This window comes from Paroedura picta, chromosome 4 (assembly GCF_049243985.1).
Source record: "Paroedura picta isolate Pp20150507F chromosome 4, Ppicta_v3.0, whole genome shotgun sequence".
In the NCBI taxonomy this organism is placed as follows: Eukaryota; Metazoa; Chordata; class Lepidosauria; order Squamata; family Gekkonidae; genus Paroedura; species Paroedura picta.
The window spans coordinates 36,703,125-36,846,413 of NC_135372.1; the positions used below are offsets into that span (position 1 = coordinate 36,703,125).

At 45.1% G+C, this 143,289-nt stretch overlaps 3 protein-coding genes across 12 annotated transcripts; 1 reads left to right on the forward strand and 2 right to left on the reverse strand.

The window, feature by feature from the left end:
• Positions 1–6,109: 6,109 nt before the first annotated feature.
• TDRD5 (tudor domain containing 5) lies at positions 6,110–71,605 on the reverse strand. Of its 7 annotated transcripts, none has more exons than XM_077332445.1 (17): positions 70,151–71,605; positions 64,043–64,221; positions 44,650–44,888; positions 43,044–43,478; positions 40,848–41,110; positions 37,493–37,576; positions 35,684–35,740; positions 33,950–34,121; positions 32,919–33,067; positions 31,706–31,926; positions 29,057–29,269; positions 26,535–26,601; positions 24,604–24,804; positions 20,905–21,054; positions 11,698–11,922; positions 9,606–9,792; positions 6,110–7,486 (listed from the first exon to the last, which is right to left on the reverse strand). In XM_077332445.1, exons 2-17 carry the CDS (start codon positions 64,132–64,134, stop codon positions 7,239–7,241), a joined length of 3,003 nt encoding a protein of 1,000 aa, XP_077188560.1. In that variant the 5' UTR covers positions 64,135–64,221; positions 70,151–71,605; the 3' UTR covers positions 6,110–7,238. The 7 variants fall into 7 exon arrangements, with proteins under 7 accessions (XP_077188560.1, XP_077188557.1, XP_077188562.1 ...); XM_077332442.1 differs by having other exon boundaries at positions 11,656–11,922; XM_077332447.1 differs by lacking the exon at positions 70,151–71,605 and adding an exon at positions 61,025–61,238 and having other exon boundaries at positions 11,656–11,922; positions 64,043–65,133.
• Positions 55,821–73,141, forward strand: NPHS2 (NPHS2 stomatin family member, podocin). Its single transcript, XM_077332450.1, has 8 exons — positions 55,821–56,174; positions 61,043–61,146; positions 64,088–64,160; positions 64,567–64,649; positions 65,810–66,013; positions 67,797–67,852; positions 69,228–69,306; positions 71,601–73,141. The coding sequence occupies exons 1-8, from the start codon at positions 55,844–55,846 to the stop codon at positions 71,877–71,879; spliced, it is 1,209 nt and encodes a 402-aa protein (XP_077188565.1). The 5' UTR covers positions 55,821–55,843; the 3' UTR covers positions 71,880–73,141.
• Positions 73,142–79,107: 5,966 nt separating this feature from the next.
• Positions 79,108–132,831, reverse strand: AXDND1 (axonemal dynein light chain domain containing 1). Of its 4 annotated transcripts, none has more exons than XM_077332438.1 (27): positions 132,514–132,659; positions 131,711–131,784; positions 130,277–130,453; positions 129,521–129,696; positions 127,886–127,986; positions 126,632–126,755; positions 125,504–125,589; positions 123,812–123,868; positions 123,416–123,524; positions 119,727–119,848; positions 117,408–117,548; positions 117,208–117,312; positions 115,270–115,390; positions 112,362–112,463; positions 110,858–111,024; positions 109,313–109,391; positions 107,980–108,214; positions 105,771–105,984; positions 101,293–101,386; positions 100,151–100,359; positions 95,387–95,483; positions 93,166–93,276; positions 89,149–89,289; positions 87,723–87,860; positions 85,540–85,631; positions 84,634–84,776; positions 79,108–79,511 (listed from the first exon to the last, which is right to left on the reverse strand). In XM_077332438.1, exons 3-27 carry the CDS (start codon positions 130,386–130,388, stop codon positions 79,417–79,419), a joined length of 3,171 nt encoding a protein of 1,056 aa, XP_077188553.1. In that variant the 5' UTR covers positions 130,389–130,453; positions 131,711–131,784; positions 132,514–132,659; the 3' UTR covers positions 79,108–79,416. The 4 variants fall into 4 exon arrangements, with proteins under 4 accessions (XP_077188553.1, XP_077188555.1, XP_077188556.1 ...); XM_077332440.1 differs by having other exon boundaries at positions 131,711–131,787; XM_077332441.1 differs by lacking the exons at positions 131,711–131,784; positions 132,514–132,659 and adding an exon at positions 132,669–132,831.
• Positions 132,832–143,289: the final 10,458 nt, after the last annotated feature.

Here is a 143,289-nt window from a genome sequence, read left to right on the forward strand (position 1 = left end):
TGGCCAGTTTGCATCTCAGCAGGGAAGAAGAGGACCGCTATGGAACTTCCACGTTCTGTGCTTCCACAGAAGGAGATGACAACAGTGGAAGCATAGCCTTAGAATGTGGAAGTTCCATAGTGGTCCTTTCCCCCCCAAATGGCTACGCAATAAGGAGAGGAAAGAAAAAGGAGAATCTGCTAAAATGCAAAGATGGAAGGAAGCCTAGCATCTGACTGCAAGTTTCCAATGCTGGGCTGTAAGACCCGCCAAACCATGACGACAGATGACAGAAATCCTGTATAACCCTCTTGAAGCACAGTGGGAGAGGCGTATCTTGAACGCAGCGACTCATCGTCAGAAGATCGGGGCAGTTTGTAAAATAATGCCAGCAAGACGGCAATGTAAGAATTTGGCCAGAAAGTATTGGCAACAGTTAAAGACCCTCTCAGGTCTCGCCTTCCAAAATCTAAAGGAATCCAAACCAGGATTTATATGTCTGTGGCAGGAATTGCACAATGCTGTCGCAGCAGCTGTGTCAAAGGCAGGTTGCACATTACTCGCTTAATCGGGAATCGTCACAAATCACTGCAAAATCTTTAATGGTTTTACTCTTCTAAGCTAGGGCTGCCAACTGTCTGCAGGGGGGGAAACTCTGGTCCCGTTATTAGAGGCTTAATGGGATGCTATTTACTTCTATGCCATAAAAGGCTTCAATTCCCCTTTCCATACACTAAACCTTTATTAAAAGGACAGGATTGTTTCCTCCAGGCCACATGGAGGAGGTGACTCTGACTAGTTTTTTTTTACTGCTAGCCTGCAGTGTAAAGATGCTCTCCTGAGAATAAGCAACACTGAATATGCCTGAGTAAGATTCTGGGGAGACCCGTTTGGGACTGGTCCCCTAGCCACTCTCAAAAAACAGGTTATCCACATGGCAATAAAGTTGTGTCTTTCTGCATTTCCCTGTCAAGTTTATTCAAATGACTGGTTGTTTGTTCGGGGTGGGTTTTTTAACCTCTAATTGCAGTACCAAGGCTTCCTAGGGGTCCTCCTGTCCCTTTAAAAAGCCATCTTCTCCTTCTCTTTGCAGCCTAATGAGGTACTTCCAGTTCCCTGCCATTTGACACCATTGGTTATTTATCAGCTCCTTTGAGCAGGGGGAAATCAAAACATTATTTTCTTTGTAGCAAGTCAAGTCACTGGTCTTTCCCACCCACCCCAGTTTTGAGACTGTTATTTCGTAATCAGAAGAACAAGGTGAGTTCTTATACCCCGCTTTTCACTACCCAAAGGAGTTCCAAAGTGGCTTACCTACATCTTTTCCCTCCTTCTTCTGACAACAGACCCCCTGTGAGATATGTGATGCTGAGAAAGCTCTGAGAGAACTGCACTGCAAAAACAGCACCAAGAGAACTGTGACTGGCCCAAGGTCACCCAGCTGGCTGCATGCGGAGGAGTGAGGACTCAAACCTGGTTCTTCAGATTAGAGGCCGCTGATCTTTAACCATGACACAACGCTGGCCTTGGTAGGGAGACAGGCTAACTTTCTGCAGAGAACATAACTGTTTAACAAGTACTATCTGGTACTCTCGTTTCTTGAGCCTTAGTGAGAAAAGTGTTTTTTTCAACAGCATAAATAAAAGGATCACGAGGAAGCACCCTAAATCTAGCAACCATGCAGGATGGATGTCTGGCTGATACAGAATAGCAGCGGTACATTGCCAAATGTACAGAAGACAAAAGTAATGTCTACTGAGGAATAATACTTGTTGAAGGTTGACAATGATGAAAATTGTAAGATTCACTGTGCCTTGGTTCCACCATCAACCAAAAGGAATACTGCAACCAAGAAATCTGAAGGGAAGGGCAGCTGCAAAGGACTTAGGAAAGATTTTTGCCAACCAAGGCTGAGATAATTAATACCAGTGTCTTCCCTATTACTATATATGGGTGTGAAAGTTGGACAATGGAAATAGCTGACAGGAAGAAAGCGAATTTCTTTCTAATGTGGTGCTGAAGGAGAGTTTTGCGGGTACTGTGGGCTGCCAAAAAGACCAATAAGGGATTTTTTTAGCTCAAATCAAGCTGCAATGAGAAGCTGTGATGAGTAAACTGAGGCTGTGGTACTTTGGCAGGAAAAGACAATAATGCTAGGACAAGTTGAAGGCAGCAGGAAAAGAGGAAGACTCGCCATGAGATGGACCGGCTTAGTCCAGGAAACCACAGCCCTCATTATGCAAGACCTGAGCAAGGCTGTTAACTACAGAGCATTTTGAAGGTCATTAATTCATAGTCAGAAGTGACTTGAATGCACTTAGTATGCAAACAGTGCTGGCATATGAATAACCCAGGAGATCTCCCATCCCCTGGGATTACAGGCCTAGGGGGGTCTCTACACATTACAATATTCTTGGGTTCACCATGAGAGTTTGCATCAGATGTATGACAGGAGCTACATATCCTCCTCCTCCTCCTCCTCCTCCTCCTTAATCGGGGGGGGGGAGGAGGAGGAGGAGGAGAGTTGGTGCTTACATGCCGCTTTTCTCTCCCCGAAGGAGTCTCAAAGAGGCATACAGTCGCCTTCCCTTTCCTCTCCCCACAACAGACACCCTGTGAGGTAAGGTGAGGCTGAGAGAGCCCTGAGATTCTTGCTCGGTCAGAATAGCTTTATCAGAGCTGCGGCGAGCCCAAAGCCACCCAGCTGGTTGCATGTGGAGAAGTGCAGAATCAAACACGGTTCGTCAGATTAGAAATCGGCACTCCTAACCACTACACCAAACTGGCTTTATTGGGTGATACACCATATACTGACCCACCCCATTTCCCCAAAAGGCCAATGATGGGCCTGGAGTGGTTGGGTAGGGGCGGGGGCCCCTGGAGGCTGTGTCCACAGCTCTGCTTCCTAACCATATTCTGCAAGATTGCGCCATTTCTGGGGTTTCTTGGAGCCTGAAGAATGTTTCAGGGGTTTCTCAACAGTAAAAAGACTGAGAAAGACCGCCCTAGATTCACAACAGCTCTTTTCTCATGGCCACAGTGCACGGAACGAAGCATCTCCATCCCTCCCCTGGCTTTTTCATCATCTCCGGACCACTGTGGGGGCCTCTACTTGCTCCATTTCAAAAGCATATTACTTGCTTGGCATCACGCAAGTTTTGCACTAGAGCCAACGGGGAATCATGCTATGACCAGTGCTACTACCTGGACAGTGATCTCTGCATTAACAGAACACTGTGCCGCTGCAGACAAACTGCACTGACTTTTAGTTGGATTGCACTCCATCATCTCTCCCTCTGTCGTGTGCATTGATGTCATCACAGGTGCTAGCCAATAGGTTCTCTCCCCACCGGGCATTTCCCTCCCCAGCTCAATCACTCTGAAACTCTGCAGAACCGATATTTGCACAGCTTGCCTAAGAACCAAAAAATTTAAAAACGCACACAGAGCAAATGATATATTATCAAACTACTTCCAGCAGTTTTAAGATGCTGCATCTGTTTTCATCCTAAAATAACAAAGCGGTTGGTACATCCACCTGCATCAACCGGCAGTGCTCAAGCACCATCTCCAGAATGGGGCCATTTAACACATGGAAGCATCAGAAAGCAGAAAATGATTCGCGTGAACTGTTTGCTCTTGATGCCCACCAGCTGGAGATGCAGCTGCTGCTTAATCAGCGCATCAGCAACTTTATCAGAAACGGCAGCTGACAACACACGCATACCCCCATCCTCCCGCACGCTGGAAAATATTTGGGCTGGATATTTCATTTGCGCAAGTTCACAGAGGTGCCAAGAAGACAAATGGACAGGATTACACTGATGCGCGTGCACTGGTGGAAAAGGCACAGACTTTTAACTATGACCCCAGTGCCCAGGAAATTAGGGGAATGAGGAGAGACAGTCCTCATGCTCTTACACTCTTCCCCCCTTCCTCACTCACAAAACTGGCCATTTTCATTTGTGCGGGAGACTGTAGCTTTGCAGCATTTGAACTCTGGTACAGAGACCTCCTACAAGCGAACTTGGCATTACAAGAGAAAAAACAGGCCTTACCTGACATTCCATCAGGGCTCCTGTCCATGTTTAGGGTTTGCCAGCTCCAGGTTGGGAAAAATCTGGAGACTTCGGGGGTGGAGCCTGCAGAGAGCGGGGTTTGGGGCATAACTTGAATGGGGTATAATGGTAGACTTCTAAGCAGTCGTTTTCTCCATTCCACCTTCTCAGCGGCCTTTTTCTCCAGGGAAACTATTGCTTGGAGATCAGCTGTAATTCTGGGGGAGGCCCAGGTCCCATCCATCGCAAACCTGAGCCACACCAATAGAGCAATTTGGGCTGAGGAATTCCAACGTAGCAGCTCAAAAGAAAAGGCAGGTTGGGTGTTTTGTTGTCTTGCCTGGGATGAATGGCAGAACCTCTTTTTATCCTCATTTCCAGAAGAATTGGTTCCAAGTCCTCATCAAATAGTTCAAAACATATGAAGTAAGCTGCTAGGGTTTATTTTCCTTGGGATCCTGTTATAGCACCCAAAGACTAGGGCTGCCAGACCACATGGAGGCAGGGGGACTCTGATGGAGGTGAGGGACACGCGGCTGTCAGGCCCTGTCCGTCAGCCGCTGATCAGCTGGCAAGCCAGAGGATTTGTCAGAAGAAGAAAGCCTAAGCCACATTGCCAGCATCACATAAGAAGTGATATCACACACCAACAACTTCCGGTTTTGCCATAGTTTTTACCACAGAAGCCAGTTTGACCATAGTTTTGCTCAAATGCCAAACTGATGCCCAGGTCATTGGCATGATGAAATCTCTCCCTGTGTGATGCCAGCAAGGTGGCATAGGGCTTCTTTCTACTTATAGGTCCCACTCCCCATCCTCCATATCTCCATATGCATTTTAACCCCCTTCTCTTCTTGAGGCATGACATTAGCACCTCTTAATTCCAGTTGGAAGGGCATCCCTGGCAACTAAGACTTTCCCAAAGAGCAAATCCTTAGGTAGATAACAGGAGCTAGTTTGCTGATCTCACAAGAAGTGTAGTTTGCAATTCAGAGGTCAGTAGCTATAACTATATATCTCATATAAAACTATTTTTCCCATGATTATCGTCCCCCAGAGGAAAAGAAATTGGTTGCCCCAGAAGCTTTGCAAAAACATCCTACAAAAGAAACCTCAGCCTTCAGAACTAGGGGAAGCTCCATGATATTTTGGACAGTTTGTAAATCTTGCATGCAAGAGAATGCTGAGACCAACCTTTGGAAATTACATCCATTCTAAAAGAATATTATGCTTAGCAAAGTGTTCAAGACACATAATTCAGCAGGCTACCTGGTTTGTGTGTGCTGCTAAGAAACAAAGTTACGCACAGAATCTCCTTATCTCTGCAAAGCTAATTAGTCCGTTATGGTAGGAAAACTTCATTTTAGACAGGATAGAGACAGGATCCTAATCTAGTGAAACTAAGTAGGATGGACAGAGATGCAGAAAGCATGTCCTGCCCTCATGGGGCCAAGATGGAAAATAGCGGGGTGAGAAAGCACCAGCTGGATTAAAGAGTCTCTGAGAGTAGCAATTCACATCTAAAGGAATAACATCAGACCAATAGAAAAGGCGTTCAGGATCCTAACCTCTCTCTCTGTCTCTCTATAGCCCCCCTCTGAAGTCTAACAGACAGTGCAAAGACCTTCACTTCCAACCTATTCCTCTTTCACTAATTGGTCAATGGCAAATGGCGAAGGAACTGCAACTGCCCAATGAGAACAGTGCTGTGCAGAAACGAATCAGCTTCAAATCCAGGTTATTTTGAAAGCAGGTAAGATTCTCTAACACTGGGATTGGTTTATTAGGAAGTCGGTCCAATCGTTCCCAAAACAAGAACATGATGAAATGCCACTAGGATAAACACATCACACTGAAAAATCTGTTTTGTCGGACGATGTCCTCATGAGACACATACTTACCAGTGGTCTTTCACCCTTTTACTACCCAACCCACTTATTACATAAATGAAACGGCTTCCTTCAAGTGTTGGAAACAGTTTAGATTGGCAGCACAGATGGTAATTACAAATACGTGCTGCTGACTTAGGGCACTGCTTAATCCAAATTTGAATAGGCTCCTGTGAGGACAGATAAGGTACAAATAGCTTTTATTTATCAAAATAAAACAACAACAACAAAAGAAAGAAAGAAATCCTTTTCTTGAAGCTCAAAACCTTTTTTCTGGCAACTCCCCCATTCCTTTAATACAGTGTTTATTCTTGAATCTTATTAAAGGCTGGGAGCATGTGGAACAAGCCCGCTGGATAGGGGCTGCGCAAATCCATGTGTTTCCTACCTCTTCCTAGTCCGGATCATTCCGTTAGGGCCCTTTGGTAGTGTGTCCATCAGCATAAGGGGAAGCCTATACGCGGTGCCTGGAGCCGCAAACCGGTGCTGGTAGAAGGAGGAGGCCGTTGTATTTGCTGGACTCAAGAGTTCTGCTTGCGACAAGCCATTCATGGAAAAGGTTCTAGAACTAGTTGCCTTTCCATAATTTCCACTGGTGCTGAAGTGCTTTTTTGGGGGGATCATTGGTGGATGAAATCCAGGCAGAGGGAGCTTCTATCCCAGATTAGAGTCAAGAAGGAAAAATAAAAAATGCTTTGCTGAGCTTAAAAATTACATCCCTACATCCACTCAAAGGCAAGGCCTCTGGCACCTACAGAGACAAGAAAGCAACTGCTTTGAAAGGGAAGGGGATCTCTGTTGCCCTCTTGTGCCTGACATTTATTTATTTAGAACATCTTAATACCACCTTCCTGCCCAATCAGGTTCCCCAAGGCTGTGAACATGGAAGCAATGTTTGTGGTCTTCCGTGACTTAGTCATTTCCCCTCTCCACACATCCAGTTCTGACCTAGGCTATTAACTTCCCTGCCAGGACATTTTAGACCTGGGCAAGATGGAGCCTGGAGTTTCCATCAGTGTGCCCCAAACTTACTACTCCTTTTCATACGTGTTTTAGAGGAGTTTCAATGAATATCTAACAACTGTCAGAACCATTATTGTATATTATACAGAAAACACAACTGTAGAACAGGCCAAAAAAAAAAAAGTACACATCGAAAACAAACAAGCATTCAGCCCAACGCTTGGTCCATGGAGGAATTAGACTCTTGATCTCTTATAAGCCAAGTTCTCACAGCCTCAAAGAGATCGCTCCTGAAGCGACAGACCACTGAAATTGCTCTGGAAGGCCTCCAGATACCCCTGGCTCACATTCATAGATTCAGCTTTCTCTGGCTGAGGGAGAAATATCCACTTGAGGCAACTAGGCGCGCAGAGGCCCCCAGGGCTGCAGAAGGGCTATAGGGGATAAAGAATACTGGGGAGCCCTGAAGCTCAGCAGTGAACACCAAGGCGTTGTTGTGAGCTGTTTCTCCCAGGACAAAGGAGGAGCCGGGAGTGGGAAAGGCAACGAGCTGAGTCCTGGAGGCATTGTCCTCTTTCTTTTTGGAAGGCGTCTCTCCTGCACAGTAAAACAAACAAGAGTGCCACAGTGGTTATACAATCCATAGGATCTAAAGTCAGTTCTCTGTCTCAGCTGTGGTTTGTCAGGATGCTGATATACACTTTGGCAGCAGGAATCTGGCATCCGCATGCCAGTTTAAGGACCAGTGAAGCAGGGCGAGTAATGATTAGGGGTCTCCAAACAAGGGGGGGGGTTCGGTTCAGATCTATTGAACCTGAAAACAAAAGATTTCAGTATTTCCAATAAAGCCCAAGTCCAAATACTGGTATGGTATTCAACCTGGGATTATTTGGGAGTCGAAAATTTTTCAGGTCCAATAGATCCGAGAAGAAAAAAACTCATTTTTTAAAATGTCAGCCCGAACCTGGGGCTAGCTTGGCTTTTGCTGCGGTATAGTTTAAACCATGGGACCGGTGGTGTTCCCAGGATCTACGTGTGGCGGGAAGAGACCCACCACTTCCACCCCACGCAGACCCATCCCCGAGGGCTTCTGCTGCGGCCGAGTTTAAACTGGATTACAGCTTCCCCAAGAGTAGCAATCTAATCAGAGGGTTACCATGGGGCCACTAGAAAAGAAGAACGTTCAGGGTCTTAACCCCTCTCTCTGACTCTCTATAGCCCCCAGCTAAAGCCTAATGATTAGTGCAAAGTCTTTCCCTTCCAACATGTTCTTCCAACTACCCAGTGAGAACATTGCTGTGCAAAAAAAAGAATCAGCTTCAGATCCAGGTTGTTATTTTGAAAACACTGGAATTAGTTCATTAAACCGCACCACAGCAAAAGTTGTCCCCCAGGATCTGTGTGCGGTGGGGAGATCTCTTTCTGCTGCACAAAGACCTGTGAGCATCAGCTGGGGCAGCGGAAGCTAAGAACTCCATGCAGCCCCACCTGAGTAATACAGCTGAATATCCCTGAATAAAAGTCAAAACATTCAGCTTGTGTTCGGACTCAGCTATACTTGTAGCCAATCAGATCAGGGAATCTATAATTGGCTTAAATAATACCCGCTAAATCAGGGGTAGTCAAACTGCGGCCATCCAGATGTCCATGTACTACGATTCCCATGAGCCCCTGCCAGCAAATGCAGGCCTCCTGCCTGCATTTGTTGGCAGGGGCTCATGGGAATTGTAGTACATGGACATCTGGAGGGCCGCAGTTTGACTACCCCTGCACTAAATACTGGTAAGGTATTTCCCAGGTATTTGGAGGGGGGAGGTCAGTTTAGCCCAATGTACACTCCTAATTCTGATTCCTTCCCATATGAATGCATCCTGCCCTCATCCCAAGCCAGGCAATACCCTTACAAGAAAAAGCCAGATTTGTTGACTTGCTTCTCTATGGGGCCATCCACATGAACTGGACTTCTATCTGAACAGCACAATGTCCTGATAAAGAGTCGTTCTTTTAAAATATTTAACCCTTACTGTTTAGAAAAATTTCAGCGATTAACATGAAGAAGCATCGAAGATAATCAGGCTAATAAGGTCTAAATTCTTACTAGATTCAACCAACCGAGCTACCTCTTGGGTTCCCAAATCACGCAGATACTTAATGCCGTGCCTTATATTCAAGAACCTATTTTGAATATCTACCCTGAGAAACAACCAACATGGTCACCCAGATGGCATTCTTGAGACCTGTACAATGTACCTTTAGGACCAACATCATCATCACATCCAGAGCATTACTACGGGACAAGGTTCTTGTTTCAACACCCAACAAGGATATGCCATGGCAGTGGTTCTCAACCTGGGAGTCGATCGACCCTTTCACAGGGGGTCGCGGCAGGGTGAGCAGCTTGGCGGGGGGGGGGGCACTGTTGCCACACCTCCTGAAGGCGCCTGCCAATTATATACAATTTATAACCAATTCATATACAATCATGAACATTGGATCTTCATACCACTGGTCAGTTTCAGTCTAATTTCTGTGAAAGAACCCTTGCATAATTTTATGGTTGGAGGGTCACCACAATATAAGAAACTGTATTAAAGGGTCGCAGCCTTAGGAAGGTTGAGAACCCACTGCACCATGGACTGCTCCAGAGCCCCACCACCACACGATTTGTATGCTTGGGTTCTACAGAAATACAGTTTTGTCATAAGCCCACAAGTACCATTGAGTTTGTTGGCAGGGAAGGCAGACAATTCTGGAAGAAGCTGGGAGTTGCAGGCTAGCAGCTTGTTTGCATCCAGGTTAATCTGACTCGGGATTGCAGACTGCTGGGAATGAACAATGGAGACGTAAAACTCCTCCAGTGCCTGCGACAGGCCATCAGCTGCACTTCCTGGAGAGTCCGTTGTCTGCAATCAAACGGAAACCTTGCTTACTGCATGAAGAAACCCAAGGAAAGTGTCTGAAGGTTGCCATATTAGCATGAATCCCCCAATCACTCAAGCAGCTGGAAAGACCAAGGTTGCACTGAAACGCAGCTAAAATCAGCCACTTCGTGCAACAGAAAATAAAGAACATTTAGAAACAACAGAACAAAGTTTGAGCCCAGGGTCACCTTTAAGACCAACAAAGTTTTATTCAAGGGGTGAGCTTCAATGCACAAGCACACTTCCTCAGACAATGAAATGGAAATCACCAGACTTTACATAAGGAGAGAGTAAAATAGCAGTAAATCAACAAACAGCACCATAAAGATAGCCAACAAATGTGCAGTGTAATGATGTTTATCAGCCCTTTGGGTTCCCCTTATAAACTTGGCTTGTTATTGGAGCAAGGTCCTTGAATCTGCTAAACATCTTCATTACGCTGCGTATTTCTTGAATAGCTTCATGATGCTGTTTACTAATCTTCTGTTGATTTATTCTCTCCAGGTTGCAGAGGAAAGCACTTGTGCAGAGAGACTTCCAGGAATTTCAGCGAACCAATTCAATAAAAAAAACGATGTCTTGTGACATTTTGGCCTGTGTTACTTTTGAATCAGGATGTTTTCTCATCTGTGACGCTGGAAAGATCTAACAGCCACATTGTACCATAAACTGTTTATGACGCTTTTGAAAAGGGAACAATGGATAGACCATGAAAACAAGACAAGGAGCAACTTAAAACAGTCCTGGCCAGGGAGAGTTGAGCTACAGAAGGGCTCTCTCTCTTTCTCTCACTCTCTCATACACACATACAGAGGAGGTGACTGGTCTGGTTCAGGTTTTTCTGAACCAGGAGCAGGCTCGCCATTTAACTCACAGAGAAATTTCCCAGGGAGTCTCAGCCCCAGAGGGCCACTGATGGCCAGGAGCCAACTCAGGCAAACGTAGGGACTCTGCCAGTGCCTCAAGGGCCACTTGATTCAGACCTTGATCAATTATTGTAGTTGGTGTCGGCTCATGAACTGTCTCCTCCCACACTGCTGACAGGGTTTTTTCTTGGGGGGGGGGGGGTTGAGGCAATACCCATTGTTGGTGCCACTGAGGGCCACGCAGAGGTGACTTGTAGCACCACAAGTGCCACTCAGCTCCAGGGCCACTCTCCATTCCTCATCTACCCTTGGGTCTTTACTATTTTTTTTTCTGGACACTTGCAAGATTGTAGTGATAGATTCAAGTGAGTAGCCGTGTTGGTCTGAAGTAGCACAACAAAAACAGAGTCCAATAACACCTTCAAGACCAACAAAGATTTATTCAAGCTTTCGAGTGCATGCCTTGAATAAATCTTTGTTGGTCTTAAAGGTGCTATTGGACTCTATTTAAGATTTGTAGCGTACATGATCTAATAGGATACGAAGAATACCCTACAGGGGGCATTAGAGATGTACAGTTAGTCTGCTTCAATCAGGAACTTCCTGCTGTTTTTCAAATAGTCTCCTCCTGAGTCTTAACCGGCTCAATTGGAGACTTCCTGCTCCTCTGGGCAGACGTCCACCCTCCTTACCTCCACAAAAATAGCACTTAAGACAGCTAGCCTGCTAGGACTCTCTTTACAAAATTGCTTCAATTCTCAAGCAAGCTAGTTAACCTTTAAGCAGCCAGTGCTCTGCCCCTTTCCATGTTTGGACTGTGCCAAAATCTTTCACTATAGACCCGGAGCGACTTCCGGTTTCAGCCTCCGGGATAAAGCCAGGGTACCATAAGGGGTGCCATTGAGTCATAACCAACCCAAGGAAAGGAGCCATAAAAGACAGATAAATGAATGTCACAGCACAATAATGATAACATCACCAGAGGCCAGTGGTTCGTTTCCCTGCCTTCTGCAACAGCCACCTGTAGCGCCAGTTCTTGGCTATGCTGGGTCTCAAGTCTCCCTGTGTTGATACAGGTTTGGCTGGAAAACACGGCGACGTTTGAGCACAGATTACTGCTGGGACTGCCTTTTTCTTCTTCTCCTGCCGACAGGAGAGGTTTCCAGTCCTCATCCCAGATTTCTGTGTATAAGTAGACAGATTCCAGATAGGGCATCTCTGGAACTGAACGCGGGCTGGCTGAAGCCTAGAAAACAAATCAAGGCAATGCTCCAGTGCTCTTCACTTCACAGGAGGAAAATGGCAATTCAGAAGAGGGGGGGGGCATAAACAAAAAAAGAATCTGTAATTTAAATTACAGTGCTTGATTAGGAGGAATTACACTCTCCTAAACCCAGTGGAATTTAGAAGCGTTTAATTCTGTGTAGGATAGCACTGTTACCACAATAACCTACATACAATATTTAAATATCACTTTAACAGTGATTCTTATTGACTCTCCCCCCCTCCCCCCAGTGTTAACTTTTCAACAAATAAATCTGGCTCCAGGTTGAAGACCGAATCCGATTCAAGGCTTTGATCCTTACTTTCAAAGCCCTAAACCAGGGATAGTCAGGGGCTCATGGGAATTGTAGTCCATGGACATCTGGAGGGTCGTAGTTTGACTACCCCTGCCCTAAACTGTCTGGAACCTCTGTATCTACAGGACCGACCCTTTTGCTAAGCGACCAAAACCTGCTCAAGATCCCCCAGCCTCAAAGAAGTAAAACTGACCAAGGTTTGTTGGCCCTGGCGTTAGCTTGGTGGAATGCTCTCCCTAGTGAGATCAGGGCCCTCCATGACCTTAAACAATTCTGGAGGCCTATTGATCAAGACCATTGAAATTGTGTTGATTTAGAACTACTGTTGGATTATTGTTGATGTTACTTCCGACTATGTTATATATTTAGGTTGTTCCATGTATCACCCCGAGATGTTATATGTAAACTTCCCTGAGCCGTATGGGAGGGCAGTATAAAAATCTAATTAATTAATTAATTAGTAAGACAGAACTCTCCTGCCAGGCCTCTTGTTGAGGTTAAGAATAACATAATGTAAATGCTGGCCACCCTCCTCGAGAATTCACCTAACTGCCCACAGACTAAGCATCATCCAAACTCTCTGCAACTGTAAAATAGGTTGTAATGTAATTTGAACTATTTAAAACATTTTAATTTAATTGATAGTTTTGTTATATATGTAGCCTAGGGGTTTCATTTTTATCTGATGTTACCTGCCCTGAGTCAACCAAGAAGGGTGGGATAATAAAAATAACTGTATTTATTACATAAAACAGGCTTTCTCAGCCAGGTTACTCGATGGACCTGGAAGGGTTTCCCAAATGGGTGGGAGTTAATTTTAATATATTTTTAAAATATGTTAAACATTTATCAGGCAATATGACTATATATGGTAATGTCAAACCGCACCCTCCCTCCCAAAATGGCCACTGATGGGCATGGAGGTGATAGCAAGGGGAGGGGTCCTGTGTGGGCGTGTCCACAGCAATGCTTCCCAACCATATTCTGCACGATCATGCCTCTTCCTGGGTTCTCGAAGCCTGAAGAATGTTTCAGGGGTTTCTCAAGAGTAAAAATGCTAAGAAAGGTTGATATAAAAAGAATAATGTACAAAGCATTCTCATAAAAATAGGTAACAACGAAATTTCTCTCTACTCATGTTCATGGCTTAAACTGCCTTGTAAAGGAGGGACAGACCTTCTGGGGAGGGAATAAAATCAGAATTTACTTAGGATTTTATTTACTTCATTTATGCCCCGCCTTTCAGACCAATGGTGACCCAAAGCATTTAACAACGTTCTTTTCACCCCCACTTTATCCACACAGCAACCCTGTGAGATAGCTTAGGCCAGCAATATATGACTGGCCCAAGAACATCCAGTAAGCTTCATGGCAGAGAGGGGATTTGAACCCAGGTCTTCTAGATCCTAGTCCAACACTTACCACCTTGGTTATTGTTACACCAACCAGCCAGCTTGGTGTAGAGCAGTGGTCCCCAACGTTTCCGAGGCTGGGGACCGGCAGGGCATCGGGCCATGCCCGCGCATCGGGCCGCGCCCGCGGGCCGCGCCCATGCATCAGGGGCCTCGGGGCAGCATCAGGGGCCTCGGGGCCCCGTTTGTTGGCCCTTCAGGGCAACTGGTTGGCGACACGTTGCTGGAGCAGATGGACCACTGGTCTGATCCAGTAAGGCTCTTCTTATCGTCTCGAAAAATAAAAAAATTAGAAATATCTTCATGGATCCACTTGTCCTGTCTCCATTAGCATCTCTTTCGTTTGCATTATAATGAGAAAGGCAACATATTTCAGGTTTTCTCAGACCAGTAATGATTTCACAATTTATGTGAACATCATTCTGCAAAGTGCTGCAAGCGCTGGGGGGTGTGGAACAACTGCTAGGTCATAACCACTAGATGAGCTCTAAGATACAGATGGGATAGTACAGTTTCGTCTGCCCTGTATCACGGCAGAGGCACTGAGTCATGACAACACAAGCACAGAGCAGTGATTCAGCGGCTTCATGAATGCAAGCTGACAGCTTGCAGCTTTTCCTGGTCCGCTAGGCTCCTGGGATGATATGAAATGATGTGAAGATCTAGGATTATATACTGTTCAGTTGGAAATATTCTTGATGTCTTGTAAGTGGAAACTCCTGCAGTCTCTGCCCCTTAGTTTGGGAAGACTGTTTCTTTGGCATTTGTCTCGAATTCTCAGGAGAGTCTTTGCAGGGGTTTCTTGCATGACAGTCACATGACTTCTTAGCAGAAACATCCATGCTGCCAAATCAGGCATGCCAAATCATCCCTGTTCACATCATGCCTCTAGAAATAAGAACAGGCTAGTCAGTCTTTTTTGGTTCCAATGAAAAGCTGGATGCCACTTAGCGCGAGTTGGTCTTACAGCAATACCAGCTCATTCAGCACAAGGATCACCACCAGAACCATGAGACCCATGAATCCAAAGATGAGAGCTCTTTTTTTCTTGACCCTCCCTGAACATTTGCAGGGGCACAAGGATCTACTGTTCAAAGAGGGTAAAGGTTGAAACTTTCACCAGACTTGTGTAAGCTAATACAGACAAACATTAACGGATCTGGACAAAATAAAGGGAAGATGGGAACAATACAAAAAAGATGACGACGAAGACAAGTTGTTTTTTTATATGCCACTTTTCTCTACCAGGAGTCTCCAAGCAGCTTACAATCACCTTCCCTTTCCTCTCCCCACAACAGAAACCCTGTGAGGTCGGTGAGGCTGAGAGAGCGCAGATATTCCTGCTCGGTCAGTACAGCTTTATCAGTGCTTTGGTGAGCCCAAGGTCACCCAGCTGGCTGCATGTGGAGGGGTGGGGAATCATACCCAGATCGCCAAATTAGAAGCCACTGCTCTTAATCACTACACGAAGCTGGTTCTCTCTATACTATACAAAAGAGATAGCAGTTTCCTTCCCCAAAGAACCTGCATTTTCAGAAAATGTACCAAGAGAAAATGTGAGAAACTAATCACCAGGAGTAGATGGCACATCAACAGAGTTATTCCAAGCCACCAAAACAGAGTCCATAATAATCTTAATAAAATATTCCAACACATATGGAAAACAAAACAATGGCCCACAGACTAGAAATGCTCAGTCTACATTCCAATTCTAATCAAAGGAGATGTCAAAGACTGTAGCAACTATCAAGCCACCATATTAATTTCTCAAGCAAGTAAAGTAACACCCAAAATCTTACAACAAAGACTGTTACCATATATGGAACAAGAAACTCCAGATATTCAAGCTGGATTCAAAAAAGGAAGCAGTGCTAGAAATCATATTGCAAATTTACACAGATTATTGGAACATAAAAATTTTTCAGAAGGAAGTCAGGTCATTTTTCATAGATTACTACAGAACATTTGACAGTGTAGATCAGGGGTCCCCAACCCCCGGTCCGCGGCCCAGTATCAGGCCGCAAAGGCCATCATACCGGGCCGCCAGCGGCCGCGCCTGCCTCCCCCCTGCAGCGAGAGGGAGGGAAGAGGCCGGCACGGCAGCCGGCGCGCCAGCTACGCAAACGCGCAGAACTGCCGCGCATGCGTGTTTGCGCCCCCTGGTGGCCAAAACACGCATGCGTGGCAACTCTGTGCATGCGTGTTAGCGCCACCTGGTGGCCAAAACGCGCATGCGCAGCAATTGGGCATGCGCGTTTATTAGCAACTGCGGCAGCCGGGCCGCTGGCTCTCCCCCACCCCCGGAGGCGGTCCCCGACCAGAAGAAGGTTGGGGACCGCTAGTGTAGATCATGACTATTGTTCATTTTAAAAGAACTGAATGTGCCACAATATTTGTTTTTTTTATGCACAACCTATACTCTGGACAAGGGTATCAAACAAAAGGCAGGAAGAATATAAGAGAAGCCGTGTTGGATCAAGCCAATGGTCCACCTTGTCCAACACTCTACCACAGGTCTAACAGCGAGGCCAGAATTCCTGAAGCCCTCGCACTGTTGCCCCCCCCAAGCACCTAGAATATGGAGTATCAATCTACAACCCAGAAATCAGAAGGAAACTGATATGGGGAAGGGTAGCCATGAAGGAGATAGAAAACACTGTTATTATTAATAATAAGACTTTTTTATTTCTATCCTGCTCTTTTCTGGTTGGTGTAGGGCAGATAATATCTGACTTAAAATTATTATACAAAATTAATAAACACATTACAACTGAACCCACTCCTCCTAATGATAGTTCACATCTTTCTAGTGGATGTGTTCTTAAACGGTGTGGGGATATGTTGCTAGCAACCAAGATCAGGATAATTAATACCACAGCTTTCCCTACTGCTATGTATGGGTGTAAATGTTGGACAATAAAGAAAGATGACATTAAGAAAGTTGACTCATTTTTATAACCTAGTGGCCTAATTAGGGTTCTTTTCCCAGCATAACACTCCCAGTTAATCACACTGAGAGAGAAAACTTTCTAAATATTTTTACTGCAGAAGAAATACAGGCACAGGGGGGTTCCCAAATCTGCACAAAGAACAATAGGATTACATTGTGTTACATACTCTTTCCTTGGAGGCTGGGAAAGATGATGCCCCTTGCAAGATGAGCCAATAGCCTGGGGTCTCTATCTCCCCACTCCACCTTCCTGGAACACCCTACAGCTGTAACACCAGCCTTCCAAGAACTGCTGACAAGACTCTGGGTCTTTGCCTAGCATCAATCCCAGCCCCCAAGTTTACATATTGTAATGGCTTACTCATGGCCTTCTGGCCTTGGCGCACAAGATAAGACTGGCTTCACCTTGCTCCAAACATTTCCTCCTCAAACTCATGGGGAAGTTATACTCTGGAGAGGAACATACTGCTCTCTTGATAAAAAACAAGGGTCAAAACAGTCAAACCCATATGCGGAACTATAGTTAATTTCTAATAACTGTATGATCAATCAGAAAGTTGCAATCATTTTCTTTACCACCATGCCATCAATTTGAAATGTGGTGTGGGAGGAGAGTTTTACAGATACTGTGGATGACCAAAAAGACATGTCAAAAGGTTCTAGATCAAGTCTCAACTCTCCTTAGAAATTACAATGAGTAAACAGATTATTGTACTTTGGTCATATTATGCAAACACAAAGTCAATGGAAAAGAAAATCATGCTAGGAAAAGTTGAAGGCAGCAGGAAAAAAGGAAGATCCAACAGGAGATGGATTGAGACAGTCAAGGAAACCATGGTCCTCTGTTAACAAAAAGATGTTTTGGAAGTCATTAATTCATAGGGTTGCCAAAAATCAAAAATGACTTGGCAGTGCTGAACATATATGCACACACACACAGCAAACTCTTTCAATTATGAAGAAGTGACTCCTTTACTGAAGAGCTATTGCCAATGTGATATGCTTTACCTTTATAACTGGAAGTAATACTGGTGATGTTAAATCTTTATATTAAGACCATAATTGCAACACTTGAAGAAGAAACAGAAAGCGGGATTGTATACCTGGCACCCCGTTCTGGTTGCAAAAACATTTAACATAACCTAGGACTGCATTTAATAAATTTCAAGAAGATACCACTTTTGGTTTTGTTTGCTTTGGGGTATATTTCCACAAGAAACCAACAGTGTTTCTTTATATGTCCCCCCATTATTATGCAGACTTGTTTGGGGCTTTTGCTTTAAATCAATGCAGCTGCTTTAAATCAATTTTTGCTTTAAATCAATGCAGCTACAACTTGTAGATAATATTTAAGGCACACAAGATGAAATAGTTGAGGATCAGCTATTACTTAGTCACCAACGAAGCACAAATCAGATTCCAAAAGTAATCCCATGCTGACGGTAAGGACATATTATTGTTTACACAAAAGTCAGTAGGTGAGGGATTTAAATTAAAAGGTTACAGCCTGCCCCCAAGTTAAATGAAAGGATTGGTAAACAACCATTAGAGTTAATTAAGCTGCATGAGCCAGACTAAGACATCAGAAATACTTCCATGCTTCCCACAGAAGAATGGGAACGTCTGTGGGCTAAGATCCCTAAACTCACAAATAATCAAACTCTAAGAGAAAACTGGTATAAGATTATTTATAGACTAGCTGCAAAGCCCATTCATAAGAACGGGCTTTGAAAGTCCCCCCCCCCAGGCCCCTGTGGGCCACCGGTGCTGTGGCCGCCTCCCTGGGGCACGGCAAGCGTTCTCGCCGCCTAGGGAAGGGAAACTTCCCCCCCCCACACACAAACCGTTGCCACAGTTGCTTCCCTGGGGCCCAGCAAGCGCTTTCATCGCCCCTGCGAGAGTGCTTGCCGGGCCCTGGGGAAAGGAATCTTCCCCACCAGCACCACCATTGATGCGGCCGGTTCCCTGGGGCCCGGCAAGCACTCTCGCCACCTCTGCGAGCCGGCAAGAGCGCTTTGCGAATCACAAGGAAGGGAATCTTCCTCCCCTGCAAGCGGGCGAGCAGGGAGGATGGGAGGTGGAGAGAGAGGGCCAATCAGGGTGCGGCCAGCTTTGTGGCTTTGCTGGCCACACCCTGATTGGCCCTATTCCATCACAGACAGCGAGGACAGTCTCCACCCCCAGGCCTGTTTCACAAATATATAAGAGCAACAATGGATAAGGATAGGTTATTACAAAAATGGCTAAGGGATACAACAATGTTTGTTGGAAGTGTAATGACAAAGTGGGGTCCTTCTTTCACATATGATGAAGATGTGGTAAGGTGTATAAATTCTGGACAAAAGTGCATGGTCTTTTAGAAGTAATGTTTAAGATTAACCTCCCTTTAAGACATGAATATATTATCTACTCAAGCTAGAACCTTTTTTTTCTACGTGACTACAACAGCAAGATTAGTCTTAGCCAAGATTTGGAAATCTTCAGAAATACCGACCATTGAGACATGGCTGAATAAAGTTATGGAACTATAGAGAATGGTGCAGCTTACATCTATCTATATTCAATAAAAGACCAACTGAAGAATATCAGGAGCAATGGCCATACTGCTTAGACTACCTTGCTAATTGAAGAGCTATGGATATCAGGGATTGAGGGGGGGTGAGGGATGAGGTAATAATGTATATAGTTTTTGTCTCTTTCTGTCTTTATATTTTATATACTCAAAATAAAAATGGGGGGGAAAAAAAGAAATACTTCCAACATTCTCATTGCCATGGAAGTTCATGATGGCAAGAGCAAGCAGCGTCAAGATCTAGCAGAAACCACACAACACAAGTAGTGCCTTGCCGGATCCATCTTAATTGTACATTATATATTCAGCAGGACAAGGAGACTTCCCTCAACTTGTCCCCAGCTTGAAGGAAGACTGAAGGGGGGGGGGTGGAAAAGGTATCATATATGCTTTAGGACGGGAGAGAAAGGGACATTGACTGGTGTAGTACATGCAAAGTACTAGGACATGGTTTTCCAGAGAGGGACAACCAATTCCCTCAGGAAGTGACCTAAGAAACTGTGCTTGGGACCATGGAATGTAATTGCAGTGTGGGGCTACAGGTCACAAGACCAACGCAACACCTTGGAACTTGGGCACAAATGACACAGATGAGCCAACTCGTTTTGTGTACCTTTTCTGGGTGCCCCCCTCTCCATGTTGGAAAGACATCTTGTGTAGTCCTACACAGGACTAAACTACACCTCACCAGCATCCCTTCTGCATTGTCTACATTTAATGTCAGTTTGCTTAGGGCAACTGGACTAGAACGTTTAGTCAGAGAAATGCAGAGAGTTGGGTTGCATTAACAGATGGCCAAAGATCTCAGTCAATGGACTTGGAAGATCTCAGTCAATGGACTCTAGACGCTCAAACCCTGTAGTACACCAGAAGAAAGCATCCAAAAGAAGTCAAGTTATTATCACTATTGATGGACACTTTAGTATAGAACCCTCCCTTCCAAAAAACCATGAATGCAGCAATGATAAAGGGAGTTCAAACAGCCTTGGCTAGTTAAGACCGCCTTTCTCAGCTTTTTTACTGTTGACAAACCCGTGAAATATTCTTCAGGCTTTGAGAGACTCCAGAAGAGGCGCAAGTGTGCAGAATATTGTTGGGAAGCACAGCTGTGGACATGCCCACCTGAGGGCCCTCCCCTTCCCCCCCTCTCCAGGCCCATCAATGGCCACTGTGGGAGGGGGTGAGTGGGTCAACATGAGGTCTCCCCTGCTGTGGCTCTCAAGTAACTGGCAATCCAAGCTACATTGCCCCTGATCATGGAGGTTCTTTTTTAAAATCAAAGCAAACATGTCCTGCTAGACCTATCTCCCATCAATTTGCCAAGTCCCTGCAATCATATTTTGTGGCAGGGTACATCTTACGTGTTGCTGAAAGAAATGACTAATCGATTCATGACAAATAGGAGTTATCTATTTAACTGGGAGACATATAATCACTTTTAACCATACCTTGAAGAAGCCTTGGGGGGGGGGGGTGAAATGTATTGGGAATTTTTTTTAACTGAGTAATAAAATAATTTTACTTTTCTTGCACCACCGGCATAGGCCTTGTTTTTCGATACTTAGTGACAGATGTGCCTCTTTATTTTCTCGCTAAATCAGTAGTGGACCAAACACTTCAGCCTTTTCCCTATTTATTTACATACTGAAGTTTTAAGGATTAATAGTTAGGGAATAAAGTTGATCCCCCCTCCCCACAAAAAATCCCAGCACACCTGAATATGGACTTCATTTTTGCAAAGTTCTGAAGAGGTTGTTCCTGGAAGATCCTGAAGAACGGTGGAAGCATCTCCGTTTTTCAAACCAGCCTTCAGCTCTGGACTGGGCTTCAGATATAAGGAGGAAGGATTTAAGTCTCTGAAGCCCTGTTAGACAGAAACAAGGACAATTAAGGAAATGTTTTACACTTGTCAAGGCAAAAAAAAAAAATCTCTGAGTGACATTTCATAACAATAAAAATCTGCTTCATGACAGAGACCAGTCATAATGATCCAATGTCTTTCGTTTTACAGGTTCTCATAAAAAAAATGCTATTACCCACATTTCGTTAAATGGCTGGAATCTATAATGAAAGTGTCAAGACGGAGAGAATTCCTAACAGCTCTGGCTCAAAGGTCTCTCTATAAAAGCAACTGCATTAAATCCATGGCCGTCAAAACTGACAGGCAGACAGGACTAGAAAGATGAGGCCAATCACTGGTCTCTCTCCGACTCCTCATTGTGTGGTACCACAGCACACGGTTGTCTTTTGCAGTGAGCGTGTGGAGTATACATGGACATGCCACCGAACACTCAGGGTCAAAAATTAGGGCTCTGCAATTTAGGGGCAAATCCCTTGTGGTATCCACTGTGCAGATGAGTGCTTTAAGATTCACATATCTATTCAGCATTTTTACAGCATCTGATATAGGCCAAACTTCATATTCAGAAGTCCAGTGTGTGGTAGAAGAAGAGCTGTTTTTTTGTACCCAGCTTTTCACTACCAGAAGGAGTACCAAAACGGCTTACAAACACCTTTCCCTTCCTCTCCCCACAACAGACAACCTGTGAGGTGGAGGAGGCTGAGAGAGTTTGTTGCCTTGCTGAGAAACAAGCCTTCTGTAAGCAAGTCTATGACCTTGCAATTCCTGCTCTCTGACAGCGATCCAGAGGTAACCATTATAGTCGCCAGAGTCCTAATTAAGATACTATTCTATATTTTATAGCTCATTTTATCATTTTAAGATCTGTTCGGTTATGTAACCCCATGGCCTATTTTATTATCTCGTTGCATTTTTAAGTCCTGTTTCTATATGTTTTACGGTTGTTTTATGCCAATAAAAGGTGACTGACTGACTGAGCTATGAGAGAACTGTGATTGGCCCATGGTCACCCAGCTAGCTGCATGTAGAGGAATGGGGAATCAAACTCAGCTCTCCAGGTTAGAGTCTACCGCTTTTTAACCACCACCCCACCCCACACTGGCAAAAAAGTAGTTTTGTCTAAGGCCTGTGAGATCTTGTCCAAATTTCCCCGACAAATCAAAATATTCTTAGCATTTCCTACACCACACGCATGCTCTGGTTTAAGAGCATGGGGCATGTGGAATCTCCTTGGGGAAAAAATGTCAGTACCACCTCCAGAATACAATGGTGGTAAGGGGAATCATGAAAGTTATTGATTATCGGCTGTGGTGATGTGGCCTCATCCCCAGCTTGATAAAATCATCCTGAATTTCAAATGGGGAGGCGGGAGAGTCCATATTTAAATCCATTATTTGTCAAGTTGTAAACTGGTTCCAAAGGGCAAACAAACCATAATAATTTGCAGCTAACGAAAACCTGTACACAACAAGAATAATAATCCAGAACATCTGGGCATCTAATCCACACGCCTTTTGAACTTGGGAGTTATCTGCCTAGAGCAGTGGTGGTCAAACTGTAGCTCTCCAGATATCATGGACTACGTGAGCAGGGGCTCGTAGTAAATGTAATCCATGGATATTTGGAGAGCCTACAGTCTAGGTCAGGGGTGGCCAAACGGTGGGTAGTCAACAATAACATAAAGATATTTGCATTGCCTCTGTCTGTCCATGTGTCTATCCAACATGAAACAGAACCTTTGAAAAGCATTCACTGGTAGCTGCTGATCAGGACAACATTTCCCTATTAGATAAAAAATTAAGGCTAAATTCAGCAGTAACAGTTAATCGTTCTTTTCATTAAATTACACAGGAGAGCAAAACACAAAATACATTCTCTCCCTTCTGAAGTCAGCAGGACTTCAAATTGTTTAACTATAGCTGATCTGTGCCCCCAAATGACTCTATTTAGTTGATAGTTTCAGAGGATAACTATGTTCGCCTGCAGTGGAACAGCTATATTCAAGTCCAGTGGCACCCTGGAGAGCAATACAATTTTCAGGGTACGACCTTTTAGTGAGTCAAAGCTCTCTTCATCAAGTATCTGACAAAGGGAGCTCTGACTCTCAGAAGCTCATACCCTGAAAACCTTGCTGGTCTCCAAGATGCTCTTGTACTAGAATTTACCTGCTTAATTGACTGTCATAACATCCCTAACTGGCCAGAACAGCACACAACACGTTGTGTCATTTTTAAAGGCCTGACCTCGAGTCAGATTTGCTCCCCCAGGTTCTCTTCTTTACATCAGGTATTAAGTTCTTAACAAAATGGCTCAGCTCAAACGTCACACCAAAATCACAGTTTGGGTCAACCATAGTTAAGAATGCTAATCATGGCGCAGTTACGGACTTTTAAAGAACAACGTGCAGGCACATACTCTGCCTTGTATCAAAAGGCGGTTTCATATTGAACCAGGTTATTCTAAAAAGAGATAAAGATAAAGTAAATAATTTTAAAATGGCAAAAAAAGCTGATCTAGGATTGGTTTGTTTTTGTTGGCAGAATATGCATAGATGTGCAGTGAGCATAACTGAACAGATTATAAAGGGTGTCCTGTGGGGGCACTGGAAGGAGACACATATTTAGCGTACATAGATTAAGATTGTTTTTGAGCCGTTTATATCAAAATTGTGTTGTTGATGCAGCAAACTTCTGTTTTACTGTTTTTTAAATTCTTGAATTTATATTTGTATGGTTTACGGGGCTATTAATTAAACCTTAATAAATCTGTAACCGTCAACTATTTAGCATAGACCGAAGAGGAACTTTCTGATTTTCAAATTATCTCCTCCAATGTCCTGAGGACACTTCCTGCTTTTGGAGAGCACTTCCTCCCTGCGTGTCTCTAGAACAGCAGATGAACAACAGAAAAATGACTGCAGACAACAGCTAGAAAAGTTCTCGCTCTCTCTCCACAGTTGTTTATTCTTTAAGTTTCCTGATGTTCGGTTCTCTCTGCCAACAATTTTTAACTAATTCATTCATCCCATAAACAAGTAATCCTGCTGTTTCACAGATTTTGGGACAAGGCTGTTTCAGAAGCAAAATAAGCTAGTCACATGCTCCTTTTGATCTTCCACACAAGAAACTTCAGATTTAGAGTGTGCCATCAGACATCAGCCTTTTTGGCTTTGGTTCAGTGGGGAGAGATGTTTCTCCCTTGGCTTAGCAAGGTTCACAACAAGCCAGTCTGAGACTGCCATGCTCCATAATACATACAAATCTCTTGGGCGGCAGCCCTAATAACCCAGACTAGACTAATCTCATTAGAGCTTGGAAGCTAAGCATGGCAGGTACTTGGATGGAAGACCAAAAAGGAAGAGAGGGGCTCCCATGCAAAGGAACGTGACAGCAAACCACCTCTGCTCATCTCCTGTCTTGAAATCCTCATGAGGTGAGACTTCATAGCGTCATTGTGAGTTGGTTTTGACTCAATGCTACACTTTACTCATAATCTTTTTGATCACCTCTTCACACAAGTAGCCTTCTCTACAGGAATTTGTCCTCTTTTCACCTTGGAAGGAATGTTCTCTCTGCAGACCACTGCATGGCCTCCTAATCTCAATACATCATGGAAGTAGATATCTTCAGCAGAGCTGGTATCACAAAGGAACAGATGAAGGACACCTTCTATGTATTCATCCACCACTCCCACCAGCAGCTTCAATCCACACAACCTTTGGAATTCAAGTATGGCACCAGAAGTCCAATCGCCCTTGAACAAAGGAAGGATAAGCCCAAATTTCAGAGGACTGGGAGAGACATCAATCATTCGTTTATACAGAGGACACCATTATAGCACAGAGGACACAGCCCATAGTGTAGATTCCCTGTAGTGTACAAGGCAGGTTGATTGGCATGTTGAATTAGAACTGTAACACCCAGGATGAAATTGCAACTCAGCCATGGGGCTAACTGGGTCACCTTGAGCCAGTTCTGCTTTGTCAGTATTATGTGCCTCACAAGATTATTGAGAAGATAAAATCTGGATGATAACGAAGCCACGTATGTTACCCTGAGTTCCTTGAAGAAAGAGTATAACAAAAACTCTCTCTCATTAAGCACAAATATAGATTACAGTGCATGTCCATCCCTTGGGGATGGTCATATCAAGTGGCGATTTGCACATGTGAACAAAGCCATTACAGCTCTAACCCCATCCAGTGAAATATCTTATCACCTCATATTCCCAAATGCAATACTTTTCAAGTGGTAATTCACACAATTACCAATATTAAGTACAGAACAGTTCAGTGATATAAATGCGCTGGTGAATCAGATTCAGAACAACTTAGGAGTGCCTCAAGTAGTTTTTCAAACAAATGGCTTTACAAACAAAAAAACTGAATATAAGGGCTCCTTCACTGCTGACCATTGAGACTGCAACTTCTGTTTCAAACTATGTCGACACATATGGTCAGGTCTAAGTAGAGATGGAAGGAAACTGGAAGTGGACATTTCAGAGTGAGAACTCCTAGCTAGTCCTTCTGTTCATAAACTAAATAACAAGATTATGCAGACAGGCCATCTCAGTGAACGCCCCACAATTAAACAGCATTGGCTGAATTTTCATGCTGCTTTTGCTAACAGTCATTCTATTTGTATGCATGTAGATATGTATTAGGGTTGCGCGCTCTGGCACACTCTGGCTATTGCGGCGAGCACCGAAGCCTGAGGCGGACAGCACCGCAGCACGGAGGGGTGGTGGTGGTGCGCCAGTCAGCGCCCGCACACAGCCGCAGAGCTCTGCACCTGCATGTGGGCACCGGCTGGTGCACTGCCTTCAGTGCCACCTTGGGCTTTGGTGAAGCATGCAATCCTAAGTATGTACATGAGAGACAGAAATGTTTATGAGAGAACGTGTCCAGAGGAGGGCAACAAAGATGGTGAGGGGTTTGGAGACCAAGACGTATGAAGAAAGGTTGGGGGAGCTTGGTCTGTTTAGCCTAGAGAGGAGAAGACTGAGAGGGGATTTGATGACCATCTTCAAGTATTTAAAAGGGTGTCATATGGAGGATGGAGCAGAATTGTTCTCTCTTGCCCCGGAGGGACAGATCAGAACCAATGGGATGAAATGAATTCAAAAGAAATTCTGTCTAAACATCAGGAAGAAGTTCCTGACAATCAGAGCGGTTTCTCAGTGGAACAGGCTTCCTCGGGAGGTGGTGGGTTCTCCACCTTTGGAAATTTTAAAACAGAGGCTAGATAGCCATCTGACGGAGAGGCTGATTCTGTGAAGGCAAAGGGGTGGCAGGTCACAGTAGATGAGTGATTGGGATGTGAGTGTCCAACATAGTGCAGGGGGTTGGACTAGATGACCCATGATGTCCCTTCCAACTCTATTATTCTATGATTCTATGAGACAGAAATGTATATGAGAGACAGAAATGGCTTTTAACTGTCTTACAACTGCTTGGGATGACTAAAAACCAAGTATATACATACCATTGCAGGTTTCATCTGGGCCAAGCAACAAGGTGTAGCCTGGGCAGGAAGGTTTGCATAGCAGTCCCTGCCATAAGAGCAAAGCAATCTTAAAAACTGGGATGCAACAACATCAAGAGGCCCATGTGGTCTTCTCTGGGCATTTCAACAGGCATCTTTTTCCATATCTGGTTATTTATTTGTCTAAAAAGGCAACACTGCAAGCATGGAAATTAGCACAAACACTTCCAAGTCACCTCTTATTTTCTATTATCAGGCCCAGCTATCTCATATCGATTTCATATGGGACAATGAATCAAAAGTCAACAGATGAACCTTATACAGCAGAATAGAATAGACCGACTGAACCAGGCATCCTCAACCTTGTTCTGCCTGCAGGTGCTTCTGGAATTTGAGATCAAGAAAAGGTGACAGGTGCCACTACAAAATGGGTGGCTTGGCCAAGCACTAAATGGCTAAGCCATTTCTTACCCCTTCCTCTTTCTTATGTTGCTGCTTGGGCCACACATGACACACTCTAGAAAATAAGACCTATTACAATCTGCGTTGGGTGCATGTCAGGCAGTCACTCAGGTTTGTAATTACTCACAGCTGCTCGAAATTAACCTTCTCCCTCCCCAAGGCAAACAACAACTGCAGAGCAGAGAAGAGGAAATTAAACAATGCTTTATATTTAATTCAGGCTAGAGGGGCTGTGGGCAGCATGTAATAGTGCCTAGGCATGTGAGCAGGTGGGCAGCCACAGTCATCCAGTTCAGCCCGCCACCTTCTCAGGGACTTCAAGATCACACCCTCTTGACAGGTGCTCATCCAATCTCCTAAAAACTTTCCAATGAAGGCAACTTCACCACCCTCCGAGGCAGCATATTCCATCTACAGACAGCCCTCACTGCCCCAAAATGTTTTCTAATATTTAAGTGGAATCTTTTTTCCTGTCATTTGAATCCATTGCTCCTAGTCCTTGCCTCTAAAGCTGCAGTTGGCCCCCTCTTCAACATGTCTGCCTTTTTATGTAATGAGGCAAGCAAGCATGTGCCAAGTTGGGGATCACTGTTCTAAACAGCCAGCTGTTTTATCACACGTCCAGAACAGCTAGCACATGCTAAAAATTCTAATTACTGCCAGGTTACCTCAAAGTAGCCTTTTTCAACCTTCTGACTGTGGAGTAACCTGTGAAATATTCTTCAAGCCTCAACTAACCCCGGAAGTGATGTCAGCTGGCCATGTCTCCCTGCCACACCCCAGAGAGTCACATGTTTACAGTGAACATGCCACTGCTAATAAAATAAAATACTTGTGAAATTAACTTTTTATTGTGCAGGCAGCACTTTGCCTGAGCAAAACAAGGAAGCATTCATCTCAGCAGTTGTAAAAGCCCACCATGCAAGGCAGCAGTTCTCCTCAGGGGAGATCACTTGTAACTTTTGGGAGATCTCCAGGCACCACTAGGAGTTTGGTAATCCTAGCAAGACCTGAGAAGATATTTTCCCAGGGTCGGAAATGGTTGCCAGGGCAAGGGGAAACCTGGGAAGAAAGCAGGACCTGGGGATACCCTGGAATTACAGCTCAACTCCAAACTACAAAGATCAGTTTCACTGTAGAAGATGGCTGCTTTAGAGCAGGGGTAGTCAACCTGTGGTCCTCCAGATGTTCATGGACTACACATGCTGGCAGGGGCTCATGGGAATTGTAGTACATGAACATCTGGAGGACCACAGGTTGACTACCCCTGCTTTAGAGGATAGATTATTACATTGGACCTGGTCCTTTCCTGCATGAATATCTGAATCTCTTTACTTGCAAAAGCCTTCCCCCAGCCATTTTCTGCCAGCGGGGCTTTGAAAAGAAATTCTGAGATGGTGGAAATGGGAGATGAGCGAAATGGGAGGATCCAATGGGGAGAGTGCAGAAGAATCCCTCCCATTCCATTGCATGTGAATTCAACAAGGCCACCGCTGACCAGACAGATGAGCAGAAAACCACTCTGTCCTCCTGACTCCCCCCCCTGAGGTTAGTTAATTTTCCAATATGAATTAAAAAAATTAAATCCCCCCCCCCAACTGAAATAATCCCTTCAGGGCTCTTTAGTAACGCTAGTATTACTAATAACCCTTGTTGAGAATGGCTGAGAAATTTTTAAACAGAGGCGGGATAGTAATCTGATAGAGAGGCTGATTCTGTGAGGGTTCAAGGGGGTAGCAGGTTAGCGTGGATGAGCGATCGGGTTGTGAGTGTCCTGCATAGTGCAGGGGGTTGGACTAGATGACCCAGGAGGGTCACTCTATTATTCTATGATTCTATGAATGACTGCCTCAGAGAGAAAGCTATGGGACAAGGATATTAAGGTTCTCCAGAGAGGCTCAGGAAAACATACATGTATTAGATGAAGAATACCCCAATTTTGCCACAAAATTCCAAAATAATATCAGGAAAAACATAAATCCAAAGACAAGAAACTCTGTGACATTTAACTGTATTTCCTCCAGATGTCCCATCGGGAGGGAGGTTAACAGACCACTTACTTGAGAAACCTCAGGTGAGATTTTGGGACTATCCCCATGTTTCCAAAATCTAGGTAAAACACTTCCACTTCCTGGTCACTGAGGACACAATGGATGATACTTCGATACCACCACTTGTCGTGTAAGTTCCTTACGCAGCAAAGATGGCCAGGCTTAATTGAGGCTTCAGGTATCACATAACGGTCAGCTACATTTTTACTGGCATAGCATCGTCTGAAAGATACAAAATATACAGATCACTAAAAGACTAACGTCCAAGAGTTTGGAGCCACTGAGGAATTTTCAGGGCAGGGGAAAATAATTAGATTTTTTCAGACCAACTACTTCCACCACCATGAGACTATACAGGTGTTAAGCAGGCCAATTCATATCCCTCTACTGCCCACCTCCAAAGAAAATAGCTGCCAACGTTCTGAAGGCAATAAGCATGCTCAGACTTCAAGCAATGGGGGTAGGACTACACGCCACCTTGGTGTAGTGGTTAAGAGCTTCTAATCTGGAGACCCAGGTTTGATCCCCCACTTCTCCACATGAAACCAGCTGGGTGACCTTGGGCTAGTCACAGTCCTGTTAGAGCTGCTCTCACAGAGCAATTTCTCTCAGAGCCCTCTAAGCATCACCCATCTCACAGAGTGTCTGCTATGGGGAAGGGAAGGAAAGGTGATTGTAAGCCTCTTTGAGCCCTTTGGGCAGTGAAAAGTGGGGTATAAATACCAACCCCTTTTCTTCATAATTCACTAACTAACATTCTCTTACAGAACTAGGAGGGAAAAAATCATTTAAGTATGCAAAATCCTTGATTTTTTAGGGGATGAGCATTTATTGTTTATGACAGAAACCTTACGGTTGAGGGGCACAAGCTGGTGACTACACAATATCACAGAACATCAGGAAAAAAGATTTGGCGATCTAGCAGGGGAGTGCAACTATACCCTTGACCAAAGAACAGTACACTCCTTCTAGCTAGGTAGGTCGTCCTCTTCCACCAAGTGTGCAGCTTCAAGACAGATGCAAGAGAGAGCAGTGATGGAAGTAGGGGACACCTTAGCCAGCCAGATCAGACAAATCAACCCTGATGATCAATGTCACAACCAGATTCCCCTCACATTTGATTTGTTAGTCCATTCCCCTAAATCTCCATCTCCAAATGTATCTAACAGTACTTCTCCCTTCCCTCCCTTGCACTGAATTTCAACAATCTATGCATTTGGGAACATGCTCATGCAATTTCTTTATTTCCCATACTCTCCTTGGGTTAATCCAAAATCACACGCTAAGTGTGACCAGAAGACAGATGAAAATGCTTTTGAATGGGTGCTCCCCTGTTGACACAAAAGCAGTGTCTCCTGAGTTTTCCTGAAGCACCAAGGAGGCATGAAAGCTAGGGCAGGTTATTGGTGGGAAAAGGCTATCTGATAGCAATTTCCAAAGAAAGAGGAAGGATTGTTCCCTCAGTGACTGAGGCATTTCCAAGCACAAGGGCATAACACAGTCTGTGAATGGCTAGTGTGGGTGTATGGTCATGATGTGCCTAGCCAGGTAAGGAAAGCCGTTGCTGAAGACTCTTTGAAATTTAGCCCCCACATTCAAAAACTAGGTGGATATCAGGAAACACACAGCTTGTACACAATTGTGCTTCTAGGGTCTACACTGGAGATGATTGTTCTGTGGCATGCCTTTCCGCAGGATGCACAAACATCCCACCATTTGCCTCCTTTCTGAGGCAGGCTGATATTTTTAATTGGAACAGACTTTTAAGAGGAGAGCCTTCAATTTTTCAAAATTTAATTGAGTTGGAAGAGTGTCCTGCTGCTATTTGCCATCTGGATTTTCCAACAATCTTTTTTCCCCTTTCTTCTTACAGTTTTAGTCTCATACTGAAAACCGTCTTGGAGGTCAATATTGAGAGACAACAGACAAATACGCAAAAGAAAATAACGAGAGACTTCAGAGAACCAGCGTAGCGTATCGGTTAAGAGCGGCGGATTCTAATCTAGAGAACCAGGCTCGATGTCTGACTCCTCCACATGCCACCAGCTGGGCGACCTTGGGCTAGTCACAGTTATCTCAGGGCTGTTCTCGCAGAGCTGTTCTCTCAGGCCCACCTACTTCACATAGTCTCTTTGAAGGGAGAGGAAGGAAAAGGGGGTTTTAAGTCATTTGGGGACTCCTTCAGGTGGTGAAAAGCAGGGTATAAAAAAACAGCTCATATAGATTCACTCTTGCCAGTTGTTGTTGTTAGGTGCGAAGTCGTGTCCGACCCATCGCGACCCCATGGACAATGATCCTCCAGGCCTTCCTGTCCTCTACCATTCCCCAGAGTCCATTTAAGCGACCCCATGGACAATGATCCTCCAGGCCTTCCTGTCCTCTACCATTCCCCAGAGTCCATTTAAGCGACCCCATGGACAATGATCCTCCAGGCCTTCCTGTCCTCTACCATTCCCTGGAGTCCATTTAAGTTCGCACCGACTGCTTCAGTGATGCAAACTTTAATGGACTCCAGGGAACTTGCCAGTTACTACGTGACAAAGAGATGTTTGCATCTGGGTTTCAATCGTATGCATACTTGCACAAAATCAAGGCAGTCCCAGCAGGTTCCCCTTCCCCAGAAATCCTACCCAATTCACATCCCGAGAACACTCTCACCTCATTTCAATCATCATGTCTTCCAGTTTCTCGGAAGTTTCTGGACCGTAAAATTGGACATAGAACTGAGAAGGAGAGATCACATATTCTACAGACAACCCGACCAAAGTAGAGCTCTCCAGCTGAGGGAGGCAATGGAGGCGCCTGTCCTGAACAGCATCCGGCGGGATTTCTTCTTGCATTATCTCTTGCATTATATGAGGCTCTTCCAGACCCAGGTGCTACAATCAAGAGAGGGTTTCACACTCAGTCAAGCTGTTCGGCAGAAGGCCCCTCGGGTTTATTGCCAAGACACAAGACAAGAGAAGCCTTAGCAGTCTGAAATAGTTGCCCAGCCCTCCAAGACTCCATGCAGAAAAGCTGCCAGCCAATATATAGAAATCTGCTTATTTCCCACTAATATTTGGGTGCTCCCCACCTGAAAACTGGGAATTTAATGGGAATGTTATTGTGTTAAAAAGGTAAAGGTAAAGGTATCCCCTGTGCAAGCACCGAGTCATGTCTGACCCTTGGGGTGACGCCCTCCAGCATTTTCATGGCAGACTCAATACGGGGTGGTTTGCCAGTGCCTTCCCCAGTCATTACCATTTACCCCCCAACAAGCTGGGTACTCATTTTACCGACCTCGGAAGGATGGAAGGCTGAGTCAACCTTGAGCCGGGGTTTTATTTTGTAAACCACCATGAGCCAGCTTGCCAAGAGTAAATAAATAAAATAAATAAAATCACAGTATGCAACTGCTCAAACCCCCAGACCTGTTCATTAGACCACATGTTATACAATCAAAAAAGAAGGGGAAATGTTTCATTCTCTAATGTCTAGCCCAGGTTCAGGAAAGCGGGTGAATACAATACCTGGGACCCCGTTATGATTGCCATACTTCACTGTTAAAATGATTTATGAATATAAGAAATAAACAAATATTGTGAATTTTGGAACTTATCCTACTGGAATCTTATTAATATATATGGCTTTGGCATTTCCTTGGATTGGGTGAGGATTATTGGAAGAATCAATGGTTCAGTCCTTTAGTATTCCAAAGGTACTTGCAGGCTCAAAAAGGTTGGAGACCCCCGGCCTAAATTCAAGGTAATACCATCAACCCAAAAGCTGTCAACGGAACAGAAAACCCAGGCCAAGGGGTATGTAACTAGCCTCCTGCTATGAAATGATTCTACTGGTCAGTTTTGATATTACTGCAATGTCACCCTACCGGTTTCGCAATCTTCGTTACGACATTAAGCTTAGCTTCTACATTCTTCATGTCCTTTGGAGGGCAATCCCAGCAGGGCAGCTCATAGTTATCAGAAGCTTCCTCAGGAGCTAACAAACCAGGCAGGGAGTTCTGATTTGTCTCGTCATCTGTAGGAGCAACACCCACACAAGAAGTAAATGCATGCACAGCACTAGGTATTATAAACCAAACACGCTAATTCCCAACAACATTAAGGAAAATGGCATCCAAGAACATATACTGGAGAGTGTTTGAGAAGACTGCTGCCATGCATGTAGACAGATTAACAGTAAGGTCCTGTAGGCAATTAAATGCATCTTGTCCAAGATGTGCCAGGGGCAGGTGGGAGAGGAGAAAAATATTGACAGAAGTGGTCTATAGCTTCAAAACAAACCAGTAGATGCAACAGAATTACCCTTAGTGGAATGGCAAATATGAACGTGTATGTAAGAAATGCAGTCTTCTGATGAACCATGAAAATTGTAAACATTCAGATACTCTGAATGTAAACCTGCATTACCAGCATTACCAGCATTACCAGCAGGAACATGTGAGGATTTGGATTCTGTGGCTCTTTCTGTTCCTGTTAGCAGCAATTCTCCTTGAGTGAAATTTTCATCTGTTCCCCTTTGCCTTGTAGTCTCCCTATGCTGTCTCTAGGGCCTATTCTGCACACAATAGATAATGCACTTTCAATGCACTTCAGAAGGAGAATTTCCTGTTCCGCACAGGGAAATACAGCTGCTAAAGCACATTGAAAGTGCATTAAAGTGCCTTTGGGCTGATCCTGCGTTGAGCAGGGGGTTGGACTAGATCGCATGTATGGCCCCTTCCAACTCTATGATTCTATGATTATCCTATGTGTACGGAATGGACCCTGGTGTCTACTGCTCACTAGAAACAAGGTTTTAAGATGGACTGCATGCCGGATTATGGAACAGGAGAGAAACAGTCCTGGCATACCCTTCATGTTTGGTTCAACCCATCCTCATCTTCTTGAAAGAACTTACCATCCAGTGTCTTCTTACTGTCTGCTAGGCAATGTGAATTGATGTCATAGATGCGCCAATCTTGTCCCCCTTCTTTGCACTCAATGTGGAGAACATCACTGAGGGCACCGACAAACTCCATCAGGGTCAAGAAACCCAACTCTCTCAGTGGCAACATTTCTTTAAAATGAGCCTAGTGGGAAAACAAAAACTAAACACACCAAAGCACTTTTTTTTTTGAGGGGGGTGGGTGATCTGCAGACATTCTCACACCTGTCCCATCTTGCAGACACTATACCTAAGACCCTGGATAATGAATTTCTGCAATGATTTGGCTCATATGCAAGCAACAGTTACTGTTCACCCCAAATGGGGGGGGATTATAGAAAGTGATGCATTTCTCATTGAAGACCTGTATAAAAAGTGTTCTGTGAAGATCTGAAAGGATTTTCAACTCCCATCCACAGAAGATAGCCTACAAAAGTTCAGGACAAAGTTCTGGCTAAGTTGAGACCAGTTCACATGGTCATAAGAGTTATGGTCTATGCAAAAGAACTGGAAGGGGTTCATCTGGGACTGCCCATGTGGGTGGCACCTGGTGACAGGGACTCACATCATCTCTGCACTTCAGGGCCCCCATCAAAGTTATCGCTATGGCATATGTGAAGCGGAATACCAAAGTACGACAAAAATAAACTGGAATTTAGCATCACCTAAAAGACTATTTTATTTCAGCATAAACTACTGTGAACTAGAGTCCATTTACTTGGCTCTAATCCACAGGAGGTTATGCTGGAATAACATTTTGTGGTTCTGAAGGTGCCTCTAGACTCCAACCGGCAAACGGGTTTCTCTCCAAGAGGAGGCAGCCACCTAAAGCGAACAGCACAAAACCTCTGGCAAGCTCAAATCAGGTTCTAAATGACATTAGCATACACTATTATTTGGCAGAGTGAACAACTGCCTGCCTCCCAGCTGTTTATTTTATTTTTCATAGGGCGCATGTAATGTAGGTAGGAGATCTGAGGATTATCTGGCAGCCAAGCAAGTGACATTTGGAGGTAGCTTGCCATTGCCTGCCCCTGTGTCATCGTCCCTAGTGTTCCTTGGAACTACCACGCAAATCCCTGGAGCTCTCCCATCCAAATATTAGCCAGAACAGCTCTGCTTAGCTTCTGAAACCTGACAGGATCAGGCTTGCTTGAGCTATCCAGGTCACGGCTGTCTCCCTGCAGAGCCACAATCTCCATTTCAATATTTTTGATTATTTATTTATTGGATTTATATCCCGCTACTCCCAGCAAGCCGTCTCATGGCGGGTTACAGATAAAACCCCACATAAAACATTGGTAATAAACCCATTAAAAATACCCCCCGGCAGCAACAACTCCAAGCCCTATAACCCCTGCAGCTGCGTTCTGGTGTCCAAGGGGGATCCCCAGATTGCTGGCTGTCCACCAACAGCAATGAACGGCTAGGTGGAGATCTCTTTCTAAGGGGGGCCCATCAGATCTTCCATGGCCCAGCCTCAACCGTAAACCTGGCTGAAGAGCTCCGTTTTACAGGCCCTGCAGAACGTCAGAAACTCCCACAGGGCCCTCAGCTCTTCCAGGAACTCATTCCACCAGGTGGGGGCCAGGACCGAAAAGGCTCTGGCTCTGGATGAGGCAAAGCAAACTTATAAACACAAGCAGCCTTGGAAATAACTGCAAGCAAGTTTTGGCAATTCCCATTCACTAGGGGAGGAAAACTTACTTCAAATTCACTAGGTAACCTGTAAACGAGCAAGCCTTCTGGGTGCAGAGCTGCAATCTGAACAGAAAGTCCATCATTAGTTTCTATTTAAACTAGGCAAAGCAGTGTGTATACATCCATTTTTCAGTTGTCCAAACAGAAGATCAAAGATGCTGTGTATAAACTGAATACTGGTATAACTACTTAATGTTTACCAAATGCACCACCACCATCTAAATCAAATATCTGTAACTGAAAAATATCCAGCTACAAGATGATGTAGCTAAACGACATCCTTGCCTCTTCAAAGTTTCCCAAATAGAGTGCAAGGGGTCAAACAGAGGAACGACACAGTTGAATTTCAAGTTAACTGGCTGTTGTGGGTTTTTTGGGCTGTGGGGACACAGTCTGGTAGTTTTAGCCCCTGATGTTTCCCCAGTAACTGTGACTGGCATTTTTAGAGGTAGGATACGGAAAGATGGGAATCTCTCTGTGCCAAATTATGGTGTGTGTGAGCAGTTGCTGGCCATTTTATTTACTTTGGGGGGTCAGGGACACACATCACATTCCTGTTTTATATGGGAGTTTTCTACTGGAACTAGAAATTCAGACACAGGAAAACACTTCTTTGTTCCAGTCCACCCTTGAGAGAAGCCCAGATGAGACAGCAATGTGACGTGTTACAACCACCCACCCCTGAAAAGTAAATAAAATGCCCAGCAATTGTTCACACACTCCATATTTGGCATGGAAAGAGTTCCATCTTGCCATGTCCTACCTCTAAAGATGCCAGCCAGGCTTTCTGGCAAAAACTCAGGAACTAAAAGTACCAGGACCACGGCTACAACAGCCAGTTGATTCCACCCGTGAAAGCCTTCGACAATTCACTGAATTTAAAATCACTCAAGCATTTCCCTCCTCAGTCTCTTCAGCTCATTCTGGCAAGGAAGCCGTTTAAGATGCCTGGTCATGCTAATTCTATATGAGACTTGTAAATAAAGGTCGCCTGGAGGAGATAAAGACTGGCGACAGAAAAACACAACCCGTCGAATACCTTCGAGTAGGGCCAACCCAATAAAACTGTGCATGCTTCCAAATTGCCGGAACTCCCCATCAGGCCAGATGTTGCCCAAACAAAATTGAGAAGAGGGAAAGGCAGACTTTTCCAAAAGACTGTGAAGGCTTAAGGAGATGGCAGGTTACAGTGGATGAGCGGCAGGGTTGTGAGTGTCCTGCATAGTGCAGGTGGTTGACTAGATGACCCAGGAGGTCCCTTCCAACTCTATCATTCTATGATTCTAAGAATTTATTTCCCGCCCTGTCCAATTCGTTAAGGCCTTCAAGGTACCAAAAAACTACCATGATAAGGAAGTATGAACACACAGGCTAATAAATATTTGAGGGGTAAAGACATGTCCCTCAAATGTTCATCCACTGTTCGCAGAGAGGGGTGGTTTATAAATCCAATAGTAAAGTTAAAGTAAAGGTAAAGGTATCCCCTGTGCAAGCACCGAGTCATGTCTGACCCTTGGGGTGACGCCCTCTAGCGTTTTCATGGCAGACTCAATACGGGGTGGTTTGCCAGTGCCTTCCCCAGTCATTACCGTTTACCCCCCAGCAAGCTGGGTACTCATTTTACCGACCTCGGAAGGATGGAAGGCTGAGTCAACCTTGAGCCGGCTGCTGGGATTGAACTCCCAACCTCATGGGCAAAGCTTTCAGGCGGCTGCCTTACCACTCTGCGCCACAAGAGGCTCTATAGTAAAGTTACAATCAATTAAAAAAATAAAGCATTAATGCTGTGCTTCAATCGTGAGCCACAAGACTTACAGTTTTGATTTTTTCCTTGAGTTCTGAGCTAACAGTTCCGCCAAGTCCTCTCTGGGCAAGAACCGTTTTCATCTGTTTCTGCAGCTTGAGGACAAAATTGCAAATTCATTTTTTTTATTATTTTTGTATTTTTATCAGTGTTATTTTGTCAGGCATTTGCAGGGCATCATGTCAGAAAACCAGGTAAAAATTCTCTAAATACACCACAAATATGTCATGAACCCCGGTTCCTGACCCATGTTTCACAGGTAATCTCCCGGGTACTCCCGGGCTGTTGGCCCCCTCACTCCACTAGTGCCCATAAACTCATAAATCCCTTTGCTGGCTTTCCGCCTCCCTTTGCATACCAAAGCGTCCCCCCCACTAGCTTGCCCTTATCACTTCCTGACCTTGCCAGGCTCTGCGAAGTCTCAACATTTGCAACTTTTACATCAAAGAGTGTTCCCGACTGCTCCCTTGAGAACTGTTGCATTTTCCTGCCTTGTGAATCCCTCTAACCCATCCCCTAGTACAAAATCCCCAAGGGGGAAATGGATCCTTTGTCTCTGCCAAAGAGTTTGCTCGTCGAACTATTCCTGTTGATGCCTGCTTGTTATAGTCTACTTAATAAATATTCCTTTTGGATTTCACTAAACTTGTGGTCTCATGGAAGTAATTATTCCAGTGACTTTACAGAGATGTCCTCTGCCTGGTTCATGACAAAATATAAACAAGATCTCATTGACAGAGAACTCTGAAATCCACCCAATCTGTATTCGTTTTGCAAAATTCTACATCTCAACTATGCTGTGAAACTGTTTATGTAATATTTAACACGGGAAGCTTCAGAGCACAGTCAAACAGGCTTGTAATAAAAGCATTTCATATACATTAAATTAAAGTATAAGCACTAGTAGCACAAACCAAAGTGCCCAGCCAAATGCTTCCCGAAACTGACAAGCACGACATTAGACTGGCGATCACCAATCTGTGGGCTGTGGACCACATGTGGTCCTTCGACTAATTGGAGGTGGGCCGCGAAGGACACCTTCTCCCCCCCCCCCCCCCGGCTCTTTACAACACACTTCGGGTGACATTGTCTCCCATCACTCCCAGATGGGACTATCTCGTTGCAGAGAAACAAGCTCAGGGTTCCCATTGATTTGTCATTGTCATGAGTTAAAATTTCCATGAAAATAAAATGTTCCTTATGTTCATTGTGGTGGCGTGTCTGTATCTTATTTTGAAGGGATGTTTAAACATTACGATAGCGATCAGAGAGCGTTAGGGCAGTGGTTGAGTAGAGGAGTAAACTACCCCCCCCCCCACACCGGGCCTCAGTAAAATTGTCAAGCGTTGAGTGGTCCCCGGTGATAAAAAGGTTGGGGATCACTGCATTAGAGGAACAACCTTCCCCCTTCTGTCCCCAGAATTATTATTAAAAGGTGCAATTCCCCTGTACATGGGAGTTCAATTTTAGTGGCACTGCTAAACCATATTAACCGACTTACATTCCATGAAAGTGTCTAATCACTCTCCTACCCAACACTTGGCCAACACATCACGTCAATGAAATCTGTAACTATTATTAAACTGAACAGTTTTATTAAACTGAACAGGCATTCACGATTGGAGTCAAGTGGCTGTCGGGGGTATTGCAGCCTGTATGTCTATGGTCTGGTTGCTTTAGCCTCTGACATTTGACCAGTAACTGTGGTTGGCATCTTCAGAGGTAGAACATGGCAAGATGAGACTTTCCCCATGCCAAAGCGTGGAGATTTGGCACACAAGCCTGGAAAACCCACAACAGCCAGTATTATTAATCTACTTGATTATAGGAGTAACCACATCTAATTACAACAGATTCCAACATCTCCTACAGCAGGGGTAGTCAACCTGTGGTCCTCCAGATGTTCATGGACTACAATTCCCATGAGCTCCTGCCAGGGTTTGCTGGCTGGGGATCATGGGAATTGGAGTCCATTAACATCTGGAGGACCACAGGTTGACTACCCCTGTCCTACAGCAAAAAAAAAGAAAGGAAAAAAACCCTACAATCTTAAAGGGTGGATACCCTTGTAATGTGCACCATATACAACTGCAGATTTTCCCAGCATTACCCTATGATACATTTCAATACAATCCAACCTCTCAGGTGGGCTTCACCTAGCTCCAAAGCAAACCAGCATAAACAGAGTCAACTCTATGATCAGAAGTGCACCTCCGTGGACTCTTCCCACAGTCCTGTAGGACAGTATTTGATTTGGCCCATCCTTAGCACTAACAGAACTGGGTAGGAGCGGAAACAGTTCCTCGCTTTGGCAAAAGGATCACAACAAAACTTGATAGCTTCCTCTGGTTAAACTTTCATGGAAGTCACACAGCAGGAGGTGGACTGAAGGGTGTGTGTCCGAGACAGTGCCCAAGGACGATTCCAGAGGGTTAGTCAGATCAGTCTACTGCAGCAAACTCCAATGGCATTGTAAACACTGAAGGATGATTTTTCATGAGTGTTCTTCAGGTGTTCAAGGACACACAAGTTCTTTAGACATATCCCTACAACAGCCTTTTTCAACCTTTTAACCATTGAGAAACACCTGAAAACATTCTTCGGGCTTAGAGAAACCCTAGAAGTGGCATGATTGGTCAGAATATAGTTGGGAAGCATAGCTGTGTACATGCCCACTTGGGGGCCCTACCCCTCCAAGCCCATCATTGACCATGGGGGGGGGGGGCAGAACTGACATGACCATATATGGTCATATGACCCGATAAATGTTTAACAAACTTTTTAATATATATTTTTAAATTAATTAATTCCCACCAATTTGGGAAACCCTTCCAGGTCTGTCAAGAAACCCCAGGGTTTCATGAAACCCTGGTTAAGAAACCTGCCCAACAAGAACGTTCACTGAAGTTGGTCAGAAATCCAGAACTCAGCTCAGTAACAATTCACTGGATCACTCTCTCTAACCCTACCTCCCCCATTATCTGAAATCTGATATGTAGCACTGGCCTATCTTGCAGAACTATTGTAACAATTATTGAAATAAGAAAGCATTTTATATTAAGAGAAAACACTATAGAAAAAAATCAGAGAAGCAGTAGTGGCTCATCTACCCATTAATTCAAGACAGAAAGCTAGATGCTCCTGGATACTTTTATTGGAAACCACCACAAGTCTCTGAGAGAGGTGGTATACAAGTTTAAATATAAATAAACAAACAAACAAACAGTTTCAGTCTTGGAAACCACTTTCCCATGCATTGTAGTAAGATGACCAATCCCAAAAGAAAGTGTTTCTAACCATTCCCACACAACTCTCTAAAGAAAGCTCCTCTACTCCAGCGACTTCTAGAACACAAGACCGACTTACCTGCTTCATCTTACCACACTTCACCACTGGGGTTTCCTCTGGTTTCAGCTTCTCTACTGAAGTATTAGAACGCCGGCTTGGAGTCTGGGCTTGGTTCTGTGTCGGAAGGTTGGGCGCTGGAGAACATGTATCCGCTGTAGGAGCTGATCTAATAGGTGACAGGCCTGGCTGGCTGGGTGGTGGAGAACGTGTAACCACTGTAGGAGCTGGCCCAGTAGGTGGCTGGGCCTGCTTTACATTGTTAGGCTGAATCACCACTTTGGCTTAAATACAAAGAAAGAAACAAATTTGAGTCAGATCCTGGCACCATTTCCTATTTCTCCTTAAAACAACCACATCAAAGAGCTCACACATATCTCTAAGTGTACTCTCCCCAGCAGACTTTGCATTTAAATCTAAAAATTCAGATTTTTTGATCAGCTAGGAAACTGTGGATACTTTAGCTGTACTGAGTGTTCCAATAAAATTGTGCCCGGAGGGGAATCAGCTGATTGCTACTTTCCATAGTCTGCTGAAGGACCACCTGCTCCCATATCAAAGTGTCGGATGAGAGTCATCACCAGAGATCCTGCCCCAAATGCTCTCGCTGTAAGGAATCCATGGCCATTAAGGGCAGGACTGCCTCTTATGGTGGCACTTTGGTTTTAGACCTCCCCTCCCCTTGGTTAAGTGTGTGGGATTTGTTTGGGCACTCCCTATCATTTAGAATTGCTCTGTTCTTAAGATATTCACCTGCTGTGATCTTAACGTTTAGACTGAAGTTGCAGTCATGTTATTTTACTGTTTGAACTTGCTGCTGGAACCTTCTGCATAGCATCACCACTTTACTTAAGTCCAGTGGCACCTCCAAGACTCAAACTTTGTTCTGAAGCTTTAGACCAGGGGTGGCCAAACTGTGGCTCTCCAGGGGTCCATGGACTACAATTCCCATGACCCCCTCCCAGCATGTGTTGACAGGGGCTTATGGGAATTGTGGTCCATGGACATCTGGAAAGCCACAGCATGGCCACCCCTGCTTTAGCATGGCCATATCTGAATCTACAACTCTGCTTCGTATCACTACTCTGCTTAGTATCGCTGTTGGTACTTCTGCATAGTACTGTTTCTCTCCTATACTACTGGCAGCCATGATTTCAGACTTTTGTTTCATTTTATTGCAGCCATGATTTAAAACAGATTATTTATATCTTCACACAGGAAATTAACCATAATGGTTTAGGCAGATCTCCTCACAAGCCTCTCAGCTAGCAATAATTTACACAAGCAGTGGTACAACACATTTGTAATTTGTTTTTTTAACATGTTTTAATGTATACCATGTGTTTTTATCCTTTTCATGTGATCTCACTGCTGTTACAGATTGAATGTTGTACAGTGCTCCGACATGGCTAGTTCAAGAGGCAGTATACAAATAAAAAATTATTATTATTATTATTATTGTTATTGTCATTATTGAATTTATTACCTGCTGCTCCCCAGAGGCTCACGACGGGCTACAATCCTGTTAAAAACCCAGTAAAATCCCCTTAACAAATAAAAACAGATTACTACATAAAGCCATAAGACTCAGAGGTAAATACGTCCCCATTAATAATACCCTAATTATCTAAAGGGTGGGGGGAGGAAGAGGGAGCAGATCGAATTCACTACCGCCGCTTCTATAGGAGTATAAATAACTAAGTAAACAAACCGTAACAAGGTGATATTAACAAAAGTGACATTCACTTCCTTTCAATTCCACCGTTGGCACTCTCTTGCCTGACAACAGAGACCACCTGGTTTCTCTGTCCATTGCCCAACTACAGGAATGGAACCGCTCCCTTCTCCAACTGTGTAAGCCTCTGAGAGGCAGAAACTTTTCTAGTTAGAAAAACTGTGGTAACCCACTCTGGGCCCATGGGATATTTTATATAAAATTCTCGCATAGCTCCTGTCCCCCTTTCCACGTGCTTGTCTGAAGACCTCCACACAATTGCAATTCACCATCAGCAGTGGCAGATCATTCCCTGCATTTGTGGTATCCTTGCACGTCCACCCCCTGGGGATCTGAACCCCCTGTTTGAAAACCTCAGGGTTAAGCTAGTAAGTCAGAGCAACAACAACATCTAAGGCAAAATATTCTATTGGGTGGGCCAAGTGAGTGAAGCAAACAAGGTGTTATCTGAACCACTTCTCCCCTGAGCAAATATGACTTACACTGAGGCAGCTTTTCTGGTTCTTTCTTGAGCGAGGGGCTCTTTTTCAAGGTCAACAAGGAACCTGCTCTTGTCTGCACAACTGTGATGATATCGGAGGCTGCATTCAGCACCTCAGACATGGAGAAGAATCCGTAATGCATAAACTCAAAGTTCCGCCCAAAGTGATGAGCAAAGGCTTTGTTGAAATCGGACAGCAGGACGGGGGAAGACCTCAACAGTTCCTTCAGCTGACTCTTTACAACAGCTGGTAGGGTTGGGGGGACGTGGCCACGCCGAGGTAAGCTGCGAGGCATCTGGGTCTTCCAAAGCCGGTCAGGGCAAGATGCATGTCCGAGAGAGTTTTTGAGCCTCAGTCTGGGAAGCCGTGATTTAGAGCTGTCCTTCTGTCTGGACACCAAGCTTGCAATCCCCACAGTGGACTCATCTGCAATAGCTGAAAGCAGGAGGGAAAGGTCAACGGGGTATGAAGGCACACGATTAGGAGACTGCTTTGCAGACTTTCAACCCCCGATTTCCTTCTGCCACTGTCATAATGGAGTCGTGCTGCACCAAGAACTAAAAATCATTACGCTAAACCCAACTTGCATTCTAAAAGTTTGATATATTCCCTTATGAGAGGCCGATTAAAGTTTATAAAGGGGAGCTCCCACACTTCTGATGCTGTTCCAACATTCGTATCAGCTATTTCGGTCAATCCTTCCCACCCTTTGCAACTGGGAACACTCAAATCCCCATCCTATTCCACATGCAGAAGCACGGCAGGAGCACTTGTGGCTCTCAGGTAGCTGCCATGCAACACGTTTCAACTAAAGCACATATCAAATCCTATTATCAGAGTGTGTGCACCAAGCCCCAACTTCTGCAAATGAAATATCTCAATTCTGGTACTCTCTGTAAGGTGAGAACAAAGCCCATCACAGCTGCCCAAAATTATATCAAAATATCCTCTTTGCTGCAGATTCTATCTTCCCAATTCTAAATAAATTGTTTACATTAAAATACTGTGTTTAGGGAACAAGAGCTGCAGCAGCAGTGCAAAAACTTCTTTGTGAGTTTTCTGGTCAGGCAGACAATTTTAGAGCAGTATCAAACCAAAAGAAGAACCGACCGACCCCAAATCCAAACAGGCACACACTAGTAATGCCTTGTGCCAAATTATGAGTCATAATTATAACTATCTACACTCAATTTTAGAGCCTCTTGTGGCGGGGTGGTAAGGCAGCAGAAATGCAGTCTGAAGCTGTCTGCCCATGAGATTGGGAGTTCAATCCCAGCAGCCGGCTCAAGATCGACTCAGCCTTCCATCCTTCCAAGGTCGGTAAAATGAGTACCCAGCTTGTTGCTGGGGGGTAAACGGTAATGACTGGGGAAGGCACTGGCAAACCACCCCGTATTGAGTCTGCCATGAAACGCTAGAGGGCGTCACCCCAAGGGTCAGACATGACCCGGTGCTTGCACAGGGGATACCTTTACCTTTACACTCAATTTTATGAACCAGCACATACATCTATGTACTAGCAGTGCATCTGTCAAATATCAACTCAAAATTTATGGACATTCCTAGGCCAGTCCTCTCACTGTTCACTGGCCAATCTTGAACCCACCTTTGAGGACAATGTTGCCATCTCTACCATGGCCCATATTAACAACATCAGGCATGTCCGCCACCAGTTCCATCGTAGATTGGTAACCCAGAGCACGAAACGGAAGTTGTTCGCCTATCATGGACCTGTATTCTTTTTCTAACTCGCCAGGCGTGAGGCCGCTTTTGCTTGCTATCAGCAATGACCTCACTTCTTTCTTCAGCGAGCTCAACAACCGCTCTTGATCCGACATGTTTACACTAAGAGAGAAAAACAGAAAAGACACACTGGTTTTTGGTGAAAACAGGGTCTACCACAACCCAAGAAGAATGCTACCTTAAGAGCGAACTGGGGGAACACAGGACAGAACCTGAAGTGTACCATAGAATCATAGAGTTGGAAGGGATCTCCAAGGTCATCTAGTCCAACCCCTTGAGGAATGCAGGAAATTCACAACTACCATTACTGCTTGCAGCATGAAATGATCTCACATTCAGTGCAACAGGCCCCTGAAGAGGGAGATGGTATGAAGTTGCAGGAGAATGCTTCCCAACCATATTCTGCATGATAGCATCACCTCTGGGGTTTCTCAAAGCCTGGAGAATATTTCAGGGGTTTCTCAATGATAAAAAAGTTGAGAAAGGCTGCCTTAACCAGACATTCCCTTGAATTGTTCTTTATTTTTTCACTCTGTTCTACGATCCCTGACCAAATCATTTATTTTATATTATTACTAGGAATATTTGATGTTAGATTCAAATGTCATCCTATCTCATAATTCTGCTTATTGATTAACTGATGTTATATTTTACTCACTGGCATCTCTATCATACTTGTGTTGTTGTTATTGTTACTGTTATTAATATTAATATTTGCTACCCATCCTTGCTCTACAGACTCAGGGCAGGCTACACCAAACAACATATGATAGAGATGTATAATATATAAAAATATAGTCTACAATAAAGAATTAAAATCTCAATGGCCAAAACAGCTGCGCCTTTCGGTGCCTATTTCTAATCTTTCAGCAGCAGAAAGGGGAGGGGGAGAGAGATTTTATCTGCCCTAAGTGGAGTGAATGGGGCTTCCACAGGGAGGGCAATTTTGTCCACTGATGCTTATTGGGCCTCAACCACAGGCCTGGTGGAATGATAGCACCCTTGAGTCCCAAGCGAGGAAATCAAACCACAAATGAAAACAATACTTTTTTGAATGACTCTATCATTATTCGGGATTTCCGGAAATATGTTCTTCTTTGTGCTTGTACTTCCCTATACACAGTTTTAGGAGCATGTCAAAGATATTCCGTTTTAGACCTTTTTAAAGACAGGCTTTAAGCGTTGGTTTCTCGACAAAACTGTTCCCCTTTTATTGCCTGCATTCAATTCACTCTACAGTTTCCCTCACATCGCTCTTCTTCAGCACTTTAATTCTACAAACTGGGCTAAAGTTGTAGGTTGTAAGTACGAAAGGCTGAGAGCTGAGCTGACATAAGGTAATTTCTATTTTTGTAAACCACCTTGAGGGACATTTTCCTTACAAAAGCGGGCACTGACAAACTCAAAAAATTAAACATTCGACAATTTCAGCATAAAAGGTGACTCTGCATAGGAACCCCTGGAATGCCTACATGATGCCTACAATAATGTGCAATGAAACAATAATTGTTTGGATTTCACTACATCTGGTTCTGCGCTTTCAATAGGGAAACAGCCTGTAAATCTTTCACATAAACACAATTACTAAATATATATTCAACAGCTCACATGTATTTTTAAAGTTAATTCCTTCATAAGAATTTCGTATAAAAAGGTCACCCAGTTGTTATCACTGCCCCCTCTCAACAGCCAGGGCAACTAAGGCAGAATTTTGAAATCAGTTTAATTAAGATCATCCCCCACCCACTGCACCACTGAATGCCAGCTCACTCATACAGAATGGTGCCCTGTAACAACACCATTTCCCCGCTAAAAAGCAAACTCTCTTCTCCAGCCATCAGTATGTAGAGACTAGACCTCTAAGAGCGCACACTATGTATTAGAACAGGAATTCCCAACCAGGATTCTGTGGAACCCCAGATGTTCTGCGGCAACTCCCCAGGAGTTCTGCAGTCTTTCCCGGAATTTTGGGTAACTGATGACCTCACTAGAGTCCACTCCTGTTTCTCTAGTCTAGGCAGATTGCAAGAATTTAGCAGCCTGCCTTCCTCATCCCACTCTTCCTGTGGAAAGGCCTGGCCTGCCTGCACACCCCCATCTCTCCAATCTCAGGCAGTCCCATCACCTTCCCCATATGCAGAACTGGCATCATACTGGAGGGCAGAAAGGCCTGGTGGATGCTGCTTCTGTCTCCGCCATGGGTGTAAGAGCAGCGGCAGCTTTGAGTGGCTACTGAGAACAGGCCTGGCTCCAGGTGCTTTCCCCAGCTGAAGAGCCCAGTAAGAGGAGTCTTCTGAAAGAGAATGTGAGGTCATTGTTTCAGGCATGCAAGGGATGGAAAAGGTGGGCTATTGTCCCACAGGGATTTCTGAATGCCTTTCCCCTTGGAAACATGGGGAAAGACTTCCCTTTCCCCTTAGAAAACATGGAGCCTCGTTCTCTTTCCCTTCAGCACAAGGATGAGGAGAGTCAGAAATAGCTCCCCCAAGGGAGTTTGTGTAGCATTTATGCAGGATCAAGATCCGTGGACTCAGTGGGACTTGATGTGCTATCCAGTAAATGTATACCTTTCTAAATTAATTGGCTGAATCAACCTTGAGCCGGCTGCTGAGACTGAACTCCCAGCCTCATGGGCAGAGCTTTCAGACTGCATGTCTGCTGCCTCAGGGGATACCTTTACCTTTACCTAAATTAATTGGTGGGACTGTTTACAATTGTGCTAGTAGTTTCAAGCACACCTGTTCAAAGATTGGGCTTATTTACAGATAGTTTGTATTTCTCTAAATTAACCATAGTTTCTGCTGTTTTTTATACTTTTAAGTTATTAATAGTTCTACTTTGGAAAAAAGGTAGCATTTACTTGTTGTTTTAAACGCTGTTTTATGTTTGGGTTCTAATGCTCTCACTTTTAGATGATTTTGTTTTGAATGTTAGAACATGTTAAAATGTTATTATTTGTTTTAAAAATTCTATGATGCAAATTTCTCTGAGGAACTGAGAAGTGATGTCACTTCCAGGGGATGAAGCAGGGAGCCATGGCCAGCTGACATCACTTCGGGCCTGGTTCCAGGATTCTTTGAAGCCTGAAAAATATTTCAGGGGCTCCTCCACAGTGAAAAGGTTGAAAAAGGCAGGGTTAGAGCGTTGAACTAAGACCTGGAAGACTGAGGTCTAGATTCCCTTTCTACCACAGAAACTCACTGTATGACCTTGGGTCAATCACTCTTCCCCTATTTTATTTCACAAGATTACTGTGGCAAGAATAAAATGAAGAATTCCATCGGATTAAGATAGGTGGCCATGTGGGCCTGTCTGCAGCAAAAAAGAGCAAGAGCCCAGTAGGACAGAGACACAATTTGTGGCAGGGTATGCACTTTTGTGAGTAATTGCTCACGTAAGTATCTGAAAAAGTGAGAAGTGACTCTCAAGAATTACACCATAAGGCTATTTGGGCTCCCACTGAAGAAAAAGTGAGGGGGGATAAAAAGGGGTGTTCACATGAGAAAATAAAAGGGGGTGTTTAAGTGTATTCTTTTGATACAGAGAAATAACATTAAATCCATGTGGTTCTCTCCTTCCTCATTTTACCCTCCTAACCCCCCCCCTCCCCAGGTGAGGCTGTAAACATGCCTATCCCAAAGTCCCCCTATAAATTCCATGGCTGCATGGAGACTTTAACACAGATCTTTCCGAGACAGCCACCTCGCTCTCTAGGTCAGGCTGAAGCCCGCTTCTTCCATGCTAACATCACATCCAACACAACACAGGTGTAAAGCAAAGGAGAGGAGCAGGTTGCGTGTCACCTGAAGCTGGACTGAAAAGAGGGGTTCAAGTGGGTAGCTCGGTTGGTCTGAAGCCGCAGAACAAATTCAGAGCCCAGTGGCACCTTTCAGACCAACCAAGTCGAATAAATGTTATTTGGTCTGAAAGATGCCACTGGACTCTAAATTTGTTGAGGAGAGGGGTGACAGGCAGAGACCTCCCTACTAGCATGCCAGGCAAAACCCCAGCCTTAACCCTAAAACGCTAATTATTTAGGCGAGCCCGCATGCACCCTGGTACAGAACCCCCCCCCCCCCGACACCACCTCAAAAAGGACTGGGACGAGCCAAGGAGTAGAATTAAACGGCCCCGCTCCCTCCTAGATCCACGCAGCTCTCTCTGTACTCCTGTTGCATGGGGGGAAATTATTTCGCGTCCTCTATCCTTTTTCGTGGTCCTGCTCCCCTTCCCCCTCTCTCTTCCCCCCCCCCCAATTCCCAACACTCTCCCATCGGCCCCGCCCCACCAATCCCTCCCCTCCCCAATCCCTCCCCTCCCCCCATTTTGAAAGGCCAAACGGCCAACGTCGCAACCCCCTCAAAGCAGCACCTCTTCCGCGCCTCCCCTTTCCCCCTCGAACTTCTCAGCCGTCGGCCAAATGCTGCTCAGGGCGCACGCGCAGAGCCTCCGGGCGCCCACCCGGCCACGCGCGCTGGCGTCTCTCGGCCGTCGGGGAAGACCGAAGGAAGCTGGGCGCCGCTTCCGCCCGCAGTTGGGGCCCCGGCGTCGAGAAAGAGCCGGAAACGCGTTGGGGTCTTTTGCCTTGAGGGGGAATCCCGCTCTACCCCCCCCCCCCCCGCAGGTGGAATGGCAGCAGCTGGGCGGTAGTTCTGAAAAAATCGTCCTCAAGCAGATTGCACGAATTACACAGGGCTGCAAATTAGAGTCCAGTGGCCAGCCGTGTGGGTCTGAAGTAGGCGCTTTCCCCAACGCAGTTTGAGTCTAGAGGCATCTTTAAGGCCAACAAAGTTTTATTCGAGGCGCGAGCGTTTGTGTGCATGCACTCTTCCTCAGCCAATGGAACAACAATCTTAAAGAATAGAGATATAAGGGGAAAGTAAGTTAGTAAACAGCGTCCCAGCAAATATGCAGCATGATGACGAAGATTGGCTAGTTCCTTGCTAAAATAACAAAACCTGTCCTTCGGGTTCCATTGTCCTTCATTGAAAAATGTTAAGAGAGTGATTAATAGCAGATGGGACTAGCAACAAGTCTCTTTTAATTACTTCTTTCCAGTACTGGGAAAGTGTCATTAATCACTAACCTTAACATTTTTATATCCCCTATGCTTCTGGGAACAACAAGTGAACCCAAAGGACAGATTTTGTTATTCTGGCAAGGAACTAGCCAATCTTTGTCTTCATGCTGCATATTTGTTGGGACACTGTTTACTAATTTATTACTAATTTACTTATTATATCTGCACTCTGACGATTCCTATTCCATTGTCAGAGGAAGAGTGCATGCACATGAAAGCTCATGCCTTGAATAAATCCTTGTTGGTCTTAAGGGTACCATTGGATTCAAATTGTGTTGTACAGGGATCCATTTAAGCCCGGCATGTTAGCCTCAAAGCTCCTGTTTATCTTGCTGGTGGCAACAGATTAACAGGCCTAATCCCTCTTGCCTGGGAATCTTGAGCAATGGAGAAGCAAAAAGCAGAGCAATGAAGGATTCAGCAAACTGCAATGCCAAGCAGCCTTTCCATATAAAGCGATTGAACTCTTGGTGGTGCTCTGTGAGGGAGTGTGTAATAAATAAAAAAGCATCCACTGTTGATCATGTATAAGCGGATGCAGGTCTTTCTAATTTGCCATGTCCTCCTTCCCTCCAAAGCTGTTTAAGGTTTTAAACTAGCTCAGTGGTCAGACCAGACTTAAATGGGGATCATTGAGGATTTAAAAAGCAGCTCTTTTAACGATGTTTTCCAAGACAGTAATCAATTAAAAAATAGCCCTACTTGATAGAAAAATCATTTATTTATTTATTTATCATACTTCTATACCGTCCTCCCCGGAGGCTCAGGGCGGTTTACATTATAACGGAGAACCATACATAAAACAGTCTGTAGAACATGTACATCGATAACCAACAATTGCAACCAAACACAACACAGTATAACAGTAAACAATCGTAGTACAAACAAGTCCAGGGCTTGTTGATGGGATTCTGAGGGGGGTGGCTTATTGATTGAATTCTGAGGGGAGGGGAGTGGGGGCCCTTGGTCGTTGTTTATTACGTTGATTAAAAAAACTAGTTATCTGTTCTACCAGAAAGAATGATGCAGGATATACCATTACCAGGGAATTAGGAACACCACGGCCCTTCTTCAGGCTGTTTTATTACATCTACACCCCCACCTCTAGGGAGTTCTGCTCAGGGGATAGAAAAAATTTTTGGCAGCCAATCCTTGTGGTTGCAGAGCATCTTAGAGCCCCTAGGTACAATGGGTTTTATATGGGGATTTTTATAGGGGGGTTATATTGTAAGCCGCCACAAGTCTTCGGAAAGCAGCAGGATATAAACTTAATAAATAATAATAATACATCTGCCATACATTAAAGTAAACCCATCAATCAAGAAGAACTTGCAATATTCTGTTGTTCTCTAACAGAAATAGCAAATACAGCAACTTACATAAAAGAGTAAGTAGAAATAGAGACAATAATAACATACTAGGGATGAAGCAGTGAAGAAATAGCTTCCAGATAAAGAGACAGTTTGGTGTAATTAAGAGCGGTGGCTTCTAATCTGGCGAGCCAGGTTTGATTCCCTACACCTCTGCATGGAGCCAGCTGGGTGACCTTGGGCTAATCACAGCCCTGACAGTGCTGGTCTCACATAGTAGGAGTATCAGGGCTCTCTCAGCCTCACCTACCTCACAGGGGGTCTATTGTGGGGAGAGGAAGGGAAGTCGATCATAAGCTGCTTGGCATAAAACTGCAAAGCATAAAACGAAAATTTCAGACAGTTCCAGATGTAAAATCTGTCGTAAAAATTTTTCATTTAAAATTGCCAGTAAAAACTTTGCTACTTTTATACATTTAGTATCATTTTAATCCAGTGTTTCTCATTAACACAAATGAATTTCAATTTCTTCAGATAATTAGCTAACCAGTGAGAGAAAATGGATGAGAGAAAATGGGGTAGAGAAAAGTGGCATAGAAGCACCAACTCTGCTAAACTAAGTAGAAGAATTAACAATCTAGAACACTTGGGCAAAACAGAAGAATCTTCACCGGGCGCCAAAACAGCGCAAATCTGGCACAGAAGAGGGCTTTTCGTACATGATGTGCCACAACAGAAAAGGCCCTGTTTTTAGTGATGCTTGAGGCTGCCAACTTTGGGTTGGGAAATTCCTGCAGATTTAGGAGTGGAGCCTGGAGAGGGAAGGGAACATACCTAAAACGATATAAAGTCCACTCTTCAAAACAGCCATTTTCTACAGGGGAATTTGCTGTGTCTGTAGACCTGCCAAGGACCAAGCTTGAGGTCCAAGGCAAGATCATAAGTCTGCACTGCAATTAGCCAATGCATGGCTAAATCCTGACTGCAGGATCCGTAACTTTAAAGTGAAACTGACCTGTAGTGCGCACTAGTGGGGAGATCCTTTTGTCTGTGCATGTATATAAGTTGGGGTTTTCAGGGGTGGGGTTTAGTTCAGTTTTGACTCTTCTACCATCCTGCTGGGGTCACAATAAAGAGCTGATTGAACCTCCAGTGTCCTGGCTCCTATGGATCTAACAGAACTGATTGCTGCACTCTGGGGATCTGTTGTAAAAGCAGATCTCCAGGCTTCAGCAGATCCATTATCATTCCAGAAGTCTTGCAGCTCTGACAGTCTGTTCCAAAGGTAACATTAAAAAAAAACAGGGTCTCTAAAAATCATGTGTCAGGAATAGGGTCACCACCTCTGGGTTAGAAAATATTACTCTTAGAGTCTGGGGACAGAGCCGGGACTGGGCAGGATTTGGAGCAGGGAGGGACCTCATGGAGTATAAATCTTTGGAGTCCACCCTCCAAAGCAGCCATTTTCTCTAGGCCAGCTGAGTCACCTATTCTGCACACAATAGATAATGCACTTTAGAAGTAGATTTTCCTGTTCTGCACAGGACAATCCAGCTGCCAAAGCACATTCAAAGTGCATTGGCCCCAGAGATGAGCTGTAAACCAGGGGCATCCAATCTGGCAAAGCTCATAATGCTGGGAATGTCTGAGAAAGAAAGATAAAGGTACCAACTTGAAAGGAAGCCTCAATGGAATGGAGCATTTCCATAACTCAGCTCCCTGTCAGTCATTCCTAAAACCTCCCCATTTTTATTTGCGATTCCCCTAAAGAAGGTGAGGTGATTAATCAAGGTCTCCTTTTGCTTTTTTAAGCAGCTTACGAAGCAGCTTACGCAAAGGACTCCACAGCTAGCTGACAGATGCTTACAACAGCCAAACTGGCAAAGATTTCTAATTACATAGGAATCCAAGAAGAAAAAACAGAAGTTCTGTCACCTCCCTTAGTCCTCTCATTTTTCACTCTCACCCACCAGCCTTTATGAAGGAGTGCAGCTAGCTATGCACTAATTAGAAGGAGCCATGCGGGGGGGGGGGGAGAATAACTGGGACATCACATGCAAAAGTCAGGGCTGGCTCCCGATGATGGGGGCCCTGGGTAGTGAGCAGGGGAGGCACCTGGTCAGTGGCAGTGGAGCCCTGCCAGAAGACATGAACCTCTGCTTCAGCGTATGCTGGCAAAAGTGCATGGATTTGTACTGGAACTGAACCAGCATCCCTTCGAACTGCTGGGACTTTATACAAAGCTCACCTTGGGAGCCTTGAGTGGTATGGCTGGAGTTTCTTTTCTCTCTGCTGGTATCAGTTCTGGAACAGGGGCCCATTCCGCATATATTGACTAATGCATATGTGCCTTTTTGCAGCTGGATTTTCCTATGTGGAACAGGAAAATCTACTTCTAAAGTGCATTGAAAATGTGTGTGGAATGGGCCCAGAGGTCATGTTGCTGTGACAGGTTGCAGTGCTACTCTATGTATCTAGCAACCAATTCTTGGAGCTCTATGAAGCAGGTGTGGATCTTATTTTGCATAGAATCGTCTGTATTCAGTCTTTAATGCAGGATGTGTGTGTATATATCAGTATACCTTTTCAACGTGAGTCCATCTGTGGATACTTAAATCCTGAGTCTGTGGATATGAACAGACAAGATAGATCTTCCTGCAAACCTGTGAAGCACCTTGGGTTTGCAGAAAAATCTGATATCTGCCCAGAATGACAGAAGCAGCACCTGAGCCTTTAAGAAATGAATGCCCTGTGGCCATTGTGGGGTTTGCTAGATAACCACAATAATATCACCAGCCTTCAAGCCTTGATTTCTGTCAGTAAAAGACAGTGAAAATTTACCACTGTGTGACAGCCAGGTTTTCATTGTGTTTAGAGTTTCAGACTAAGATCTCGGAGACCAGGTTCAAATCCCCACTCTTCCATGAAAACTCATTGGGTGATCGTGGGCCATTGACACACTCTCACATTAACCTGTTGTGAAGACAAATTGGAGGACAATTAAAGCTAATTTGGGTCCCCATAGGGGAGAACAGTGGGGTTATAACTGAAGTAAATAAAAAATAAATATAACTAGGGGTTAAATATGAGGTAGGTTGGCAGGGGGGTGGGAAGGAGAGAAGGAAACAAAGGAAAAGGGAGATGATATGAGGGCTGCCAGGAGGAAGGAAAGAGGAGTGGAAGCATACAGAGGAAAATGAGAGATGCCATTTGTGGATCCCCTGTTTGCATGTCTTTAAACTTCACACACTGCTGAAGATAAGCACATCATTAGGTCTCAGATGAAACAAAGATCACATTCTGTCCACCAAATGCATACTCAATTAGCCTAAGTAGAAGAAAAAAGTCTTAAGCTGGCAATGGCAAAGTGATTTAATGTTCAAACCAAATTCACAATATTCAAAACAATTTCAAAACGGATTCCCAGGTATATGTCCGTTTTCTTCATCAGTGAATTCTAAATCTCAATATTGTAATAACTCAATCCTCTAATAATATTTTTTTATTGGTGAGCATAACTTACTCTCTTATAATATCTTGGGTGTGTAATTCACTGCTATAGAGGAATTACACATAGTGAAGTTAATATTAGTAAAGGTAAAGATATCCCCTGTGCAAGCACCGAGTCATATCTGACCGTTGGGGTGATGCCCTCTAGCGTTTTCATGGCAGACTCAATACGGGGTGGTTTGCCAGTGCCTTCCCCAGTCATTACCGTTTACCCCCCAGCAAGCTGGGTACTCATTTTACCGACCCCAGAAGGATAGGAGGCTGAGTCAACCTTGAGCCGGCTGCTGGGATCGAATTCCCAGCCTCATGGTCAGAGCTTCAGACAGCATGTTGGATGCCTTACCACCCTGCGCTACAAGAGGCTCAATATTAGTAGACCCCTAGAAATATGAGCCTCTTGTGGTGCAGAGTGGTAAGGCAGCAGACATGCAGTCTGAAAGCTCTGCCCATGAGTCTGGGAGTTTAATCCCAGCAGCCGTCTCAAGGTTGACTCAGCCTTCCATCCTTCCGAGGTCGGTAAAATGAGTACCCAGCTTGCTGGGGGGTAAACAGTATTGACTGGGGAAGAGAATGGCAAACCACCCTGTATTGAGTCCACCAAGAAAATGCTAGAGGGCGTCACATGACTCAGTGCTTGTACAGGGGATACCTTTACCTTTTACAAATATGAATGTATGAGACCAGTTTGTGATCGAATTACACACCCAAGGAGAGGACATGGCTACCACTTCTACCTCCACTTATTCTCGGTATATAAATATCCCTTGACCAGATGAGCTCTATGCCCTCTTCCAACTCTATGATTCTATGAATTTACAGGTCACCATCAGGGTGAAAAAGAGGAGAAAGAGAAAAGGCATGGATCTACATAGCTTTTAACATTGCTTCAAGCTAAGATAATAGAAGTAATTAATTAAGAAGTCGGGTTTTAGCCCATGAAAGATCTGATCACAATTCACTGGCTTTAAAGCTGCTGCAGGGCGATTGCTTTTACCATCACCCACTAATCCAACCACTCCCTTGAAGTTCATGGCTGACTGCACCATGGAGCAACTTCACTCACTGCGTATGATCAGGGATCCTCCTACAGGAGAATACTTTTTCCTCTCCATCCCTCCCTTTCAGACAGGATAAATGGCCTGACAGCGCCACTTTCTATGCAGAGGTGCTCTCTCGGCCGCCCTGCCCTCCACACAGATCGTCCAACAAGAATGGAAAAGAAGTCCCGCAGTTCTTCTAAAGGGTCCAGTGGGAGAAGCAGAGAGAAGGCAGTTTCAGGGGTGAAGACAGAACGGGCGGAACATACCCGGAAAGTCAGCAAAGAGAGGCAGGAGACCGGCAGGAGGAAAGGGAAGAAGGAGATCAAAAGCAGCCTGGAGGCAGGCAACCAAATCCGCACTTCCACAGTGGTGGATGTGGATGATGTGGTCTCTTTCGACGAAGGAACGGAGGTGCTGGCCCTCCTTGAGAGTGAGAAACTGGAGGAAGGTAAGGAGATGTGGGAGTCTCCGCAACAGCAAAGTAGATGGGTCATGGGAGGGAGCATTGACTTGTCCGGAGGGCCCCTTCTTTGGCCAGAGCCTGAGCTTAATGCCTAACTAGGACACGATGGCTATCTTTCCAATGACATTTAAAGACAATTCACTCCACAGAATCTTAGAATCAGAGTTGACAGGGACTCTACAGGCCATCTAGTCCAGCCCCCTGCTCAATGCAGGATCAACCCAAAGCATCCAGGATAAGTCTCTGTCATTGCACAGAAGTATCCCATCCCCGTTGTACAGGCAGACCGTTGTACAAGCAGACCAAGGATGGGGGGAAAGAGTGGAGTGTGATGTTGTCGTATCAGGTGCTTTCTCTAACTAAAACAGCCTGCTAGCCCAGCCTACCCCAATCACATCAAAGCCTGGAAGCTAAGTAGGGCTAGCCCCAGTTAGTGCTCGGATGGGAGACCATCAAGAAAGACCTGGATTGCTAGGCAGAAGCAGGCAATGGAAAACCATCTCTTACCTTGAAAGCTCCATGGTCCTGGGCTTGCTATGCCTCAGTTGTGACTTGACACAGTACACAATTATTATTTGTACCAGGGGGATGGGTGGGTTGGCAGTGGCCCCTGTATCTGGGCCTCAGTCATCCCATTCTGTAGTCATGAAAATAATTCCCATGGTCGTTTTGTGGGGGAAGATGCTCAATGGAAACAGGATCACGATGTTTATGGGGGTGGGGGAATTAAACAGGCCCCTTGCCACAGTTTCTTTCAGCATCTCCACCTCTACCCTCAGAGCCCATTGTTCCTAAATGGTAAATAAGTACCTTGGAGTGGAAGGGTTAAATCCCGGGCGGGAGGAAAATAGTGATAAGTGGAGGTTTACCTGCCCTAATTGGTTCAGCACTTCTATGATTATCGTTATGTTTAGTAAACCACCATCTGGAGAGAAAAAAATGCCTAACAGAAACAGCTTGGCAGGAGGCAAACGGATCTCAAGAAGTTAATCCAAATTGCAGGCCTGCAACCACAGGCCACCCTTCCAATCAATCCTGATTACATAGATTTATTTAGGAGTTTAAAAGGCCTTATGCATGCCGGTAGATGGTGTCAGTTTTGTATATTCATCCAGTGGCCTCCATCCATGATTCTGTAGCAATTTCAGAACGGCGCCTTTTGCAGGATTGGAATCGGGGTGTGTGCACTGCACACTGTTTCATGCTTGGAATTTATTTCATGGCAATGCCAAATTCTATACTCATGTTAACATTTCTGGAACTTAAGCTGAATGTGTGATCACTGGTTGAGGTTCTTTTGAACCACAAGAAACTTATCATACCATAGGCTGTGAGTATCTTTGAGGACCATAGACAATATTGTGAATGAAAAAGGCCCATTTTGGATCGAAATGTCTTATTTTCTGATTCCTTTGAAAATTCTGCAATTATTGTACAAGCAATACATTGCCTTTGTGAACTCTACAATTACTTTCTGGTTCTTTTGAGATTTTTGCAGTTCTTCCACAAGCAAAATATGCAAGACATCTTCTTTCTATAAATAATTCTTTATTGAATTGTATGCATATTTACTTATTTTGCCTATTGCACAGCCTATTCTTGTTTCTAGTATTTTCAACCATTATATTTCTGTTCCAAAGCTACAATTGCATGGGCTGCAGTTTGTAATAACCTATAGCATTGGGTCTGGTTCAGGTTAAACTATTAGGGGTGGTTATTACTCCCTCTGGGTATTTATCTTTATTTTGTTCATACTTTTTAGAAAAAGATAGTAAATAGTATCCCTATCAACCTTGTGTGTGCTAGAATCTAACAAGGGTTACCTTTCAGTTTGCAACCTCTGGGCTAGGAAATTTCTGAAAATCTGGGTTGCCAGTCTCCAGATGCCAGGAGATCTCCCAAAATTAGAACTGATCTCCAATAACAGAAATCTGTTTCCTCAGAGAATATGGTTGTTTTAAAGTATGGACACTGGGGCATTGTTTATTCATTTATTTATTTATATTCCACCTTACTTCCCAATGGGGAACCAAAGCAGCTTACACTGTTTTGTCTTCTGTTTTATCCTCACAACAACCCTGTGAGGTAGGTAAGGCTGAGAGGGCATGATTAGCCCAAGGTCACCCAGCAAACTTACAGGGCAGAGTGGAAATTTGAACCTGGGTCTCCTAGTCGAACAGCATAATAACTACACTACACTGGCTGTTATATCCCACCTTGAAAACACTGCAAACTTCAGGCTCCAATTCCAAATCTACCAGAATGTCACAATACCAACTTTGGAAGTGGAGCCTGAGGAAGGTGGTCTGTAGGGAAGGGAGGGACTTAACTGGGGCAAAGTGCCACACAGTCTGCCCTCTTAGGGATGCCAGATCTCAGCGGGACCTGGGAATCCCCTGGAATTATAGCTTTCCTCCAGGCAACAGAGACGGTTTCCCTAGAGGAAAGGGCTGCTTTGAAGGATGGAATCCATAGCATTATATTCCACTGAGGTCCCTCCCTGCCCCAAATCGCACTCCCAGCTCCACCCCCAAGGCCTCCAAGTATTTCCCAATCCAGAGCTGGCATCCCTGGGTGAGACTCGGGGATCCCCCAGAATTATAGTTCATCTCCATTCTAAAGAGATCAGTTCCCCTGGAGAAAATGGCTACTTTGGAGGGTGGGCTCCATAGCATTATACAGCACTCAGGTTCCTCCCTGCCTCAAATCTCCATCCTCTAAGGCAAGGGTAGTCAACCTGCTGTGCAAATGCTGGCAGGGGCTCATGGGAATTGTAGTCCATTGACATCTGGAGGACCACAGGTTGACTACCCCTGCCCTAAGGTCTGCAGGTATTTCCTAACCCTGCACTGGCAACCCACAGCAGCCATTTCTTCTGAGGATCTGATCTTTGTAGTCTGGAGGGTAGTTATAATTCCAGGATATCTGCAGGCCCCACCTGTGCACTATGTTAATTGAATAGCTTAGAGTAAATCAATCTATGACCAGTATGGGCAATTTGAATAGATCAAAAGTCACTTCATAGACAATGCTCTGTTAGATATTTCGTTCTACAAAATTGAATCTTACTCTGAAATTTGTCTTTGTACTATCTGTAATTTATAAGGCTTTTTGTTTTACTTTTGCTGCAGTCATTACTGAATTTGGCATGCATGGTAAGTTTTCTCAGTGGTTTTTTAACAGAACATTATATAAGCTACCTCCATATGTAATACCAGAATGTAATTCGTTTGGGTTTTTTTGTATATTTAACATAGACCAGTGGTCCCCAACCTTTCTGAGGTCAGGGACCGCCTCCAGGGGTGAGGGGAGAGCCGATGGCCCATGTGCCACGCACATGCGCAGCAGCTGCACACAAAAGTGCACATGCAGTTGCCGCGCATGCGTGTTTTGCCACCTGGTGGCGCTAACGCACATGCACGCAGTTGCCACGCATGCACATTTTCACCACCAGGGGGTGCAAACGCACATGCGCAGCAACTGCGCGAATGCACATTTGCGTTGCCGGCAGCCGCGCCTGCTTCTTCCCTTCTTTCTTGCTGTGGGAGGGGGAGGCAGGTGCGGCTGCCGGCGGCCCAGTACTGTGGCCTTCACGGCCCAGTACCGGGCCACAGACCAGGCGTTGATGACCCCCGACATAGACTATATGTTACCAGTTCAATACACATACTGGCTGCTGAGGAAGTCTATCGAAAAACCAATTCAACCAGTGTGGTCTTCAGCCATTGCTTTGAATAAACAGATGACACTCTTATCACAGCTGACTTGGAAGCCTCAGCTCAGTATTTTGTCTCTTGGTTGGATCATCCCACCTGGAGATTGGTAACCCCAACAGAAGCTGTAAGAAAACTGAATCATTCTGAAGCGACCAGAAACAAAACAATTGCACAGGTAGAGGAAAGAGGGTGGGCCATTTCGCACGGCTTCAAAATAGCACAATGGTTGCTAATTGGAAACGCTACTAATTTGCCATAACCCACGACGTCGTAGACAATCTGCAAAAATCCTGAAACCGACCCGCAAAAAGCGCTTCGTTGTAGCGCTTTCAGGGGAATCCAGAAAAGTGGATTCACCCTCCGGATAGCGATACACTCCTGCAACCAATCTGCAACAGTAGCGCTAAAGACCTGTGCGTTACCATTGTTGCTGGTTCTTCAAAGTCCCTCCCCCTGGCTCTCTCCTCCAAACTTCCGGCGAAGCGATCGCCATTTTTTTTTCTCCGAGCGAGCGGGGATAAACGCACCAGCGAGCCTCTTTCTGTTTAGAGGCTTCCCTGGCTTCAGTCCTTCACCTTTAGTCACTAAGCACAAACCACATAAAAGCCCGTTTGCTGAAATAAAGTCCCTTTATTTTTTACACATAAATTCAGCCGAAAATCGGGCCCGTGAGAGGGGGGGGGGGTTTTATCACTCGAGGCAGCGTGCAAACGATCATACAATCAAACGACAGCTCACATTAGGCAGCTGGATGGGTCTCTCCGTAGCAACGAATCTACCTAGATTCGTTGCTATGGGTCTGTTTTTTTTAAAAAAACCTTTCTTAAAGGGAAAGGGGCTATTTGGGAGCATGCTAACGGCTGCCCATTGGCTGCTTGATGGCCAGGGGCGGGACGAGCTTGGCAATAGCGCTTCCTTTCTAGCGATTTCTGCCGAGACCGGAAGCCTGTGGGAAACGCTAAAAAACGCAACTGATTCCACTACAAAGGCAGGTATGCATAACGACGAATTCCATTATTTTAAATGGCGATTTTTCATTCCGCAAACAATTTGCAACAAAGATCCCCGTGCGAAAAGGCCCGGTGTGTTCTCTCATTTTAACCATTGTCTTATTTTTACCCTTTTTTGTTTTCATAGGCACAAAGTCCGTAGGCCTGGGCTTCTGTGAGTGGGTTCTTGTCCTCCTCTCTCTCCTGGCCATCCTCCTTACATTTCCTGTTTCCATCTGGTTTTGCATGAAGGTAAAAGCATTCAGAGAGGGAAATCAAATGTGGTGTTGATCATGTACAACTCGAGTTGCCAGCTCCTGGTTGGGAAATTTTGGAGGTGGAGCCTGGGGAGAGTAGGGGGAGGGGAGGGGAAGAAACCTCACATTACAGTTCTAAACTAGATGTTATTTGTTGCTGGCCCGATTTTGAGGAAAGCGATATAGGGACGGGAGATTGATACCGCGATTTTCCTTCAATTAATGAGCCATCCCTGAAGCATTATGGTCATTGCAAACAGTGCTGTTTCTCCCCAGCACCCCCACATCCTTTTTCACTGCACAATCCTCAGAGGTTTTTTTACATTCTAAGTTGAGTGCTATAGCGCTAAACTGTTATAACACTTCAGTGCTACAGTAGCATTGAGAGTCAGTGAAGGCAAGGTATTTCAAAGGTGCCGCTGTAGGGCTATATCGGTTTACTGCTATAGCACTCGAGAACATTCAAACAAAAGGCCACAGAAGACTACACGGAAAGAAAGAAGAAGAGTTGGTTTTTATACCTTGCTTTTCACTGCTAGAGCGAGTCTCAGAGTGTTTTACAATCCCCTTCCTTAGAACAGCTTCTAACAGGACTGCGACTGGCCCAAGATCACCCAGCTCTGGAGGAGTGGGGAATCAAATCCAGCTCACCAGATTAGAAGCCACTGCTTTTAACCATTATACCAAGCTGGTTCCCAAAGAATTGGGGGGGGGGATTAGAAGCCACTGCTTTTAACCACTATACCAAGCTGGTTTCCAAAGAGTTGCGGGGGGGGGGGAGGGAGGGAATAGCATTGTAGGAAGTGCTATAGGCATTTTAAACAGCACACCAGGGTGATTCAGAAACACAACAAATGGTTAGCAAATGAAAGAAAGTAGTTCCCATTGAAGTGCCTCAACCACGCTTGGCTAACCCACCACAAACAGGTTTGTAAGAACAGTTGAATAAATTCCGCTAGCAGCTGGTTACTAAAACAGGTCTGTCTGAAATGACGGGGGGGGGGAGGGGTCCATTAGCAACCACTGACTAAAACGGAATACAAAGGCAGTTAGATTGGCAGCCCTATCTGCAACCCCAATTTGTAGCTCCCATAAACAGAAAGGTCCAGGAGCAAGAGTTGGATTCATTCTTGCTCATAGCCCTTGGTGCAAGCGAGGACTGGATGGATCTTCTTAGGCGCAAAGGATAATGCATGTGAATCAAGAGCCTTCGGGGAGGGCGGTATATAAATCTAAATAAATAAAATAAAATAAAATAAAATAAATAAAAATAAATAAGACCAATGCAGTTGGACAGGGAGACCCTGTGACCCCCTTCTGGCTATCTGCAAACAGGCCTCAAGCATCTTGGCTTCATAAAGACTCCTGTACTTAGACTGTAAGATCACGAGTTCCCCTTCTGCCACATATCCATTAACATTACTAACATTCAAACAGGTTAAAGCAGTGGTCCCCAACCTGCGGGCCGCGGCCCGGCGCCGGGCCGCAAAGGCCATGGCGCCGGGCCGCGGCTCCCTCTCCCCGCCCCCCCCCCCCCGCAGTAAAAAACTTCCCAGGCCGCAAGCTTGCGGCCCGGGAAGCTACTTACTGCGGGAGGGCGGGCAGGGAATCAGGGCCGGGCCGCGCCCGTGCAGGCCGCGCCCGTGCAGGCCGCGCCCGCTCGGCCCGATCCGCGGGCGCGGCCCGATCCGTGGGTGCGGCCCGCGGGCGCGGCCGGGCGCGGCTCGTGGGTGCGGTCCGCGGGCGCGGCCGGGCGCGGCTCGTGGGTGCGGCCGAGCGCGGCTTGCGGGTGCGGCCCGCGGGCGCGGCCGGGCGCGGCCCGATCCGCGGGCCCGGCTCGCGGGCGCGGCCCGAAGCATGGGCGTGGCCCGCGCGGGCGCGGTCCCTGCGGGCGCGACCCGATGCCCTGCCGGTCCCCAGCCTAATAAAGGTTGGGGACCACTGGGTTAAAGAACAAAGTCTGATTCCAAGGACACCTTTAAGACCAGGGGTAGTCAAACTGCGGCCCTCCAGATGTCCATGGACTACAATTCCCACGAGCCCCTGCCAGCAAATGCTGGGAATTGTAGTCCATGGACATCTGGAGGGCCGCAGTTTGACTACCCCTGTTTAAGACCAACAAAGTTTTATTCAGGGTATGAGCTTTTGTGCGCTCGGACACGTCTTCAAATACTAGACTCAAACTTTGTTCTGCTGCTGCAGACAACAAGGCCACACAACCGAAACTATTAAAAAAGGTTGCTGAGGAAGTTCACGGGGTTTGTTTGGCTGCTGCTGTCCAATGAAGCAGACAAAGCATTTTATTTTGCCAGGCCAACGATGATCACAGAAACAAGCCCGAAAATGATCATGCACAACTGAGGGTGGGCTAGGCATTGGTGGCGTAGTACCTGGCCATGTGCAACAAGTTGTTTTTCACATTTTATACTTGAAATTTGACACCAATTCCTGCTAAATTCTTACTGCTGACAGTTGCGCATTACAAGGAACAGCCTGTGTTGTTTGCGACACTCTTGGTCTCTGCTGCAAACCTAGAAATAACTGTTAACTCAGATATTTGCTCATTAAATAAATTGTTTTAATCCTAAATCTATACTTCTGCTTTCTTGCAAAGCTAACAGGGGTTACAAAGCGGGCAAACGTGGCTCCGTTAATGCTAAGCTGAGCATTTCTATTTCAAGGCATATAATAAGAAAAAATGTGCCCATTTACTCGCATCAACTGTCTATTGTTACAGGAGTTACCCTAATGGAAAGCAATTTCAATACGTATCAGGATTATACTCAACATTTTAGGTACCTCGATTCCTCTTTTCCCCTCACTACCTAGGTTAGAGTAAAAAAACAAGCGAACGACTCCTCCACATACAATTAAGAGTTTACACAAGGTACCTCTCTCTCCAGATCCCATCCTTAATCGATGGTTTCCCTTGACAGATCGTGAGGGAGTATGAGCGCGCTGTTTTGTTCCGCTTCGGACGCATTCTTCGCGGAAGGCCCAGAGGGCCTGGTGAGTATGGAGGAGGAGCCCTTGGCCTGGTACGCAGCGGCAGCAGGTGACAGGAATGCCCCTGTTTTGGTACATGTGTGGCACAGTTGGGATAAATAAATAATAAATATTTTATATTTATACTGCCACAACCCTGTTAGTTCAGGGTTGGTTAACAATATTTCAAAACTACACAAATAATAATAAAACTGTATAAAAGTGATAGACAGTTTAATAATCATTCTGTTATTCGTCTCCTGTGGGAATTAATTTATCTGCCTGGCAAGGGTTGGACGGGTTTCTGTCAGTGTTTCTCCTGATTGACATAAAAATCTGAATTTTCAGTCCACCCATCCCATTTGCTTTGCCGTTTTACTTCACAACATCCAGTTTTCATGTTCTGCTGTTCCCTTCTCTCCCTAAATAGGGTTGTTCTTTTTCCTTCCCTGCCTGGATACCTACCACAAAATAGATCTCCGCCTCAAAACCTTAGAGATTCCTTTCTATGAAGTAAGTCACAGAGAACCTGATCAGTAATGAACACGGTTGTGGGAGGCAAAGGGATAAGGAATCAGGACATTTGATGCAATGGCTGGCTAGATATATTGTGAAAGAAAGATAATTGTGGGCATTTCCACACATTAGTAAAAATAGCGTTACGCTTGCTGAATGGCATAGCGCTAAATATTATTGCGCTTCCTGGCCATTCCTCCCTTTCTTGCTGTCTCACTCTAGTCTGCCGCCTTTTCACATTTCTCATCCAACACAAGCACTGCTGGAAATGGCAGAAGAGAGCAATGTTCCTTATACGCAACTCTCTTCCACCTGTCAGTCAAGCCAGGCAGCCAATCCCCTTCCTCCATTGACTAAAATGGAAATTTCAGCTTTCCTGCCTTTCCAAGGGCTTGGGGTGGGGGGGTTGAGGTAGAGCCTCCAAACTTTCAGGGATGCTCTTCCCTGACTCTCCTCCAAATTTCAGAATGATTGCACCACGGGATCCCAATCTAAGGGCTCCCAAAGAGTGTGCCCCATTCCCCTGTTATATCCTATGGGACAGACTCTCAATTGAATACAATGGAGGGATGGGGGCATCCTCTTTGGGGGCACCTAGAACAGGACCCCTTGAACGTGGAGTGCCTGGAGACTTTTGGAGTGGAGCCGGGAGTGGGTAGGATTTGGGCTGGGGAGCGACCACAGTGGAGTATCAAACCATGCAGTCCACCTTCTAAGTGGCCGTTTTCTCCAGGGGAACTGATCTCTGTTGCCTGGAGAGGAGTTGTAATTCCAGGGAATCCCCAGTCCCATTTAGGGACTGGCATCCCTAGGCAGAGTATGGAGAGAAGGTGTCAAAAGTGGAAATGTCCCTAAGAGCAACAATCTACACATCAAAGGGGCAGCTGAACAGCAATAGAAAGCAAAGATGCTCAGTGTCCTGGCTTATCTATCTCTCGGACTCTAGGTAGTCGCCCTATGAAGTCTGAGGGTAAGAGCAGCATACAGTCCTTCATTTCCAAAAGTAATAACATGCAAATACAATGGAGAATACATATCCTTGCTAACAGCTACACTAGACATCATCCATATTTGCTGGTTGCCAGTATCACCAGCCCCCTCCCTCCTCTCCATTTACCCACTGGATAACCACAGACGACATGTTCTGCTCCCCCTAGGTCATAACCAAAGACATGGAGAGTCTAGAAGTCGATACCGTCTGCTACTACCGAATGGAGAATGCCACTCTTCTCCTAACAACCCTGGCCAACCTTTCAAGCGCAGTCCAGTTACTGGTGCAGACGATCGCAAAGCGTTCACTGGCACATCGATCCCTCACAGAGATCCTCATGGAAAGGAAGACAATTGGCCAAGAAATAAAGGTGGGTGGGGTCAAGGCTGCTAAGACGGGAAACTAGGGAACAAAGTTCTCCATACCCTGGTTGCTCAGGGGACCAGGAAGCTAGGCGAGGTGGCCCTACAGCAGGGATTCCCAAGTATGGCTCTGCAGAACCCTGGGGTAACACAAGAGCCCCCCCAGGGGTTATGTGGCCTTTCCCAGAAGTTTGGATGGCTGCTGACATCAGTAGACATCACTGGAGCCCACTTCCCCTGGTGCTGTACCAGCCTAGTCTCTTTCTCCTTCACGTAAGGAAAAGCGTAATATAAGAACCAACTCTTCTTGTTCTTCTTCTCCACAATGGATACAGTAAACAGTCAACTGATTGGCTGGCTCCCCCATCTTACTTGCGCTCACTTCTCTGAAGGGGCAAGTCGCCACTTCTGGGATTCTTTGAAGCCTGAAAAATATCTCAGGGGTTCCTCCAGGGTCAAAAGGTTGGAAAAGGCTGTTGTACTGTGTGGCTAGAAATTCAATGTTCCCTTAATTTAGGGCAGTGGTTCTCAGCCTGGGGATCAGGGCCCCTTTGGGGTTTGAATGATCCTTTCACAGGGGTTGCAGCAGGGCAAGCAGCTTGGCAGGGGGGGCGACACCGTTGCCACACCTCCTGAAGGCGCCCAACAATTTATAACCAATGTATATACAATCGTGACCAATGGATCTTCACGCCATTTGTCAGTTTTGGTTTAATTTCTATGAAAGAACAATTGTATCATTTTATGATTGGGGGTCACCACAACATGAGGAACTGTATTAAAGGGTCATTAGGAAGGTTGAGAATCACTGATTTAGGGGAAAGAAAGGAAAAAGTGGAACGATCAGGTGGAAAACCTCTGTAGTGGAAGTTTCCCCAAATGCCCAAATGATAAAGAACAGCAGCCAACGAAAAGCTTCCAGTGAGAAGTTACTGTTTTGCTCCCACTGTAGGTCCTCATTGCCCGGGACAGTCATAGCCTTGTGTGGAAAGTGCCCTCAAGTTATAGCTGACTTAGGGCAACTCCATGGAGTTTTCAAAGCAATAGATGGTCTGCAGTGGTTTGCCATTGCCTGCCTCCAGGTCATTACCCTGGTGTTCCTTGGCAGTCTCCCATCCAAATACTAGCCCGAAGGGTGTTTTAGATGCTTTGCACTACACTGTTCAGCTTCTGTTTCCTGGCATGTCCCGTTCAGGACACTGGTCCCCTCAGGACTGAACAGGTACACAGGTTTCTTGTTTCAATACAGATGCCTCCCAAGCATTTCCCCTTGCTCTTATCAAACTGATTGTAATCTGCCTTGCATCTTTACAAGCATCCTTTATCATGTTTAGTATGTATTATCTGATCGCCATTTTCTGCATTGTGTAACATTACATATTGTCTAATACTGTCTGCCAGCTTCGTGTAGCAGTTAAGAGTGGCAGCTTCTAATCTGCCAAGCCAGGTTTGACTCCCCGCTCCTCCACATGCAGCCAGCTGGGTGACCTTGGGCTAGTCACAGCCCTGATAGAGGGCATTGCTTACTAGATGGCTCATCAAATTGCATTGACTTACATTGTGTAATCAGCCTTGAGTCTCAGTGAGAAAGATGAAATATAAATAAAGTAAATACAATAACAGAACACTGGCATTACTTCTTGGATAATCAGATACTCGGTGTTTCAGAATACCTTTACATCAGAGAAAGACTGAAATATCAGCTTCCCATTGAAAGTGCCAAATAGATTTAAGTTCCTTGCCCCACTTTCCAAAGCTATGATATTTAATAAGCTGCCTTTTTATTTGTAGGTGGCTACAGATGCCGTTACCTGCCAATGGGGGATCAAAGTGGAGCGGACAGAAATGTAGGTATCCCAATGAATTTGTGTGCAGAAATAGTATCAAAATGACAGAGAAGAAAAGGGATTAGCAGGTGCTGGTAAAATTCAGATTCCACTTTCTTAAGTATCCTCTGCCCCTGCTTTTTGCCTTTGAATTCTCCACCCACTGATTGTTTTTTAGTGGAAAAGAAAGACCAGGAAGTTACTCCCTTTCTGGTCTGTAGAGAGCTAAAATCCAGCTACTAGAAAGAACATAAGAGAAGCCATGTTGGATCAGGCCAATGGCCCATCCAGTCCAACACTTTTCACACAGTGGCCAAAAACATCAGCATGTCCGCCACAGGGAGCAGAAGTCTAGAAGCTTTCCCACTGTTGCCCTCCCCTCCCAAGTACTAAGAATATAGAGTATCACTATGGGGTTACTTAAAGAGCCAGGCTGGATAATGGATGGGCACTTCTCTGGACGTAAGAACATTGATCGGTTTTGGAGCGCCCTTCTCTCCATCCACAGATGCCCAATGACATCCCTCCCTGATTGTGCGAGGTCTGTAAGTGGAATCAGGTAAGTCATAACCAGGACCACATGGAACTACCAGGTGTCCAGAAAGCTCAATAAACTGGCTCTCCAGTCAACTCCCATAGCGTAAAACTAGGTTACACGATTGTATTATAAGCAGCTTAGACCTTTCGATAGACAAAAGGTATCTGAGTTACCGGTCTTTGACTGACCAAGTGTCTTTTGGTCTCAGATCTCTTGGCCACTGGGGGAGGGGGGAACAGGTCAACATGACCATGTATGATCTTATCACCCAATAAATGTGATAAATGTTTAGCATTTTTTAAAGTAATTAATCAACTCCCACCCACCCTTCCAGGGCCATCAAGAAAGCCCAGAGTTTCCTGAAACCCTGGTTTAGGCATTTAGAACCCACTTTTCCTCTGGAGATATCAAGTGGGCATAGATAGGCAGTGTTGCCAGCTAGGAGGATTCACACCAACCCCCTTGCCTTGACTCTCCCCCCCTCCCCCCCACAGACACACCTGTAAGACTAATTCCCAGGATGATTTTCCTTCACATCTCTATCTGGAGAAGTGAGCTCTGACTCATGAAAGCAGATATTGAAATAGATATTAAGTCTTTAAGGGGCCACCGGACTCGTGTTTTATTGTTCTTTGAACAGAAAGCACTGAAGGTACCCTGCAGCCAGAACTGTCGGCTGGTACCCAAAATAGGCCTCTAGTTTGTTCTGACAGCAGGTTAGCCACGGAAGCATAGGACTTCTGTATGCCTGAGTTTTGTTCTCAAACTAAACTATTGCATTACACAGAATTGTTTCAATGTGGTTTCCTACTTGGGAGACTGCAGGCCAAGCTGCCAGGATGCCTATCTCTGTTTCAGAAAAGATGTACGACTGCCAGCTGAGCTGCAGCAGTCCCTGGCTGTGCAAGCAGAAGCCCAGCGCCAGGTCAAAGTGAAGGTAAGAGCACATGTGTGTCCTGTATTTTCATGCCTGGAGATCTATCCTACCAGCTTCCTTGATCAGATTGCCATAAGTTCTGCTTGCCAAGTAGACCCTGTAGAACTGAAGGTTTTGGGTTAGGATGAAGATCCCAGTCTCCACATGATATGCTGTCAATCTGAATTGGCACCGAGATGTGAGCTCCAAGGCTAGAACCTACAAGTCTAATCCAAAGTGCTTACAGTAGCTACAAGGCACATGGGTCTTTGCAATGCGTTACTTTCTTCCGGGGCAGCTAACACAAACGAGGCTATTTCACTTTCTCCTTTCTGTGATGTAGGTGATCCAAATCAGCCAAGGAGAACGGGTATAGTGATGTTTATTGCTGGCGTATATCGTAATACCTCAGCCAGGCCTCCATCTTGGAACAGCCCACAAACAGGAACCACCCAGTCCCCCCCACTCGGGCTGGGGATGCCAGCCTCCAGGTGGGACCTAGGGATCCCCCGGAATTACAGCTCAACTCCAGACTACAGAGATCAGTTCGCCTGGAGAAGATGGATGCTTTGGAGGGTGGACTGTATAACATGGTACCCCACTGAGGTCCCTGTCTTCTCCAGGGGGTTCCGACTCTGGATCTGGCAACCCTACCCCCACATGCCCCACCAAAGTGGGCGACCGGGAAATCCTAGCTCTGATGCACCTGATATTCCTCAGCAATGACCAACTAGGCCACTAGGTGGCAACAACAACTTTACAATAATCATAAAAAATATTTTCTAGTGTGAATAGCAACCAGTCCTTTTGCAGACCACAATAGTTGGGGCCATTCCGCATGACTTAAATGTAGCAGAAGTCTTACCTTTGGTAAACGCTACAAATTCAACATTCTGCATGACGTCGCACCCAATCTGCAACACTCCTGCAACACTCCCGCAAAAAGTGCTTTGTTGTAGTGCTTTTCGGGGAATCGGGAAAAGTGGATTCCCCCTGAAAAAAACGCTACACTTCAGCGCACAAGCTGCAACAAACCAGCGAAAGACATGTGAGTTCTCAATGTAGTGGTAGAAAGTCCCTCCCCCGCTCTTGCCCCCGAACTTCCGGAGAAGTGATCGCCATTTTTTTTCCCTTAGACCTGCGAAAGCAGCGAACGAGCAAGGCTTCACTGGCTAAAGTCCCACCACAGAAGTGATTTAAAGTAAAACAAAGCTCCCTAAGTTCCCAAGCACAACACAGCCCCCTGTTCGTCACTGCCCATAATTTCGGCCACAAATCGCGCCCGTGGGGGGGGGTTCTTTTTGAGGAGCGTGTAAACGATTAATCGCCAACTCCTATACCAGCAAAAAGGTCTTTCCGATGCAACAATTGAACACATATTTGTTGCAACGGTGTGTTTGGTTTTTAAAAAAACATTTCTTAAAGGGAAAGGGACTTTTCGGGAGCATGAACACAACAGCCCATTGGCTGTTCCGTTTGATTGATGGCCAGGGGCGGGAAGAAGCACAGAAAAAAATCGCTTCCTTTGTTGCGATTCCAGTGAGACCGGAAACCTGTGGGGAATGAATGAAACACTACTGGAACTTCTATATTCCACTAAAAATAAGGTATGCGGAATGATGAAATTCCACCCTTTAATATAGCGTTTCTGCATTCTGTGAACATTTGGCAACATTGGTCCTTGTACAGAATGGCCCTTGGATTAGGCACTTTCAATGCACTTTAGAAGCAGGTCTTGTTTTGCACAGGAAGATCGGGCTGCAAAAGCACACTGAAAGTGCATTTTCCAGTGTGTGCTGAATGAGCCCAGCGCATTTCCATATGTCTTGTATATTCCATACATCCATTCATCCACCGAGGACTGGATGAGGTCAGGCTGAGAGAAGAGGACTGGCACAAGCTCATCCAGGTCATCCAACTTCATGGTTGACTTAGGGGTTTGACCCCAGGTCTCCTTGTCTGTCATGCACAACACTTCTCAGTCCTTCTGAAGCTTACTAGGTAGAGTTCTCAATTCCCAGGTTGGGCCTAGAAGCCCCTCAGAATTGTAACAGATCTTCAGATGACAAAGGTCAGTTTCCCTGGAGAAAACTGCTACCTTGGATGGAGAACTCAATGGCTTTATACCTTGCTAAGATCTCTCCTGGGCAACTGCACGCAGGAGTTCCTTTGCTTTTTTTGAAAGTGGAAAGGGCACAATGGGTGAAGCAGATCAAAAATGGAGGGAGGGGAATTAAGTGGGTTTACTTGAAAACGAATAGGCCAGAGCTTTTAAGTTTGACAAGAAAACTTCTTCCGATGGCCTTACATCCTAGATGATAGCTGCTGAAGGAGAGAGGGCTGCCTCCGAATCCCTGAAGAGGGCCTCTGAGATACTGTCCAGCAGCCCGGCCGCCATCCAGCTTCGTTACCTGCACGCTTTACAAGCCTTGTCTGCGGACAAACCGCCCACCCTTGTTTTACCTTTGCCTTCGGAACTCATGAACTTTTCAGCCGGGGCCAGCCAGAAACCCACCAGCTTTAACCCGCCTGCAGAGGCGTCCGTCTACCCGGACGTTCGCAAGAAGGACCCGAAGGACTCCCCCATGCTGTAGGGACACGACAAAAACGAAATGGAGAATCTCGATCACAAGATGTGACGGATGCTGACTTGGGTGAACTCCATCATCCCTGTGATGTAGGGCAGGGGTAGTCAACCTGTGGTCCTCCAGATGTCCATGGACTACAACTCCCATGAGCATTTGCTGGCAGGGGCTCATGGGAATTATAGTCCATGGACATCTGGAGGACCACAGGTTGACTACCCCTGATGTAGGGGGTCCTGCTTAAATCTCAGCATGCACAAATTCAAAGAGGGAGGGGGTTTGTGTCACACATCAGGTGGCCATGAACCCAGGCCTGCTTGAGGTGGTGCTGTAGTCAGTCCCAACTCTCTCAGGAGTTTTACATGTACAGTGCATGTCATGTCATTTCTGACACAGTTGGTCTTGTTTCCAGCTGTTTTACGTGTGTGTGTAAAAATCTACAGCCCTAGGTGTTTGATCCTGCTGAAAATTCCCCACTGATGAGGGAATCTGTAGAGCTCAGCTTTCCTGCCTTCCCCTCCTACTGCAACCTCAAGTGTTCCCTGAAATTCTATTCCTGAAGTTTAGAAAACCACCAGGAACAGGGGGGACCTGGTTGTCTGCATAAAGGGGGGAGAACTAGGCAAAAATCCCCAGTTCTGTAAGTGGAAATCTTCTGTGGGGTCCAGCCTATAAAGTTATATAATTGATAGTATTAGAAGGGGGGGGGGGGACTTGCATTCAAGTCCTTGCTCTGTGATGAGCAGATGAGGGTGACCGGGGGCCTGCCAGGGTCTCCCAGTGTTATATCCCTCACAAGAGTGCTGTGAGGGTAAAACAGAATGGGGTGGATCGTTGGACGGTGTACTGAAAATGGTATACTTAAAAAAAAAGGATTCTGACAGAACCTAAACAGTTCCACAGGGCCTGCAAAAGGGAGCTCCTCCGCCAGGCATTTGGTTGAGGTCAACCAAACCACCGCTTCCAGTTGGCCCTCAAGCTCCCCCCCCTCTACGAACAACATTGATTGGTTGCCCACGGGGCCCAGTAAGAGTTGAGCTGAGGCTCTTACAATTTCTATTTTATGTATCATTGTTATTATCATGTTAAATTATTATTGTTGTAATGTTGCTGCTGTTACTGTTACCTGTTACCATGTGTTAATTGTATCCTCCCTGTTTTCTGTAAACAGCCCTGAGCCCTCGGGGAGGGCGGTATATAAATATAATAATAAATAAATAAAATAAATTCCATTTTCAGCACACGGTTCAAGGGCCATGTGCACGATCCTGCGTGCGTCTAGCAATGTCTACTTGAGCTAAACCTTTACATTCTTTGGAGCCTATCTTTAAAGGCTGGCAGTGACCCAGATGTGTGAAGAAATAATTGGTCCTTTGGAGGAAGCCACGGCTACAGCCTGGTGCCAATTCCCACTTCTCCCTGCTCCAACATTCCTACACAGGGAAAGCGACCGTCACAAAACAGCTTGAGAAATCCCTATCGTTTGTTTGCCTGGATTGTTAATTAGCTCAGGGAGTGGCCCTCCACCAGCCTGACATTAATAGTTTGTGAGAAAGCCAATCCAGGACACACGCTAGTTTTTCTGACTCCTTGGCCCATTTTGAACACGCTAGATAACCTGCTTTCAATGCTCTTTCGAAGTAGATTTTCCTGTTCTGCACAGGAAAATCCAGCTGCAAAAGCACACTGAAAGTGCATTATCCCGTGTGTGTGGAATGGGAGCTGAGGGCTGAGAAATGCCTAGCTAGGGCCATGCTGAAGAAGGGGCCCAGGTTCATTCTCTAAAACTATGATGGTACAGAAAAGCCCCTATTCTCTAAAGCCCCTATGATGGTACAGAAAACCCAGTGGATGACTAGTAAACATAAAGAAGAGGCTCAAGGGTAGGGCTTCCACAGTGTTTCTTCTCTCTGGTGCTGAGTCTAGCTGTTCCCTTACCTCTTTCTTGCCTTTAAAATGCATTGCCATGAATGCCCATCGCTTTCTGGAAACTGGGCAGTAGAACAAAGTATGCAAAGGAACTTCATGTATACTCCTCTCCCAAGAAAAGAAACAAAAGGAAAAACATTGTCAAGCTGGGATGGGGGGGTGGGATAGTAAGCTTTGATATAAGCTGGCAACATGACAAACCAGAGTCCTTGCTTACAACTCAGAGCCAATACTTCTTCCGTTTGGAAAGACGGAGCTGATTGTGTCACTGCACAAGTCACAGGACATCTTAGAAGCGTGGATGAAAGATGTGAGACTCATGCAAGGAGACAGATATCAGAATCCAAATCACACAGGGCTGGGAGAGACCTCAAAGAGTCATGCACCCATGGCTCCTAGTCCTCCTTGTCTAAAGCTGCAGTACACCAGTTGGTCCCCTCTTCTGCAAGCTACCCTTTATGTAGTTAAGCACAGCTATCATCTCACCCCCTGCCCTCCTCTTCTCCAGGCTACATAGACCCAACTCTCTCAACCTGCCTTTGTAAGGCATGGATTCTCATCCCTCAACCATCCTCGTCAACGTTCTCTGAACCCATTTGTCAACACCCTTCATTAACTGTTTCAGGAGGGTAGCCACATTGGTCTGAAGTAGCGGAACCAAATTTGAGTCCAGTGGCATCTTTAAGACCTTTAAAGGTGCCATTGGACTCAAATTTTGCTCTTCATGAACTGCGGTGCCCAGAACTGGACACAACATTCAAAATGAGGTCTAACCAACAAGGAATTATAATCACGATCTTTGTAAAAAAAAAATCACAACACTTACGTTGGTTTAGCTATTCTGTTTTCCTCCCAAGATTCTCAAGAAAAAGGGTGGATGAGGATAATGGAGATCTTGATTTTAAAGAATTCTGAGAAGAAAAGTATCATGAGAGTAGTTCAGCAGCAGCAAAGATCATTGGCCACACTGCTAAATGCCTCCAGAGCACAGTGTGAGGTGACTGGAAATGCCACTGTTATTTCCCCAATTCTGAAAGATGGGCTCTCTCCCACCTCATATTATGCTGGACTCTGAGGGACTGTCAAAAACAAAAACACCTTCAAGTCTCTTGCTGTTCTTGCTGCTACTAGAAACAAAGAAAGACGCCTTAGTCAATTTTTTTTTAATCAATGGAATGGTAGGGTTGTTTACTTACCTGGTTCCACATTTTGGAGGCACCTGGAAGTGGAGAGGGAAAGACTCCATGTTTCTGCAATCTTCCAGGTCCTTCACACACACTCACGTCCTCTGCATTTGCTAGAGAAGTGGACCCCTCCCTCAGTGATGGCTGACCACTGGCCCTTGAGGACCCCTATACAAGATGTTCCAAAGCTTCTCCGAGGAATATCATGAAAAGGCTTCCGATTCTGGCTCGGAGAGAACAAGATGCTGCTTTTTATTATTTCTAAATTTCTCTTTCTTTTTTCGCTCTCTTTGCTGGCATCTTATCTTCCTTGCCTTTTGTTTTCACAGGGCTATATCTAGACCACGGGTCCCCAAATTTTTGGCACATGGGGACTGCATTAGAGTGCCCATTGCCTAAACCAAAATGTAACAAAATTAAACCAAAATGTAACAAAATTATTAACTTATTATTTAGTTCAAAAGTAAACATTCAAAGGTAAATGAAGAAATGTTAACTTTAATGCAATCCATTTTGGAACAATATTTTTCTGTGGAATCCTTTTATTTAGTTACACATGCTTACCTAGTCAGTTTCATTTTTGTGGCTGTTTTCTGTTAGCCAAGGCATTGATGTCCAAGTCAAGGTTTGTGACAGACTCTTAAAATGTCATGTAAATGTTTATCTGTAAACTTGGACCTACATTTCAATTTTACAATTTTCATCTTGGAAAAGGTTTGTTCACAGATTTATGTGGTGCCAAAGTCTGTGAACATGCCTGCAGCAAAATTCTTTAATATATGAGGTAGACCAGAATAGAAATGTAACAGACTATTTTCTTTGTACATGTCTCTGAGATGATCAATGGCTTACAAATCAATTAGTTCCATCTGAAAAGAGTTACTTGCATCTTGTGGAGCTAATTCAAATGGATTCTGAAAAATTCTTATTTCCTTTCCAAATTTATGGCAATCTGTGATCCGTTCTGAAATTCTACCTGCAATAGGTTCAGTGCTTTGATATTTCTTTCAACACTGAATTGTAAATTCCCATCTTTCTCAAATTTTAGCCCATTGCAGCATGAGAAGTTTGAAAAGTTACCTTCACTAACTTGCTTCACAAAAATGTTTAGTTTTGCCTCAAAGGCTTTCAAGTTCAGTATACATGTCACACACAAGATTTCGTTTCCCCTGCAACCTTAGATTCAATGTGTTCAGATGCTCTGTCATATCTGTTAAAAAAGCCAAATCAAAAATCCATTCAGGGTTAGAAAGTGCTTCTTGACCTTTTTCCTTTCACCTTAAGAAAGGCATCAATTTCATAATGAAGACTGGAAAAACATTTGATGACTTTGCCTCTGCTAAGCCACCTGACTTCTACATGGTACAATACATCCCCATATTCTGCATCTATTTCTAAGAGAAAATTTTGAAATCGACGATGAGCAAGGCCATGATGCCTGGTGTAATTAATGCTGGATACAACCATATGCATTACGTTTTTCCACTGAAGAATCTTACTACACGAGGCTTGCTGATGGATGATACAATGAAATCGCATGGAAAGAGTAGCATTTAATTTCAATATCTCTTCACTGATTTTTGCAACTACACCAGTTTTACTTCCCACAGTATTTCTTGCGCCATCGGTTGTGACACTTTTCAGTTTGTCCCAACTCAAACCAAGATTTTCTACTGATTTACACAGCTTCCAAAATATGTTTTCTGCAGTTGTGGTACCTTTCAAACTCTGCAGTGCACACCACTCTTCTGTAATTATGAAGTTGGAATCTATTCCCCTGGTAAAAATTTGTAGTTGAGCAGTGTCTATAATGGCATTGCTCTCATCTAATGGCAAAGAAAAAAAAGTTTTGCCTTGACAACCAATGACATATGAAGCTCCTCCTAGTTCTTCAACACATCTGGTGATTGTAGATGCAAATAAACAGACACAACTAATACAAGATACCTTCTCAGGGCACATTTCCTCCATTACTTTAACCATGCACTTTTTAACAAATTCACCATCAGAGAATGGTCTACCACTCTCAGCAATACATTTAGCAACATGATAGCTGGCCCTCACTGTTGACAGGTTCTCTTCAACATGCTTTCTAAAACTGTTTTGCTGCAAAAACATTGATTTTTTAAGAGAGTATCTTGTTCACTCACACCTCTCCTTGATATATTAAGCAGCTCTTGTGACAGAATTCAAAGTGCCTTTTAATATTGTATTCCTTTAATACTGAGTCAGTTTCAAGACATATCAGGCAAACTGCTTTATCCTTGTTTAAAACAAAGACGTACTCAGTAGTCCATTTGTCATTAAAGACATGGTGCTCATTTGCAATTTTTTGTTTCTTTGAAACAGAACTTCCTTTTGCAGACATCTTACAGGGTTTTAGCAGAGCAGCAGTTGCAGAGTTTCAATGTTATTCTTGAATAAATAAAAAGATGAGTAGTATTATTTTAGGGGCCTGACTCCTCCCTTTCTTATTAAATCCACTCTAACTGCTATTAGCTGGGGGTTTTCAATTCAACCTTGGCAAAGAAGAGATCCCTGCCCCCCCCCCCCTAAATCCACTACAGTTCTCAAAAGCACTGGGCTATATACACAGGCTAGGAAAAAAAATAAAAAAATGGATTGTGAATCTGGCCTATCAGATGGTAGAATTACTGTCCTAAGTACATTAAATACTGTGAGATTTACTTCTTGATAAACACACAGTCCCTTGCAGTTTAAATATATACCTGCTAATACGTTTTAATTTTAATACGTTAAAAATTGGGGGCCCTCCAAAAAAGGGCAAGTAGACAGAAAGTGTGAATGAGGGCAGCCTTCCACCTGGAACAGAGGATATGCCATTAAGTTGGCTTCAAATTAAATGCAGGGTGCACATACACATCACTGCTTGCCAACCAAGCCTCGATCATGAGGAATAAAATGGCAGCCAGAGGGAGGGGAACTTGGCTAGAGGACGTTCTGAGAAGGGAAATGCCATAAGCTTCCCTGCTAAGAGAGCACTCAAGGGGCCACTCACGGGCTCCTGCAATCACGAATGTATAAGAAGACTGCTAGCTGAAGGGAGGAAGGGAGGAGAGGCAGAAGCAAGCGAGGCCAGAAGTCAGAGCAACCAGCTCTTGTGGAAGGAGGAATGCTTTTGCTTGCAGCAGCAATCTCACCAGTAACTTTGGAAGCCACTTGCTTTGATGGGTGGAGCCTCTAGGAATGTTCAGAATGCACAACACTTTGTATCCTTTTTTTGGGGGGGGGAAAAATACCAGATCTTTTACTGTCCTTTACCCGCATTTTTATGCAAAAGAACACTTGACATCTCCTGAACCCATTCACACAGTGACTTGACCTTTCTTATATACATACATAGCTTCAACATGGTAATTCAGGGAGAGGGGGAGTTAAAAAGCTGAGTGGTATGGGTGCCTGAGCTTAGAATGGCCAAAATGCTATTATGGAGGATAAGAATAACAGGAGGGCTGACAGGAGCCAAGGAGACCAAAACCATGTTGCTATTATCTTTTTTGCAAGAAAGGGACAGGAGGATGGTGCCTTTTGAGGCAGGAAGAACAGGATGGGTCTGAGGGAAAATGCCCTGAGGGTGATAGCAGCAGACAAGCAGTTTGGAGGGCCGCACAGAAAGAAGTCAGGGGCTGGATGCAGTGCAACGGCCTCAGGTTGGGGACCCCTGTATCGAGACATGGGAGGGAGGGAAAGACAAAGGGGTTTCCAGGGTTGCATTTTCTCTACCCTCCCCAGAGTGCTTTTTGCTATTTTATCTAACTCCTTAGTATCTAAGTTCCCCATTAGCTCCTAGACTATGAGTTACAGGAGACAGTTAATGTATACCATTTGTTTTTACACTCCTTGAGACTTTACCTTATATAGATAAGGCTAACGCAGCACTTATGGCTAATTCTACACCTGCTCAGTGTTATGTCTGAGTAGAGAGGAACAGTCATTAACTGAATGATTGATTGGTTTTGGTAAGGGGGTGAAGGGTTTTATTCAAATTGGTCAAGATCCTTTTACCACCCGGTTGCTCATTTTTAATATTCACTATGAATCAGTAAAAATGCTACATTATCTTGGCATAGAACTGTGCGACTTGGGACACTGAAAACACGGGATTGTGATAAGGATGTTATTTACTCCTCACGTTGCTATGCATGTGAAATATTTTTAAAACGGTCTCCCGTTTTGCGTGGGTGAGTACACTGACGGGAAACCCCATTCTCGACTTCAAACGTTTAACCAATAAATAAAGACTTGAGAAACAATCCATCAGGTTTCAGCCATTGGTTGTCCATGTACTGTGCTAATACACTAATAGGGCCCTGAGTAGCCCCTGCGCTCCAGAGATGTGCGGTCCCTTAAACGACGTCCTGACATCTGCTACAAGCTGGAACCCAAAGGCTTCCTTGAGGTCACCTTCTTCTTCAGCGCTTGGGTTTCGTGGACTTCTTAGCCTTAGTGGATGATTTAGATGCAGCAAGTTGTAAAGGTGCATCAGGCTTTTCCTTAAAACGGGCAACTGCAACAAGAGATTAAAAGAGGCATCAAGCCATTAAGTTTCAGCCCACAGCTAACATGGACTAGCAAGGCTAATTCACCCTGTGAGCTCCTGGCCTTGAGAAACATTGACTCACAAAACCCAAGCACACTTGATATGGTATGTGTGCTGGCAAACAAGGGTTCACTCTAGTTACCATCTTCTCCCATAGCACCTTTAAGACCAACAAGTTTTATTCAAGGCATGAGCTTTCATGTGCACACACATATCCTCAGATACAATGTCTACTGGACTCAAAATTTGTTCTGCTGCTTCAGACCAACATGGTCTGAATCTGACTCTTGAATCTATCTTCCCCCATATTATTCCACTGCACTAATCGCAGTCTCCAGGCTGTCACCTGCTGTCTGTCCTCCTACTAAGGGTGTTCCCCAATCTGGTATTGACCTGAGCCAGGGCCTTTTCCATCATGGATTCCTCTCTGTGGAATCGGCTTCCTGAAAAGATAAGGGGAGCCCCCTTGCTGGTGCTCTTCTGGAAGCAAGTCTTGTTTATTTGCCAAGGCTTTTGATGGGTTATCAATAGCATGTATTTTTTAAGGGGGAGGTATGCAATTTTATTTTGGTTTTAACTTTTAATGATTGCTGTAAGCTGCCTGAAGCCAAAAGGAAAGGTTGAGTATAAATATTTTTGTCACCCATTCCACACACATTGGATAATGCAATTTCAATCCACTTTAGTAGCAGAATAAAACCTTAGTGAAGTGAATTCAATCACACACTTCCTCAAGCACAAGGATTAGGGTTGGCAGATCCCTCCTGGCAGCTTGCAGGGGATGGGGGGAGACTTACCAGGAGCAGAAGGATCAGGCAATGTGGCCACATCACTTGCAGCACACAGGAAGTGACATCATTATGTTGCAATATCAGGGTAATGCTGATATTAGGGCAAAAGGTCTATGGTAAAATATGGCTTCTACCATAGAGTTTTTGCCCAAATACCAAAGCATCACCCAGATGTTGTCTATGTGATGACATCACTTCCGGTGCATGCCAGAAGTGATGATGTCACATTGCCAGTGACGAAGCATGGCCCTCCCTGTTTCTCCTGATAAGTCTTGCCACTGGCCACCTAATCTGTAGCAGGGGGGGAGGCCTGGCAATGGGAGACCCCTACCTCCAACAGGGTGGATCCTGCAACCCTAACAAGGATAGTGCACACAAAGCATGGTTTTTGAAATAATCCCTGAAATCCTGTTCCTTGGGTTCCCCCCCTCCTACAACAGCCAAATTGGGGAGAAATTATTTTGTGCTGCCACAGGAGAAGGAAGCCATGAAAGCCACTTCACGGGTGGAAAAAAGAAAACTCTTGGAGCTGTAGAAATGTACATTGCATCAATACCTGTATCTCCCCTTTTGAGCAATGGCCCCAGAGTGTGGATCTTAATATATATATATATCCATACAGTAGAGCTATGTACAGATAACAGTATTTTTCTACACCCCTGTGTTAGTGGGGGGGGGGGACTTGGTGGGTTCAAACTCCACCACCAACTGAGTATGCAAGCTGACATCTCATGGTATCTTGCAAGATTACTAAAGAAGAAGAAGAGTTGGTTCTTATATGCCGCTTTTCCCTGCCCAAAGGAGGCTCAAAGCATCTTACAGTCGCCTTCCCATTCCTCTCCCCACAACAGACACCCTGTGGGGTGGGTGAGGCTGAGAGAGCACTGATATCACTGCTCGGTCAGAACAGTTTTATCAGTGCTGTGGCGAGCCCAAGGTCACCCAGATGGCTGCATGTGGGGGAGTGCAGAATCGAACCCGGCATGCCAGATTAGAAGTCCGCACTCCTAACCACTACACCAAACTGCTGCTTAGCAACCAAAGCATGAGAGCCCTGGCTAGGCAGACTTGGTATGACTTAGGGTTGCCATCTCCCTCTCGGGAAACACCTGCACATATAGGGGTGGTGGAGCCTGGGGAAGGTGGCAACCATTTTCTTTAGGGGAAGGGATCTCTGTTGTTTGGCGACCAGCTATAGATAGATACAGATACCTTTAATGATAGATACAGATGATAGATACAGATGACCTTTAATGGCATAAAAGAACAGATACATACAGATAAGCACAGCTCAAATGAATGCTCAGACAAATATACACAAAAGTACCAATGCACAATTTTAGGAAGAAGTTTAGGACGAAGAAAGTATTAAATCTTAACACTGAGCAGGGTACATTGGCAACTTTGCACAGTAGAGCATAATCCTTCTCACCAAGCATGGCATTGATCATTTGTAGTTCATTGCTACAATTTGATCTTAACTCTATAATCATACTACGTTGGCTAGAGAAAGCAGGCCAAGCCAGAATAATATGAGGAAGGACATCAGGAACATCACAACCATGCAAGCAAAATCATTCCACTACTAGAAGCTGACGATACCTGCCACAGGTCACGCTCGAAGGAAGGATGTTCAACCTTGCCAGAAGTAATGCCTCCCTTACTGAAAAGGTTCCAAAGAGTGAAGGTAGAAAGGCAGAACTTTATAAGATAGAGAGATACCCCAAAATCTGGGTGAACAGGGACTACAAGGAACTGAATTTAAAACCTGCAGTTCCAGGTCCTCAAATCTCCATGAGATGGTTTTAAATATGTAGTTTTCCTCCTGGCCTAGAAGCCATGAAACATCAATGCCTATGCTTTGGATCTTAGAGAGAATTCGATTATACTAGTTTGAGATGAATGGCATGTCAATTAATATATTACCTGGAGAGGCTGAAAAATGAATTTTTAGCCAGTACTTGAAGGACAGCAACCAGGCTTTAGTCACCAGTTGCTGTTGGCCCAATTCAGCAATTATAGCGAGATTTGCCACACTTCTGGGAAGGTCTAATAAAGATCTTTAAAAAGCAGAGTGCGCAGACTCAAGTTCATTATTAAAGGCCTCTATCTAGACCAGGATACCATAAAGCATCCTGGGAAAGAATTTTGGATTATAAATGTTTAAAACAGCAGATATGTTTTTAATACCTTTTTGATAGTAAAACTTGGACAGCAGAGCTGGAGACACTTCTGATGGTTTTAATTATTTTCTTTCTGTGGCTTGCCCATTGGTTGTTGTAATAAAATTTTAGGCCAAGATATATAAACTGGCTGACTTGCTCGATAGATTTACCTCCAACAATCCAAGAGAACTTTAGCAAAAACCATGATTTTTGCTTTTTAAAAGTTTATTTCTAGATGGTTAATGCAGTAATAGTCCAGACGGAGGAATTTGGCAACCCTAATGTGACTGCAGTTTTGGGAGAAAGCAGCAACAGTGGAGGCAGAAAGGAAAGAAAGTAGCAAGTGGAAGGGAGGGTGTCTAAGGAAAAGAAAGTGGGCAATAAGGTAGGAATTGAAAGAAAGCAGAAAACAGGGGAGAAAATAGGCGACAGTGTCTCTGTGAGTGGGGGAATTGAATGTATCCTTCCCTAGCTTGTATAATGTACTTTAAGGTTATGTATGTGTATCATAAGATCATTATTTTTTTAGAAAAGTATCTGCCCCTCTCCAGAGACCTGCTCCATGTGGCTCACAGAGCCAAACCAATAAAATAAAAGAATGAGAACACCATGAGGATTAGGACTATTAAAACAAGCAGTGCATAAAACAGTATAAAAAACGTTCAACAGTCTAAAATTGTATCTTTAAAAAGTCCTTAGGCTAGAATCAGACTTCAGGAATAGCGGAATTAAAAGGTGCAGTCCCACCACTAAAAATATCATTCTCTGGTTGCCTTCTGCCTTGCCTCTAAAAGTGGGAGCACCTGGCTCTGAACTGGTAGGATGGGTTGCCAGCCGAGATCTGGGCCCAGGCAGAGCTGTCAGAGTTCCACAGGGCCTGTAAAATGGCATTCTTCCACCAAGTCTATGGGTGAGGCCAGGGCTGTTGGAAGTTTTATAGGCCTCTCACCTTCCCAGCTGCTATGTATGCCATTTCCAGTCTGGGTGGCTGGCAATGGCGGGGGGGGGGGGGGGTATTGGGTTTTTAAGTATGTTTTTAGTATATTTTTGTTACTGTATTTTATTCTGTGTGTGGTTTTACTGCTGTGAACCGCCTAGGGTCCATTATGGGGAGGGCCGGTCTACAAACGAAATAAATAATAATAACGAAGTGCAGGGTTTAGGAATAGGGTTCACAGCTCCAGGTTGGGAAATACCTGGAGATACTTGGGGTGAATCCTAAGGAGGATGGGTCTGGGGAGGGGAGGGCCTTCAGTAGAGTCCATCTCCAAGGCAGCCGTTCTATAGAGGTGAACTGATCCCCGTCTCCTGGAGATGTTGGAATAGCAGAAGATTGCCTGGAAGCTGGCAACCCTACCTAGGAAGAAGGTCTTAACAGCCAAGCTAGCCACTTAATTATATGAAAACTCTTTTTTAGGCCAAGCTGTGGCTCTCCAGACGTCCATGAACTACAATTACCATGAGCCCCTGCCAACATCATGCTTTTAGAAGTGAATGCTCCTCGGGACAATGATTACCCTGCACACAGAGCACTAATAGAGAAGAGGTGCCACACCAGTTTTTTATCTGTAAGGATTTTTTTAAATGTATATGGACATTTGCTCCTGCAAGCCCTTGCCTTGCTGTCTGTGGGCCCTGATCATACAATGCATTCTCCCCAGGTACATTTTGGGGTTGGGTCAGCAGGTATGTTCTAGAATACTGTGTCTCCCGGGCCTGATTCAGAACTGGGGCACTTAGGGAGAGGGGGGCAGAGACAGAGGGGGGGGGGCAGAGACAGAGAGACACTGAAAGTATGTGTGTGTGTGTGTGTGTGTGTGTGTGTGTGTGTGTGTGTGTGTGTGTGTGTGAGAGAGAGAGAGAGAGAGAGAGAGAGAGAGAGAGAGAGAGAGAGAGAGAGAGAGAGAGAGAGAGAGAGAGAGAGAGAGAGAGAGAGAGAGAGAGAGACAGGCAGACAAATTAGCTAGGTAGGTATGTGAATGAAATTGTCAAAATATGTTTCCATTGAATAAGCAAATAAACACAGGTGCCTACAAACTGGTTTGCTGTGTTCGGGAGTAATGTGCAAAGACTTTAGGTTGGCTGAAATGACAGGTTTTAGAAATTCTGCCTCTGAATCCCTTTGGCCGTTACCTGGCTTTGATGTAGTTTCTGGGGTAGCACCCTCTTTCAGTTCCTCATCCTCCAAGTCTTGGATTTTGGACAGAGCTTCTTCCAGCTGCTCGTGAAGGCTTTCTGACTTTGCCTCAGCCTCCTGGGCCCGCTTTTCAGCCTCCCTAAAAACGCAGGAATGAAGTGGGGCGATGTTTTGCAACTGAAACTGCAGCTGCATGAAAATGTCCCAGATGATAACATAGGTTTCCTTTGTTTGAGCAAACATTACAAAACACATCAGATGGATTCTCAGAAATGGGAGGAGAGTATACAGGCAGAATTCCAGCTAACATCCCTTAGGGCAGTGGTTCTAATGCCGCAATCCTTTAATACAGGGGTAGTCAACCTGTGGTCCTCCAGATTTCCATGGACTACAATTCCCATGAGCCCCTGCCAGTAAATGCTGGCAGGGGCTCATGGGAATTGTAGTCCATGGAAATCTGGAGGACCACAGGTTGACTACCCCTGCTTTAATACCGTTCCTAATGTTGAGGTGACCCCCAGCCATAAAATTATGCAAGTGTTCTTTCACAGAAATTAAACCAAAACCAGCCAATGACATGAAGAGCCATTGTTCATGATTGTATATAATTTTTTTTCCTGGCATTTCTCAGTTCAGTTCTGTCTCTTGTCCCACCATGCCGATCTCACTCTTTTCCGCTGCTACAGGCAGACGAATGCTCTATCTCCATCTACCCCGCAAGGCTGTTGTGTAGATGGCGCCCCACCCGGCCAAGCTGCTTGCCCTACCGCAACCCCTGTGAAAGGGTCATTTCACCCCCAAAGGGCCTTAGGGCAGCAGCTCAAGATGCCATGCCGCTCAAGTTTGGAGAGGAACCAACGATACCCATTCTCCTTCTTCTCCAGAACGCTAGCAGTACTCACAAGAGCCGCTCTTCCAAGATTTCCAGTGAAGCTAGTAACTGAAACTCCTTCCCTGAGTATTTTGTGGTCCATTGGCTGGCATACAGCTCCCTCTAGAAGAAGAACAGTAACTATCTTGAGGGTGTGTAACAGGACATGAGCAGGAAATAAATCAACACGATGCATGTCATATGGACCTAATAACTTGCTTGTTTATAATTTGTCTATTAGCTCTAGAATTTTATTTCTTGTGACCTCAGTTTGACTCGGTTCTTCTGCCACCCTTCCTGAAAACAGTGGCTCTGTTGTGGGTATATTTACTGCATTTTCTACAGTGAAAACTGACACATACTTTTGCTGCAAGATTTTTTTCCTTTCAGAATCCCTTTATATCCTTTTGTTATCCACAGGGTCCAACTCCCTCGCTGGCAGTTTTTCTGCTTCTGATGTACCTAAGAAATCCTAAATTTTTGTCTTCATGTTCTTAGCAATGTGCTCCTTGTATTCTCTTTTTACCTACCCAAAATATTTTCAATATGTATTTGTTTTGCCAAAACTTGTACTCCTTTTTTGTGTACCTCGCTTGGACAAGATTTCCACTCTTGAAGGAATTCTTCTTGCCTTTTATGGCTTCCTTCTTTCATTAACCATGCCGGCATCCTCTTAAATTTGGTGGTACCTTTCTTATGTATACATCCTATCTGCTCTCCTAACAGCACTGTGAGTGCTCTTCTCAGTTGGTGCAAAAATGTTTACATATCATGCCAAGCCCATCCACTTTGCTGGCCTCTCTAGCCTCTTGTGGCGCAGAGTGGTAAGGTAGCAGACATGCAGTCTGAAGCTCTGCCATGAGGCTGGAAGTTCAATCCCAGCAGCCGGCTCAAGGTTGACTCAGCCTTCCATCCTTCTGAGGTTGGTAAAATGAGTACCCAGCTTGCTGGGGGGTAAACGGTAATGACTGGGGAAAGGAATGGCAAACCACCCTGTACTGAGTCTGCCAAGAAAATGCTAGAGGGCGTCACCCCAAGGGTCAGACATGACTCGGTGCTTGCACAGGGGATACCTTTACCTAACCGAGAATCAACCCCTGAAATGGTACATATGCTCCCTCCTCCACCCCGGAACAGGGATCGGTTATATCTTGTATTTATAATTTTAATATTTTTAACATATTTTATGAATGGTGATGTATTTTCCTGCTTTAATCTGCAAGCTGCCCTGATCCTTCGGAGAAGGGCAACAAAAATATGGAGTTATTATCATCATCATCATTGTTAACAACAACAGCAGGGTAGTCCCACTTCTAGTCAGCTCCAAGGCCAACTAATTTAAGACGCAATCATTTCTGTGTTTAGAAATGGTGCGTCTTTCTGATAACTGGAATCCACATCACAGTGTAAAGGTAGTTGAAGGCAACTATCATTACACAAGTTTCTCCTCTGAGTCTATTCCTTATTTCGTCCTGTGGAACCACCCTGAGTGTGTTAACCAGACAGGCCTAGTATTAAGTTACCAATTGAGCCTCATATTTCTACATATAGCAATTCTGTGTGGGATTCTACTCCTCTAAAAGTTGTGACATCCACTCCATCCTTCATATGGCTTCCCCTGCTTTATATACTCGATATCCGGGAATAACCACATCCCACGGATCCTCCACCCACATTTCCAAAATACCCATCGGGATTCATATTCTCATTTATTAACAAAAAACACTCCAACCTCTCTCTTCCAAATGCAGAGGCTTCCAGGATCTGTATATGAATACCTATAATTTGTTTCCTTCTCTAAGACGCCTTGGTGTGTACATTTTCCGCTACAGTCCTTTGGTCCCCTTAAACGGCCATCATTTTCAGATGTAGTCCTACTGTCAAGTTATAACCTGTCCTCATCTAGCTCACTCAGACCAGTGAATCCATTACCTATGCTGGTCTATGACTATATTAAAGATCTACTATTGCTACAGTGAATCCATTACTCCTAGCCAGTCCATGCCTTCCTCTCTTTTGCCTTGGGGTGACCCTGGAAGGGGAGAGTGGCTCCTCAGGCCATCGACCCCCTGGGGGCCCTAATGGCCAATCTGCCCCAGAATCCATCTTTCCCGCTTCTGTTCTATGTGGGCACCTGAAACCTGCCAGCTAAGGCAACTGCTTCATCTTAGCAGGGCTGCCTCTGTAGAAAAGGTAAAAACGTTCCACACATACCCCTGAGACAGTGACTTGTTCAGTTTCAATCGTCCTTGTGTGCACATTAGAATCCGGTCCAATGTATCTGATCAGCTGAACGCCCTCAGCACCCACAGCTTCCGGACCAGTGCTTGTACCGGGCACAGGTAGTTGTTGCTGCAAGGAAAAGAGAAGAAGTGGGAAGAATTATGTTTACATCTGTTTGACCATAACGGCATCCAGAAAGCCCGTAGTCCTCACTGAGAAAACTCCAGATTACACACGCAGAGCTAATGTAGATGACCACAAGATAGCCCACAAATCCTAGAATTCTTGGAATAATCTCCAGGTGCAGGAACACAAGTAGCAGCTTGGGGTGGGTGGGTCTTCCTTCCTAAGAGAACACACCGTTTACATCTAGGCAGGCTACACATCAAGTTGGGAGTTAACTGTTCTTTAAAAAAGGATTCTGAGCAGAGCACAAAACACAATGCCCTGGATTCCTTGGAGAGAAGCCATGCCTAATAAAGAGGCATAAACAAGATTTCATGACAACTAACAAATATATGTAAGTGGACCCTGGCGCTTCGTTCACATGTGGATTCCTGTCAACTGCTAACCTCTACAATTTCCCTTTCTGTAAGGTACCTCTGAGAAACAATTTAGTCCCACAGAAATGTTTGCCTGTACTTACTGGTTATCCGAACACCCAACTTACTGGTTACACCCAATTTAATGTAAGATAGCCTTTCTCAACTTTTTTACCATTGAGATACCCCTGAAAGAGTCTTCAGGCTTCAAGAAACCCCAGAAGTGGAGCGATTGTGCAGAATATGACTGGGAAGCATAACTGTGTTCATACCCACTCAGGGCCCTTCCCATCCCACCCCCTCCAGGCCCATCATTGGTGGAGCAGATCAACATGCCCATATAAGGTCATATCACCCAATACCAACAAATACACGTTTAACAAATTTTAAAAATATATTAAAAACTAATTAGCTCCCACCCATTCGGGAAACCCTTCCAGGGCTGTCAAGAGAGAAAGGCTGCCTTAAAATAAAGCTCAAGACTATGTTTGCCTTCATTACCACCACATCATATTTAGCTTTCAGTCCACGAGTACCCCAAGATCTTGTTCACACACACTGCTACCCAGAAGTGTATCTCCCATCCAGTATGCATGCTTCTCATTTTTGTGAGATGTAGAACTCTGCACTTCTCCTTATTGAATAGCATCTTGTTCTCATTTGTACGCTTTTCTAGTATGCTCAAATCTCGTTGATCTCTATCTTCTGAGGTGTTCACTATTCCTCCCAAGTTGGTATCTGCAAATTTTATGAGGAGTCTCTCCTTATATTACCAAGATGACAAATCCTGCGGCAGGTTCCAGAGCCACCTCTTAGATGGGAATACAGCTGTGAGACAAAAATAACTGTTCCACGATTTTCCCGCTACAGCTTACCTGCATTTCCAGCATTTCCTTCTCAGACACTGGCTCCTTACTGCTAGATTCTTGAACTTTTGGAGTTTCTTCTCCTCCCTCAACAGGAGAGTCTGTTTCCTGCTCTGGGCGAGGCGACAGTTGAGGTTTTGGGTGAAGCGCCTGAGAAGAAGCACAGAAAGGCTGCTGAGGTAAGATTCGTATTCTGAGGTCCATTCCACACGACTTCAAAGTAGCAGAAGGGTTGCAAATTGTAAATGCTACTAATTTGCAGTTCCGCAAGACATCGCACACAATCTGCCACACTCCTAAAACAGTCCCGCAAAAAGCAATTCGTTGTAGCGCTTAAAGGGAAATTGGGAAAAGTGGATTCACCCTCTGAAAAGCACTACACTCTTGCAAACAATCTGCAACACTAGCGAAAAAGACCTGTGCGTTCCCATTGTTGTGGTTCCAGCAAAGTCCCTCCCCCTGGCTCTCTCCTCCGAACTTCCTGCGAAGCGATCACCATTTTTTTCCCCTCGGAGTGAGCAGAAAGCAACGAACCTGCAAGGCTTCATTCACCCAGCGAGGCTTCTCCGGCTACAGTCCCTCCACAGAAGTGCTTTAAAGCTCCCCTAAGTCCCCAAGCACAACACAGCCCCGTTTGCCAGTTCTATTAATTTTCGGCCGATAATCGCGCCCGTGCAGGGGGGGGGATTTTTCTTTTCACTCGGAGGACCGTGGCAACGATGAATCGCCAGCTCACACGCCAGCTGCCAGCTAAATGGGGCTCTCCGTTGCAACGAATTAACGCATATTCGTTGCAACGTGTGTTTAAAAAAAGAAAAACTTTTCTTAAAGGGAAAGGGGCTTTCCCGGAGCATGATACCAACCGCCCATTGGCTGTTCATTTGACTGACAGCCAGGGGCGGGACAAAGCACAGGAAAAATCGCTTCCTGGCTAGCGATTTTTGCAAGACCAGAAACCTGTGGGAAATGAATGAAATGCTACTGGATTCCACTAAAAGAGCAGGTATGCATAACGTCGAGATTGCACTTTTAAAAACAGCGTTTTCGCTTTGTGGGACCAATTGGCCCTTGTGCGGAAACACCCTGAGATTTCACCCCAATCCAAAGAAAGATGTCGTTTCAGCAGAGACTCATGTTAAGAGATTGATGAAAACATATTGATTTCACAGAACAAAACGGGGCGAGACACAGAAAGAGTTGGAGAGAGTGGCTAGTCACTGGCATTATTAGCTTGATTTTCATGTGTTCCCTAGCATGTTTTTGACTGGTGGCTTTAACTGTGTAACTCAATATCACAAAGGGGGATCAATTGCGCTTCACCAAGATGCCTTGGGTCAAAAGGCGCAGCAGAGTTTATATTAATATATCGACACAAGGAGGGTGGTTTTGACAGAGACCCATTCTACATTTAAACAGTGTTAGGTACCAACTCCGTGAGCACCAGCATATGAAAGGTACAATAAGAAAACAGGCAGCTGACTGGTTTAGGTTGGCTGGCATCAGTCAGAGCAACCAAGAGGGAAATTTCTACCATTATTTCGATGATGCCTTCTGTATATTTATATCCTGCTTTTCTTCCATGAAACCCACAGTAGGTAGGTTCCCAGGAATTGCCTGGACGGGCACTTGGTCTAGATCACTTAGGTTTAGGCCAGAGATTACTAACCAGGGTTCTGGGGAACCTTGGAGTTATGCGAGAGCCCCCCAGGGGTTACGTGGCATTTCCCAGAAGTTTGGATGGCTGCTGACATCGGTAGACATCACTGGAGCCCACTTCCCCTGGTGCTGTACCAGCCTAGTCTCTTTCTCCACAATGGAGAAAGACGATCTGCACAATGGTGCAGACGATCACAAAGCGTTCACTGGTGCATCGATCCCTCAGAGATCCTCATGGAAAGGAAGACCATTGGCCATTGGAAATAAAGGTGGGCGGGGTCAAGGCTGCTGAGAAGGGAAACTAGGGAATGGAAAGTTCTCCGTACCCTGGTTGCTCAGGGGACCAGGAAGGTAGGCGAGGTGCCTCTACTGCAGGAATTCCCAGGGTAACCCTAGGGTTGCACAAGAGCTCCCCAGGAGTTACGTGGAGTTCGGACGTCCAATGACGTCACTAGATGTCACTGGAGCCCACTTCCCCTGTTGCTCTACAGGCCTAGTCTCTTTTCTCCACAATGGAAACAGTAGACTGACTAGCTCCTGTGTCTTATTTCTGTGCTCTGAAGGGGCATGTCAACGCTTTTGGGATTCTTCGAAGCCTGAAAAGTATTTCAGGGATTCTTCCAGGGTCAAAGGGTTGAAAAAGGCTGTTCTACTGTGTGGCTAAAAATTCAATGTCCCCTTCATTTAGGGGGAAGAAAGGAAAAAGTGGAACGATCAGGTGGAAAATCTTGTAATACAGGTTTTCCAAAATGCTGTGATAAAGAACAGCAGCCAGTGAAAAGCTGCCAGTGAGAAGTTACTGTTTTGCTCCCACTGTAGGTCCTCATTACCCAGGACAGTCATAGCCCTCAAGTTATATCTGACATATGGCAACCCCATGGAGTTTTCAAAGCAATAGATGGTCTGCAGTGGTTTGCCATTGCCTGCCTCCAGGTCATGACCCTGGTGTTCCTTGCCAGTCTCCCATCCAAATACTAGCCCGGAAGGGTGTTTTAGATGCTTTGCACTACACTGTTCAGCTTGTTTCCTGGCATGTCCCGTTCAGGACATTGGTCCCCTCAGGGCTGAACAGGTACACAGGTTTCTTGTTTCACTACAGATGCTAATTTTCTGCCTCCCAAGCATTTCCCCTTGCTCTTATCAAATGGATTGTAATCTGCATTGCATCTTTACAAGGATCCTTTATCATCTCCATGTGGTCTGCCATGTATGTTTAGTATGTGTTATCTGTTTGCTACATTATTCTGCATTCATTACATTGTTTATACCTGCATAATGCCATTTTCTGCATTGTGTAATATTACATGTTATGCCTAATACTTTATGTGTCGGATTTCTGTCAGCTTGGAGTCGTGGTTAAGAGTGGCGGCTTCTAATCTGGTGAGCTGGGTTTGATTCCCCGCTCCTCCACACGCAGCCAGCTGGGTGACCTTGGGCTAGTCACAGCCCTGATAGAGCTGCTGTCAACAGAGCGTTAACATCAGGACTCTCTCAGCCCCACCTAACTCACAGGGTTCCCGTTGTTGGGAGAGGAAGGTGACTGTAAGCTACTTTGAGACTCCTTCCGATGGGGAAAAGCAGGGTATAAAACCCAACTCTTCTTCTTCTAGTCCTATTACATTGCTTACTATCGTATTGACTGCATTGACTTACACTGTGTAATCTGCCTTGAGTCTCAGTGGGAAAGATGAAATATAAACAAAGTAAATACAATTACAGAACACTGGCATTACTTCTTGGATAATCAGTGTTTCAGAATACCTTTACATCAGAAGAAGCCTGAGATCAAGTGTCTTTTGGTCTCAGATCCCCTTTTCCTAACAAAAACACGAATGCTACGGTCAATGACTCACAGCTTCCCTATCGGCAAGACAGTTTTGGCCACAATTCGAAGGGGGGTTGTTACCTTGTGATGTGTGGTGAGGGAACTGGCAAAAGCAGCTCAGATCTTCTTTTGCTGCCTGTGCTAACCAGTGCAAGAGCTCAGGCCAGGCTTTCTCAACTTTCTTCCTATTGAGAAACCACTGGGACATTCCTCAGGCTTTGAGAAATCCCAGAGATGGTATAATAATCATGCAGAATGTGGTTGGGAAGCACAGCTGTTTACACACCCACCCAGGGCCCCGCCCCTTCCCACCCCCTCCAAGCCCAGATCTGGCCATTGGGTGCGGGAGAGCAGGTCAACATGCCCATATATGGTCTTATCACCCAATAAATGTTTAGCATTTTTTAAAGAAAATAGTTAATCCCACTCACTTGGGAAAGTGTTTAATATATATATATATTTGTTACTGTCTTAAAATGGCATTCTAAAAACTTAAACATGCCTTTTTCCCTACCCTTTGAAGCCAAGGTTCATTCCTAACGTACCTCTTCCCCAAACAGGCCGACCAGCTCCTCTGTGCTGATTAAAGTGGTAGGTGTGGTCTTCATACCAGAGAGGAGAATAGTGCAAGTCTGGATCCAGTCAAGGCATTCTGTCTGGAAAGAAAAGGGAAAGATGAGAAAGGGGGGGGGGGGTGGACATTCTTCTGTACCTAAACTATGGTCTTCTTCCAGAGTTCTCAGAGTGTGGTAACTTATGCTTTGCAGCAATAGTTCCCAAATTTGTGAAACACTGTAAACACAATTGCCGACTGCTTGTGTTGGGGGGGGGGGGATGTCCCATCACTGTAATAGCAGCAGACCAGGCGAGAGTATTTACCAGGTGAGAGTATTTACTACATGTCTTAAAAAGCTTCCACTGCTCATCTCTATGCATTAAATATTTATTGAAGGAACAGGACAATTTTCACCAGCCAACCCTATCTATGAGACTTTGGCTGTCACCTGATTTACTGTTCAAGCCCAAACCTTCCATCTACACACAGGTACCCCCGTCCTATATTTTGGATGCTCCCCACGGCCAGCATCAGCAGCACATGGAGTCACACGCTCAGCAGCGCTGTCGCCAACTCCAACTTGGCTAACCTCCTGGAGATTTGTAGGTGAAGCTTTCAGAGTCAGAGTTGGTTGGGGGGTGGTGGTTAAAAGTAGAAAAGTTTGAGTTTTTATACACCGCTTTTCACTATCTGGAGTCTCAAAGTGGCTTACAATCCCCTTCTCTTCCTCTCCCCACCACAGACACCCTGAGAGGTAGGTGAGACTGGGAGAGCTCTGGCAGAACTGTGAAAACAGCCCTAAGAGAATAGCGACTGGCCCAAGGTCACCCAGCTGGCTGCATGTGGAGGAGCAGAGAATCAAACCTGGCTCTCCGGATTTGAAGCCACTTAACCACTGCACTCCGCTGGCTCCTAAGTTAGCTTGGTACGGGGATAGTTCCATACAGTCCATACTTCAAAGCTGCCCCCAGTTTGATCTGGGTAATTTGGAGATGTGCTGGGATTCCAGGAGATCTCCAGGTCCCACTTGCAGATTAGCAAGCCTATTTGCCAGGGCCAGGTACTATTGGGTCACCGGCTCTCTAGCCCCCCTCATCCTCATCTCTGCAGGTACACAATACAGCCTCTCAGGTGAATTTTGGCAGGAATCTGTGATGCAATCTACACGTTTACATTTCATAAATATATATGTTCAGTTCTGAAGGAACAATAACCATGAATACTGATATTATCCTGTGGGTATATTCTTGAACAATAATAATCTGTTCAATAATCTGGGCAAGATCTATAATGTGGAAAATTCAAAAGCATATGGAGAATATCCTGCAGGGGGCATTGGAGGAGATGTATATTTAGCATTGTTAGAATAACAACTAATGTTTTTCTAACAGTCTTCTCCTGTGTGCTGATTGGCTCATCTGGAGACTTCCTGCTCCTTCTTACCATACTTCTTCCCTGCTTGCTTCCGGAACAGAATGAATGAAAGAACAGAACATTTAGGAATCTCTCTCTCCTCTCACTATGCAAAGCTAGTTTCTCTTCACAATAAAACTATTTTATTCTTTTAAGCAGTCTGGTGCTTCTATTCTCTTGCATATTTAAATTCTGCCGACATAATCAAGCAGTTAGCAATTGTAAGTAAAATTAGATTCCATATTGTGCAAACTGAAATTACATTTGCATACCTGGACAATTTTAAGCAAACTTGACATGATTTCTATAAACATGGAAGACTCGCAAAATACCCTAGTTGCATAGGTAAGTATTTGACAGCTCCCTGCAGCCCAAAACTTGCCCACAAATTGCAAGCAAAAGCTCAGTTGGTCCAACAGGAAGAAGAATGCACATCCATAGGAGGAGCACTACCTTGTGAGCACATAAAGGCACAGGGGCAATTGTGAAAATCCAGAGGTTAATTGGACTTCCCCTTTGGAACAGCCTCCTTTCATACTCTTCAGGCGGCCCACAGGTTATGCTGGACAGGCCATTCCACCTTGCTCCTCTCTTGCTCCATACCTGAGGACAACCTTCTTAAGACTTGAAAGCTTGCAATAATTTCAAAGAAACTAAGCACTGGTCTAAACAAAAGTATTGTCTCATCTGTTCTAAGTTGCGTTCTTCTGGAAGGCGCATGACAAGTCCCCATATCCTAGGTGGCATTTGAGCTGGTACTATTTAAAAAGAAAGCAGGACAGCGTGTGAGGTCTTACCTTGATCTTCTCCAGCTGCCTCAGTTCATATTCTGCATCTGAATCATAATTGGCCACTTTCTTACGTGTTATTGAGGCAACCATTTCCTTGCAGCAGCTGAGAAAATAGATCATGTCACTGAAACCACCCTGAGACAAATTTTAAAAACATACTATGCTAGCACGAAAGCCGACTGTGTGTGAATCATAGAATTGGAAGGGACCTCCTGGGTCATCTAGTCCAGGGGTAGTCAAACTGCGGCCCTCCAGATGTCCATGGACTACAATTCCCACAAGCCCCTGCCAGCGGATGCTGGCAGGGGCTCGTGGGAATTGTAGTCCATGGACATCTGGAGGGCCGCAGTTTGACTACCCCTGATCTAGTCCAACCCCCTACACCAGGGGTAGTCAACCTGTGGTCCTCCAGATGTTCATGGACTACAATTCCCAAAAGCCCCTGCCAACATTTGCTGGCAGGGGCTCATGGGAATTGTAGTCTGTGAACATCTGGAGGACCACAGGTTGACTACCCCTGCCCTACACCATGCAGGACACCCACAGCCCTATCTCTGACAGTGTAACCTGACACCTCCTTGTGCCTTTGCTTCAGCTTACTATTTATTTATTGCTTAAATCCCCGCTCTACCATGGAAATTAGTTGGGTGACCTTAAGCAAGTCACTCACTCCCAGCCTAACCTACCTCAAGGGATAGTAGTGAGGGTAAATTGGTAAGGGGAGAACATTGTGAGCCACTCTGAGTTCCCTTTTGAGAATAAGTATGGAGTATAAATTAATTAAATAAATTTAACAGTTACATCCATTTTACTGAGAAAAATGTATGAGAAGTTCTTTGAATACTCTAAAATGCAACAAAAACCTATGCACAAATAATGGACAACATAAAGGGACATTTTATCACTTGAGGTGGACCTGTAAGAAGGCTAAAAAAATGGATATAAATAAAGTTCAGAATTCAGAAGGTTTTAAAGCTTAATGTCCAAATGAAGCTAGAAGCTTTTCTTTTGGGCCTAATGGATAAACAATTAGAAAAAAGCCAAAGAACTTTGGTTTTAAATTTACAAAAACAGCAGCAAGATTATTTATTTTTTTATTTGATATTTAACTGGCCCTCTCAGCATAGGTGTCTCGGGGTGGTTTACAGCAATTCATGCTCAAAAACAGAAAAGTTTGAAGTTACCCACAATAGAGGATTGGCTGGTGAAAACAATGGAATTTGCTGATGGATAAACTTACCGTATATACTTGCATATAAACCGAGTTTTCCAGAACAGTTTTTAGCACAAAAAAGCCCTTCTCGGCTTATATGTGGGTAATTGAATTAACAGCCTGCTTTCAGCCCCCCAATTGTAACATTGCTTGTTGCAGCTGAGCTTGTTACTCTCAGCCAGCCAATCGTAGCGTTGCTTTTTGCAGCTAAGCTTTTTGCAAGTGAGCTAGTTGCTCCCAGCCTACCATTGGCTTCTGCTAAGGTCTTAAAAGCTGGCAGCTTGTAAGACATCAATGGTTTGACTGATGTTTGACTTTTCCCCCACTTCTTTTCCTAATGATTTCTCCCAAACTATTCTTTTGGTTTCTGTGGGTGGGGGTGGGTTTTGAGGGTGCTTTTGGATTTACTGTTTCTTTCTCCTAGTGTTTCTTTCTTATTTTAACTGAGGGGCAGCATTGTTTGCCCTTTCTTCTTGGAGTTGTGTTTCTTTTATAAGTTGATTTTTACAGTTCTTTCTTTCAGTTTTCAGTTTTACAGTTGTTTATTTCAGTGTTTTGTTCTGGAGGGCACTGTACCCCCCGGTTTGGTAGCTGTTGTACTTGTTGTAGAAAGTTGACAACTTTGGGTACTACTGTTCTGGTTTGCTGGCCCCCCAGTGCCCCCCAGCACTGTTTGGTTCTCCTGCCAGAGCTGTTCTCACAGAGCAGTTCTGTCAGTGCTCTCTCGGGGTGTCTGGCATCAAGAGAGGAAGGGAAGGCAATTGTAAGCCGCTTTGAGACTCCTTTGGTTAGTGAAAAGTGGGGTACAATAACCAGCAGCTATTCATCCTCTTTATTTTTCTGTATTTGTTGTGGGGGAGGGGGCTGGATGGGAGAGCCTGTGATGATGGAGCATTCCCCACTCTCGGCTTATATGCGAATCAATAAGTTTGTCCAGATTTTGTGGAAAAATTAGGTGCCTCGGCTTATCGTTGTATTCATGTATCGTTGATTAGTTTTAATGTAAACCGCCCTGAGCCTTCGGGGAGGGCGGTATATAAATCTAAATAAATAAATAAAATAAATAAATAAATTATATGCGGGTCGGCTTATATGCGAATATATACGGTACTTTTTTATGAAAAAAAGGATAATATCTGCATTTATTTATAACTAGAAACCCCTTTGGGACTTTTAGCATGAAAAAGAAGAAATGCACTGATGATTTATGGTTTTGATCTCTTAGAAAAGAGAATTTAGAGAATAAAAAGAAGGGAGGGCTTGATTTTAACTATAAAGTAAGTTTGTAACACGACGTATTTGCGGTAGATAAGATTGGCAGTCTATCCTTTATATATCTGTACACTTATTTTCTCTCCTCTTTCTCTTAGTATTGCTGTTTTTAATCTTTAAAATTTCTCAATAATTAAAAAAATAAAAGTAATGGCTTGGATCCTCTGAAAATGTTCTATGTGCACTAAATATGCCATAGACCATGTTTCCTCTTGCAATAAAACATCTGCTTGTGCAGGATCGATATTTTCCTAGCAGCCCTTACAAAAGTTAAGCTCTAGATCAGGGGTAGTCAAACTGCGGCCCTCCAGATGTCCATGGACTACAATTCCCAGGAGCCCCTGCCAGTGAATGCTGGCAGGGACTCCTGGGAATTGTAGTCCATGGACATCTGGAGGGCCGCAGTTTGACTACCCCTGCTCTAGATCAGTGGTCCCCAACCTGCGGGCTTCTGAGAAGGCCATGGCGCCGGGCTTCGGTTCCCTCTCCCCGCCCCCCCCGCTCCCCCGCCCCCCGCAGTAAAAAACCTCCCAGGCCGCAAGCTTGCGGCCCGGGAAGCTTCTTACTGCAGGAGGGCGGGGAGAGGGAATCAGGGCCGGGTCGCGCATGCGCGGCTTGTGCGGGCATGGCCCGCACGAATGCGGCCCGCGGGCGTAGTCCGCGCGGGCGCGGCCCGTTGCCCTGCCGGTCCCCAGCCTCAGAAAGGTTAGGGACCACTGCTCTAGATCACAGGTGGCCAAACTGTGATTCTCAAGATGTCCATAGACCTCAATAAGCATGAGCCCTTGTCAGCAGTTTGGCTACCCTGTTCTAGAGGAAGCATACTCTGTGCAGAGTGAGCATGGCACATTTAGGCATAGCCAAACTTGCCTCTCCTTTGGGTTTGTGTGGGGGGAAGTCCCTCTCTGGGCTTCTCAGAGGTTTCTGCAGATGCCCTGGTGCAGAACCTGCCTCTCCAAGGAGGGGAGGGGAGGGGAGAGAAAGAAAAGGCGGAAAACTTTAACTTTCTGGCACATTTCCAGAGCTTGTGGTAGTGTTATTGCAATGCAATCATCTTGAACAGTAAAAAAAAAATTATGGAGGGGAAGAAGGGGGAGTGGGTTAAAATTGGTTGAAATTGATTAATTGGTTGAAATTGATTAATCATCACTTGAAGTAGGAAATAGAGGGGGAAGCAGACCCGATCTAGTGCAGTGTTTCTTAGCTTTCCTACTGCCACGACCCTTTAATACAGTTCCTCATGTTATGGTGACCCCCAACCATAACATTATGCAAGTGTTCTTTTACAAAAATTAAACCGAAACTGACCAATGGCGTGAAGATCCATTGTTCATGATTGCATATAAATTGTTTTTTCCCCTGGGTTTCTCAGTTCAGTTCTGCCTCTTGTCCCACCTTGCTGAACTCGCTCTTTTCCACTGCTCCAGACAGACGAATGCTCTATCTCTTTCTACCCGGCAAGACTGTTGTGTGGATGGTGCCCCCCCAGCCAAGCTGCTTGCCCTGCCGCGACCCCTGTGAAAGGGTCGTTTGACCCCCAAAGGGGTCCCGACCCCCAGGTTGAGAACCACTGATCTAGTGCTTCCTCATTGGATAAACATGAATTCTGTCAACCAGGAGGGGAAAGAAATCACATTTTACCAGAATTCACAAACTATTCGCACACAGGGAGTACCTTCGGATTGGCTCCTGAACAGCAAGATTTTTGTGTGGAACAGAAGAAATTCCACGGGGCTAGATGCTGCTGCAAAGTTTTTGGTCACTGCAGAAACACCCCTGCAGTTTAAATTTGTGGAGCGATATGCTGGACATAAAGCAGTATAATATTGAATCAACCACTAGAGGGGGCAAAATAATGTGAAACAGGGAAGAAAAACTGGAAGCAAGAAAACAGTGAGGAAAATGGAAATGTGGAAAAGCCCATGTATATGGTCACTTTCACGCCTCTCCTCTCCTGTGGCAGTCATCCATGCTTCCCGAAATTGTTCTTCTGTGAGTCAGTGGATCCCCAGAAATATGATGGGGATCAAAATGGAAGGGTGAAATGCAAGAAGAAAACTATGCCCTTCCATAAGCTTTCTTTGTACTTGGTGAGAAGACTTTTGTATAGCCCAGGGGTAGTCAAACTGCGGCCCTCCAGATGTCCATGGACTACAATTCCCAGGAGCCCCCTGCCAGCGTTTGCTGGCAGGGGGCTCCTGGGAATTGTAGTCCATGGACATCTGGAGGGCCGCAGTTTGACTACCCCTGGTATAGCCAATGAGATTCAGAGGGCTTGCCTGTACCTGACTACATAATTGGAGAACTTGCTCAGCTTTGCAGCCAGCCTCGTGGCTTCTCCCTCCAGCCTGAAAATGTCCAACAGCTTGCATTCTGCCTGCCTCTGTGCTTGCACATCAGTTAAGGGAAGACTCTCGCGAGAGGTGTAGTCTGGCACCATGACGAGTAGCAGGTTCACCATCCACTTACTCAAGATGTTGTGGAACTCCGTCATCTGCAGCATCAAGCAAGATAGACTCAGGACAACATGAAGGGTCTTTCTGCAGAGATTATTAACCTAAAGTTCTGTCAAGGTTCTGCAGGGCCTGCAAGATGAAGCTCTTCCACCAGGTGTTTGGTTGAGGCCGGGGAAAGGTGCCTGGAGTTACAATCTCGGGATCCCGCCTTATACTAAATGCTAGGTGTCAGATCAGACACCAGGAAGACCACAACCAAAGAGATACCGTCAGAGCCCTGGTAGTGGCTTGAGGTTGGAGCAGCGAAGGTGGTGTGGGGGGGTATTTTTTCTTGTTTTACCACCATCTTGTTGCTTGTTTGTGATGTTAGTCTAACTGTGGGGACAGATAATGTTTTAATGTTATATTGTATTTTATGGGGGTTTTACTGTTTTATTGTGAGTCACCCCGAGCCAACATGTCGGGAGGGGTGGGATATAAATCTAAACATAAATAAATAAGTTTGATGCTGTTGAGAAGCAGGTTTTTCCCTGCTTCCCCACAACACTGTGATACATTTCCTGTCCTTTTCCTTTTATTCCCGTAGAAGCTCATAGATTCACTATGACTACGCATTTCAGTTTCATTACAACTATGCAGCGTCATAGCTGTATGCCCCCTGATAAGGCTGCCTGCTGCATATCTGCACGAGGCTTCAGAGATCTTTGAGGCCGCCCAAGGCCAAGGCAGTTTACTCTGAAGCCGAGGCGCTCCAGATTTTTCTATTAGCACACATGCCTACTGCCTTCAAGTTTGCTTTGTTCCATCAGAACACACATGAAGTAACTCACGGAGAAACAAAGGAAGCAGGCTCCTTTGAAGATGGTTCATTCTTATAGTTACACTTGACTTTCAGACTGTGACACATGCCTTCAGTTAACTGAAAAACATGCCTATTTTATCAGAAGCTTAGCAAAAACTTGCATACATACTTCCTGGGCAAGTTGGACATTTCCTTTCTCAGCACCACTACTGGTGGTTAGGATCCACTGCTGAATCTTCTTGAATATATCCTCGAGTTTTATCCTTAAAAACAAAACACAAGTCCACATCAACAGGATAGCTTCATAATTTTACAATCCTCAGACCTTCCAAAATCATGATTAGATACACTCTGAAGAATCACAGATAACTTCATAATTTTACAATACTCAGACCTTCCAAAATCATGATTAGATGCACTCTGAAGAATCATCAGACTATCAGCAGAGGGTCTGAAATCTGAAAAACACTGTGGGACCCATGCTATATGAGACTCGTGATTCTATGAGCAACTCCAGTGCAGCTGGGGGTGGCCGTTCCTGACCTGACCATGAAACTGCCGCCAAGACAGGGGTGAATGCACCAAAAAAGTGACTCAAACCTTTACTGAGAAACAGACTCAAGCCTTAAAAAACAGCACCAGAGAGTGAAAAGACAGAGGCACAGGGTTAATGAATCCCTTCCATTCCCATCATCTGTTTGCCCCTTTGCATCCCCTTTCTCCAGCTGTTCTTCTGCTTGTTTGGGGAGATATGGGGTCCCTATGTATTCTCCCTTGCAGGAAGAACAGCTGCTGTTGGGGAGGAAGAGATTTTGAGCTGAAAACGAGCCAGGGCAAGGAGGGAGCACACCCATTACGCTGCCTGCCAGGAAGCCGGTTTAGATATCCCTTCAGGTCTCAAGCCTGGCTCCAACGTCAGTTCATAGGTGTTCCCGTGATTTCTCAAGTTCGCTATCTGATTAGATGTTGTATCTGGTGATAAGCCACTCCTTTCGCTTTCAGAGAAATAAGCTGTTACAGTGTCAAGCTACGCTCCGTAGCATCTCTGCAATTAGATGTGCCTCGGCAGCTAGAAGTCTAGATTTTTCTGATCGACAGTGCTGACGCGGCAGACAATGAACGCAGGTCATGTATCACTGTGTCACTGTTGGTGGTTTTGAAAGGCAGGCCGTTTCATGCTGAGGTAGACAATGAAATCTATGTCGATGCTTAAAAGGAGCAAAGAAGTCCGCTAGCTTAGTTTGCTTGCCCAGAGGAGCTGAGCGTTCCTCTTCAAATGGATCGGCTCTTTTCATCCCAAATAATCAGGAAACTAATTAGACATCAGCTTCCTGCTGAATCCTGGGTGGTGCCTTTATTGGCAATGGATTTTGATCCAGAAATAACTCAATGTGTTGCTAAAATGAGTTGTATCCTGTAGTACATGTGAAAGGGACTTTGGGGTTCTGGTGGACAGTAAGTCGAATAGGAGCCAACAGTGTGATATGGCAGCTAAGAAGGCTAATGCAATATTAGTCTGCATTACTAGGCACATAGAATCTACAGCATGTGAAGTTATAATACCGCTCTATTCTGCATTGGTTAGACCTCATTAGGAATATGGTGTCCAGTTCTGGGTGCCGCAGTTCAAGAACGATATTGACAAGTTGGGATGTGTTCAAAGAAGAGCAAATAGGATGGTTGAGGGGTTCGAGTCCTTGCCTTACAAGGAAAGGTGAGAGAGATGGCCATGTGTAGTTTGGAGAAGAGGAAGACAAGGGGTGAGATGAGAGCTGGGTTTAATGATGTACAAAATATCCATGTTGAAGAGGGCAACAACTTGTTTACTGCAGTTTTAGAGACAAGGACTAAGAGCAATTTCAGCATTTTCTGAAGGTGACAACTGTTCGTAGATGGAATGTGCTACCTCACAGGGTGATGGAATCTCCTTCATTGCAAATTTTTAGGAGATTGGATGAATACCTGTCAAGAATGTGTGGTTTTTAATTTCCCGTGAAGGGGAAGGGGCTGATGACCAGCTTTGTGTGATTCTCTCATTCTGCTGACCATATGAGAACTACAGTCCACTCATTTTATCCAATGTGTTTTTAGACTTTTAAGAGAGATTTCATTGTTCTGTATTTTCCTCTTGTCTGTTCAGGCATGTTTTGTAATACTTGCTTTGTCCTGCTGTGATCTATTGGTTTTCTGCTTGAGACCTTTGGTCATACAAGCTTAATAACCAAAGCAGAGCAATGAGGGGGAATTCTGCCAGTGTCTCCATTGCTGTTCACCTTGGGTGGTGGGAAGCTCTTCCTTGAGTCTCAGGAGGTAGGAAAGGGACACAGCCATTGTCCATGAACTTTCCATTCCTGCTCCATTCAAAATTCTGTGAAGTACAATAACTTCCCAGCCAGCAAGCCACCCAGCCAAAAGATCAGCTGTTGATGGTGTTTTCAAATGGATGGCTTCCTTGTTTCCTGTTTCCAGGGTGGCAAGGGTGTCCCTGATACCATATACATCCAGTGCCTGTCATTCTACATGGCATAGCAGTCTTAAGATCATGAAACAATTTGTTCTCCCCCAGCCCATTTTCTATTCTTTAACATTCAGTCTGATAAAAAGTTCTGAGGAACTCAAAAGCTTGTGTGCTGCATTGTGTTATTTGGCCACATTTGTTTTGTTTTTTTTCATTCTCCACTATATTTCACTATTTGAGCTAAATTCCTAAGCCCGCAGCTTTGTAAAAGAGAATAGCAATCTGATGAAATTAAGGTACTGCTTCTTCTGACCTCCCAGAATCCCATCTTAACCGAATCAGTGGCAAAGTTTGTACAACTTGCAATGAGGTGTCGTGAACGGGAATGTACCCTAGCTCATTCTAAAGTATATTGGCTCTTGTTTACTTTGTTCATGTTGCAGTGGGATCTTCTATATATTGTTCCTTTATATTGTATCTATTATACATACGTCAATAAAGGCTGTTAAAAGGTATTAAAAACAAAGAGCACTTGGTTCATCTGCTTCAAATCTGTTGGCCCCAAAGACTGCTCCCCTGGCCTCGGCCAGAATCAGGGCCCTTTTGGCCCTGGCACTAGCTTGGTGGAATGGGCTGCCAGCTGAGTTAAGGGCCTGATATTACAGTTCTGCAAGGCCCGTAAAACGGTGCTCTTCCACCAAGCCTACGGTTGAGGCCAGAGCAATTTATTACGGGCCTCCCTCTGCCTCTCTCAGGCTTTCCTCCCCTCCTTCTTCCATGCCACTGACAGATGTGCCTGCCATAACCAACAGGCAAGCAAGATGAATGATGGCTGGGAAGAGGGACGGTAGTTAGTTAAATTAGTTGCTAGAGAGCTGACAATTTTTTAAAAAATTTAAATTTTAATCTTAAAAAATTAAGCTGTTGATGTATCTTTAGCTAGGTTGTGAACCGCCTTAAACCCATTTTGGGAGATGGACAGTATAAAAGTATAATAATAATAATAATAATAATAATAGTAATAATAATAATATTTATTCTATTTACATTTATACCTTTGCCTTTCTACCCAATGAGGGGAAAGCTGCTTATCTCATTCACCTCTCCTCCATTTAACCTCAAACCTATCCTGTGAGGCAAGCTACCTATCCTGTGAGGCAAGCTAAGCTAAGAGTATATGACTGACCCAAGGTTCCATGGCAAAGTCAGGATTCAAACTTGGTCTCCTTCATTCTAGTGCAGGACCCGAACCACTACACCATACTGGTGCTTCGATGGCATTCAACCGTGCCATTTGTTTGGGGATTTTGCCATGGGCCAACATGCCCTAACCTGGATGGACCAAGATAGCTGAAAATCTTGCTTGCTCAGAAGCTAAATAGGGCTGACTCTGGTCAATACTTGGATGGGAGACCACCAAGGGAGTCCATGGTTCCTTGAAGAAGAAGAGTTGGTTCTTATATGCCGCTTTTGTCTACCCGAAGGAGTCTCAAAGGGGCTTACATTTGCCTTCCCTTTCCTCTCCCCACAACTGACACCCTGTGAGGTAGGTGAGGCTGAGAGAGCCCTGATATTACTGAAGAAGAGTTGGTCCTTATATGCCACTTTTTTCTACCCAAAGGAGTCTCAAAGCGGCTTACATTTGCCTTCCCTTTCTTCTCTCCACAACAGACACCCAGTGAGGGAGGTGAGGCTGAGAGAGCCCTGATATTATTGAAGAAAAAGAGTTGGTTCTTATTTGCCGCTTTTCTCTACCCAAAGGAGTCTCAAAGCGGCTTACAGTCACCTTCCCTTTCTTCTCCCCACAACAGACACCCTGAGAGGGAGGTGAGGCTGAGAGAGCCCTGATATCACTGCTTGGTCAGAACAGCTTTATCAGTACTGTGGCGAGCCCAAGGTCACCCAGCTGGCTGCATGTGGGGGAGTGCAGAATAGAACCCAGCTCGCCAGATTAGAAGTCCGCACTCCTCACCACTACACCAAACTTGACGGTGTTTTCTACTACACTGGCCAATACAAATACCTACATTTATTGCTGACAAATGACTTTCCTAACTGAAGTACATCAGTTTTCAGTGCATAACACAGAAGGAAAAAAATTGGTCGGAAAAATATATTTGCTTAGACAGATAAGACTGAGTGCTCCAGAAAGGGAAAACCCAAAAATCCTGATAAGAATATCATCTTACGGGAAATTGGTTATTCTAAGCCTTCGGTCCTCTGGCGTGTCACAGGAACCAATGAACTTTGACAGATCAGACAGCTGAATCAGCCAATCATTAACACTCTGGAAAAATTTCACCCAGTCATTTTCAAGCATCCCAGACTTTTGCTTGCTAGCTAACATTCTGAACGACCAATCTTCCATACTGTTGATCAGGCTTGTTAAAATCCTTGTGACCCCTGGAGAACATGCAAATACAAAAATAAATAGTCTAAACTTTAGGTTCTAGCAGGATGAGAGGAATTAACACAAAAAGCACAAAGCGGACTGAAATGTTCCTGGAGTTGCAATTAAAAGAAGTCACCATCTGCTGCTATCTATTTCTAAAGAAGGCCTTAAAGACACATCTTTAACTAGAAGAAGAAGAAGAGTTGGTTCTTATATGCCGCTTTTCTCTACCCGAAGGAGGCTCAAAGCCGCTTACAGTCACCTTCCCTTTCCTCTCCCCACAACAGATACCTTGTGAGGTAGTTGGGGCTGAGGGAGCCCTGATATTCCTGCTTGGTCAGAACAGTTTTATCAGTGCCACGGCGAGCCCAAGGTCACCCAGCTGGTTGCATGTGGGGGAGTGGGGAATCAAACCCAGCATGCCAGATTAGAAGTCCACACTCCTAACCACAACACCAAACTGGCATTAAAATGCTTCATGATCCTTAACTAGTATCGTTATTCTTAACTGGCAAGCAACTGTGGGCCAAAACCCCAACCATTGGCACAGATACTGCTTATCTATATGGTCTCTTCTGTTAGTGTCTGGGATTTGGATTTAAACCACAGGGTACAATGTCATAGAGTGCAAAGCAGCTGTTTTCTCCAGGGGATCTGATCTTGGCCATCTGGAGATCAACTGTAATGGTGGGAGACCTTTGGGTGCTACCTGGACTTCAGTCACCTGAACAGTTAAGTTTGGTAAGTGCTGCCACTGGTCTGGGTTGTGGGAGTTTGCCTGCTCCTCTCATGGATGGGGGATGAAGAGAAAGAGAAACACGTACACATGCTGCCCCCTTTGAAAGCAAAACCAAGAAGTGGAGAGTGGGAAGGAAGTGAACTGGACTATAGAAAACTCAGGTTACCTGCAGACAATGAGAGGCACATCCTCTAGCAGAGCAAAACAAGGAGGGGATGCCAACATAAGCATATTGCTCCCACCCTGTGTCTACATATGTGGACCTGTCCTTATTCCAACCATTTTATCCTCATGACAACCAAGGGACAGGGATCTAAGGCGCAAGTGGTCACCCTTACTGTGCCTAGCAATCTGTCCACTTCGGTTAAAGAAAGTTGCCTGAAGCCATCAAACACTAACCTCCTCCCTCTTTCCCTCTGACCCCTGTTGCCTTTTTATATCCAATCATGTGCTCCTTCTGTTCCTTCCACTTTTCATTCCTTTCCTCCTCCTGCTCTCTGCTCTCCCTCTGAGACAGAGGCTTCAGAGCTTCCTGCAACACGTGCTAGCCTCTTGCTAGCCTCGTTAAGCCAGTGAGGGGGAAGGCAGAAACTGCTCTTCTCTCCCCTCCCAGTGTCCCTCCCGGGCTTGCTGCTTTGTTCCTGCTTTTGTTCTTCAGGCAAGTATACTTGACTTCTCCTTTCTGGCAGTTTTTTTTTTAATACTCGCATATAAGCCAAGGGGGACTTTTTCAGCTTAAAAAAAAAGGGCTGAAAAACTTATATGCAAGTATTTATGGTAGGTCTCCCTTTTTCTTCTGCTGCGGGAATAATGATTTGAATATTACCTAGGGCTTGGCTTCTTGACTTTTTAGTAACTCTTTGCAAAATAAAAATGTAAAAACTTTTATAGTTAGGGTGAGCTTAGAAGGAGGAAGGGAGCTTTTTTCCTTAATTAGTATGATTAGGCTTAAGGCTATGGAGGGAGGGAGGGAGGGAGGGAGGAAGGAAGGATCCTGATGCACAGAGAACCCTGTCCCCTGGGGTTGCCCATCTCCAGATGGCACCTGGAGACCTCCCACAATTTCAATTGATCTCTAGGTGACCGAGATCAGTTCCCCTGGAGGAAACAGTTGCTTTGGAGGGTGGGCCCATCCTGCTTCCAGATATTTCTCAATCCAGAGCTGGCAAACCTACTGATCCCACTTGTGTCACATTATTGAACCCCCCCCAGTGAGCTTGGAGTCTGACCTTTTAACTGGATTACCATGAACGAGGTCACTTCTCACCATTTTCTCCACCGATCCTTATAGCATACTGCTGACAGAGATGTTTGCAGGTCTTGTTGATGTCCTCCAGCGCTATCGACTCAGGAGGCATCTTGCCGTCAAGGGTTTTGTGGCGGCTGAGAATACCGTTTCCCAGCTCCATCCACACTTTCTGAAGCTTTTCAGCTGTCACCAGGGGCTCCTTCCTGGTCAGGTGCAAGTCCCCCCCATAGAGATCCAGCTGCTTATTCAATACCTGAAAGGAACATCCAACAGGCACTGTGGTTAGCTCCTGAAATCCTTGCCAAGGTCGGCTGAGCACGGCAGCCTTCTGGGGCACTTGCATCTTGATTGTCTTTGGACCCGCAGCAGATGAACGAAGCACCACACTGATCTTTACCCCCATTTTCGCTTTACTGGAGCTCAGAGTGGCTCCCAGTTTCACAAGAACAGTAACAGGGGCAGGGAGACAGAAACCAAGTACTTAACTATTTGTCAGCTGAAATGGTCTCCCCTAGTTAGTATTGGGATGGTAGTCCACTAGGAAAGTCCAGGGTTCTATGCAGAGACAGGCAATGGCAAACCACCTCTGAACAACTCTTGCCTTCAAAACCCCACAGGGCCACCATAGGTCGGCCACAATGTAGAATCATAGAATAACAGAGTTGGAAGGTACCTCCTGGGTCATCTAGTCCAGCCCCCGGCACACTGTAGGACACTCACAGCCCTATCGCTCATCCACTATAATCTGCCACGCCCTTGAACCTTCACAGAATCAGCCTCTCTGTCTGATGGCTATCATTTCATGTCGACACTCCCCCTCTCCAAATGGCCAATGATGGGTCTGGAGGGGTCAGGAACAGGAGGGGTCCCAGGTGGGTGTGTCCTCAGCTATGCTTCCCAACCATAGTCTGAATGATCGTGGATTTGGGTTTTGGGTTTCTTGAAGCCTGAGGAATGTTTCAGGGGTTTCTAAATGGTAAAAAAGTTGAGAAAGGCTGCTCTAAAGTTTGTCGCTACCCAGAAGGAGTCAAATATCAGATATCAATAACCACCACAGCAAGTGTAGCAACTAGAGTGCGAGATATTCTTGAAACAGGGAGAGCCTGAATCTCCATGCTCCATGCAAGTTGTCCTTTGGAAAATCATTCTCTTCGCTTAATTTCTCTCACAGGGTTCTTGTTGGGAGGATCAAATTGGAGGAGGGGAGAATGATGTTTCATGCCCCTTGGGGAGAAAAGTGGGGTGCCAAAACGTCTAAATAATAAACAGTTAACTAAAGAGAGGCATGCATATGGAACAAGTAATAAATAATAAAGTGTTTTTTTTGTAATTGGTACTGAAAAGCTCTTACCTTCTCCCACCCTTTGAGATCCACCATGATTTCATCCAACAAAGCAGTTCCTTTTGATAAAGTGAAAGCTCCTTTTCCCCTGCAGAGTCAAGACAGGAAGGGAGGAATGACAACAAAATAATTTATCTGAATTTTTGCCTACAACCTCATTGATACCCCACCTGCCTATTGAAAGAGGTGATACATACTTTCTAGACCATGAGGTCTTGCAAGTGATAACCATGAATCCTGCCAGGTAAAGTACACAATATGATGGACAAACCTGACCTGCTTTCCCCACAGCCAAAGAGAAACTGCTGGGAATGTCATTTTTTAAAATGTTGGGGTCCCCAACCTCCCTGCTCTGCTGTTTTCCAAAGCTGATATGATCGGGATGGTGATGGTATTGGATACCTTTGGTGCTGACCGTAGAGCATTCCTTGCAAGTGCAGCTCAAACATGGAGCAAATCTCCCACACAGGGCGATTTCAGCTTGGGAAAACAGAAGGCAAAGGAGATGTCGGGAACGTCTCTGATTCCCACAGTGTGATCCCAAATTGAACTGGGCCCCTGCAAGCTTTAAAAAAACAATGTTTCCCACAGCTGCTGAGTGCCTGCACAGAAAGCAACTTAATAGTCCCAGATCTATTAAAAACACACCGTATCATCTGACCCTAACTGGTGGCCAGTGGGGGACCCATAGTATACATGTAAAATGTTAATTCCGCTCAGCTCCTGAGAGTAGCCAAGCTGCAGTGTTCTGTACCAGCTGGAGTTTTTGTGTTGTTCCCCAAGAGCTCAAGCATTACAATAGTCCAGCCTTGAGCTTACAGTAGCATGGATCATTGTGGCCAGAACAGCTCAATCGAGGTAGGGGGTTATTCTCTGGGCTAGACACAGATGGAAGAAAGCATATTTTCCAGGTGCATTAACTCATCCCTGGACTCTTCAGAGAACTCAGCAAGGATCAGCTGAACCCCTGAAAACAGAGGAAATGGCGAGCGGTCCAAGATCTCAGCCTTTCCAACTAGCATCAATTCCATTTTGTCAGGATTCAATTTCAGCTTGTTCAACTTTAGCTATTTAAACCACAGCAACCAAACACCTGCTCAGGGATATTACAGCAGTGCCCACGCAGTCTGGATGAAGAAATATAGACCTGGATATCATCAGCATATTTGTTGGAGTAGAAGAAATGGAAGCACCTTTTAATTGCACATTGAGGCAGGGCTGCCTTGATCTATGTGCACAGGTCTATTGGTTAATTTGACAAAGCAACCTCCGTGTTCCTTGCTTTAGAAGGTGACATCTCTCTGAGTTAACTGGAAGGGGCAAAGTCTGTTTAAAATTCAAGAGTGTGGCCTTAATTTAGTCCTGCAAACGAACTGGTGTTGTGGCCTAAGCATTACTACAGTAAGATCTGTATGTCACGAAACCCTCCAACTTTCAGATCTTTTGGGCTACCAACAGGCCTGGAAAGAAATGTCCTATCCCCATAATAGAGGTTTGCCTAGGTAGACAATTCATAACCCCTGAAGAAATAAAAGACCACTCAAGAAGACTCACAGGACATGATCCCGGAAGTAACTGAGCCATCCATTCAAGCCATTCTGAATGGCTTCTAATTGCTCCCTGTTGGATTCTTCAACTTTCTTCATCTCTGCTTCGATTCGGCACAAGAGCTCTCGGTACTCCTGTGTCAGCTGCTGCAGACTTGAAAGATCCGTGGCATCCTGAGCACATCATCGGAGGAAATAGGGGTGGGAGGGGAAATTAGGTTTTTAATTAATAAACTTCCCACGGATGGACATTTGCTGAGGACGTAATACTTTTGGCTCATTACCTTAGTATACACAGACAATAAGAAGAAAAGCTGAGGTTTTATGGACTGCTTTTCATTATCTGAAGGAGTCCCCAAAAGGGGCTTACAAACACCTTTCCTTTCCTCTCCCCACAACAGACAGGAGGGTGGAAGGTATGGAACATGTGTTCCACTTGTAGCACTGTTCCATGGGAGAGAGAGAGGGAGAGAAGGAGAAAGAAATGCAGAAGAGAAATGAATGGATGAGAGTGAGAAAGGAGATTAAGGGGTGGGGTGGATGGATGGATTGAGGAAGGAAGGAAGGAAGGAAGGAAGGAAGGAAGGAAGGAAGGAAGGAAGGAAGGAAGGAAGGAAGGAAGGAAGGAAGGAAGGAAGGAAGGAAGGGAGAGAGCAAGTGAGAGGGAGAGAAAGAGGCAGAGACAGAGACAGAGAGGCAGAAAGGAGAGAGAGGAAGGAAGGAAGGAAGGAAGGAAGGAAGGAAGGAAGGAAGGAAGGAAGGAAGGAAGGAAGGAAGGAAGGAAGGAAGGAAGGAAGTTGCAATGAAACGCCAACAGGACAGGGGAGGAAGGAAGGGGGGAAGGGTCCGCTAGGTGGGTGGGGGGCGAGTTGCGAGGGGGGCGGCAAGGGAAGAGTGCGGGGTAGAGATTGGTGGGTGGCTGAGTGTTTGGGGGCGTGGAAGCAGTGGTGGAGTGCGGGTGCGGCACAGAGAGACAGACATAAGGGATAGAGAGAGATTGGTTGAATTTTTCTAGTTTGGATTATGCTATTCGGCCAGCCTTCTTTAAAAAGATCTCAAGCAGCTGCTATTTGCCTAGCAATATTTCTAGATAGGAAAATGGTGCAGAAGGGGAGGCTTGAGAATCCTATCATTGTTTGCCAGGGCCCTGATCCAAATCTCATCCAAGGGAGCCTGCAAATTCAGCTCTAAACTCCCTGAAAAGCTGCAACAGATATTTTTTTATTTTCTTTTGTTTATATCTGGATTTAATTCCCACCTGGCCTAGGCTGGCTCACGGCGGGTTACAGTCAGTATCAAAAAACATTGTATGTTACAATTAAAGCCATAAAACCATTTAAAAGCCCAATTTACAATGAAGGGGACATGAGGAGACTGTAAGGTGTGTATTGGCTATGGAACATAGGGTCTGAGAAGCAATCAAATACCCATCCTCTCTAAAATAAAATGCCTTGAGTTCCCTTCAATGTCACCATATTGCCCCATCCAGCCTCCTGAATCAAAAGATCTACCTCTGATGACAAAAGTACTGTGAAGTGCCTCATGACATTGCTCCAAGTCTTTTCACTGGCATACAGCCTGCGAGCCAAGATCACCTTGTTCTTTTCTATCACCTGGAAAGGCATGTTATAGGATGGTTAACAAGACCGGGATAGGGTGAGAGAATTGGCTGGAGATTCATAAGCTGGTTAGAAGTGACATTAAAAATAGCTGCCACCCAATGCTATGCCTAGGGAATCAAAAGGATTACAAATGTACACACAGGGCAGGGACTGCATACTATGAGATGTACCAAGTCTCCATGAGAGCCTCTAAACCAGCTTTTTTCCTGCGGAGGTACAGCTAAAATATTTTTCAGGCTTCAAGGGACCAGGAAGTGATGTCATCTGGCCACACCGCTCTGCCATGACCCCCATATGGGAGAGGAGCCTTGGGAGAAAAAGGTTGAAATTGCCAGGGCCCCTCCCCTTCCAGAATCATCATTGGCCACTCAGGAGAGAGCAGGTCAACCTGCCCAAATAAGGGTAGATTAAAAAAAAAACAACACTTTAGACTCTTTTTCTTTCCTCTTTGCTCAGAGCTGGAAACAGCACAAAGTGGTGAAAACCTCCATGTCTGTGCAGTACCGTATGACAGTGGTCCCCAACCTTTTTATCACTGGGGACCGGTCAACGCTTGACAATTGTACTGAGGCCCCGGGGGGGGGGTAGTCTTTTGCCGAGGGATGTCGCCGCCGCCTGAGCCCCTGCTCCATTTGCTTTCCCACCGGTGCCCCTGACTACCCGCCACCCACTGGGGGGTGCTGCCAGGAGCAGCTGTGCAGTGCCATGCCGAGGGGGAGCCCCAGCCATGCCGACCGCTGGAGAGCACCAAAGGTCAGCCGGCGGCAGAGTGGCAGGGCAGCCCCTGAGGCAGCAGCTGGGGAGGACAAGGAGGAGCCACGGCCCGGTACCGACTGATCCGCAGACCAGTCCCGGTCCCCGGACTGGGGGTTGGGGACCACTGCCATATGATACCGTGATACTGAGTTTGGGAAAAACTGCTCTAAATAAACATGCATGCCCACTTGGGGTCAGATATCATTTCTGCTAGCTATAATTTCCTGGTTGCAGCTTCCCAACAAACTCTACAAGAATCATCAGCTGCTGGATAGGGCTGTTCAACAGCACCAGAGAGTTATCTGGCTGCACCTTATTGCTTATTATTATTAATTCCATTTTTATGCCACCCTTCCCCAAAGATTCAGGGCATCTTACAGATTAAAACCATTAAATACATAAATGTTCATAAAACTATTTAAAAAAACTATAAAATCAGAAATCCTATCAAAAAATAAATGCTGAAGGCTGCAGGTTCTTTCTTTTGCTACTTGTCTTGCTCTGACTTTGGAGCCTGGCTCCACATCATGTTTTCCCAAGGTTTTTATGGTCAAAGTGCATTTCCGCATTCTTTTCTTCACTTGTGTGTTTCTGTTGCCACTCCCCCCACCCCAGTTCTGCACATGTTTAACTCCCTCTAGTGGCTGATTCTCTGTTAAGGTAAAGGTAAAGATATCCCCTGTGCAAGCACTGAGTCATGTCTGACCCTTGGGGTGACGCCCTCTAGCGTTTTCATGGCAGACTCAATACGGGGTGGTTTGCCACTGCCTTCCCCAGTCATGACCGTTTACCCCCCAGCAAGCTGGGTACTCATTTTACCGACCTCGGAAGGATGGAAGGCTGAGTCAACCTTGAGCCGGCTGCTGGGATTGAACTCCCAGCCTCATGGGCAAAGCTTTCAGACGGCTGCCTTACCACTCTGCGCCACAAGAGGCTCTAGATTGGGGGTAAAGGTAAAGGTAAAGGTATCCCCTGTGCAAGCACCGAGTCATGTCTGACCCTTGGGGTGACGCCCTCTAGCGTTTTCATGGCAGACTCAATACGGGGTGGTTTGCCAGTGCCTTCCCCAGTCAATACCATTTACCCCCAGCAAGCTGGGTACTCATTTTACCGACCTCGGAAGGATGGAAGGTTGAGTCAACCTTGAGCCGGCTGTTGGGATCGAACTCCCAGCCTCATGGGCAAAGCTTTCAGACAGCATGTCGCTGCCTTACCACTCTGCGCCACAAGAGGCTTCTCTGTTACACCACAGATAAAAATCTGCAGTTTAAATCTAAAATATAAAATGAGGTAATGGAAAATTGACCACTAGGGGATCAACGTATGTGCGGAATAGAAGGGAAAAACAAACAAACAGAACAACAGGAACACGCAAGTAAGGAAAATGAGAATGCGGAAGAGGCCAAAATGTGTACTGTTAGTTCTGTGCTGGAAACGTAATCCCAGGCATGCATGTGCCCAATTTGATTGGGACAAAAGGGCACTTGGATAATTACAAGTGTTACACATGGGGCTGTCTATGGAGATTGTTCAGAATGCAATACCTAGACTGCTGGCTGGGAAACGGAGAAACTATCACATCTTGTAAGCACATGAGCATTTTCAGCGGCTAACAGTTTGTTCCTGAGCACAATTCAAAGCGTTGTTTCCAGCCTATTAAGCCTTACACAGTCTGGGAACTGAGTATTTGTGTATTCCCATATGAACCTGGTCAAGATCTTCAGGGATAAGGATGAGCAAACAAAACTAGCCAAGTTCATGCAGGTCATCAACAAATGAAGCTTTGACGTGTTGTCTGAATGGAGCCTTTTTTGCATAGCCAGTGAGTACAAAATGAAAAGTATTATGCTCACTGAATAAAGGAAATACAGGTTTAAAGGCTAGATGTTTATCAGAAATAACACATTTCAAAAACGACAAAATAGTAAATAGGATCCCAATGGTGATTTTCAGCCATCTTCATTGGAAGCACCAGCCTGTTAAAGGGGAAGGGTTCTATTATCAGAAGCAACAGGACGTTGGGTCTCTTTTCTCCAGCTACCTTGAGGGCAAGATCGTACGTGGCACCACTCCAGAGCTCTTTCTCTTCGGATAACTGCTGAATCTGGGCCTCAAGTCTTGCTCTCTGCAATTCATACAGTTCACGGTATTCATCCAAAAGGCTTAAGAGAGTAAGACATGAGATGTTAAGAGTGTGCCATCCTTCCTTTCACCAGGGCTCCACTCACTGCCTCCGTGGCATCCAATGCGGATCCCTCTTCTCACCTGTCCTTGTAATGGAGCAGTTATAGCGTCAAACGAGGTCTGGAAGACCAGGGCCTACTCTGCACACAATAGATAATACACTTTCAATACACTTCAGAAGTATGTTTTCCTGTTCTGCACAGGAAAATCCAGCTGCCAAAGCACATTGAAAGTGCATGTGTGCGGAATGGGCCCAGGACTTTAGCCCTATCATTCTCTAGCTACATTGGATGACAGCCTGAAGATCACATTGTGAGTTGTGGGTATTTATTTTTTCCCTACTGAGTTTAATTGGGGGGGGGGGTTGGGGGGGCTTTTGAAAATATGGTACAGCTTTCTTTAAAACATGAGCTTTTCAAAAGAAAAAAAAACACAACTCTGTATGGAAAAAAAATAAATACCCACAGGGAGCTTTGAACTCTCAACATTGGTTAAAGAGCATGCTGACTGTTAAGGGTAGAGAGTCACTGTAATAAAGTGACCAATGAGGGACTTGGGAAGGTCACCTTGAAGTGTAAACCAACAGGAGCTCTGGTCTGAGGCTACATGAGAATCGTGACAATGAGCTTCCTGTTGCCTTTGTGGAAGTTGTCAGAGAAAAAGTCTTTCTCATTTCTAGCCCGCCCACTCTTCGCTCCAAAGCATCACGTCAAGTTTGGGAAAGGGAGGGAAAGGAAGGAGATGGGAAAGCATGTTAAGAGAATGTGATGAGTAATACTGATGTGTTCCTGAATTTGTTCAGGAATAAATTATAGCTCTTTCCCCCAGCATGTATTATAAGAGGACGTGTCATGGCTACTTTTTTTATACTAGAATAAGCAGACACACAAGGGCAGATACAGAATATTCACAGTCTTCAGGCTACACACCTCTTATATACTGTCCCACAAATCTTGCTGGTTAAGAGGATATGCTGATTGTCTCTTACCCTGGGTTCTCCCAGATCTTGGTCTGGATCTAAACTCGGGACATGACATCATTTCAATTGCAAAAGGGGTCAGAAGGAATAAATATGTGTTGGACTATGCAAGATCTGCCATGTGCATGACTGAGCAGACTATAAAGGGTATCCTGCAGAGGATGAGATGTAGATTTAGCATAAAGATGTATCAAAGGAGTTGTATATTTGGTATACTTAATTAGGAATGTCCTGGTTATTTTCAAATGGACTCCTCCAGTGTCCCGATTGGCTCTTTGGAGGCTTCCTACTTTTTTGAGTATACTTCCTCTCTGCTCGCCTCCAGAACAACAGCTGAACAGAAAAAAAGCCAGAGTTCAATAGCACCTTTAAACCAACAAAGATTTATTCAAGGCGTGAGCTTTCGAGTGCACGCACTCTTCCTCTTTGTTGGTCTTAAAGGTGCTAATGGACTCTGATTTGGTTGTGCTACTTCAGACCAACACGGCTAACCAATTGAAGCAGAACAGAAGAATGACTGCAACTAGCTAGATAGTTAGGTCTCTCTCTCTTTATTTCTATGCATAATAGTTTCTCTTCATAAATATTTTATTTTTTAAGCAGCCTGGTACTCTGTTGTCTCTGCATATCCAAACTCTGCCGACCATATGTACCTCTGGCTCAATGTATGAGTTGGATCTTGTGGCTCCATTCTACTAATGACCCACACCTTTCACCAGGGCACAGCTGTTTTTGCCCACAGAAGGCTTGACCACAGTGGAGTGGTGCCACAGGATCTGACCCCATACTGTTCAACAAGCAACATCTGGAACTCACTTTGCATTCAACTCAGAATCCCATATTGCCTTGGCAAGCTCCGCATGGATACTTTCTGCATCGGTGGTTGCTTTGTGGTCATGTTCTCGGACCATCTGCAGTTCCCTGGGGATGAACAGAGCAGTAAATTCAGGCACCTTGTACAATCCCAACTTTCAATCTCAAAACGGGACGGAGAAAACGGCAATCGAGTTCTTGACCTTGTCAGATTTCCCACAGCTTCCTTGAATCTGAATAACTCCTCTGTGATATGCTTGTCCATTACCCTCTGGGCCATCATTTCTCTGTAGAGATTCCTCATCTGCCTGGGAATCCGGTCCAGCAGTTCAACATACCTTTGTCTGGAAGGGATGAAAGGATGTTTTGCCTTCAAAACACTGAAAGATGACTGGGAAACAACCAGGGCATTTCCGCACCCGTTAAATGTAGCATCATACCAGTTGATTGCAAACTGAATAATCCATCCCCTGCACATGATGTTGTCCACACCCAGCTGACAGCTTGCTACATCCTCCATTTTAAAGCACTTATTTGGGAATTGCATAAAGTGGATTCACCAACTCAAAAAGCACTAGCTACCGGAGAGCAACCAGCAGGCAACCAGTAGAAGGAAGCTATAGAGGCTCAAACCCGCCTGATTCATCCCACCCTCACACCCGCCTCCCTCTCCCTTGTTCCTGGGGACAGGGATTTCTTTTTAAAAATGGCAATGTGCCTGGAGCAACAAATATGCGGCAAAGCATGTAGGCAATGCCAGAAATAAAAGAAAAATTTATTCAACAAAGCATGTCTCTTGAAAGTTTTCTCCCCCCTCCCCAAATCAGAAATGTTATTTTTCTAATTTATCAAAGGACTCGTGATCCCATAAGGGGTGGCATCCAAAAAACACTATGCATCTATGATTCTATGCATAGGCATTGCAACAGATAAGTATGAATAAAAAAAATTAGTGGGCATTGCAAGACCTTTAAACTGCTGGAGAAAAGGGATTGGTTGCCTGAATTGATTGACAGGTGGAAGCGTGACGCAAATAAGGTGTGCTGCTCTCTTCTGCCTCTTCCAGCAGCAGAGGAGGAGGGTAAGACGCACGAAAAAGAAGGCAGATAAAGGCAAGACAGCAAAAAAGTGAGGAGGGCCTGGGAGACAAGATATTATTTAGCACTTCGCCATTCTGCAGGCGTGATGCTATTTTTACTAATGAGCAGAAATTCCCCCAGTGTAGAAAAGGCATATGCATGTACATTTAGACACTTTTAAAGAACTCAATGTTCATTAACAGTGACTTATCTGAGGGGTCAAGAGATCTGTAACACTGTACATTCCACACCTTCTCACAAAATGGAAGCTCCTATGGCTAGCTTAGGAAGTCTTGGAAGTTAAACTGTCCTGGCACATAGTTGTACCCTCAGCCATCCCAAACAGCCAGTTCTTTTCCCATAAGCCATTTGTACAAATTACAAGATTGGGTTGCATGCCTGCTAAGTAGGCTCCCAAGAACGGTTCTGTAAAACCGGAGCCCCTGTTGCAGGGCAGTTACCGGAAGCATTTCTCTGAGCAGGCTTATCTTGCTCCTCTAAAAGCCCTGGCAACTCAGAGGAGGGGACTCCTCTCTTATCTCACGACAAGAAATAAAGTACCATGTTCCTAACAGAGGTCAAATTTAAATTACTGGTAGCTTGCCCAGAACGCTCAGCATAATAGTAGCTCTGCTGTTACCAAACAAATACTGGTTTAGTGCCAAAAGTAACTCAACACCTGCAGAGAAGGATCCCCAGTACAGTATCTATCATAGTTAGTTTACGTTTCACTGTATATAATACTGTGTAGATGTTACTTTGAATATGACTGCATGCATTCTTTTGTATCGTCTGTATTGTAGAAACATTCTACGGCCTACAAGGGTCTTTTGTGGTATTCAGCACTGGCAACTGCCCAGGCCCCTTGCTGGGGGGTCCTGACTACCCCTAGCCCCTCTCCCTTCAGAAGGAGGAGGGCAAAGAAGACAGGCTCTTGGAGCTGTTAGCACCAGAATATGGTTTAAGAAGACTTCTTTGATCTAATCCAGTCTTTCTCAACTTTTTTATAATTGAGAAACCCCTGAAACATTCTTCAGGCTTTGAGAAACCCCAGAAGTAGCACGATTGTATGGAATATGGTTGGGAAGCAAAGCTGTGTACACACCCACCCAGGGCACTTTCCCCTTCCCATCCCCTCCAGGCCCATCACTGGTCATTTTGGGTTGGGGAGCATGTCAACATGACCATACGTGGTCATATCACCCAATAATAGTTTAACAAGTATAAAAAATAAATCAGCAATTAATTAACTCCCACCCATTTGGAAAACCCTTCCAGGGCCATTAAAAAAACAGGGTTTCATAAAACCCTGGTTGAGAAAGACTGGTCTAACCCAATGAAAGAGTAATTTTAAGACATTGGGCTGCTTGCGGAAGGACTCCAATTTATTCATTCCCTTATTCCCAGGAATTATTCAGAGGAGCACAGACTTAGATCCTTGACCTGAGCTTGGAAAGCAGTTCTCCTCGTTCCACACAGTCCACGCTGACCTGCCGGATGATCTCATGAAACACAATGTTGTAGATGTTCTGTTCCACCTTCAGCAATTCTAGGGCATTGTGCATCTTGGGAAAGATGTATGAAAGATTATTATTTATGAGTGTTGTCTAGCCAGGAGATTTGAGGATTGTCTGGCAGCCAGGCAAGGGATGTTTGAAGGTCCGTTGGCATTTCCTGGCTCCACGTCATGACCCCATATGGTCTTTGGAGGAACTCCATCCAAATCCTTGGAGTTCTCTCCTACCCAGGGCCGGATTTACATGAAAAGAGGCCCTAGGCTATTCCACTTATGTGGCCCTTTCACCCCCCATTTTTAAGTTTGTAAATTACATGAGAGATAATAAAATACATCATTACTGTGATATCAATATGTTAAATGAAACATGTTGTGATTGGTGTAATAGTGTAATTTAAATTTTGCTAACAATTTGAATATAGGCCCCTCTTGATCTTGAGGCCCTAGGCTGAAACCTAGTTAGCCTATAGGAAAATCCGGCCCTGCTCCTACCCAACACTAGCCAAGGTCAGCCCTGCTTAGCTTCTGAGATCTGACAGGATCCGGCTTGCCTGAGCTTTCCAAGTCAGGGCTGTATGTGTTAGACCTTGTCTTTTAGCAAGAGTCAGCCACTGACTGTCAGTTACAGCAGTGGTCCCCAACCTTTTTATCATCGGGGACCGGTCAACGCTTGACAATTTTACTGAGGCCCGGACGGGGGGTAGTCTTTTGCCGAGGGACATCGCCACTGCCTGAGTCCCTGCTCCACTTGCTTTCCCACCGTCCACTGAGGGGCGCTGCCAGCAGCAGCTGCGCAGTGCCACGCCGAGGGGAAGCCCCAGCCATGGCAACCGATGGAGAGCACCAAAGGTAAGCCAGCGGCAGAGTGGCAGGGCAGCCCCCGAGGCAGCAGCCAGGAAGGAGGAAGAGGGGGAATCGCGGACCGGTACCAACTGATCTACGGACCAGCACGGTCCCCGGACCAGGGGTTGGGGACCACTGAATTACAGGGTTAACTATTTGTTTACACTTGTTGCTAGTCGGGACAGGCATAGTAGGTCATGTGGTCTGTTCATAGATATGCAAATTTGTTTAGGGGCCATTGCCTCATGCTTGTTTACCACATCTGCAACTTTAGCAGGAAGAGAAGAATTCTCCTTTCTCCCTTTGTTTGAGGAGAATTTGCTTTTAGGCAGATATAGATCCATCTGGAATCTTCACCATGTATCAGCTAAGGCGTAGAGCTCCTGAATGACCTAAGGAAGCTACGCATTTTTCTTGTTTTATCTTCCGGTTTCCATTATCCTGGTAGCTAATAAAATTATCTTTTTATAAACATTATAGCTGTCTTGTCTGGTCTCATCATCTAGATACTAACTCTGCTACTTTTAAACAATATAAATCCTCAGGGTACCCTAACAGTATGAAAGAAGTCAGTAGCTTTGCAAAGCTAGGGAGGAAGGAATTAACCTTTGGCTAGCTTGTTGAGCTTGCTGAGTTGGCAGGGAGAACAATTCGATTACCCTTACAAGACAGTTCCCATTTGGAATCACACACTGTGAAAATCTTTGGTCTTTTTTAGGTCCATTGGAATTATTTAATAACAAATATTTAGCCAATGCATAGCTAGGGTTGCTAGCCTCCAGGTGGGGCCTGATCCCCAGACAAGAGAGATCAGATTCCCCTGGAGAAAAATGGCAGCTTGGAGGGCAGACTATATAGCATTGTACTCGATTGAGGCTCCTCCTGTCCCCCAGCCGTGTCCTCATTAAGCTCCACCCCCAAAATTTCCAGGTATTTCCCAACCCAGAGCTTGCAACCCTATATATGACACTGTGGTTTTAAGTGGTTTGGGTACATTATTGTTGTAAACATGAAAACTACTGATGAAATATGAGCCTCTTGTTGCGCAGAGTGCTAAGGCAGCAGACATGCAGCCTGAAATCTCTGCCCATGAGGCTGGGAGTTCAATCCCAGCAGCCGGCTCTAGGTTGACTCAGTCTTCCATCTTTACGAGGTCGGTAAAATAAGTACCCAGCTTGCTGGGGGTAAACGTTAATGACTGGGGAAGGCACTGGCAAACCACCCCATATTGAGTCTGCCATGAAAACGTTGGAGGGCGTCACCCCAAGGGTCAGACATGACCCAGTGCTTGCACAGGGGATACCTTTACCTTTACCTAACTGATGAAATAAATCAGTAGTATTGCAGATGAGGGGCTGAGAGAACTGGCAAAGGTGAAATCTGAACTGCTGATAATAGTACCATCCAAAGCAGAGTCATACTCTTCTAAGTCTTCTGGGCCTCTTTTGCACAATGGAAAAGTTGATGAAAACTCACTAAAAACATTGTTGTTTTTCTGGACTCAATGAAGGACGTAACTCTGTTTAGAATGGCATTCTTACACATTCACGTCTGGGTCTCTTGACAAAGATGTTACATCAGCTCTCTGCTACATTGCCCATGGAAAAGTTCTCGCCCCTATAAAGCTTTTAGTTCTCCAGTGGAAATCCCACACTCAACAGGATTTCATTTCGTTGCTGCCAATTGCTCAGCAAACAGTTCCAGGTGTACCAAAGAGCTTTGAAGGGATTTTCAAACGGACTTGTTTGAGTTTCAGAGTGAACATCAGCTTGCTAGCTGATCTCTGCTTCTCCTTTTATTTCTGCCAATTCTGAGGCATCCATATATAACATAAAAGGTGGTAAGAAAAGAAAGGCAACAAATGGAGGAGGGGGGAGAAATTACACCAGGGGGCTTTTGGAATTAGATGCGGAATCATATCAGAAAAGGAGAAGCCACAGACATTTTATCAGACTCTCACTCCTCTGTGTTTTCTTATAGCAAAAAATTGATTGCAAGCTTGTTGGGGAAACAGCCCAAGGGTTTATGTCCCTTGTTTAAAGCGTTTTGCCCACTGATTGGACTATCTGGGAACAGCACTGTGCTTCATCTGCCTCTTTTGTGGGAATATCTGGGCAATATCCCCATAATTTAGCAGAGCACAGCATGGCTCAAGCAGCAGCAGAAGCCATGTGGTCTCTGTATGAGTGCAGGCAAGAAAGCAACAAACTGAGAATCCTTTCTCTTTTCAAACTCATTTGACTTCTTTATTATAGGAATCATCTCTCTTGATAGGATAGTGAAGAGACAGAGCACTGATTTACTTTAGCTAACTAGGGTGGAACTGCTTCTTGGTTCTGGCCCCCACCTGGTGCAACGATCTCCCCGAGGAGATCAGAGCCCTGCCCGAACTTCCACAGTTCCGCAGGGCCTGCAAGACGGAGCTCTTCCACCAGGCATTCGCTTGAGGCCGACCGACTCAGAACACCTGCTGCTGGTCCCCCCAGACGCCCGTCCATGACTCTCCCAATGTTACTGTTAATTGTTATTTATATTATAAATGTGGTTTTGTAATCTTTTGATGCTTTATTGAAAGTTGTTTTGATGACTAAACCAGGAGAAAGAAATGCACTGTGGATGGCTATATCACCACAAAACATGTAGACAGAGTGACCATCACTGGCCATTTTTCATCCAGTACAAGAACCTGTCCATTGCAAGCTTACGGGGTTTAACTGGACATATGCAACTCTCAAGAAAAGTCAATTGGATCAGGACGATTACAAAATATTACCTGAGACAACCCCGTTATCCCAGTTTCCTGATTATCAACTCCAGCCCTTTCCAGCATTGTGTCCATGACCTTCATCAGCTGGAGAACCTCCAGCCTCCCAGATGGCTTCCTAATGGGAAAAAATCAAGGAGAAAGGCCATTCATTAATTGATTAATTTTATTCAAGTCATTTATATACCCCTCTGTTCTTCTGGCCTCCATTTTATCCTCAGAACAACCCCGTGAAGCAAATTAGGCTGAGAGAGTGCAACTGGCCCAACATCACCCAATGAACCTCTATGACAGAATAGGTGATAGGGCAGCACAATAGGGATTCAGAGTTTGGTCTCCTAGATCTTTGTCTGACACTATGACCACTAGACATAAGCTCCTCCTGCAATGCTAAAGTTTACTTACATGGATGGGAAGACCCGTAGTCTGTTTTCATGGTCTTCAAGCAGAGTTGTATATTTACTGCAATGGAAATAATTTTTTTTAAGCTATGTGAGGAAGCTTTCTGGGCTGTACCATTTCGTTAGTGGGTTTGATCCAATCCTACTAGAGGAGCAGAACTTGTGACCAAAGAACTCTGTTCAACAGATGGAAAGTTCCTTCACATTGGATCCGGAATTGTGGGAAAACTGGATGAGGGTTTGCTACTCTGTTTAAGAATTTTGCATATCTCGTCTTGTCTTACAATATAACAGGATCAAGATGAGTTACAATGACATCTTTCAGTGGCTCCCCTCCATACAAAGAGGCCCCCTTTGGAATGGCCTCCTATAGAAATTTCAGAAGGGCTGCCCCACTGAACTCTGTAGCTCAGGCCAAACGGAAAGATCATGAGACAGCCTATTATCATGTAAAGGAAGTGGGCTGGGGGGACAAGCATGGAGTATATGGGCAAGAGGAGCCAAACACTATTTGTGTTTTAGCATTTTTGGTCAGCCCTCTCTGACTCCAGCAGAAGTCACCCAGGATAACAGAACTCTGAAATGTGGACGAGGAACAAGTGTAAAAATGGCAGTAGAGAATGACAAAAAATGTAAAACTAAAACAATGCAAAAGGAATTTGAATGACACCAATAAGGACTAGTACAATATGATACAATAACATTTATTGTATATAGCCAAAGGCTATTACAAAACTTAATTAAAACAATAATAAGGACTAGTAGTAAAGTAAAAAAAAATAGACTGCTTATAAACTTCTGCTTAGGTTACCTACTCTGCCCCACTTATTTATTATTGTATATATCAAATGACCTGGCTAGCCTATCTTGTCAGATCTCAGAAGCTAAGCAGGGTTGGCACTTGCAAATATTTGGATGGGAGACCTCCAAGGAATACCAGGGTTGTGACACAGAGGCAATGACAAACCACCTCTGAGCTCTCTTGCCTTGAAAACCCCACAGCGTGGCCACAGGTAAGTTGTGACTTAGCAGCACTTTCCACTACATCTAGAACAGTGATCCCCAACCTTTTTTTATCACTGGGGACCGGTCAACGCTTGACAATTTTACTGAGGCCCGGGGGGGGGGGTAGTCTTTTGCTGAAGGAGGTTGCTGCTGCCACCTGCTTTCCCACCGGCGCCCCTGCTCCACTTGCTTTCCCACCGGCGCCCCTGACTTCCCGCCACCAGCTGGGGGGCGCTGCCAGTAGCAGCTGCACAGTACCACACCAAGGGGGAGCTCCAGCCATGACGGCTGCCGGAGAGCACCAAAGGTGAGCCAGCGGTAGAGTGGCAGGGCAGCCCCCGAGGCAGCAGCCGGGGAGGAGGATGAGGAGGAGCCGCAGCCCGGTACCAACTGATCCACGGACCGGGACTAGTCCCGGTCCCCAGACCACTGATCTAGAGTATTTTTATGCTGCCTCTCCAGAAACAAAAGAAAAAACAATATAAACAAATGATTAAACAATATTAATTAAAATCCAGCATTAAAAAACTCAGCGCAGCATAAATAAAAACAGATCATAAAAACAGATCACAACCAGTTTAAAATAACCATTTCCAGTCTAAAATAGTGTTGCTGTTGTTTTTAAAAGCCCCTAAATTACCAGATACAATGCATGCCACTAAGCGGCCAAAGGAAATATGATCATTCTCACTCATCATAATACTCCAAGCCAATGACGCCTCTGTTCTTTACAATGTGAAATTCCTCGGGGACAAGACTGTCTATTGCGGTTCCTTGCTAAAAGAAAAAGCAGAAAGAGCAGGCCATAAATATGTTATAAAGGACTCACATATTTCCCAAGGAAATAGGGTTTTGAACGTTTATATAATACACCGCATAAAAAAGCTTGAAGACTTGAATCGCAGTCCACATTGATGTTGGCTTACTGAAATAACCCTGGTTAAGCTCCTAAAATATGACTGGCAGCCAATTTTGGGCCAAAAAGTAGAATCAAAGTATAAAAAAATTAATTCTCAAAAAGCTTCAAACTGCCATTTCAGGTTCTGATTTGCAGCTACTACTAACCTGTGATCTACACATTCAGACACAATGCTTAACAATGGTTAAGGAAAACAGTGTTGTTAAGCATCACGTCAACTAGGGCTCATTAAATGAGAACTGGAAATGGACTGGAAAATACTTTTTAAAAAAGTGGCTCCAAACCAAAACAAAGAGTCCTAAATGCCAGAACATGAGAAGATCATGGCAGGATTAGATCGCTGGTCCACCTGGTCTAGCCAACAGTAGCCAGCCTTTCCAACGAGCCACCGGAAACCTCTGGTGACTTTGGAAGAGAGAATGGCCACCTCATGAGAAGGAAGGACTCCCTGGAGAAGAGCCTAATTCTGGGAGCGATCGAGGGCAAAAGAAGCAGGGACGACAGAGAATGAGGTGGCTGGATGGAGTCACTGAAGCAGTCAGTGCAAACTTAAATGGACTCCGGGGAACGGTAGAGGACAGGAAGGCCTGGAGGATCATTGTCCATGGGGTCACGATGGGTCAGACACAACTTCACACCTAACAACAACAACAAAGAAAATTACTGTCGTGCCAAATACACCCTGGTGAATTATAAACCCTTTCTTGTTGACCCACTTTGATCATTCAAGCTTGAAAATTCCTGTTTCGCATCTATCATCATGGATTAAATAAAATAGTTTCAAAAGCTGTATTCAGTGTTCCATTCAAATGCCATCTTGCCTCTTGGTAGTTCCGAAATGAATTGAACCCTTGCTCTTCTCAGTTGCCTTGACAAGAGGGGTGGGGGAATCAAACTCACTGGCTTGGCTACATCTGCTTCCTGCTTTAAACTTTGCCTGGACGCAGTCTTCTCTGACACAGGAGTTGGGGGAGGATTCTTTGTCTCTTTTTCAGCAATGACATCATAGAGAAACGAGACATCCCTTAAGAAACATGAAAAAAGCAAACACACTGTTAGGAGAGAACTTGGGCCCCAAGCTGACGCTAGGCATTCAGAGTTGCACAAAAGAAGTGTTGATCTGGGATAACGTATCTGGAACTCCCTTGCCTAAGGGCACTGCCTCAAAAACTCATCTGCAGATATAACCCAATGTTGGGAATGTAGTAAAACCTTCCCTCAGTTTCCTTCTTTGGAAACATCCAAATGGCTTCCTCAGGAGGTGGTGGGTTCTCCATCTTTGGAAATTTTTAAACAGAGGCTAGATAGCCATCTGACGGCGAAGCTGATTCTGTGAAGGCTCAAGGGAGTGGGAGGTTACAGCGGATGAGCGATTGGGATGTGAGTGTCCTACATAGTGCAGGGGGTTGGACTAGATGATATATGATGTCCCTTCCAACTCTATTATTCTATTATTCTATGATCTAAATATTCTCCCCCTCCCATTTCCAAACTAGGAAAGAAAATAACATGCTGTTTTTCTTATACCTCTTGACCCATAATTGATGCCTGAACCTGCCCCTAAAGTGTGCCCGTGCTTGCCCAGGGCTAGCCCTTTCTCTTGAGTTTCCAAGCACCCATCTTACATTGCTGTTCATGCACTTGAATAATCTGTCTGCCCAGATACTTTGAAAATCCAACTTTTGATAGATCTTAATTTTTAAAAAATTAAACAATTGCAGGATCATGTGGATAGGTACCTATAGTGCCTTCTGCTTTTCGATGGCTATTATTGTGGCTTATCTTTGTGATACAGTGTGTTTATTAATACATGCTATATATTCTATATATGGGAGTCTCCACTTATTGTTAGCTATTCATAGGATTTCCCCCTTTTTTGGATTGAATATTCCTATTATTGTGTGTCCTTTTCATTTGGCATAAATGAAGCAGACAGGAGCAGAGGTCCAGGCATAGCTAGGAACACAGCCCTCCTCTGTTCCTGTCCAGATGGGACACCACTCTTGTGTTGCAAGTTAGCCGCCTTTGTTTATATGTTAGAAATAATCCTCTAAAATTCCTCTTCACTGAACTCTTAAACCCTAAGTCTACCTTGGTCACCAGAAGGAGACCAACTGAGTCAATGTAGAGATCCTACTAGACCTGTGCTGTTACCTTCCTGCTCCTGTCAGGCTGATGGGATGCTGTATCAGGTAGCGAAACCTGTTTCGGCGAATGGGATGCTGCCAGACCCCATCAGCAGTACGAATGCAGCCCTGAAGAGCAAGCAAAGAAGATCACATGAGAAGGTCCTTCCAGAGCAATGAATAAGCAAACACAGCGATTAGTAAAACACTGTGCATGAAACTAATAAGGCCAGTCTAAGCACTTGCATCCCCCTAAGCCTATTGACCTAAGCGGACCTGGAGTGCGAATCTCCAAAGCTGAAAAGTCTAAATGAAGATCTGTATGCAAAAGAAAAGAATCACAGAATCATAAAGCTGGAAAGGGCAATATAGACCATCTAGTCCAACCCCCTGCTCCATGCAAGACCATTGAAAAAAGAAAAGACATTTTGGAAAGAGTAAGACGCTCTGTAAGCCAAGATTTATCCACTCATAACATACAGTTTGATCATTTTTTATGTAAAATAATCTACAGCATTGTTTAATGACAATTTTGCACATAACGATGGATGGATGGATGGATGGATGGATGGATATGCATCATATTTTCAGACATATATTTATTCAGTGTGACAATATACTAGAATGTGTATGATGTTACTAAACTATAGAACAATCCAATGTTTTTTACACTACTAAATGTAACAATGCTCAGCTGTGCTGATAGCCCTGTCTTGACTGTACAAGACTGCTTTGTAAAAAACTTAGAATCAGCATTGTAATGCTATCACCCCCTTTTTTTAAAAAAAAAAAAGGCAGATTTTTCAGAACAGAGGGAGAAGGACGGTGATGAGGAAAGGGATGTACCCAATAACTCAAAACAGCGGGTGTGGGGGAAAAAAACCCAATTACACGCATTTCAGCATTAGGCAGCCCTTAACTAGACCTTATTAGACCCCACTTGAAAAGATGAAATTCGGTTTTCTGGGGATTCCTTTGCTGCAGGGCAATTCAGGACTGCATGCGAAGAAGCAAATTTTAGTGCAGAAATGGACAAATAAGTCAACCATTTAAAAATACAAATACAAGTGATATTGCTAGTGCAGACATCATCTCTGACTATTACAGGCATCCTTCTTCTAAGGAAGAACATCTTTGAGAGAGAGTAACCAGAACACAGAAATGGAAGAAATATTTAGCCCTTCCCCAACCATCATTTCTCTTCACATCACAACACTGTCCTGGACAGGAATCTATAGGCATCTAGTATGATTCATGGCTGCCAGCAGATACCCCAACTGGTAGACGTTTCTATCAAAGAAGAAAATAAATCACGTAGTAAGAATGATGCCAGGTTGCTGGGAACTTTGAGAGCAGGACAAATGTCAAAAGTGACATGTCATGATGCATTGATACCACACAACCAGGTGAAAAAAAACAGATATGATGCCAGCTGGCATTCTAGAAACTCTATGGAATTACCATAATTTTCAAAGCACTGGGTAATGTAACGATGTCACATCCCAGTTTTCAACTGAAAATGAAAAATGCATTATGGTATGTCATTTCTATCACCACCACCCATTTCCCCCGCAAGCCAGAAATTAAAGGTAGTTGCAAAGGGGTGGGAGGACTTCCTCCATGAACCAGGCAAATGGCTTCCCTATGCAGTAATCATACATACCTGTAAGTCTTTAATATATTTGGTTTTTGTAGGAGGCCTGAGATATGAGGGGCAGGGAACAGGCTTGGCTGCAGAGGTGAGTGCAACAAAGATTTCTTCTGGGATGAAATCGTTCCGTAAGGGAGGGTTCTTCCAACTGTCTGTCATACTTGGCTTCCTTCTTAACTCAGGAAGTTCTAGATAAGAAAAAAAATAAAGATAGTATTTGTTAACATTTGCTAGAAACATATATATTTTCCTCCAGAAAACTGAAAGAAAATGACAACTGGCACAATCATTCTGTTTTGCCTGAGCCTTCGGGGAGGGCGGTATATAAATGTGAATGAATGAATGAATGAATGAATGAATGAATGAATGAATGAATGAATGAATGAATGAATGAATGAATGAATGAATGAATGAATGAATGATGGGCATGTGAGAGAGAGAGATACTCTGTTCTATTCACTTTGATATAGACTGGATTAAAATAAATAGCATTTTTCTTAGTTCCTTGATGGGAATATGGGTGAAGAGTAATTGCTTAAGGTGGTGAAAAACTAAAAGAGGGATGTGTTATTCCTTAGGAACGGGGACATTTTGGTTCCAATCTTAAGGACAGTTTGCTGACAGTAAGCCCTACTGAGTAATATGGAACTTCCCCCCACAATTAAGGTCCTTAAGGATTGCTCCAAAACTATCCTACAATAAGTACTCCAGAATCCAAATGTATCAAGACAGTACCATCACCAAAGTAGGTCAGCCTCACATTTATACCTGTAGCTGTACATTCCCGGATGGGAACTAACGTAGAAGCATCTTTTGTTTTTCTCTTCTCTTGCTTAGAAGTAGATGACAACTTTGGAACCATATTCTTGCTACCAGACATCCTGAACTGCTATTTGGAGATGGATTACTCACTTAATCTAAGAGATGTTTTCAGCAGCAAACAATCTACAAGGGATACAGAACCCACACAGAGAGCAAACATGATGGAACCTGGATATATATAGTCACATTTTTACAATCTGACTCTACAAAAGCAGGCAGTATAATGAGGAAGAAGGGACATAAACATGTTATATTCTAACAGTACCTTAAAAGCAACTATATTCAATTAGGTCAATTAATCTAGCATTCTGTTCTACATATCTCAGGAGGGTGGACTGGCCATTTAAGGAAGTCCTGGTGGCCTGATAGGACTGCAGTACTACTGAGGAGACAAACCCCAGAAGGACCACTCCACACAAAGAGAGCAATGGGTATAAACTGGTGATGTGGAGAAGGAAAGCTTGCCAGAGTGAAGGGCTTGCCTACTAGATTTGCCAGGCCTTCCATTGTGGCAAGTGGCCGCCTGCTGGCACTTCTTATTGCCCACTGCTACTTGGAGAATTAAAAAAAAACGCTGGTGTTGTGTGTGCTTCCTGGGAAAACCCAGAAGTGACGCCAGGTAGATCTAGGAATTACCAGAAACTCTATAATGTTACCATAATGTGTCTGGTGATTCCTAGAGATACCCGACAACACTTCCTGATTTTCTATGGGAGACCGTTTCCGCACTGGGAACTTCACTGCCCCAGCTCCCACGCAGGAGCAAAAATCGGAGGCAGATGAGGTGCACCAGGCCAAATGCTCCCCTTTGTGGGTGCAGGAAGAGGTGGGGCAACCTGCCACAACTAAAACTCCAGCCTGCAGCCCGGCATGAAACCTCCAGTGCATAAATGGTCAAAATGATACATATAAAAAGCAGCATTGGTTTCACTACCAGAAGGAGTCTCTAAGTAGCTTACAATCACCTTCCCTTCCTCTCCCCACAACAGACACCCTGTGAGGTAGATGGGTCTAAGACAGTTCTGACAGGACTGCTCAGTCAGAAGAACACTATCAGGGTTTTGACTAGCCCAAGGTCACCCAGGTGGCTGCATGTGGAGTTGTGGGGAAGCAAACCTGGTTAGCCAGATTAGAAGCCACTTCTCTTAACCACTACATCATCATATCACCACCCACCTCTCTCCATCCCCAAAGTTCCTGCCACTTGCCAGTACCACCAGGTCCCTCTTTGTCCAGCAAGGGTCTGGCCTACCCAGCTTCATCCACCTGGCAACCTAGCTTGGCTGGGAATTTTTGGCTCACTGGCCAAGCAGGCTTTCCTGTCCTCCTTTAGGGATTCTTTTCCAGAATTTATCTCCCCCCACCCACCCACATATGTACCTGGAAAGCTTGCAAATAGCACGGACGCCTCCTAATGTTGATGCTTCCTCCTGGCATCATTGTTCCAGGGATTACTGCTTCCAAGCATGAAAAAATCCATGATGGTTAATACCCAGTGATGTACCAATTTGCCATGAATTACCCTGGTCCCCTTTTAAAGCCAGCTAAACTAGAAGGTAACTATTATCCCATGGATGTGAATCTCATAATAACTCTGTGTGTGTGTGTGTGTGGGGGGGGGATACTTACTTCTGTCAATCCTGAATCTATTCCCTACCAAACTTCATCAGGAGCCCCCAAGATTTAATATTAGGGGAGAGGGAGGAAATGTTTGCATCTCTGCTTTTCCCATCCCATGCACAGTTTTATAACCCTCTGCCACATCCCTTTAAGTTGTTTTTTTCTCAAAACGTAAGAGCACCAAGCTCCTTGGCCTTTTCTTGAAGGGAAGGTGCTCCTGTTCCATTTCGGTGGCCCGTTTTCAGTGCCTGTTCTTGTGCATATGCATAAATGGGAAATTATCAGTAAAATGAGGAGTACCAGTTGTGGGGAAGGGTGCTAACCCCTTAGCAGAATATTCCTAACCAGGTGGTTCATTCCATGCCAAAGCAGCTCCTCATTCCCACACTTTAAATCTCTATTAAATGGGCAGGGCATTTTTCTCCTGGCCTGCTGGCTCCCCTGTCTATGAAGAAAAGCTTTTGCCCCGCACCACTGGCTGGAAGGAGGCAACTGGTAAATGTTATGCTTCAAAAGCCACTCCCTTCCCCAAGGAGCGATGCTCCCCTGCAGCCCAAACCTACTCCTCAGCGAGGTCTAGAAATCCAAAAGACTTCGTTGCAGGGAAAAGCTCTCCACAGGAGCGAGTAGAGCTAACGGAGTTCCCCGGGCACAGAGCTTGCTTGATGCTGAGCCATGCCCCGTTGCTGAGATAGGTAGAAAGGGTCTATTTACTTGCCTTTCAGGTGCTTCCTGTTGTCATCTGTTGCTATGGGAACGTAGATGCCACTTACTGGTGACTAATGCGGTGCCTGATCAGAGAAACCACCCATTTAACGCCCTTCGCTGCGTTAGCAACGCCCATTCCCTGCTCTCCTCGCCGTTACCGTTTTTATCCCACCGCAAAATTTAGAAAAACCAGGGGGAGGGGAATTTCCCCTTCCAAGGCTTTCAGTTAGTCCCCTTAACAACGGGGGTTAGGGGGCTTTCTGCCCGAGGTCTCTATAAGAAACAAAGCGAACGCCACCTCGGGAGCATGCGCAGGAGTGGTTGCTGTGGCAGCCAAGGTGGGCTGTAACGGGCGCGCATAGGATAGCTTGTCTAAAATAATTTAAATTCTGCCCACATAAGATATTGCACTTTCCATGCGCTTTAGAAGAATTTTCCTGTTTTGCACAGGAAACTCCAGCTGCAAAAGCACATTGAAAGTGCATTATCCAATATATGCGGAGACAAAAGCAACCCCAGAAGTGTTAATCTAGTATTTTGGATGGTTCCTGAGTATATCCCTAATGAGCTCTAGTGCTTACGCCAAATTCAGGGTAGTCTATACCAGCTCCTTTTGTGGAGAGCTCTCCCAAGTTTTATTCATTTAGATGTATAGAGGTCAGTCCCCAGGAGAGACCTGGGGATTTTATAGCTCATCTATAGTAAGGTGACCAGATTGTCCCACTTTTGGAGTGACATTTGGGGGCACCTGGCAAATTGTACTTATGTTGAAATTAAAACATACATATTACAATACTATTTTTGCGTTCTATGTGTTCTATGAAAATTTTTGTTGCTCTATGTAGACCAAATTTTTAATCAAAACCTCCCTGGTCAATGGTGTCCCGCCTTAACAATGTTAAAATCTGGTCACCTTAATCTATAGGCAACAGAAATCAGTTCCCCTGGAGAAAATTGGTGCTTTGGAGGGTGGGTTCCATATTCCACTGAGGTCCCTCCCTGCCCCAAATCCTGCCCACTTTTGCCCCCGCCCCCAAAGTCTTTAGGTATTTTCCAACCCAGAGCTGTTAACCATAATCATATGGCATTGTGTGTATATAGCCAGGAGATCCTAGAATGGTCTGGCAGCTGAGCAATAGATGTTTAAAGGTGTTTTAGAGGTCTCCCAAGGTCGACCCTGCTTCACTTTTGAGATCTGACAAGATCAGGCTGGCCTGGGCTCTCCAGGTCAGGGCTACTCTTGCAATATCTGAGGGTGAAACTGGTAATTTTACAAGTACCAGCATTTTTTTAAAGCATAATACAGACTACAATTATATCTAGTACAAGAATGTACTAGAATGTCCATCCTTTATTCATTGCTCCCAGAACTAAAAAAATGCTAATAAATTTGGGAATTGGAAGAGATCAGCATGACCCTAAAAATACAGTCAGGTTCAATTGATTGGAGGGAGGGGATCTTGGTATGGTGTAACACATGCGTAGCAACACAAGAAGGGAGGGTGCTGCCTACAAATTTCAAAGTTGCCCAAGTTGAAGGAAGGGGTGAAATTCTGTAGTCAATTGGGAAATGGGGACGTTAATACAAGTGCAGCCTGGGAAGATTCCCTAGTATCAATTTGTTTTCACAAGGTTTGTTAATGGTTTGCTAGATCCTGCAAAAACAATGCAAAATCATTTTATAGGCAGGCCTACCTAGGAAAGTTTAAGGATCTTATGCTAAAAGCAATGTCTGGTGGTATACAAAGAAGAGAAGACGACTCTGCTGGGGGCAGCAAGAAGACTGTTAGGATAGTGAGAACAGCGCCTTCTTTCCTGTTAAGTATCTCATTCCTTGTCTGTCTCCAGATTACTACTCTTAGAGGTAATTTCCTTCTCGGAATTGTCACACTCAAGTTTTTCTCTGCCTCTAAGTTTAAGGTTTTGGTAATCACCTTTAAGGCCATACACAGTCTGGGCCCAGTGCATGAGAGACCGCCTCCCTGCTTATACCCCCACAAGAGCGCTACGCTCTGCCACTTCCAACAGGCTATGGATCCCTGGCCCTAAAGAGGCATATTGGACCTCAACAAGGGCCAGGGCCTTTTCAGTCCTGGCCCCCACCTGGTGGAATGAGCTCCCTGAAGAGATCAGGGCCCTGCCAGAACTTCCACAATTCCGCAGGGCCAAAAGGGAGCTCTTCCACCAGGCATTTGGTGAGACCGACTGACCCATAACATCTACAGGTCCTCCCCCCCTGACTGAAGGACCGAACCGACCGAGGGAGTGTCAAAGTTACTGTTAAAATACTGTTCTAGTTGGTATGTTATTGTTATATTGATTTTGAGAGTGTTCTATGTAAATGTTTTAAAATGTTTTATGTAAACCACCCAGAGCCGTAGGGAAGGGCAGTATAAAAGTCTACATACATACATACATACATACATACATACAAAAGACATGTAGCTAGGAATCTGTTGTGTTTGTGGTTCTGCAGAAGTCCTTTTACTCAGTCCTTTTCCTCTCATTTGCTAAAAAGAATGTAAAGTTTCTTCATGATTAATAATTCCCACATGTACAACTGACTTCGCATACAAATTCCACAGATAGTTTTCTGACATTACAATATCTGTCCCACATAATGTATTTCTGGTAAGGCCTTGGAGGAAGAGCATGTCTCATGGCTTAAGTGCCACTCAGCACTTAACACCCACTCTGGGCTGCTACCCCACCCCTGAGTGCGTCTTCCTCCAACCAGCATGCCTGTCTGTCCAGTAGCCAGCCAATCGCCTTCCATCCCCCACCCCTGACCACCCCCTCCTCCTTCCACTTCCCTCCAAGGCTCAGAGGCTACAGATCTCTGCTGCATGAGAGCTGCTCGTGCCAGTGAGTTCCCTTCCTGGGAGCCTCCAGCCTGCAGCCTTTCCAGGTCCTGGGGTGAGGGAGACCATCTGCAGGGTTCCTCTATTCACCCACCCTTATCTAGCGCCCATTGTATTCCTGAATACAACGTGCTTGGCCCCTGGTAATGAACATAAAAGTAAACAGACACACCAAGTCTAACTGTAGAAAGCCATTTCTCTGCCCATTCTATAGTATGCTGCAGATTGCTTGGAACATGGCATCTTATAGTTAAATTTGAACCTGGCCCATAGTTTATTGAACAAACAACTCTGCACAGGAAAAGAGGAGAGATGTTGGGGGAGACAGGAAAAGAGAGAGACAGCTAGGTAGATGAGAAGCAGGAATGGAGAAAGAGGAATGAGGGGGTGGAGAAACGGGGGTACAGCCAGGAGTGGGTGGGATTTCTCTCCCCCACATATCTTTCAAGTCCACACTTGTTTATCTGTAAGTTTGAATCCAGATTCAGAAATTAATGCAGGCTGACACATTTCATAGATAGCAAAATAGATTTCATTTTGGTAGTACATTGTCAATCATGTACATCTTTTTCACAGGCCAGGACAGGTTACAACATAGAATTGTAGACATTTCAGAATCAATAACAGAATTATGCCTTTCCCCTCCATCTGCAACTGACCTATGCAGATCTCCAATGAGATATATATATACTAGAAATAATGCCCATTATATAAGTAAATAAAATGGGCGCTAGGGGCCATTCCCCAGGGAAGCCCTCGCAGGGAGAAGGCTTCCCGGAGGTCTGGGATACGGGGGTTGACTGGCTGCGACCTGGGTTGTTTTCCCGGTCACGGGCTGGCCTCCTGGGGCTGGGAGAAGGCGGGGGCCCACTGCCCACCCAGCATAGTCTCGGGGGCTTCTCCTGGCCCCAGGAGCAGGCTCGCCACATCAGCAACGCGGCTGCTCCTGAGCCCGGGAGAAGGCGGCGCCCCCCCCCCCCCCGCGGCTCATACTGGGGCCTTCTCCCAGCCCCAGGAGCAGCCTCACCACATCTGCAATGCGGCCGCTCCTGGGGCCAGGAGAAGGTGGCGCCCCCCCCCCCCCCCCGTGGCTCATCCCGCACGTTCTCCCTTGGGCAGGGAGAACGCCCCCACCGACGGCGGCCACACCCTCGCCAGGGTTCCTGGGGCGGGAAAGGAGCAGGGACGCCGCATCTTTGATGCGGCGTCCCTGCTCCTTTCTGAAGGGGGAGCAGGACCCAGTCCGGAGAACTCAACTTGTGGGCTGCCAGCTCAATCCGCACGGTGAATTCCCAGTCGGGCCAGGTGAGGCCGGGCCAAGCTGCCAATGAGGAGCCGCCATGGCAGCTTGGCCCTGGATGGCGGGCCACTTCACGGCTCCTGATTGGGCCCTCCGAGTTTTTATCCTGGACAGGGCCCGCCCTAACTCCTCCCCAACAGCCCTTACCCTTTTATATAATCTGTTCCGCAGGAGCGGTTAAAATAATTTAGAGATTACATCTATCATATCCAAAGAGTTTGCAGTCATAAATCCAAACCACAATGTTAATTACACTTGATATATGGATGCCCCTTATTTCTCCTCCCCCCTCAAAAAAAAGGAAGTTTCTCCCAAAGAAAACCTAGCTTAAATCAAACTCTAAAGATGTAGTTGAGGTGGTTCTATATGCAGCAGAAAGGACACTGAAGTTTTACTGGATGGATTCAAGACTGTTACAGAAAGACAAACACTGCACCTTCCATAGACAGTTAACCTGTCCACACAGCACAACAGAGATACAGAAAGCTGTGCTTTAGCACAGTGGTCCCCAACCTGCGGGCCGCGGCCCGGCGCCGGGCCGCAAACGCCATGGCGCCGGGCCGCGGCTCCCTCTCCCCGCCCCCCCCACCCCCGCAGTAAAAAACTTCCCAGGCCGCAACCTTGCGGCCCGGGAAGCTACTTACTGCGGGAGGGCCGGGAGAAGGAATCAGGGCCGGGCCGCGACCGTGCAGGCCGTGCCGGAGCGGCCCGATCCACGGACGCGGCCCGCGGGTGTGGCCCGATCAGCGGGCGCGGCCGGGCGCGGCTCGCGGGTGCGGCCGGCGGGCGCGGCCGGGCGCGGCTCGCGGGTGCGGCCGGCGGGCGCGGTCGGCGGGCGCGGCCGGGGTGCGGCCGGCGGGCGCGGCCGGGCGCGGCCCGATCCGCGGGCGCGGCCCGAAGCGTGGGCGTGGCCCGCGCGGGCGCGGTCCCTGCGGGCGCGGCCCAATGCCCTGCCGGTCCCCAGCCTAAAAAAGGTTGGGGACCACTGCTTTAGCAAGTCAACAAGCTGCACTTACATAGCTGAGAACCCTCCTACACAACTGATTAACATTGCTGGTTATGGTTTCCCTCTACCTACAGAAAGAGAAACCGCAGAACAAGATTACAAAGAAAGCTGGGTATTCTTTCCGCAACTGTGTGTTAAAAATCAAGATACTGCATTTGGGCTTTTTGGTAATGTCCTGCTGAAGCTCATGACAGTCAACCCAGCAATACATGTGGCAGAAATGTTAAAACAAGTGGAGGGGTTGAGGACAAGGGCTGTCAAGTTGTGGCCGACTTGGGGTGACCCTGTAGGGCAGGGGTAGTCAACCTGTGGTCCTCCGGATGTTCATGGACTACAATTCACATGAGCCCCTGCCAGCGTTTGCTGGCAGGGGCTCATGGGAATTGTAGTCCATGAACATCCGGAGGACCACAGGTTGACTACCCCTGCTGTAGGGTTTTCAAGGCAAGAAACTAACAGAGGTGGTTGACCATTGCCTGACTCTCAGAGTGTTGTGACCCTGGCATTTCTTAGTGGTCTCCCAGTCAAATACTAACCAGGGCTGACTCTGCATCATTTGAGTTCTGGTGAGATTGGGCTTGACTGGGTCATCAAATTCAGGGCATTAACCACATGGATCAGTTAATGTCATACCTACATTTGCCAAATTAAAACAAAACACAGGAATACAAGAAGCCATGATGTCCACTCCGGGATGTGCTAAATAGCACATCGGATTTACCCAGTGTGCCCAATGAATTATTATTTTTATTTATTTTTAAATTTGCCCACAATTGCACAATATGAAGGCAGAAGTAAAGGTAAAGGTATCCCCTGTGCAAGCACCGAGTCATGTCTGACCCTTGGGGTGACGCCCTCTAGCGTTTTCATGGCAGACTCAATACGGGGTGGTTTGCCAGTGCCTTCCCAGTCATGACCGTTTACCCCCAGCAAGCTGGGTACTCATTTTACCGACCTCGGAAGGATGGAAGGCTGAGTCAACCTTGAGCCGGCTGCTGGGATTGAACTCCCAACCTCATGGGCAAAGCTTTCAGGCGGCTGCCTTACCACTCTGCGCCACAAGAGGCTCTTGAAGGCAGAAGTACTTCCAGGCAATTGGATTTGGTTTGCTCAGTACTGTTCTGGTAAAATCGTGTGTTCTCCCTTCCATTTGTGAACCATTCCTTTTTAAAGGAATCCGTAAATCCTTCCTGCTTGTAAACCACATGCAGTAGTTTTGCAGAGAGATTTTTAAGGTCACAAGTTTGTTTCCAGTGGTTGAAGAAATCAAACAAACAAACCAGTTTCAAGCTGGAAGAAGTAACAAAAGCTGGAAGTAACAAGAAGTAACAAAAGCTGGAAGAAGTAACAAAAAAAATAGCAAACTGTAGTCCGTGGTACAAGGAATCTGCACGCCAATTTAACTTAATTTATGCAGTCTGAGCAGCTGATACTGTGACCAGGCCTTGCTGGTTGGAGTTTTAATAAATAGTCTGTTGTAAGTCAGGAGTAAATTGCCCATAAACCAGGGGTCTGCTCTGCAATCTATGGCCCCAGAGCCGCATGTGCTTGAACCTGGAAACAAAGTGAAATTTTAAAAAGGTATATTGGGGAGGTGGGGGAGGTGCTAGAAGGGAATATCAGGGAAAGAGGGGACTAAAGGGCTTCTTAGAGAGGCCGCACAGACAGGAAAACGGTAGAAGCGAACAGCCAGTCGTCCAAATGCGAACCACACAGAGATTTATGCCAGTGTGCTAAAACAATATTACCCTGTACACCTGTGTATATTTACGACTTTCTGTGAGAACCTGCACGTGTACCACTTCCTAAGAAAGGACGTGCAGCCGCCAGTGTTTTGGTTGCAGGGAAGTTGTGAATTATTAATCAACCTGGATTTATGAATTCAATTTATGAATTATTAATCCCATCAGTAATGTGGCATTGTAGATTTTCAATCAGGTAAAGGAGCTCTCTTATACTGGCTCTCTGTGTACCTCTTATGTTGAATGGTGATATGGAATGTGCAACAGAAGGTACTTTTCTCATGGATTGACACTGAACATACCGCTCTATAGATAACATTGGGCACCTAAGTCTTTCTTAGGACATGACTGACTTCTTGCTTGCAGGCGTATAAACATCACAGTAGTATCACCGGATGAAGCCATGGAAGAGTGCTCATTTATTTTTTGTCACTAGGTTGCTGCCAAACTGTAGGGTTTTCAAAGCATGAGATGTTGTGGGATGATTTGCCACTGGCTGGCTCTGAGAAACAACCCTAGTATCTCTTGGTGGGCTCCCAATCCAAATACTAACCAAGGTTGACCCTGCTTAGCTTTCAAAATCTGACAAACTCAGGCTAGCTTGGGCTATATCCAGGCCAGGGTGTCTACTGCCCCTGTTGTTCTAAAATATAAGAACAGGCCAGATTTTAAATTTTAGCCCTTTTTCAAGGGAAGTGTATCTGACTACAAATGTACCAGGCTCATAAAATTGAATAACTGGAGTGACTCCATACACACCACAAATCCCACTTGAATGAATATACCACATTGGCTCTCAGCTTTCCCTCCTTCCCTTGAAAATGTCTGGTCAAGTTGCAAAGTTATGGAGTAACAGGCCACTCAGAGTTGTGTGGTGGTCACTGACAAGGCCAGCCGAGTCCACAAGTTGTGTGGAGGCTGACAAAGGGCCCAAGTGAGTTGTATATCATTAAGCTTTTACTGTCAGAAGCCAAGGTTTGGCTGGTTGTGTAGCAACCACCACAATGGATCCTGAGATCTCAGAGAGCATCCATTTCTTTAAGGTGCAGGGACCACTTCTCTTATTTGGGGGCAGGTCATACTCCCAATATGTATATGTGTGTGATGTATATGCGCGAATACACTCATGTGCATGTATTTTATTTTTCTGCAAACCTGGGTCTTTTCTGATCTATCTGCTTTGTTCATGGCTCCAGTCTCTGGATTTAAGTATCTACAGACAGGATCATGTTGAGAATTAGAAATACTCATTTTGATTCATTTGAATGATTTTATTTATGTCAATAAATAGTGAATAACAAAAACACATTCTTAGGTCCATGATTTGATAATATAGGACTAACTTTAAGCAAAAACAATTTTAAATCATCAAAATGGACTAGGACGGAAAAAGGACACCCTTCTTTTCCTTGAAATTTGTAGTCCTTTAAGTAGGATGCTTAAACTTTTATTTCAAATCATTATTGATCAAGATGTCCACTTCCTAAACAAATGCAAAAATGTGTTAGAATGATTTTAAAGTTAAGTGAAAAATGGGTCTGTTCCCTTTTAAAAGGGGAGTGTTTGTCTTGGTTATCCTTCCAATATCCCAGAACTGTTTCCACCTGCACTTATTGCCCTGCATTGTTATAACTTCACTGTAGTACAGGACTAAAATTTGGCACTTACACAGCAGGAAAACCAAAATTAAAAGTACATTTGACATTCCAGGATAAAACTGGGTGTTGCAAATGCCTCTTTTCACATTCTTCTCAACTAAATTCTACAAGAGGTTATTTACAGGTTTGTTTACATGAACAGGGCAGCAGACATGAGACTGGGAAAGTTCATGAACTGGAACTTTAATCCTCAGTATTTCCAGTTCAGCAACATAAAAGCCCTTCCTCGGCACCTAAATTTCACTACTGCGCTGTGTTAAGTACAAATGGGGAAAAAATTCAAGTACGTGACCTGCACACATCTCCCAGGTGCTCTCTTTAGCGCCCACCTCAAATCTTCCATCTGTCTTTTGAACAGATCTCAAATCAACACTGGGATGGCTAGGAAAAATATTTCAGACTGGTGATACAATCCTAAACAAAGTCGCACCCTTCTCAGTTCATTGAAAGTTACTGGCCTGGAAGGATATAAACCTTTTTAGGATTGTGCTGTAACACCTGCAGATTAGGGACAGTGTTTTACTGAGAGTGGCTGGCCATAAGAGAGACATTTTGCGGTGCAGGTCAGTCCTACAGGCCATTATTTACTGTATTAAAATATTTCTAATATTTTCTGTTGTTTCAAGGCAGCTTATAATCGTAGTTGAAACTACGGTTGCGCACTGCGGCTTCCAAATCAGCCATTCCAGGCTGATGCAGCCAGCGCTGCACTGCGGGGGGGGGGGGGGAGTTGCGGCCGCTGGTGCGCGCACACGCAGGCATTCAGCTGGAAAGGCCGATTCGGACACTGCCATGCAGAACCCTAGTTGAAACATCTCCAGCTAAAACCAAAGATAAAACAGGCAAGTCCCCCAACATCCCTCCCCCCCTTTAAAAGCTACCTGCCATTCAAACCCCATCAAAACTCATGGCAAACAGGCAAGTTTTGAACATCTCCAAGGAGAGGACCCCCCTCCCCCCTTAGCTCTTCAGAGAGCCCATTCCACTGAGCCAGAGATTATGGTAACGGCCCATGCTCTGGTCAATGTCAATTGGGCCACCTTAAGTCCTGGTTAGTTGCTGCCATCTGATAGAGCAATATTGCTTTTTGTAATGGCTCCGATACTTTTCCCCAGAGCAATTCTACATGCACCATTCCTGCCTGTTATTTTTGGGGTTCAAAATTCCAAGGTCATCCTATTGAGTCAACTGGCATTTCAAGAAAAGCACTGGAACGGTTTCAGCTTGGGGCATGTCCTTAAATCATCTCCCACTCCACTCCCAGGTAAGGAAGTTGATTGGTTTTAAAGATGCCACTGCACTCAAATTTTGTTCTGCTACCTCAGACCAACGTGACTATGCACCTGAATCCACTCCCGGGAGCCGGTGCTGAACATCAATGAGGAACGGCAACATGTGGACATGCAGCATACGATAATGACACGTTTCACTGTATAAAAATTCAGTGCCAAGGATGTACTAACAGAATAGGGCAAAAGGGTGGGCCCAGCAGCAGTTCCTGGGTCAGCTCCGGCCTGTGAAGCAGTTGAATCTGGTGGCTGACGTCTCTACACTGTCCCGATCAAGGTGACTTCAACCTTTGGTCAATCATTCCAACTCCTAAATTTCAGGAACTGTAAGTCCACACAGTTCAGGGAGACATTTTTGCTACATCCTAAGAGCAGCCATGCTGGGTAAGACCAGTGTCCATCTGGTCTAGCAACCTTTTCCACACAGTGGCCAACCAGTCGTCCTGAAGGTCCAACAAACAGGGCGTGAAGGTCCAACAAACAGATCGCCACTGATACTGCTTCCTAACATTCATACTCAGGGGTAGATATGGAGGGCTTATCCTCCATCAATTTGTTGATAGATACATACAGAAGCCTTTATTGGCATAAGAGCAATGCAAGTAGGGAGATACAAAAGGCTGGCTCAGTGAAAGGACATCACTCAGGGAAAGTACAAATGCATGAGGTTCATTACGTGGGATAGCCCTTAAATACTTAAATTACAGAAACCGGTTGTTGGCTCAGGTTGTGCTGCTAAATATGCTTCCAGCCCTCCCTCTGGATTACCAAGAAT

Bases quoted from the DNA above. Each gene is read 5' to 3' on its own strand.
- NPHS2 (XM_077332450.1), top strand. From the start codon at position 55,844: ATGCAGAGGTGCTCTCTCGGCCGCCCTGCCCTCCACACAGATCGTCCA. The intron at 56,175-61,042 runs GTAAGGAGATGT...TTGTTTTCATAG, and splicing joins GAGTGAGAAACTGGAGGAAG to GCACAAAGTCCGTAGGCCTG. The intron at 64,650-65,809 runs GTAAGTCACAGA...TGCTCCCCCTAG, and splicing joins TAGAGATTCCTTTCTATGAA to GTCATAACCAAAGACATGGA.
- TDRD5 (XM_077332442.1), bottom strand. From the start codon at position 64,134: ATGCGTCCGAAGCGGAACAAAACAGCGCGCTCATACTCCCTCACGATC. The intron at 44,889-64,042 runs GTACCTTGTGTA...TTTCTCTCTTAG, and splicing joins GATGGGATCTGGAGAGAGAG to TGTAAACATGTCGGATCAAG. The intron at 34,122-35,683 runs GTAAGTTTTCCT...TTTTCCCACTAG, and splicing joins GGTTACCTAGTGAATTTGAA to GCTCATTTTAAAGAAATGTT.
- AXDND1 (XM_077332441.1), bottom strand. From the start codon at position 130,388: ATGTCTGGTAGCAAGAATATGGTTCCAAAGTTGTCATCTACTTCTAAG. The intron at 126,756-127,885 runs GTAACAGCACAG...ATGTTTCTTAAG, and splicing joins AGCCTGACAGGAGCAGGAAG to GGATGTCTCGTTTCTCTATG. The intron at 100,360-101,292 runs GTATGTATGCAA...TTGATGCTGCAG, and splicing joins ATGTCCAACTTGCCCAGGAA to ATGACGGAGTTCCACAACAT.